The sequence below is a fragment of the Monodelphis domestica genome, chromosome 1 (genome assembly GCF_027887165.1).
Source record: "Monodelphis domestica isolate mMonDom1 chromosome 1, mMonDom1.pri, whole genome shotgun sequence".
NCBI lineage: Eukaryota > Metazoa > Chordata > Mammalia > Didelphimorphia > Didelphidae > Monodelphis > Monodelphis domestica.
The window spans coordinates 133,864,128-134,008,306 of NC_077227.1; the positions used below are offsets into that span (position 1 = coordinate 133,864,128).

Below are 144,179 nucleotides of genomic sequence, written 5' to 3' on the forward strand. Positions count from 1 at the left end.
AGAGACAGGAGGTCCTAGGTTCAAATCTGGCCTCAGACATTTTCCAGCTATGTGACCCTTGGCAAGTCACTTGACCCCCATTGCCTAACCCTTACCAGTCTTCTGCCTTGGAGCCAATATATGGTATTGACTCCAAGACAGAAGGTAGGGGTTTAAAAAAATTTTTTTTAAAGAAATATGGGGGAAAGGGCACCTAGAAGGTTCAATGGATTGAGAGCTAGGCCTAGAGATGGGAAGAAAACATATGTCTAATACCATGTACTACACATTGTGCTAAACACTTTTAGAAATATCATTTCATTTGATGAGAGCAGAGGAGAAGTCACAGAAAATGCTTTAGGGAAAGTTGAGGAGGGGGGAAACACTTCTAAGGAAGGAATAAGGGAAGGCTCCATGAAGGTGAATACCTTCAAGAAAAATAAAGAAGGGACAACTAGGTGTTTCAGTGTATAGAGAGCCAGGCCTAGAGAGAGAAAGGGTCCTGGTTCAAATATGACCTTTCCTAACTATATGACCCTGGGCAAGTCATTTAATCCCAAATGCCAAACCCTTAGCACTTCTCTGCCATGGAACAGGTATTTAGCATCAGTTCTGAGACAATAAGTAAGGGTTTAAAGAAAAGAAAGATAAGGAATCTGAAAGATTAGAACAAATATTTATTAAGTGCCCACTATGTGCCAAGCACTGTGCTGAGTCCTGCAAATAAAGAGAAAGGCAAAGGACAGCCTCTGCCTTCAAGTAATTCACAAACTAAATGGGGAGATGACATGCAAACTATGTACAAGCAAGCTATATGCAGGATACATAGGAAATAGTCCATAGAAAGAAGTCACTGGAATTAAAAGGACCTGGGAAAGTCTTTCTATAGAAGGTAGCTGTTTAACTGGAAATTGAATAAAGACTTGATTAATGGTTTATTATGTGCCAGAAACTGTGCTAAGCTATATATAAAGAGGAATGCTAAGTCAAATTTTGCAAACAGCCAGTGATGCAGGTTGGTTAGAACATAGAACATAAGGAAGAGTAATATAAAGAGCTGACAGTGAAGCTAGAAGCAATAACTAACTGGGTTGAGGAAAGAAAACTTAAGTTCTTAACAATCGTTTAAGAGTGACCACCTCTAATTCTAATACCTAACTTCCCAAAGCAGTCACCCAAATATACACAGCATCTGAAAAGAAACAGCATTTTGCAGCAAGAGAAATGGGGTGGTAATGATAGTGTGTGCTTGGTCTCTCTTTTCTTTATTTAGTTCAGGCCCCTCTTCCCTTGCTAATTCATTACTGGAAGACTCTCTTTTATTTCTAGTTCCAGAAAACTGGGAATAAATTTTCATCAATGAGTTGTCATAAGCAAATTCTACTCTAATCCAAAAAAAGAAGGGGAAAGTTTCCTCCTGAAGTTCCTTATTAATAGGATTTCAAAGGTAGTGCCTCCTGCAGAAATTGTAAAAAAAGAAACCATTACACTAAAAATTCCCCCCCCCAATAATAATACATAGCTACTCCCCAAGCTCAGTCACTAACATCCATGCAGCATCACTGACATAGTTTCACCAAGACAGGACTCATGATTATATGAATTCCTTATGACAGAAGAAAGCGATTTCTTCTTAATTGGGTTTATATACTCTGACCTTCCCACATCTAACCAACATCTTTTCTCATAACTGCTACATTAGCCCTGGAAATTCTCTGTTTCATTAATCTATAAAAGTGATTAGCACCTAGAAAAGTACAGATAGAGTATAGTAAGTGTTTGGGAATATGATTTTGTGGGGAAACAAAGGTTCCATTTTATCTACTTAAAGTGTCTTCATTAGAAACTTGCTCTCTTTCTGGTGGATATTCCAATAACATAAGGATCACAAGAACACTATGTAGGTAACCCAGAAATCAGAGCAGTTCAACTACCCTTGAATTTTCCTATCTAGGACTAGCTGACCCCATCAAACTTTAAATCTGTGGTCCTATGATCTGGTTATTATTTTCAAAATAAGATTATTTTTTAAAATTACTATCCATATAGTTACTTTCTCCTCATGATCAAACTTCAAAAATCTTCACATAAATTGGTTTATAATTGCTATAAAGGTACTTTTTCTAGTTCTGATGAATTGTGCAATTAGCTCAGAAAAATTTTAAGCAATTTTCTAATTCCACTAAAACTTAATGGAGCCCTTCCAGCCCTAGGCAAATGGTTGGTGCAAAATTTAATTTGAGCTAATCTGTATAAGACTGGGGAAGCGTAAAATATACAGCATGGGGGGCATTTACCCTTGTGGGCACCCCGTTCTTCTACCATGCCTTTCCATCAAAACGAGACTGGGGCGGGGGTGAGTATTGATTTTGCAATATGTGAGTGGGGATGTGATACTAGAAGTGCTCTGTACTCAACATCATTAGTGCTGGGTGGCAAAAATAAAAATAAAAAATAAAACCTTCAGTGAATTATGGTAGTAAGCGAATACTGGTCAATTAGTCTAGAGACCTGAGGTCTCGTCATAGCTTTCCCAATGACTTGTTTCTGTGACCTTGGGTGAAGCTCTCAAGTCCTCAGTTTCCTCATTCATTGAGTAGGAGCTATCCACTCTAAAATCCCTCATTTGAGGAGTCTGACCCTTGAAGCGGCTGACAGACACCTGCCCCACCGGTAGATGTCAGTATCTCGGCTGCAAGCACACCATTGCAAGTATTTTCTCACCCACCTTCCCACCAAATTAGGCAAATTAGGCTTGAACCTTTGTCAGCGTGGATCCGCCTTCTCCCAGACTGGCGGCCGTCCCCAGGTGTGGGTCTTTGTGTCAGGAAAACTTTGAGAGCGCGAGAGCGAGGGAGCTGGACAAAGAGGGGGGGGAAAGCGACTGTGCTTCTCGGGGTCGGGGCATGCCCGAGGCCCCCCTCCCTCTCTGGGTCAGGGAGAGTGTGAGAAGAGCGTGGCGTCCCCGGGAGAGGAGCGACAGGGATGTGCCTAGCAAATTCCTAAGAGGCGATACCACCGAGGGGAGGGGAGTGAAGGGAGGGGAGAGAGGAGGGGGAGATAGAAGAGAACGGGCACCGACTGGAGCAAAGCTGTCAAACTGAGCTCTGAGAGGAGCCCGGGGCTGGGAGGGACGGCGGGGCTGGGTTGGGTTGCACTGGGGGGACAATCGCAGAGCCTGTGCAACTCCCCGCCTGCTGCTGCTGCCGCCACGGCGGCAGCCGCTTGTGCTGAAGCGAGGGTCCTCGGGGCTGGGGGTCGGCAGGCAGGTGGGAAAGGCGCTTTTTCTTGCTCTGCCCCTCGCCGGCTCCGTCGCCCGCTGGCCGGACCCGGTCGGAGGCAGGCGCCGAGCCATGCAGCTGCAGTTCAAGAGCTGGATGTTGGCTCTGCTCACCCTGCTTGTCGTCTTTCTCATCTTCGCGGATATTTCGGAGGTCGAAGAAGAAATCGGGTAAATAGACCCTGCCCTCCCCCTCCCCCACCCCCGGGACCCCAACCCTCAAACCTCCTCCACACTCCCGCTTCCCACTCCACTCCCCCTTTGCTCCTTCCCCTGGCTTTGTATGCGCCTCGTCCTTCCCCCTTGCTCTGGCTGCTCCTCCCCGAAGCTGGGGAGAGTGACTGGGGGGCGGGCCAGTGGGGGCCAGGTCGGGGCTATGGCTAGGAGAAAGAAGGTGGGTGGCCCAGGAGTTGTAACTGAGGGGAGCGTCAGGGCTGGGCCGCGGGGCAAAAGGGTTGGGACGGTTTGGGGGGCAGTGGGAGTTGGAGCGAGTAAGGGAACGCCACTGAATTGGGGCGTCATTGACTAGGCTTCGGGCTAGGGTGCTAGCGGGCGACGGAGCGAGGGGGAGATTGAAGGCACGAGAGTGTCTTTTTTAGCGGATTTCCCAACCATCCCTACCCCTTTATCAATTGAGGTCCTAAGGAAGGGGGCTGGTGAAAGAGCAGGGAGGGTGAGACGGCCAGACGGGCGGGCTGCGGGAGGAGGGGAGTGTCTGAGGGCGGAGGGGGTACTGGAGAGGAAGGCAGGAGAGTTTCTTTGTCTTGGGCTCCACGGGTTTCTCGCCTTAACAAAGTGGGAAGGGAGCGCGCCTGCACCTCAGTAGGGAGGAAGGGCAGCCTCCGGGCCGGTGCCTAGCCTGGGTAAGAGGAGAGGGGCGGGACGGGGACCGAGTGGCAGGGACCCCGGCGTGGGGCCGTCCCGGGAGGGGCAGCTGCGCTTCTGCTCTTCCACACCCGCGCCGCGCCGCCCTCCCACTCACTGCTCCAGGCTGAGAAGCGGGCGCTCCGCTCAGCAGGGGCTCACGGGTCTGGGAGCCCCTCTCCACCCATCGCCCGTCAACCTTAAGGGACTTCGGTCTCCCTTTGTCCCTTCTCCTCCTGCTCCGAGTACTGAAGGCGTGAGGGGAGAGAAGAGGGACGGCGGGAATGAGTCAATTTCTAGGAATACTTTATTCTTGCTGTCCTCGCTTCTGAGCTTCTAGGAATAGCTTTAGCGTTCCTTACTATTTATTGCTGTGATGCTTCGGATTGTTACTAGTGTGCAGGCTCATTTATCTGGCTATACATGCCCCCAGCCCTGCAGCGAGTGGTATCTCCCCCACCCCATCCGCGAATCTGGGTGGCTCTGGTTCCCTCACTTTGAGAGGCGGAGGTGGGCGGGGCAGAAGCTGGAGTCAGGGAGGCTCCAAGGCCAGAGACTCGTGGGACCCGCTCCTACCTAAGATCGGTCTGGTCCCGGGACCATAAACCAGCAGTGACTTCCCATCCTCACCCCATTTGCACCCCACCTCTTATGCTCGAGGTGAAATTAAAAGCTACAAAGAGGAACTCGTGTGGGGAAGGAGACTGAATTGGCTCTGGATGGGGGCGGGGGGAGTGCATCCCATGGGAAATATCCTGCAAAAAGGGACTGTGAGAGGAGGACGGAAAGAATTTCTTGGGACTGAAAAGGGCATGTCAGGTGACCCTGGAAGAGGTCAGAGGACCAGAGAGAAAGAGGAAGACAAGGAAAAAAGATGGGAGTGTCCATGCCTAGATTCAGGGCAGAAGATAACCACCTAGGAGGGGGGCCCTGGTGCCATCGTCTCAGGTCTTCATCCTACAAGTCTCAATACACTGATGCCAGGTTTTTTGCAATGGCCAAAGCTTTAAGCATTTTCAACCCAAGTCCTCACTCCCAGGCCAAGACACCCAGAACTAAAGAGACCAAGTCATCAAAGAGATTTTACTTCCTAACAGTATTTCCCCTTCCACTTTCTTTTCATCAACTATCCTTTCTTCCCTTCCTTTCCTCATGTTCCTTTCTCTGGCTTTCTCATTTCCATATATCTCTGCCTTCCGAATTTTCTTTTCTCCTTCTGCTTCTGCCTCAGGAGTACATGTTCATTTTCTCCAAGCCTCTCAGAAAACTTTGTAAAAGGAAAAGCATACGATATTCTTGCTCTACCTATCTCTACCCAAGTTTCTTAGTGAATAAGTTTTGGCTCAGAAACATTGGTAGGAACCACAACTCCTATATGAAGTTCTAGTCTGTCTAGTGACCAAAAAAAAAAAAAGCTGTTGTCAAAGAAGTTAAAGATCCTCTGTCTAATGCAACTCTTTCTTTAGGAAGGAGGAAACTGAAGTCTGAACGTAAAGAGATTTGCCTAAGGTAGTTAAGATTTGAAATTAGGTCTCTTGTTGACAAACCTAAGACTCTTTCTACTATATAACATGCTATATTTGCTTTTGAATCCTGGTTCAGTTTTCCAAGAGATAGCAGATTAGAAATGTCATTTGTCAACTTTGAAACTTAAAGCCCTATTTTATGTATTTATTATTAACCATAAGACTATACAGTGGACAATAAAAATAACTTCCATTTATTCCAACATTTAAATTTACCAATCATTTTATATACATTGTCATTTGCTTCTCAAAATAACCCTCATGCAGGTCAGTAAGCATTTATTGATGCCTATTATGTGTCTCACATTATACTGAATTCTATTCAAGAGGTAAGGAAGAGATTCAGCTTGGTGGCAATGGAGTCAGGCCTAGAGACAGGAGGTTCTGGGTTCAAACTTAGTCTCAGGTACTTCCTAGCTAGATGTGACGGGGCATTTAACTCCAATTGTCTAGCCCTTAGAACTCTTCTAGCCTAAAATCTATACTTAGTATCAGTTCTAAAAAAGAAATTAAGAGGTTTTTTTTAAGAAGAGGTAGGGAAGAAATTATTAACCCATTTGTTATAGATGGGGAAACTGATGATTCAGAGAAGCTAAATGACCTGTCTAAGCTCACATAGGTAATATAGAGCAGATCTCCTACCCAATCCAGTGGCTTTTATGCCTCTCCCACTAATAAGCTAGGAAAGAAATGAAAAGATCAAAAATAGTTCCTGCTCTCAAGTAGTTTGCAATCTCCTCAGCAGTGTTTATCACCAAATCTGAGAATTGAAAGGGACCCCAAAAACCATCTAATTCATCCTAAATCTGAATGAGGTTGCTAGCTAAATGTAACTGACAAATAGTTTATCAGGCCTTGTCTAACATCCTCTGCTGAAGGCAAATCCAATACCTCCCTAAACTGTCTATTCCACTTTTGGATGCCTCTTGTTTTTACAAAGTTTTCCCTATTATCCATTCTAAAGTTGCCCTTTTTGCAGCTTCTACCCATTATTCATGATTCTGCCCTCTGTGGTCTGTCAGAAGCATGTTAACCTTTCCTCCAACAATAAGGAGAAGACTTGAGGTATAGGGACCAATTAGAAGGTTATTGTAATAGTCCAGGTAGAGGTAATTTGAAGCTAATATGAGAGTGGTGGTAGTTGAGAGGAAATGGAATGGTGAACCTGAAATCAACTAAATGGTCTCTACATCTCAAGTCTTCTCCTCACTCCAACCTGCCTAAGTTGCCAGGGTGATTTTCTAAGTTCATTTCTCAGTCACCTCCTCTCCCCCATTCAATAGTAGCTCTCTGTTATCAAAAAGAAAATCTTTTTTGACATGCAAAATCCTTTATAACCTGGTCCCTGCCTACCTTCCCTCCATAGACCACCCTCTAGCTACAGTTGAACCATTTGTTCTTTATGTAGACAATCCATCTTCTGATGCCATGTCTTTTGCACTAGCTATCCTCCAAGGTTAGAATTCTTTCCTTCCTTACCTCCTAATGTCTTTGGCTTCCTTTAGACTAAACTCAATCTCATTCTTTTCAGAGAGACCTTCTAGTTCTCCCCTTCTCCATCCAAGTGTCTTATTCATGTCATCATGCAATTAGACTGTATATATATCTTATATGTATCGTGTTATTTGAATATATCTTCCACATTAAAGTTCTTCAAGAAGAGAAACTAATTTTCAAGGATGAATTAATAAATACTTGTTGATTGACTCAAATCCTTATATGATATTAAATCAACTCACTTTGCCATCCTTGTTGCTCTTTGCTCTACAGCTAATTAAGTTGTGTTTTTTTTAATGTGGTATTGAGCACTGAATCTGATACGCCAGATATGGTTTATCACTTCTCTAGTCCTACATACCATGCATCTCTTAATCTAGCTTCAAGTCATATTCAGTGTTTTTGGAAGCAACATCATAGTGTTGACTCAATAGGAATCTTATTGTCTACTAAAACCCCAAGATCTTTTTTTTTCATCAGATGAATTGCTATCTAGTTATATCTCCCTGACCTTGTATTTGTGAAGCTGACTTCTTAAATCCAAGTGTAAGATCACTTTTAGCCTGTTAAACTCTTCCTTTTAGATTCAACCCACTTCTTTTCTGTCAGAAGTGTAGAACCATAGATTTAGAGGTGGCAGAAACCTTAAAAATCCAGTCCTCCTGTTTACCAGATGAGAAAACCATGGCTTAGAGAACAGAAGATACTGGCCTAAGGTAATACAGGTAGTATATAGCAGAGTTAGAGGGTTAATCAGGTCCTCTTGCTTCAGATACAGAATATTGCTTCCCACAAAGATTTTTGGATCCTCTGCTATCCAATTTGTTAGCTATCTTCTCCCTCAGATTTATGTCACTTACAAATTTGATAAGATGTTCCCTATGACATTATCCAAGGCATTGATAAAAATGTTAAATAGCACAGAACTAATGACAGATACCTAGGGTACTCCATGAAAGACCTTCCAAGATTAACTAGAATCATTATTACTACACAAGGTGACAATGAACCTTGGATAACCCTTTTATATAAGTTGAAGTAAAAACAAATCTAATGCTCTCTTTTTTTTAAAGCATTATTTTTTTTTCTTCAAGTGTTCTACTTTCAGGAGCAGATGACAATAACCACTGACATTTACATAGAACCTTAGAGTTTAGAAAAGTGCTTCCCATAAATTATTTGATTATCACAACCTAGTAACTTAGTCCACAAGGTCAGAAGTGGAGAGGCTTGCCCATAGTTATATATAACCAGTAAGTGAAAGAAATAAGAAATTCTTTTCATAACACTGACATGTCTATGAGGCCAGACTGTCCCAGGATTCTCTGAAAAGCACTCAAATAAAACACTAATAGTAAACAATGGGATTATTAACCTTTAAAATCAAGGGTTGGGGTAAGGTTTGAGATTTGGTTTTTGTTTTAAAATATGTAATTGATCATCTGGATTATTGTCTCAAGTTTTATCATTTTAAGCTCTAATTTCCATTAATAGTTTCATGTATCCTAGTATTGCCTAGATTGTAAGCTTCTTGAAGGCAATAACCATAACTTCTCTTACAGAGAGGTATTGTGATATGGTAGTTTTGAATCATGGGGTCAGCAAGACCTGAGTTCAAATATTACTTCTGACACATCTTATTTGTGTGACCCTAGGCAAATCATTTCAGCTCTATGAATCTCAGGCAACTTTCTAAGACTTATCCTTCAAGTTGTAGACCCACAAAAAAATATCTATTCTGCTTGGTAAAAGGAGCAATAACAAATCCTAATATGTACTTATTCAATGTGCCCTACAGCACTGGTCGCATAGTATATATCAATAGATACCTAAGGGGGCAGCTAGGTGGCACACTGGAGTTCAAATCTAGCCTTAGATATTTCCTAGCTGGATGATCCTGGGCAAGTCACTTAACCCTGTTTGCCTAGCCCTTGCCCTTCTGTCTTAGAGTTGTTACTAAGACAGAAAGTAAGGGTTTTAAATAAAAACCAAAATGACAACATTTAGGAGTCAGAATGGATATTAGAGATAATAGGATAATAACTTGAGAATAGAAAGAGACCTTAAAAGTCATCTGATAGAGCCCTGTCATTCTAAGGATGAGGAAATTGGAACCCAGAGTGATGAGTTGACTTGTGCAGAGTCACATGGAATTATTAGCAAAGCCAGAACTAAAACCCAGGTTTCCTACTACATTGTGCTGGGATCTTCTACCATTGCTGATTTATTGACTCATTTATGCCCTTGATTTAAACTAAGCTCCAACTTGATGATGTAGTTTTAGGTCTCTGAGAAAATTGAATGACTAAAGGTCACAATAGGAAGACTCTACTAGATTTCATGTCAATAGACCTCCTGTTCGGATGTACTAATTAGCTCTGTGACCTTTGGGTAAGTCACTGTATCCCTCTGAGTCAGTCTCCTCTTCTGTGAAATAGGGATAATACTTTTTCTACCTCATAGGGTTGTTTTGAAGATCAAAAGAAATAACAAGGATTAAAGCCCTTTGTATAAACTGCAGAGTAGAACTAGTAGACCACACATTTCTCTGACACCTCTGAAGTAAGGTTTGGTAAAGAATTCTTTATCTCAGAAATTTTATTTGTTTCTACTACCAATTCTGGAACAGGAAAGGGAAAGTATAAGGTGAAGAGAAAGACATGTTTTGCTGGGGAGAGGGGAGATCTTTACTATAAAACCTTTAGAGTCAGAGTTGGAAGGGTCCTTGGGAGTAAACTAGTTTATAATAACTAGCAGAAACAAGTCAGAATTTGGAGTCAAAGGACCCAAGTATGAATCTCTGGTCTGCATTTTGCAAGCTGTATAACCTTAGACAAATCCCTTAACATCTCTTGGCCTCTGTTTCCTCATCTGTAAAATGAGGGAGATGAACTAGCTATTCTTTATGTTCCATTCCAGCTCTACCATCTCAAACTTAATCTCATGAGTTCCCTCTAAAACAGAAGTTCTCAAACTGTTTTGGCCTGAGAACTCCTTTATACCCTAAATAAAACTATTAAGAACCCCAAAGAGCTTTTGCTTATTTGAATGATTATCAACATTTATGGTATTAGAAATTAAAGCTAAAAGTTTTAAAAATATTAATCCATTTATAAATAAATTTAACCCAGTGTACATTAATATGAACTTTATGAAAATAGTATTTTCATGTGTACACATATATGATTGGCATTGTTTTCTATATTTTTGCAAATCTTTTTAAAGTCTAACTCAGTAGACAGCTGGATTTTCATATCTGCTTCTGTATTCAGTCTAATTTGTTGTTTTGGTTGAAGTGTTTGAAGAAAATCCAACCTCACCCAGGTATGTAGTTACTGAAAAAGGAAGGAGTATTTTAGTAGGCAGATGACATCTTTGTATTTTACCAAAATAATTTTGAGGTCAAGAACCCCTTGATAAGTTCTCTGTAATTCCTACCCACTCCCCCATGGATCCACCATGGATCATACTTTAAGAACTGTTTCTCTAAACCATAGTTCTAATTCACACTTCAAACTCTGCAAAATGTCTTCTTTTTATAAGGTAAGAAATGCAAATTCTATCATTCCCATTTTTTGGATAAAGCTAAGACTCAGATACTAAGGGGCAGCATCAGATCTTCTACCTAGGTTCTTTGACTTCAAATCCAGTATTTCCAGCTCGTTATATGAACTTCCTTGAGAAGATTTTATGTGTTAAGATGATGCTTTGTGCACATTCCCTCCTTTGTTTCCAGAGCTTCTTCCAAGAAGTAGTACAGAGGTTTCCTCTGATCTATAGCTTATTTTAGACCATTTTAGGCTTTAGTTCTTTACCCCATGGGAAAAGAGGTAAGAGAAGAAATTGTGTTAGTTTGTCCTTTAGAGGATTGGTCAATGGTGGAGTTTTATCTAGTTTTATCTAGAGTTTGGTCCTTGAAGGACCCTTTCTTTTTGAAACAGCTTATGCTATCCCTGGGCATTTGGCATCCTCGTAACTCACAGACCTCATTTTGAGGCTTCTGCTTATGGAGGGGAAAAAAATGAAACTGCAAATCATTTCCTGATGTAAATTAAGTGGGCTTCCTAGGTATCCTGAGCCTCCAAATATGATTTGAATTGGGCACCTCAGGGTCTGGAGCTGTGATTTCTGAGTAGGAGGCAACTATTATCATCAGATTTAAGCAGATCTAGAAGTAGGGGGCAACTATTATCATCAGATCCAGCCTACATTTATACGCTAGGAAACTGCACCCTTTAGAGGGATGCATCTATATGGAAAGAAAAAGAAAAATCACCTGGAGAGGACTTAGTGCAATGACTCTAAGGTATATGGATGCTTGCCAAAGTTGTCTCAAATTGTCTGTGGGAAATGGCCTTTTAAGTGTATCAGAACAATGGAAAAGACCTCTGAGGTCAATATGGTCCATCCATTCCTGAACAAGAATTTATGCTTTGATGAATGGACTCATGTAGCTTTCCCTTGAAAACCTCTAATTTAAGGGAAACCACTACTATGCACTCAAGTTTTTGCTCAAGTCCAGTCATCGGGAAGTCTCTCCATATTCTGGACCCAAATCTGTCTCCCTCCACCTTTTACCAAATATATAATCCAGGGTCAAGCAGATCAAGGCTTATCCCTCTTTCACAAATCAATCAATAGCAAAGTATTTATTTCACACCTATTATGTACCAGAAACTATGTTAGGCACTAGGGACAAAAGCACAAAGAATGAAATAATGTGTAATCCCAAGGAACTTCCATTCAAATGCATGGGAGAAGTACATACCTAAGTACATATAGCATAAACATCAGGTGAATAAATTCAAAATAGTTATAAATAAGGTAATTAGGGAGGGAGGTTCTAGCAATTGTGGAATCAAGTAAGGTTTCAGTAAGAAAATGGTGCTTGGGGGCAGTTAGGTGGCTCGGTGGATAGAAAGCCAGGTCTGGAGATGGAACTCCTGGGTTCAAATCTAGGCTCAGATACTTCCTAGTATGTGGACCCTGAGCAAGTCAGCCTGTTTCCTAGCCTTTACCATTCTTTTGCCTTGGAATCAATTGATTCTAAGACAGAAGGTAAGAGTTAAAAAAAAAAGGAAAGATGAAAATGGTGCTTGAACTGTGAAATAAAGGGAGAAAGGGGTTCAAGGAGAAAAAGCATTGTGGGAGGGGGGGAACAGTCAGTTCAAATACTTGAAAACAATTATGTCCCTTCTAAGTCTTTTCCTTAGTTCCTTCACTAAATCCTGGGATGGTATGGGAAAATCAGCTTCTCCCTCGTTCAATCACTAAGACTCCATGGCATATATCTGATGGAAAAGGAGGAGGGATAAATGAATGAGAAGGAGGGACCATATTTAATTCTCTTGTCCCTGGTAACTATTATCATCTGCTCCCTGTGCCTAATCCATAAGTGGATATTCATCTTGGGAACTCTTTCAGAGACATCTTTCTCACTTTCAAGGTTGGATTGTTAAGTGGCAGAATTATTTAGGAATACTGTAACTTTCCTATTATCAATGTTTCTCAGGAGCATCAAGATCCTACAGACCTTAGGTCTAGGACACTGCAAAGGATGAACATTAATTCTTTCCAGTCACAAGGGAACTATTTTAACACTAATTGACTAACGAGTACCCCTAGAGACTCACTAACTTATGAACTGGCAGAATCTAGCCAGCTCATTTATCCTCTCAATATGCCAGTATGATATGTAGTAGGAAACAAAAGCCCCCTCTAATTTTCAAGAAAAGTAGAAAACTGAAGACAATTTGTGTCTGTTTAGTTTAGGAAAAACCAAGGGACACATTTTTCGGACCAGTGGATTATTCACTAGATGACTATCTCCACCAAAGCCACTGTCCTTATTGTATCTGCTTTCATGGGATCCTCCATCTGACTGGGGAGGAAGCTTCCCAGCAATTGTTCCAAAATAGCCTTGTTAAAAGGCTTCCACACTCTGTGGTGTTAAGAGCAAATGGGGAATTCACACCAAGCTGTTTTACTCCAAGAGGTAGTAAACATAAAGACCAGAAGTTATTAGTTTAGAGCTTTTGATGGAAATCTTATAAGTAAGCAATGAATCTAGTATACTCCAAATGCATTTTAAGGTCAAGCATGTCTGTGTATCAATTCAATTTTAAAATATCTGTATGTTATTACTTTTATTTTTTTTTCAAAATACCAGTAAAATGAGGATGGTAATAATGGATATGGAAAGTTAATGCTGCTATTGGCTAAAAGAGTGAGTCAGAAACCTTATATCTATCAGCTGCTTCCCATCAATGAATTAAAGAGAGGAATGGCTGTTTCAAAGAAAGAGGGAACTGCAAAATTCAAAGGAGGGAGAAAGATACAGTGGAAAATGACCAGGTGGAAGGGATCAACCCAAAAATCAGAAAGCAGAGTAAATTACTAGGTTGTTTGTTTGTTTTTTGGTTTTTGGTTTTTTTGCCTTCTGGCAGTTCCTGACAGGTTCATTGCCCCACCTGGCACATTGGGAGTGTCTAGACGACAGTACATTTAAAGAGTCCTTCCAGTTCTTATAGTTTGCCTTTAAGCTTTCCAAGTATCCACTGACCTTCCTGGATAGAGGACCAGCTGATTTTAAAACCTTCACAATCTCTTGCAATTCATCATTTAGCTATGAAGTTGATTGGTAACTTGACAGGACCTGTTTCCTGGCTCACTATTTTCTCAGCTTGCAATTGTCTCAGGCTTAGGTACAAAATGATGGAAAATGGTCAGACTTGGAGAAATAGTTTCCATGACCCTTGTGTGTATGAAATGTCACCAAGTGAGTTTTTTGTTTCTGTCAGCACTTCCATACATTTTCAGCAGCTCAGATTGCCAGAAGGCCTAATCTGTGCTCTTAGGTAAAGGATCAGAATTCAGTCTTGCTCTATTATGGAGGCTTATGTTTGAGTTCTGAAAAATACACAGTTAAAACAAAACTCTGTCCTGTCTAGTAGTCCTCAAGTATTTTTTTCCTTCCAAGAATATAATGTCATCCATCTAAAATTCATGAGTCCTTTTTTAAAATTATTACACCAAAAACTTCTTCCTAAAGTTAGCATTGTAAGTTTGAGATAAACTCTAGTTGACTAAAGGGATCACTTCTCTTTTCCTCATACTACTTCCCTCATGGTGAGGGTGTCATCAAGAGGGTATAAATTAAACTACTAGGGGTCCTAAAGGTAAGATGAGAAGATATGGTTAGGCTTGGCAAACATTCAAACTAATACCGCTGAAGAAACAAAAAATTGAAACAGTCAGTAGGAAGAAGAAACTTAGAAAACAGGAATACTAAAAGATACCTTAGGGGACAGCAAATTAGATCCAAGTTTGTAATAGGATATGGCAGCCAAAAAGGTCAATACAATTTGGGCTTGCTAATACTAAAGTATCATGTCACAGACCAAGGAAAGGATAGCCCCCTTTTTCTCATCCTCCATTTCTCATCCAAATGGCCTTGAAATACTGTATTTGTTTTGGACACCTCATTACTATAGAGACAGAGAATAACTGGAAGAAGAGAAAAACAACACAAATGATTAAGGCCTGAAGGGATTTTCTTAGGAGAAAAGATTAGACGAACTGAATATAGACAGCTTGGCCAAGCAAAGACTAAAGAAGGGGTGGGAGTTAGTGCTGGGGGGAGGGGGGATCTGAGAGGTACTACTGTGGAAGGGAATATCTAAAAATATAGAAAAGCTGTAAACATCAAGGGAGAAAGGAGGCTTACATAGAAGTGGAATAAAATTAAGTGAGTGAGAGAGGGGGATGTAGGATGTCAAGGGATTTACTACTTCTTCCTAATGCAAAATGCTAATTTAGATGAGTTTCCCAAGAAAAAATGGTGGATGTTGCCATTCTTTGAAAATTTCCCAAATAAAGCCTGGTGAAGGAACAAATGTGGCTGAAATGTGTCTGTCAAGGAAAGGAATTCTTCTTGAATTTTCCCATCTCTAATTTCAAAAAAGAGAACATCCACTGTTCTCGGCAGCAATGATATCCAGGATTAATTAACACCTTCTTTCCCAGTAAATGTCACTGTAGACTGGAAATTCTACTTTTTCTTTCCTAATTATTTAGTCTTTTAGAGGAAAAATAATTTTGCAGGTAAAATTGATCAAAGTTACCTTTGTTATTCACACTCCAGCTTCAAGCATCCTGTCAATCAGACATACATAAGGTTCTAATGCTTCCAAGGCATAGAAACCCTCTAGTGAACATCATGGAGAGTGTCTGTGTAACACTAAACTCATTAGAGCCATGACCTAGGTAGGTAGCACAGTGGATAGAACACTGGACCTGGAATTAGGAAGATCTGAATTCAAATCCAGCCTCAGATACTGACTGACCCTGGGCAAGTCACTTAATCCTGTCTGACTCAGTTCCTTTTCCATAAAATAATTTGGAGAAGGAAAGGCCAAACAACTCCAATATTTTAGCCAAAAAAAAAACCCTAAATAGGGTCATGAAGAATAGGACATGACTGAAAATGATTGAACAGCAACAACAAATCAGTAGGTCCAGTCACTAGGAAAAAAAATGAAATGAACCAAAGAAAAATGCTCCAACATTCTCATATGTTCATCCACAACTGGTTTTCTCAGACCAAATCTTACCAGTTAAGCCACCCATATACAGTAGCCGTAAGCTGATTTAGTCATTTCATAGGCAACTTGGAGAGATGTTAACCTGAGTTCTGAATGACCCCTTCCTGGAACCTCCCAATCCTACCCCTTGAGCCTCCATCTCTACAGCTTTATTATGGCAGGCAACTCATTCTGATGAGCAATACTCATCCTTGAGAAATAATGCATGAGTGGGTGAGAAAAAGAAAAAGAAGGGAATAAGTACTTATCCACTATGTGTAATCACTGCTAAGTACTTTAAAAATATTACATGATTTGGTCTTACAACAGTCCTGGGAGATAGGTGCTGATATTTTCCCCATTTTAGGGTTGAAATTGAGTCAGAGGTTGAGATTTATCAAGGGTTGTACAACTAATAAGAGTCTAAGACCAAATTTGAACTTGGGTCTCCCTGACTCCAGGCCCAGAGCCCTCTCCCTAGCAATATATAACTTCCTCGTTGGTATAGCTAATTTCCAGTCTTTTTATTTTCTCTTCCTTTTACCCAGTAGAGTACCACTCCCCAAGAAAGGCCAAACCTTTATTACTGCTTTTAGTACTCTAATCATATTCTCTGGTGTTGGAGCACCTTATAATATTTCAAGATTATGCAATGAAATTCTCAGTAAAATAAAATTAATGTGGGGATAGGGGATGTCAAAAGGTGGAGATGAGAAAGAATGTTCCAGGCATGCCAGGGCAAAGGCATGATGCACTATCATGTATAAGAAATGGTAAGAAGGCCAATATTGCTGACCTGTAGAATAAATGAAGAAGGATGCATACAAGAACTGGGAAAACAAAGTTTACAGGTTGTGAAGAACTTTAAATACCAAGCATTGGAATTTATATCCTAGAGTTTTAAATCTTAGAGGTAATAATGAACCAATGGGATATCATGAAGTGAAAAAGAGGTGGAGCATGGAGAAATAACAAAAAGCTAAAGAGTAGATCTTTGACTTATTTACTTCAATCATCTGACAAGACAATTGAAAATAGATTGGAATAGGGAGAGACCTGTGGTGGGGAGACCAGTTAGAAGATTATTGAAGTGCTCCCAGCTGTGAAACATAGGAGAGACATAGGATCACAGGTCAAGATGGAAAGGTCAAGGAAAGATTTATTAAGAATTCTGGGAGATCTGGGTATATTTGTAGAAGGTAGAGAAGGAGCTAGTACATTAAAAAAATTGAATATGAGAAGGCAAGAAGGAATGATCAAGGAGCAAACATCTAGGGAAGAGAGTAGGGAATAGATTCATACATATAAATCTTGTATATCTTTGGTTATATGTATGTTTTTGCTTTGTGTATATATCTTTATACTAATTCATTAGACTTTGAGCTCTCTGAGAGCAGAGATTATCTTTTGTCTTCCTCTGTATCCCCCATGGTTAGCACAGGGCCCAACACATAGTAGGAACTTAATAAATGTTGACTGACAAAAAAAAAACAGAAATGAAGAAATTAGTCTTGACAGAGAGAAGGCTCACTGCTTTATCAGACTCTGGAGAAAAGAAAGTAAGAATGGAGGATAAGGAAGAGATCCTTTAAGAAATGAAATAGAGGGAAACAAGGAACTCAGAATAAAAGTGTCTATTTTCTCAGAAAGTAGGAGGTGAAGGGTTCTACTGTGATAGAGAAGGTGATAAAGGAGATATGGGGAAATAATAAGGGATTCTAAATGGTTGATAAGAGAAATATAATAGAAAGATCATCAGTAAAGACTAAGAGGATTTACCCTATACAGCAGTGAGAGCCCAATTGAGATTATTGGTAGTGAACCCAGTGGGCATGGTTGATTGAGTTTTTCCAAGAGCATCCAGCAGAGTGTGAGGGTAAATTGGTGGGAGTAATCCAGGTTTTAGGTTTGTCCAGGAATGACTAGCAGCAGGAAAAAGGGAGAAGCATTTAAGGGCATTTGATAGTATTTCATTGACCTGATCAACCCATAGAATCAAAACATACTGGTAAAAAATAAGCTGCCCCACCCTACATAAATACACACCAGATTACTAAAATGGGAACTCATTGAGGGCAGTAGCTGGGTTTTTTTTTATATCCTAAGATTTGTAAACATCAAATATTGATTTCAGAAATTAGGATTATCCCCCCCAAAGTCATATCATCTGGTTACTTTTATCACATAGCCTGAGTTCATCTTCTTGAAGTAAACCATATTCCCAAAGTATTTTTTTCTTTTGTACAGTAAATTCTCTCATGATTAGAGAAAATGAGTCCAGTTGTTACTAACGAACAGCTTGTCTAATTTAGGATATTCTTTTGAGGCTCTTATGAAAGACTCAAAATGATCTGACATGACATCCATCTGAGAAAGAACAGTCCTATAAGGAGGCAAGGGAATGGACTGTATTACCATGGAGAATACTCCCAGATCTAGCATTTTATGGCTAAGAATTAGATGCACACTCGTGCAAATTGAAAGCATTTGACATACCATAAATATACCAAACACATTTAACATATCATAGAAAAGGAAAGGGAAGAGGGAGGAATTTCTCCAAATAATTATTAGAAGTAAAATACTATATGATCAAGTTATCTGATTCTATCTACCTGATTCTAGAGAGGAGAAAAATGGGAGAGAGAAGAAGGAAAGAAGAGGAGGAAAGGGATGAAGGAAAAAGGAGCACACCAATTTATGAGCTTCACTAAATTTCTAAAGTCTATTTGACCACTAGAAAAACACTTAAACAAGAGCCAGTGGAATGAAATTGTGTGGATGGAATTGGAAAACAGGGGAATTTGATGAGATGGAGCTGATAACAAGATTAATAAAGGTCTACAACCTAACCAGTCATGTAGCATTAAGAAGGGTTTTTAAAATCAATGTTTGTCTGACTGGCTTAATAGTACCTAATCTTACATTTTGAAGCTTGAAAATTTGTTCTCAATCAACTGGGATAAAATGAAGTAAAATATGTTGGCTTTTTTTTAATTACTTTAATTAGTGTCCATATATGTCCTTGCTAATGGGGGAAGAGAAGAAGCCCAAGAGGACTAGCCTGACTATAGGGTTTGTTGCTACTGTCACTCGGCTGCAAAAATTACACATGAAAAGTAGCAGATTCATAGGAACTTTGTCCATCAGGGAAAAAAAAGTCAACTCATTTGTCCTTGAGGGAAAAAAACAGTTGTCAATATAGCATTCAGATCATGAAGCAATTCACCTAGCAGATAAAAAGAATGCAAAAGGGAAAATACAGTGAAGGAGGAATCCTGAATATGGGGAAACTAATTCCTACATTTTTTTTGTCTAGATGTAAAATTTCATTCATGTAGGGAGTTCTCAAGTTTACTGACTCATAGAGTCAACCCTAGAAAGGATCTCAGAGGTTCAACCTCCTAATTTTGCAGATGAAGAACCAGAACTAGAGATATGAAGTCACTAGGTCAAGGTCAAACAGGGGCAGAAGAATTTAAATTCAGATCTTTTTACCCTAAATAGAGTTCTCTTTACAATGCACCATGCTATCCACATTATGAGACATTTGTTGTGGGGGACACCAAGTATAAAGCATGAGTTCTACTCTCAAGGAGAGATGGGAGATGTAGAAAAAAATTATCTCAGAACAAAATATCTTCCACCTACAGCTTTCCATAATTCTATGAAGAAATTTGATCTTCAAATCCTCTTAACAGTCCTTTTATTTCATGAACTCCTACCATCAAGGAGCTCTCCAGATAAACCAAGTCAATTCCATTTGAAAATGGCTGGCCATTTTAATTTCTTAAATGCTTGTTATTGGATTCCAGAGTGGAACAATATGTAGTAGTAAAATGATGTTGGTGTATTGGCTGTTGGTATATTTGTCATCTCCCCAAAACTAAGAAAACTATATTTAACCAAAGACTTTTTTAACCTACCTAAGAGCATTTTAAAGTGAAAATATAGATATGATAAACCATAAATCCATATAATAAAAAAGAACATCAAATATTAATATTCAAAATGATCCCCAGTAATTCATGGAAGAAAAATAACTAAAAGAGTTAGCAATACTACTTATCATCTTAGATGTCTATGTGTTCACCAGAAATAAAGGGAATTTGAGATTTTAATGAAAGTAAATAGTCTTAGAGATAATACCAAGCTTCATGGAGATGGACTTATGATTTAGATATGACAATGGAGGGTAATATTTTGTTTAAAAGAGACCAATCTGATAGCTGAGGAAATAAATGAGCAGTATATATTGAAAGCTAGATATCTTTGTAGAAATACATGAACCCAAGCGGGATGAAAAGGAGTATAATGTTTGTATATAGGTAAAAAATAAACTGTAATGATTATGAGTGTACCACAGACCACCCAGTCAAATGGAGCAAACAGATGTTGAGTTATTGCTACAGATAAGGAAAAATGGTGCAGAAGTAAAACATCCAGGTCCATAGAATGATGTCTGTCTGTTTCAAAAGCTCAAATGCTTTGGGGGGAGACATGTATATCTTTGAGGTTTTTCTGATTTTGTTTGATTTCTCTTTATGCTGACCAACTTTTCTTAAATGTATGGTGAATTCATGTATCCATTTGGAACATTTTATAAGTTGTAGGGGTCCACTGGAGAAATTTCAGGTTTCTTATTGCTACAGGGGTTCATTGGAGAAATTTTTGTCTGGACTTCTATTTAGAGAGTTCTATGGTTTTGCAGGGATATATTGAGAGATTTATGAGTTGCCTATGTGCTGAAGAGCACATTAGAAGAATTTTGACCCAAGACAGTTTGTTTTCTAATCTAAAGGTGACAAGGTAATTTCTATTCAACTCCAGGTCCCTAATTCTTATTGGGAGTGCCCCAAATACCTTAGAGATCTATTTTATTCTTTAGTTCCTTTCTTTTCTCTTTTCATTTTGGCTATTTTCACTTGGGGGGGGGGGAGTGTTTTCTTTTCCAATTTCAAGGTGAGATAGCCTACTATGAGAAATTTGTAAAATGTTGTTTTGGAATTTGAAGAACCACGAATTTAGTAAGAGTATAATCTTCAGGTCCAATTGCTATGGTATGGTAGGCCTGGGCCCTCCAAAAACTGAAAATTTGCAGATTTTCTGAGAACTGTGCCAAATAGAATTTCTGAGACTCTTCAGAACAAAACCCTAAAAAGATATATGAAAGGACATGGCATGAGCCTCCCCAAGTTGACAAAAAGCAATCTGGAATTAGGGATATGAACAAATGTTCTAGGAGAACCCCATCTAATTTGCTGAAGACAGAAAATATTTAATTGTACAGAAGAGAGGGAGAAGAGAAAAGAATAATAGGAGTTAAAGAAGACATATCAGAAGAAGCCTCTGATTGAATTGAGTGACTTTCCTAAATAACCTGCTAAGAACATGAAAAAGTTTTCTAAACAACTTGATATCATAATAAAGCATAGACTAATGTTAATTGGTGATCAAACTGAAGATGCTTCTCAGTTAATTTGATGGATTTATAAGCAACTGGTCATTGAATAAAGGCAACTGATGGGGCACAGGGAAATACTAATGAATGGCTAAGAGGATCAGCCATACCTGCTGAGATTTAAATAAAGAATACACTAACTAGCCTTACTGCTTCTAAGAAGGTGCAGGAGGTGGAGTAGGAGAAATAGATTTCTCTACTTTTTTACCTACCCCATTTGCAATGAAGATTTGAAGCAGCCTGAGAAGGAATTCAAAAACTTTGCTTCCAGAACTCAGGTTTCTTATAGAAGATTCAAGAGAGTGTTGCCAGGAGCAAACATTCATCTCCTCCAAAGTTGGTAGGCTTCAGATGCAACTCCTAGTGAGCAGACATGGGAAGACTTCCTACTGCTTCTGGAATGAGGACTCTAGTTCTTTCTGAAAGAACCTAGTAGGTCCCTATTGCAAGTAATTCAGTTTGGTCAGAAGCAGCGAAGCCCACTGTCAACCTTTAGATCAATCAAAATACTTAAAAGAGAACAATATCAGTGAGCCCAACAGGCCAACAAGACTAACCAATGCATTTTGTTCAAAGGTCCTGCAGCACAGTAGGTATAGGTTGCCTATGTGCCCATGTTTCCCAGATATAAGCTCTTCTGGTGTAATCTCTCTACTTTTCACACACATACATGTAGATCACTGTCCAAGGTCAGTCAGTTCATGACTATCCACATCCAAGGACAAGTCCATTTTCTCTAGCAAACTTCAACTTGCTTCACCTTTTGTGTCTCATGTCCCTTATAGCCTACAAATTCAGGCACTCAAAGTCTGAAAGGGATATACCCTATACCCTTATATGAAAAAAGGATGTATTTAAAAACAACATGCTTCTGTGAGCTCAGGATAAACAAGACACATTAAAAAAAGATGACATTATCACCAAGGAAGAATCATAAAGAGTGACACAAAGTGATAAATATGGTGTCACAATGCTAAAGTTCAGAATGAGCTAAGGCTTATTTAAAATAAATAGTTAAAGGGGGCAGCTGGGTGGCTCAGTGAATTGAGATTCAGGTCTAGAGACTGGAGGTCCTAGGTTCAAATATGGCCTCAAACACTTCCTACCTGTGCGACCCTGGGCAAGTCACTTAACCCCCATTGCCTAGCCCTTAACATTCTTCTGCCTTGGTATTGGTTCCAAAACAGAAGGTAAGGGTTTAAAAAACAAACAAACAAATAAATAAATAAATAGTTAAAGCAAAAAAGTATATAAATAAAATTGCTAAAGACAAGAAAAAGGAATTTTTAAAAGCTTTGTTTGGGAAAGGGGAAAAAAAACAAGAAGAGATCAGTTCCATGTTTTAGCAAAGTGGAATAATATAAATAGATGATGAGACAAAGCAAAACTAAACTATTTTGTCTTCATCTTCTTCTAGAATACTTGGACTACTTTCTTTAAAGGGTTTTTGTGGGGAAACCACTTAGAATACCACATGAATGTGAGTCATTATCATTGTTGTTTTGAAGAATGATTTTCCTTTTGAAAGATAAAAAGGCAGTGTGGTATAGAACAGTGGTAGGAAATTCAAAGAAAAGTTGTGGCTTACTTGCCAGCCATAAATTGACTTAGAAAGCCACATATTAGCATTAGCTATGTTCTATTGCATTTTTACTTTAAAAAATATATTTACTAATTGCATTTTGTTTGACATCTCTGGTATAGAGTAGAGAGTTCAAAGCCTGACTATAAGCTAGGTGACCCAGGGGGAGTCACTAACTTCTCTAGAATTCTGTAAAATGAACAATTGAATCAAATAGTAGCTTCTTTAGGTTCCTAAAGGAACAATGCTTATTCCCCTTCCTTTCCTGCTTCTAATTCTAAATTAATTAGCCAGTGATTCCTTTGGGGTGGGGGTGGGGGTAGCTAAGAGAGATTTTAAATCCAAGATAAAAGAGGAGATAGTAAGAGAAAACTTAAAAACCTTAAATGAGTTCAGGTCTCCTGGCCAGGTCAAAATTTTGCCTCTAAGGTATAGAACCAAAGTTCTAAATGTGATTGATCTCTGAATTGCCATCATTTCTCCCTCCTACCTCTGACCAGATTACAGCAATAGAAGCAGAACCAGAAATGTGTGGCTACCAGAAGTCTTTCATCTTGTCATCTGAAATCTTAGTGGCACATTACTATGGAGATTAGACTAGAAAAAGGCAGTCTGAAACAAGAAAGACAATGACAGTTCCTCAAGGCCAGATGAGATCAAAGACCACATCATCAAACACTGAATCTAGGAAATCTGGGAAGATCCATAAGATAAAGAGATGTGCCTATAGCATTGTAAAAACTCCTAGCTACCATGAGTCAAAGGGATCTGAGGGAGCAGAGAAAATCAATAGCCCAAGGCCAAAATGGCTTCATTGTACTTCATTCCTGTCTGGTTTTCTGTCACCATTTTGGGGTTTTCTTGGCAAAGGTACTAGAGTGGTTTTGCCATTTCCTTCATTAGCTCATTTTACAGATGAGGAACTGAGGCAAACAAGGTAAAGTGACTTGCCCAGGGTCACACAGCTTCTAAGTGTCTGAGGCTAGATTTGAATTCCGGAAAATTAGTTATCCTAATTCCAAGCTCTGCACCACCCATCTAACTATTCTTTCAGTAAAGGGATCTGAATACAGAGTTTTCATAATTTGTTTTGCTCAGTAATCAGATTATATCTGTAACTCTATTCCACAGTATAAGGAACTAGTCTCCCCCCAATTTTCCTTTTTTTTCCAGATGAAACCCAGCTCTGAACACCTTTCACTCACCTCCTCTGCCTTCTGAATTGAAAACAATGTGAATAATTGTTCAGGAATTGTGAAGAGCCGAAAAGATATTAAAAGACAAATGATTCTATGCTGGCTTTTAATTATTGTTTTTAAGGTTAAAATATTGAAGGTACAAATACTGGAGTTGGGGCAGGGGTGTACTAGATGCAACTCATGCCAAGACTCTTATTAAATTTTCAGTATGAGCATTTACACCTCAGAAGTCAGCAAATGCTACAAATCAGGGATTGATTTATGGTTCTGTTGACTGTCTAGACGTAAGAAAGTGATGGAGAAAATGTTAATAATGCAGATTAAACTGGAAAGTGCATTCTGCATATTTGGAGTGCCAGTAGTTAAACATTTGCTAGTTTTCCCCAGGATGGGGGAGAAAAGCCTAAGTAGGAGATCATTTGGGGGAAAAAAAAGGATAAGGTTTTTTAGTCAATTGAAAGCTCAACAACAGAAGGACAATGGTGTGACATGGCAGTCAAAAGAATAACGTGATCTTGGACTACATTAATACCAGTACAGTGTCAAAATAAGGAGAAATAATTGTCACACTGCATTCATCGCAAGTCAACTAACACCCACACCTGGAATATTGTGTGTAGTTCTGGAGCCACATTTTAGGGTGGGACATTAAATGGTTGGAGTATATTTATAAGAAGGTAACTAAGATCAAGAGGAGGGGAGGCTGGGTGTCAATATGTTGTCACAAAGATTATTTGAAGGAACAGGAGATATTTAGTGTAGATAAGAGAAAACTTAGATGGGGTGTGAAGTAGTTATAAAGCCATTTTCAGTTGTATCTAATTCTTTATGGCCCCGTTTGGGATTTTCTTGGCAGAGAAACTGGAGTGGTTTGCAATTACATTCTCCAGCTCATTTTGTATATGAGGAAACTGAGGCAAACAGGGTTAAATGACTTACCCAAGGTCACAGTTATATGTTTGAGGCTGGATTTGAACTCAGGAAGATGAGTTTCTGACCTCAGATCTGGTGCTATATCCACTATCCACACTATCCATCTGTGATACCTGTGTATCATAACTGTAGGGCTACCATGTAGCAAGAGAATGAAACTTCAATGTAATTCTAGAGGACAGAATTGGACCATTGAACAGAAGTGCCTGGGAAGAATATTACAGTTTAACATCCATAAGAAATAACTTACTAACAATTATCTGCATTGCTTTGGCACTCTGATTTGTCATGGAGTACCAAGTTCCTTTCACTGGAGGCCTACAATGGACATGTAGAGGGTGGGATTCATATGTCATGTAGGGGATCAGATGAATGACTTCTAAGATCCCTCCTGGGTCTAATATTCTATGGTAACTCATTTCCTGTCATTTCCAGGGTAGAAATCATTCTCAAGGTCTCACTAATTCCCCTCTCAATATGTGTTAGAGTCAGGATTTGAACTGAAGACTCCCTGAGTAGAAAGCCAATCTTCTAATCACCAAGCCATGCAAGTCTCACAATATCTCTTTATTCAATAAAAATCATTTTACTGAGTGGCTCTAAGGCAACTAGGTGGCACAGTCGATAGAGCCATGGGCTTGAAATCAGGAACTCACCTTCATGAGTCCAAATCTGGCTTCAGACACTAACTAGTTATGTGACTCAAGGCAAGTCACTTAATGCTGTTGGCTTTAAAATGAGCTCATGAGGGAAATGATAAACCATTCCAGAGTCTTTGCCAAGAAAACTCCCAACGGAGTCAGTTAGGACTGAAGGTATTGAGCAACAGAAGTGGCTCCATACTGCCTCCAGGATAAAATATAAAATCCTGTTTGGCTTTTAAAGCTACTTTTACTGGCTTCTTCCTACATTTCCAGTCTTTTTACACTTGATTTTCCTCCATGTTCTCTGTGATACAATGATACTGGCCTCTCGCCTGTTCCTTGCAATCAATACTCCATCTCCCAACTCTAGGCATTTTTTTCTGACTATCTCTCATACCTAGAATATTGTTCCTCCTCATCTCCACCTCCTAGCTTCTGCTGTTGTTCCCTTTTGGTCTCAATAAAAATCCCATCTTTTTCAAGAAGTCTTTCCCCCTCCTCCATAAACTTAGTGCCTTCTTTCTGAGGTCATCATCAATTTAGCCTGTCTGAACATAGTTATTAAAACATAAGTTCCTTGAGATTCCTTGATAGGACTAATTCTTTTTTTGCCTTTATGTATCCATCACTTAGTACAATGTCTGGTCTCCTCAGGATTTTTTGTTTTGGATAAAGAGAAATAGATGATTTCTGGGCTATGTGATGACAATTTTTATTCTGACCCTTTATTTTATTCTAACATCTACCAGAGGGCTGTGCATTGTACAAAAAATACAGTCACTCTTTCTCAAATGGCTTCCATTTTCAGAATCAAGAGAACTAGTCCATGAATAGATAAAAAGATGCAAGCAAGACTCTTCAAAAAATTGTTTGGCACTTATTTTTCTTTTCCTAGAGAGACTAGAATGGAGAGATTGAACAGAATATAGAAAAAATAATAATAAAGCAAGGATAAGAAGCAATGAGTATAAATGAGTGAACAAAGAGTCTAAGATTAGATAAAAGTTAAGATTTTATTTGTAAAATTTCTGTGGTGCTGGAATGTGCTAAAAGAAGTTTCCTTTTAGGTGGCATAGTGTATTGAATGTTGAGCTTACAATCACAGAGACCTAAGTTCAAATCTAACCACAGACACCTATTAGCCATATGATCCTGAGCAAGTCACTTAACCCATGTCTGCCTCAATTTCCTTAACTATAAAATGAAAGTCGTAATGGGTTATTGTTAGGATTAAATGAGTTAATATTTGTAAAATATTTAACATAATGCCTAGCACATAGTAGGTACTTAATAAGTTTTTGTTCCTCTCCTCTGAAAATTTTGAATAACAGGGCACATAGATATTTCTAAAAGTAACATAATAAAGTGGAAAGAGTCTTAGAATTTGACTCTCTCTTCTCTTGTTTACTTGTTATGTACCTCAAGGCAAGTCGCTTAACTGTGCCTCTGTGTTCTTTTCCTTAAAATGGGGATATCACTTGCATTTGCAACTGTACCCAGTATTCTAAGGAAAGCCCTTTGTAACCTCAAAACACTATTGATCTAAGTTGTAATAATAAACATTATTATTTCAATACAATTATTTAATCAATGGAGGTATTCACTCCAATGGAACAGATTAAAACCCATCCATGCCTTCTCATCTGGAATGATTTTGGGGAGAATATGTCCTCTGTAAAGGATCTCTGAATTGCATTTGAAGCCTTCCTTGAGATGTTTAACATTCTATGCCAATGTAGTATCTCAGCCAGCTTTCTCTTATCCCTTACTCTTACTACATGGCAAGTCCACCTTCTTTTCCAGTCATGTAATGATACCTTTTACACCATTTACTATATGCATGTCATCATGCATAATATGCTGTAGCCTATTTATATACCCACTATGCATCTCTCCATTGCCCTTTCAGTCATCTGCAATTTTGATTCTTCAGAGATTGTGGTGTTCTGTGATTCACAGCCATATAGCATCATCAAAAGAGTATTAGATGGATTTTTATGTCTTTGAGGAGCCTGAGATAGTTGAAAGTGCTACATAATTACTTCAATACAATCCAGCCTGTACTCTTTCTCTTGTTCAATTATGGGCATCAGCAGTGTCTGTCCAGGATGTATGTACCAATAAACTAATGGGTCCCCATCCAATTACATATCATTGTCTAGACAAGGGGCATTATTAAACCACATTTTTTTCCTGTGTGGATTGTTAGGCCAATCTCCTTAGGGGGATCATGGAACTCATAGAAGATGCCCTATTGGTCTTAATTCAATCACCACTATATTATTCATACATAAGAACATCTGAAGGACCTTGCTATCTGTGGAGAATTATTCTTCCATTTCCAGGGGGTTTTTAACTTGGGCTCCATAACATTTCAAAAAATATTTTAATAATTTTATTTTAGTGTAGTTGATTTCCTATGTATTTTATTATGTATAAAAACATGACTCTGAGAAGGTGTCCATAGCCTCCACAGGACAATCTGAGGAGTCTGTGACACAAAAATAACCCTTGATTTGGGACAGAACATGTTGATTGATTATTTGTTTGATTGATTTCATGGTTTTTGCCATTATACCTGGACAAGGACCTTTGTAAAGTCTAAGTCTCATTGTTTTATGTTGCTTTTGAAAGTGACAAGTAGGTGCAGCTTGGTGGTTCAGTGGATTGAGAGCCAGGTTTATGGATGGGATGTGTCATAGGTTCAAATCTGATCTCAGACACTTCCTAGCTGTGTGATCCTGGACAAGTCACTTGACCATCATTGCCTAGCCCTTACAGCTCTTCTGCCTTAGAACCAACACAGTACTGATTCCAAGATTCCAAGGGAAAAGAAAGAAAGAAAGAAAGAGAGACAGACAGACAGAAAGAGAGAGAGAGAGACAGAGACAGAGACAGAGACAGAGAGAGACAGAGACAGAGACAGAGAGAGGAAGGAAAAAGAAATTGACAGTCACAGGGTCTTTGAGTAAAGATTTCTCTGTAGTTCTTTTGTTAAGAAATGAGAATAAAAAGTATGAATATAGAGTGAGAGGTTGTGAAGACACAAATGTCAAGATTTTTCAACTTAACAGAATTGAGGATTAGAGTGAGTGTTTTCAGAGTGAGAAGTTAAAGGGGATACCAAGGTGTTGAACCTGTGAGATTGGAGGATAGAGGTAACCTTAGCACTAATAAAGAAGTTGGGAAGAAGGGGGAATTTAAGAAGGAAGATAATAAGTTCTATTTTGGACACATTGAGTTTTGAGATACTTATGGAAAATCCAGTTCAAAATGTCCAGGAGGAACTTCAACAGGCAGTATTTGAACTCAAAAGAGAGACCAGGCCTGGAGAGATTGGGGTATATGATAACTAAACCCATGGGTGCTGATAAATCACCATTGGACATTATATTTCCAGAGAAAATAGAGTATTGAGGGACAACCACAGTGGGGTTCATAAAGATGAATATCCAGCAAAAGGAAACTGCAAAGGATAGTTGTCAGGTAGAAAAACTAAGGATTAGTGTAAGAGGAGGGAGTATCCTGTAGGAGAAAGTGATCAACATTGTCAAAAACTACAGAAGTATCAAAAATGATTAGAGCTCATAAAAGGCCATTATATTGGGTGATTGAAGATCATTGATAACTTTGGAGAGGGCAGTTTCAATTGAATTATTGCAATAGGTTTAGAAGAGAGAAAAGAGAGACAGTGAGGCACTGAGTAATTTTGTCAAGGATTTTGGCACAGAAGAGATTTTTGGGTGATACCTAGTGAGGATGATAGGATCAAGTGAAGGATTTTGAGGATGTTGGAGACAGACATTTGTATGCAAGAAAAATGGAGCTAATATGGAGCTAGCAGATAAGGAGAAACTGAATATGAGAGGGGAAAACAGGAGTAAAAATGAGAGCAAATTGCTTGGAGAAAATAGAAGATAAAAATCAAGAATGCAGGTAAAGGACTACCTAGTCTTCAGATATAGCACTGAAGGGGAGAGAGAGAAGGATGAGATAAGGAAGTAAGTAAAGAAGAAAAAGTTCTTGGAAGATGGCTCAGTATCTTGGTAAAATATGTTTTGAGGTCCTCAGATGAGAGGCTTGGCAAAGAACTGACAAAGATGTTTGAGGAGAGGCAAGATGTGGAAAAGCCTCTTCTGTACTGAATAGGATGGAAAATCAATTACAGAGGAGTAGAAGCATTGCCTTGCTTCTATAAGGCCCCAGTTGAGATTGGATCATGTAAATTTGTAGTGAACTCAATCAGCATGTTTGTATTTACTCTTTCCAGCTCCATTAAGCAGCATATGAAAAAGAATAAGGGAGAAAAAGTGATTCTGGGTTGGTGTTTGGCAAGGTATGATGATCTGTGATAGGACGAGGATGCATGGGATTCAAGAGTGCATGGTAGTATAGAGTTTGAACTGGTTCACTAAGAGTAACTAAGGGTAAGAAGTCAGATTGGGAAACAAGGAGAATGTATCAGTGCAAGAGTGTTTGCTGGTCTGAGAAAAGATTAAGTGGTAATGAGATTGGATGTCTAGATGAAAAGAAAGCACAGTGTTAACAATGATAAACGATATAGGTATGATAAGGGAATGTAAGAATTTATGAATATGGAAATAAAATATTTGTAGGTGATGGCAAGGTCAAGAGTATGACTATCTCTGTGAGTAGCTGAAGTGGAGTTAAAGAAAATAAAGAACCAGGGAAACAAAGTCTTTGAAGGACCATTAATATGTATGTTGAATGCCCTCCCTCTTCCTTGAAACGGAATGGATATTTAAAGAAATCTTAAAATAATAAGAGAAATACACATGAAAACAATCCTGAGGTTTACTTCATTCATCAAATTGGCAAAGATGACAATAGACTGAAATAGTGTTGACAGACTATGAGAAGACTGGTATACGAACACATTTTTGGTAGAACTGTTAGTTATTGCCAACTTTCTGGTTAACAATGTATGCAAGAAAATTACTAAAATTTTCAGGTTCTTTGGTCCATCAATTCCTCTGTTGAGTGTATGCCACAAGAAAAAAAAGTAAAAAAAAAGATTTATGTTGAAATCTGATGCGGCGTCTAGATGGTTCAATGTTTAGGGTGTCAGGCTTAGAGACAATAGGTCCTGGGTCCAAATCTGGCCTCAGTCACTTCCTAACTGTATGACTCTAGACAAGTCATTTGACCCCAGTTGCCTAGCCTTACTGCTCTTCTGCCTTGGAAGCAATACTCAATATCAATTAATTCTAAGACAAAATGTAAGGTATTTTGCTTTTTTTTAAAATCCTATAGTTATGGGGAGGGATTTGAGTGGAGAAAAATAATAGCTAGCTTTTATGTAGTGCTTTAATGCTTGCATCATTGCATTAAATTCATATTATTTCATTTTGTCCTTGCAGCAATCAGCCCTGGGAGGTTGTTATTATTATCCTACATCCACATATGGGAAAACTGAGACAGACAAAAGTTAAGTGACTTTCCCAGGGTCACACAGCATGCAAGTCTCTGAGGCCACATTAAAATGTATGTCTTCCTGACTCCAGGTCCAGTGCTCTTTTCACTAGTACTAAACTCATTAAAAGATAGAATGACCATTACTATGAACTGAGGGGTCCATAAATAATGATTGCTTATTGAGACATTCAATCATGCTACAAACATCTTCTAACCACCATCCCCCATTGGGAAGGGGATAAAACAAAAATCGGTTATTCTGTTTATCATCATTACCTACAGAAATTCAACAGATGTAAGCCAAGTGTCATAATGAAGTAACCCTGTGAATTTTAGATTTACTCCACCCTGTTTAGTCTTTAGAATTTTAGCAACCAGGAATGTATACACCCACACTTAAGGATTAAGTGTGGGGAAGGAAGGTCTATGACCCATGTGTGCTAACAAGTGACAAATCAGAAACAACTGGCTGACCCCCTGGGCTGTCCAAAGCCAAGTTTAAGCCATGTGAGCCACAGGAAGTGATGTAAAGAACTGCCTTTATATTTCATGTCACTTTCTGTGAGAGGGAGTTTGGCAATGGTACTTGACTTAGAGGAGCTGGAGCATGGGACCTCAGACTACTTCCCTGAAATGATCACATGGTGAGTGATAAGGCTGACTCCCCTTTTCCTTGGCCTTCTGAAGGCAAAAGTCACTGGGAAGGCCCCTTAGCTGAGTCCTCTGAACTCCCCCTGGCTCAGACCATGCCAGAGCAGATCTTCTTCCTTTTCTCTCTCTCTCCCTCATTCTTAATTTCTTCCTTCTATTGTAAATAAACCACCATTAAAATCCACTCTTAATTGAGTATTTCATTGGGATTTAGAATTTAAATCCTTGGCAACCAACTAAAAAATATATTCAGTCTCAACCCTAAAATTTACCCTTAATAACCCAAATAGCCCAGAAACCACATCAACCAGCAAACATGCCATTTACTTGAAAAGTAGATATTTGTCTTTTTCAGTTTAAAATATAAAATATCACAAGGGGGGATGCTAAAGCTTGGGTGGAGGGAGAGAGATATGACCCAACTTAAAAACAATTAATAATGATGATGATGGTGGTAGTGAGAATAGCACTTAAATAATACTTTAAGGTTTGCAAAGCACTTTACAAGTATTTCATCCTTACAATAACCCTGGGAGATAAATGCTATTATTATCCTCATTTTGAAGATGAGGAAACTGAGGCTAAGTGACTTGCCTAGGCTCACAGAGTTAGTAATTATTTGAGCCCAGATTTTAACTGAGGTTTCTCTGATACCTGGTTCAACATTAGATACACCACACTACCTGACTGCTTAAGAATATTTATAGATTAAATGAAGACAACAAGTAGATGAGGAAAAGTAACAGCCTGTTGTTATTTCCAGGAGATTATATTTTTATCATCAAAAAAGTGAAGTGACCATATTTCAACTCTAGCACCACAGCCCCACTACGCCACATGAGAAAACAGAAAGACAAGAAAATAGAATTAAGGAAATCAAACCAAGTATACTTTGAAGAAATCCATACTGGGGGCAAAACAAGTTGGAGAGCACTGAAGAATCCAGTTTCATGCTATCTAAAGAGGAGGATATACAGAATGATTGTTAAACAAATCCTTAGCCATATCCCACCTATCTACCACCACCAAAAGACAATGATAACCTGGAGTAAACTGAATGCAGTGCTCTCCAGAAGCAATAGAACAGATTAAATGGTCCTTTGGAGATTCCTGCCTCCCCCACCTCAATTTCTGTGATTTTATGTAACATAGACTCTTAGAAGAGAAAGGGAAAACAAGCAAGAGAAAACAGAAGGGCCTGATCCTGTTCCCAGCCCCAAACACTAAGACAAGAACTTGTGATACCCATGAGAAGTCAGTGCCAACTCATCTCAGTTCCTTTCATGGCCCAAATGCTCATTTCAGTTCAGACTTCTGATGACCTCATTCCTACACGCAAAAAAATTCTTAAAACAAACAAAAAGGTCTCTAAGCATTAAAGAACTGTCACAAAGTCCATGTACTTTACTCCACAGGAGTGGTAGAGCCCTTTAGGTTATTACCCAATCAATTAATTATGCATAAAATTACAGCAGCAGATTATAGCAGTGGGATGCATTGACAGTAATGAGAATGGCTGCTAACAACAAAGAAAGGTGACAAATGAACTACAAAAAACCTATTAATTCTGTCTACATTTAATTTCTTTATAACAATAGTCTGAGGCGATTTTATGGAGGAATAAATAGCCCCACACCATCCCCATATCTACATAGGAAAGTGTTCATTGTATCAGAGCACCTTAATTGGTGTTCATTATGATGACCCTGTGTCAACAAAGGAAACAGAAATTTTGTTCGGTATGGAGAACATACATCTGGGGGGGGCGGGGGGGAATCTATCAGAATAATTCAAGTAAAAATAAAAACTTTGACAGTTAAAGAATAAGCTTCTCTTACCTGAAAGAATTTATCATGATGAATAAACTTTTGATTTCTTTCAAAATTCTAGAATTTTTTTTAGCCCTTACCTCCATCTTAGAATCAATACTATGTATTGGTTCCAAAGCAGAAGAGCAGTAAGGGCTGGGCAATGGGGGTTCGGTGACTTTCCCAGGGTCACCCAGCTAGGAAGTGTCTGAGACCAGATTTGAACCCAGGAACTCCCATCTCTAGTCCTGGCTCTCAACCCATTGAGTCACCTAGATGCCCCCTTTCACACTTATTTTTAAGGGAATAGTTAGTAAACCTGGAAAAAAAATAAGTGACCACAAAGAGCCAGCATAGATTCATTAAGAACAAATTTGGCCAAACTAACCTTATTTTGTTTTTTGACAGGATTTCTAAACTGGCAAATCAGTAGACAGCTCTAGATAACTGTTTTCCTAGTTTGGAGCAAAGCATTTGATGAAGACTTTCATGCTACCTTTGAAGTAAAGGTATGCAGATGGAAAAACTGAGCCTAGATTATAGAACAATTAGAGGAAGCTTGTTTACTGGCCAGAACCAAAAATGGTTATTAAAGGTTCAATATCTGTTTGGAAGGAGGTGGAATAGAATGCTCCAGGTTCTACGCTTGACCCTGTGCTCCTTATTATTACTATTTTATCAGTGACTCAATGAATCACAGAATCTGAGAGCTGGGTATGAAGTCAGCAGTCATCTCGTTCCAACCTAGGCAAAAATATTTCTCTAAAATGTTCCTATCAAATGGTTATTCAAGTCAAGGCAAGTTTGAGGATGTGATAGTATAAAGATAAATAAGATATGGTTGTTTATATATATATATATACATATATATATTTATTTATTTATTTACACATATATACATTATTATGTATATATTTGTTTTAATCTACCCAGTTATTTACATGTTGTCTCCCCTATTAGAGGCAGCAAGGTGGCACAGTGGATAGAGTGCCAGGACTAGAGTTAAGAAGACTCATCTTCCTGAATGGAATCTGGTCCCAGACACTAACTATATGACCCTGGACACGTTCTTTAACCCTGTCTGCCTGTTTCTTCAATGAGCTGGAGAAGGAAATGGCAAACCACTCCAGTATCTTTCCCAAGAAAATCCCAAATAGGGTCACAAAGAGTTGGACACGACTGAACCACAACAGCTCTCCTAGTCGATTATGAGCTCTGTAAGGGCAGAGACTGGTTTTCCCTTCCTCTGCCTCCCAAGCACTTAGCAGTGCCTGGCACATAGTAGGTATTTAGTCATTGATTGTTCACTGATTAGCTAGTAGCCAGGGGAAGACTGATGATTCAAGAGAAAAAGTTTTTAATGGAGTCCAATAACTCTACAATAAACCATGAGGAAATGAAATCAAGCAAGGACTCCTATATAGAGATTAGTAAGTCTTAGGAAAGGTGTTGGGGGCATACTCTTCTATTACAAGAGAAAAGATAGATTATGGAATCAGAAAATAAATTTTAGAAATTATATTATCACAGAGGCAGCATACTAGAGTGGAATGGACCATTCTGGTTTTATTTACCAAAGCTGGATTAGAGTCAAAGGCCAGTTTAAATTCTGGCTCTGCCATTTTTTTTTAATGTGACTGGGCAAGTTATTTAAACTCTATGAGCCTCAGTTTCTTTATCCATAAAATGAAAAAATTGAACTAAACGACCTGTTAAAATACCTTTCAGGTTTAAATCTTATAAGGACAAAACTAAAATTCAGAATTGATATGATCTGACCCATGAGTTAGTTAACAAATCCAGGACTACAGATAGCCCAAGTCAGGATGGAATGCACAGATATAGAAATATTATAAGATCAGAAGTAAGAAGAACTAGAAGCTTAAACCTGGACGACCTTGATCTTATTAAACAGCAGCTGAGGAAATATCTCATTGTCATGAGAACATTGGATAAATTAAACATTTATTGAAGTGCAAACAAAGATACTAGATCCACTCTGAAAATTAAAGAGGAATTTACTCCTTTCTACCAATACCTTCCAGAAGTAGTTGCCCAATTTGACACCTTCACTCACTTTCTTAGAAGTTTCCTGAGAGTTTCCAATTATCTGGGAAAATCTAGGGATGGGGCAGTTAGGTGATACCAAGTGCCATGCCTAGAGTTGGGAGAACCTGGGTTCAAATTTGACCTCAGATACTTCCTATGTGACACTCGGCAAGTCATTTACCCCAATTCCTAACCCTTGCCTTTCTGTTTCAAAATTGTTACTAAAATAGAAAGTAAGAGTTTTTTAAGAAGAAAATAAAAAAGAAAAGAAAACTATGGTTAATTTACCTAGTGATTGTCCATCTTAGCCACCAAGGCACAATTATTAAAATAACAAAAATAAAATAGTAAAAATTTTCTATCTTTTTTATTGCAACTGCTACAAAAAGGGGCCCTCCTTTTGTTTCAGCACTCTGGGGTCAGTAACTGAATGTGTCTTCCCTTTTCCTAAATTTTTCTTTAGTCAATTTCAACTTCCTTGGTAGTACAACAGAGAATTTCAAGTTTCTAAAGTCAAAATCCTTAGCCATTAGTTTCTACTTCTTCCACCAATTCTTTTATGAAAAAATATTAGCACATACAAAACTTACTGAGTCTCTCTTTTGTGCCATAACTGCTTTTTGGTGTCTACCTCCATGTTTATAACCAAGGGGTAGAAGGGAATAAGAAAAAAAAACAAAGGGGCTGGATACACTTTTATATCTTTCCCTAAACATTGGAAATTAGTATATAATGATCAATTAACTAAAAACTCACTCTGCCCCATGGTAGTGTAAAACAAAATCTAAGTCCTGAAGTTCATCCACTTGTATTTCCTATGCCCAAAGTTGTTTCAATGTTTTGATCCATCTATGTGACTTGGAGAAATGGGGTGGGGGGAGGACAGAGACAATAGTTGAAAAGCCAGCCATGGAGTCATGAAGACCCAAATTTAAATTCTGTTTTTGACTGTGTGACCATAAGTAAGTCATTTAATCTCTCAATGGTTCTTGGCAAATTCTTCAAGGCAGGAATTACAAAAGAGTTGTCAGTATGTATGAAGGAAGTGAGTTCTCTCTTCTAGATTGGTGAAGTCACAAGTTGAGGCCAAAAAATAAAGTGACTCTGTACTTGAGGCTATCACCAAAGCTAGCACGTCAGATGGTCTCAGCTGGAAAACCCAAGAGAGAGGATTATGCCATTGCCTTCTGGATGGACTTAATGCCTGCAGCAGTTTTTGGAACCATATGTCCTCAGATAGGAAGGACTAGAGCCTAATGCCCAGTGAGAAGGATGGCTGGTGATGAGGCAAATGTGTGTATGATTTGAGTCAGAAAAGCAGGTTACCTTCCACCTCCCTGTGCTTAGTCATCAGATCCTATAAATAGCCCCCCACTGATGTTTCAGGGTGTTGTATATTGCCCAGGTTTCATTTTCTGATACTGGTCTTGTTCCAAAACTGATGTGAAAAAGTATGTCCTTGGGTAGCTGTGCTCATCCTCTGACCCCATCTTCATGGTTTCATTGAATAAGCATCTTGTCAAGTTGATGCTTCTGTCACTGAGAAGCAAGAAGGAAATAAAAACCTATGTGTATCACAGGGCATTTCAAGAAACCTTTTGGCTATTTCATGTCTGCTGCTTCTGGTATGAAAGTCAAGAGCTAAATACCATGCCAAGCCAGTCTTTAGGCTCATAATCCATTGGTCATTCCTCTCTGCCTTTCATTCAGTCTGACCTTGCTTTCCCTCAAGAATGATAAGAGCCTGGGCTGCCCTGCAGACAGTCAGAGCACATGGTCCCATCTGGCAGGAATCCAGAGAATTACAGATACCTATTATCCTTCAGTGCCCTGGGTAGACCCCTGGACAGTTTGGGCTTCCAGACACAATTAACACCAACACCAGTTCTAATTTCACTGGTTCCCAAGGGAGAGAGGTGTTATTTCAGTCCCAGAAGGTAAGGGGGTAGGAGGAAGGGACTATTTTAAAATAAGAATAAGGAGCTGCAGTGAAACAAGGAAAAGTTTAAATAAATTATCAGGGAACATTCCCAAATCATGAGGGATATTAGATTAGAAAACAATCTCTAGTGGGATTAGGGTTTTGCCTTTTGTTCCTTTAAGCTCCTTTAATGGATCTGATTTTTGTTCATATTGACACCACAAATGTACAGTCTATAACAGAGCCAATTCCAATGATACTTTTGTCTACCCTCCCCCTCAATAGTCTCCCTTGTCAAGGTCACATAGAGAGTACCTTTCCAGGAGAATTTGACTAGGTATTGTAATTTAGTCATTTTTCAGTCATATCTAACTCTTCATAACCCTATTTGGGGCTCTCTTGGCAAAGATCTAAAATAGTTTTCCATTTCTTTCTCCAGCTCATTTTATAGGGGAAGAAACTGAGGCAAATAGAGTTAAATAATAGGATCACAAAGTAAGGGTCTGTGACCAAATCTGAACTCTGGCTTTTCTGATTGCAGATACAGTGCTCTATCCACTGTGCCACCTCGCTGTCCTTGGATCATACACTAAAGTGAGAGCAAGCCAGAGTTCTTCTAACCATTGCCAGCCTTAACTCTTTTCATATCATAGAGTCTCATAATTAGAAGGGATAATAAAGGTCATCCAAAAAGATCCTGGTGGACTAGAGGCAATGTATAGTAAAAGTATGATCAGAGAGTTCAAATCCTGACTCCAACACTTACTAGCTTGGTGATGATTTTTTCTCTCCGTCTCAGTTTCTTCAATAAATTGAGGATAAAATACCTGCACTACCTACTCCACAAGGTGGTTGTGAAGAAAGTACTTCTTAGCTCTTACAGTATAATATAAATATGAACTATTATTATTGCCCAAATTATGAATCCTGTGAAAGTGGTAAGCCATTCCCTTCTTAAATATCTCTTGGGGCAAATAACTTGCTACTCTACTTTAAAATGTTTTCTTGGATTCTCAATCCCTCTCTAGCTCAACTCACCTAATCTCCCCATCTCTGGAAGATGATATAGAATTTGCTATCATCATAATTATACTCATCTACTCTACAGAGGAGGAAGAGGAGCAAAAGGAGGAGAAACCATCATAGTAATAGCCATTGTAGTAGTAACAATAACAAAAATAGCATTTACAGAGAACTTAAATGTTTGCAAAGCACCTAATAAAAATTTTCATTTTTTCTCACATTTTATCCACACTAGCCCTGCAAGATAGGTGCATAACCTGTCCTGACCCTAATGCTGATCAATATGTGAGGAAAAAAAATTCCCCTCTTATTCAACTGAAAGTCAGCATTTTTCAAAGGAACCTTTGGCAAAAGCACATATACAAACCATATATAAATAGAAAGAGATTACAGGTTTTTGCTCTAAATTAAAGTTCAAGCTTCAGATTACATTAACTGGCAAAGTCTAATGGGGCACTCTAATCCCTAGTTCCTTTTCCTTACCTGATCCTATAATATTCCTTTCTCACTTGAATGTTTAAATAGACTCAAGCTTCTCTTGTCTAAGGCAGTCTGGGTCAGCTCCACTTCCAGTCCCTCCCAGAAGCTGCTTATGCCAGAATCTATCTTCTAGAATAGATTCTGGATTTAAAGTTATGAGTCTAAGGTACTTAGCTCTACAAATCAATCAATCCATCACAGAATTTTAGAACTAGAAGAATCATCTAATCCAACTCTCTTGGTTTACAACTAAGGAAACAGCGACCCAGTAAGGGGAAGTTTTGCTTAAAGTAACACAGGAAAAAGTTGGAATTTGAACCTAGGTTCCTCACCACCACCAAATCTCATGCTTTTCCCATTCTATTGTATGGTTTTTAGTCTATTATGCCTCCGTAATTATCTCTCTAACTGAGGAATTCCAGGATAAACAGGAAATAATTAAGAGAAAGAAGATACTAGGAAAGGGAAGAAAATAAGCATTTTTATCTAGCAACCGCTATCTTCCAGGCACTGTGCTAAATGCTTTACAAATATTATCTCATTTGATGTGACTAACACGGTCAAGGCTCATTTAAAAATAAAACTAGTGAGATTTCCAGATTCATTCATTTTGATTCAGTTCAGCTAACACTCAGTAAACACTGTGGAGGTGATGGGCCAGGCACAGAAGATTCAAAGATCAATAAGAAACAGCCTCTACAAGGAGCTTGCACTGAACTTCTCAAAACATTCTCTTATAGAATCAGCACTCTGTTAATATCCATCTAAAGGACAGAACCAAGGCTCTTTAACTTCACTTTTACAATACATGTAATTTAAAATTTTTAACTTTTAATACATGATTCTAATGATGATTTAATTGGAAGACTGTTTTTACAGTTGATTGGAATGATGACCTACCAGATCTTCTTGGAGAGGTTAAGTAGTAATTGTAGTTGATTTTATCATGTGCCCAAAAGCAACAAAAAACATTACTTCATGGGACACTTGCTTATTTCATAGTGCATTCACAAAAAAAGCCTGTTGCAGATGAAAATAAATTCTACACTTTGATAAGTCTCTTGAAATTAATTAAATGTACATATTTTCTAAACTTTAATGCAAAGCCAATCATAGGAGAGGACAGTGAAATACTGAGTGGAAAACATAACATCTGATTAAGAAACAAAAAATTCAAAAGCTCATGGAATGCACAGAAGGTTCATACCTATAGTCTACCCATATAATAATATGCCAATAATTTCTTCAAGAGAACCAGAGAGTATATCCACAACTAACACTGAATAAATCACACAAAAAAATGAAACTGACTACATCTTTTAAAAAAAGACCTTATAGGATATTAGTAGGAGTAATTTCTGAATCAGAAGTCTTTCTAGTCAAGCTGTTCACTCAGAGTAATTATCATTATCAATAATATATAATATATAATATATTTAATATAACAAAAGAAGTAAAAAATGAAAAACTGTGCTATCTAATTATAACCTTTTTTTAAACAACTTAATGATACTGAAAATAGGAAACAGATAAAAGAACAAACACAGACAAAGGTTATTACACTAATCATACTTTCCTAAGTTTAATGGAATTAAAACAGCTACTGTAGTGAGGAGATTAAAAGATCCCAGAAATCACCTGTGCTAGAAAACATTTGATCTCCTTTCAAAAAAGTGATATATGACAACCAAAGGCAATAAAGATTTTAAATATAAATTTTAATTGTCCTCCAATAAAATATCTCCCATTCATATATCTATCCAGGGCTGTTGTAAGGATCAAATGAGAATATGGTCTAAGCAGTGTCTGGCACAAAGTGGGCATTTAATAAATGCTTGTTTGCTTCCTTTCACATTACAAATCATACAATATTCCTTGAAAAATGCAACAATGGGGGCAGCTGGGTAGCTCAGTGAATTGAGAGCCAGGCCTAGAGACAGGAGCTCCTGAGTTCAAATCTGACCTCAGATACTTCCCAGCTGTGTGACACTGGGTAAGTCACTTAACTCCCATTGCCTAGCCCTTACCACTCTTCTGCCATTATTGGTTCCAAGGCAGAAGGTAAGGGTTTAAGAAAAAGAAAAATACAACAACAGGGACAGCTAGGAGGCTCATTGGGTAGAGGGCCAGGCCTAGAAATGGAAGGTCCTGGGTTCAAATATGAACTCATGTACTTCCTAGCTGTGACCCTGGGCAAGTGATTTAACCTCAATTCCTCAGGCCCTACTGTTCTTCTGCCGTGGAACTAATCCCTAGTTTCTATTCTAAAACAGAAAGTAATAGTTGTTTGTTTCTTTCTTTCTTTTTATCTAATAGGCTATTGGATTTTTTTTTAACTGAGTGACCTTAGGTAAGTCACTGTTCCTCTCTGGACTTCAGTTTCCTTACTTTTAAATTAATGGCATTGGACTAGATCAGGGATGTTAAGTAGAACTCCTAAGTGAAGCCCAAACCAAATTAAAATCTAAAAGGGAGTGTTAACAAAATAAATAAAAATGTAATACAACATCATAGGTCATGTTAATTTGTGGTTTCCAGATTGCTTTCTTTATGAGTTGGACACCTCTGGACTAAGCGATCTCTAATGTCCTCATCAGTTCTTAACTTCTAAAATTAGTTGACTTATTGAATCCAATGCCTCTTCCTTCAAGGGCTCTCCTATGAGACAGCAACCTGGATAATCAATTTCTCTGAGGAATAAAGATATTCCAAGAGGAAATTGAGAGCCCTCCAACTTGCAGCCTGTCTTTCTATTCCCAAAGATCTGAACACATTGCCCTAAATTTTTTTATTCCTCTTGGCAATTTGAATAGTATTTCCTCCTTTTCAAAGCATTTTCACCTCATTTTAGCTACAGGACAATTCTCTCTTACAGTTGAAGAGGAGAAAACAAAGAAGGTTGTGAAGATGGTGCCCAGGGTTATTCATCCAGAGAAACTAGAAACCAGAACTAAGGCTTCTGGTTCCCTGGCCCCAGGTGTATTTATGGATATCTATAGTTGTGCTCATAGACACTTTTATGTACATATGCATATTCATACACGAATGCACAAATAGATTTAAAAGCACCACCCAGTGGCTTACCCTTACTGACAAATGCTCTTTTGATCAATGGCTCTAACAGCCATGAAGGAACTATTCACGTGGACATGAGGTCACACTTTTGGGGTCATTTTTTTATAGGCACAACCTCAGTTTACAAGAGGAAGACATCAAGAATTTGGTAACAAAGTTACTTCAAAATCTTCCCCAACTCTGGTACCCTCCAGGAACTTTTATTTTTTTTTTATTTTTTTTTATTTATTATTTATAAATTGAAATGTTTTATTTAATTAATTAATTTAGAATATTTTTCCATGGTAACATATTCATGTTTTTTCTCTCCCCTCCTCCCATCCTACCCCACCCCCATGTGCAATTCCACTGTGTTTTACCTGTCATCGATCAAGACCTATTTCCATATTATTGAAAATTGAACTGGGGTGATCATTTTGGTTTTGTTTTTTGTTTTTAAAGTCTACATCCTCAATCATATCCCCATCGACCCATGTGATCAAACAGTTGTTTTCTTCTCTGTTTCTATTCCCACAGTTCTTCCTTTGAATGTGGATAGCATTCTTTCTCTCCAGGAACTTTTATAATAAAAAGAAGGCAGTGGATTTTATTAGGTTTGACAGCCTTTCCCTTTTCTTCTCCTGTGGTTCTGAGGAGGACTATTAGAGCAGCAGCTTAGACCTAACCGGGTGAAATCCCTTCCTACCCCTCTAGAAGAAGGCACTGTTTCTGTGTTGGGTCCTATTAAGAAATGAATGAAACAGAAAAAAGCCAGGTTTAACAGAGATCTTTCAAGTCTTAGAGATGAAAGTTAAAGAAAAAAATACACTGGCCTTCTAGACGTAGGTTTGGTGGAATCTGCATATACTGTCTGTGGACGCCTTTAGAAGGCATATATGTCCAGAATGAATTTTTATGATGCAAAAAGATAAAGGTTCCTCATCTCCAACATCTGTAGCACTGTCTGCCCTTCATCTGGAGATAGCCCATCAATCAGTGAACATCTAAGTACCTGCTTCTTGGCAGGCACTGGGAGTAAAAAGACAAAATGAAAATAATGCTTGCTCCCAAAGAGTTTACTTTCTAAGGGTACATAAGTATATACAGAATTTGTGCACAAAATAAATATGAGATAAGTTGGGGAACAGAGGGTGCTAGAAGGTATGATTATTTGTACCTTTTCTAAATGATGTTAAGGCTGCCTTGAAGCCCCAAAGATGTCAGAGAATTTCTACATGGACATTGATTTCCCTAGACATCAAGGACAAATCTGCCAAGGGCCAGGGCCTAACTAGCAGAAGGGAACCTTGGCTTTTCCTCAGAATACTAAAAGGGGAAGATTGGGGAGGACTGTTGAGAAAGAAATCATTTCCCACTCCAACTCATCTTATGGTCCCCCACAGAACCACACTGCAGCCACCCCTCGCCTACTATTAGAATAGAGAAATAAGAGAGTAAGTTGCAAAAGATACAGGTTGTAAAGCAAGTGGCTCAGGGATGGAACTCAAGGGGAAAAGGTTCCAAAAGAATGTCAGGACAAAATAAAGAGAGTATTTGAAGCCTGGAAGGAGAGCTGAGTTCCTTTTGCTTTGGCACTTGGAAGGAGCACTTCCTGGGAGAGATAACTGACTTTCTTTCACTCCCTACCTCACAGTCCCATCATCTTAGCATTCACCTCCCAGGGCCTGTTTCTCTCCCTACTCCCCCAAAATCTTCAAAAGAGACAGGCAGGACTTTGGGAGACATTGCTCTTTTTTTTTTTAACAAGACTGTACCGGAGGTCAGACTATCCTCTGAACCACAGAAATTGGAACTCTCTATTTTACCCCAACCCAACCTGCCCAAATTGAATTTGCCCCAGGCTCAAAAATTCCTAATTAGAACTCTGCCAAGAGCTGGAGAGGGCCCAAGTCAGACAAGATCATTCAATGAAGTAAAGAACACCCATTCAGATGTTCAGTCTCTAGGCTATCTCTCCCTAGAGATCAGATAGGCCAAGTTAGCTTTTAATGGCATTCTTCCAGGACTTGCTATAACTCAGGGTGATCCCCAGAGCACACAGGCCTGTTCAGCAAATTTGGTTCAGAAATGCTGCGTTCAGCATCAGGCTGTAAAAACTACCTCCCAAACCTCCCATCACATCACCAAGTCTTTTGGATTTGACAATGAGAAAAGAATGACTGAGTCTAACCCAAAATAATGGGGTCTCTCTGGGTTAGTTTACTCAAGTCGAGGCAGCAGAGTGTCACAGAAGCGGCTTCCCCTTTGGCATTAAATTGACCTGTGAATTTCCTCCTTATTCCTTGGTTAGATTTCTCTCAGATGCACCCACATATGCAGAGAAGGAGAATTCTTCTTCACCTTCTTGAGAGATTGAACTCCCTTCCCATAAGCAAGAGAATGGCCTCCTAAAATAGGCCTTCGGCTTTCCAACAATTCAACCTAACAGGAACGTTAGATGGGTAAGGCATTCCCTAGATGTTAGGTCCAGCCCTCAAGGATCTTATGGTCTAATGGAAAGAGATAACAAACATAAACAAAAAAGTATGATGTGATGAGATGTACAGTGTGACAAGAACAATGGAGGAAGCAAAGTATCTGGGAACTACATGGAAAAATAAAGAGAGAACTGAAAGCTAGAAAGAGTAATGATAGCATCTTTTAGGAGATGGCAAATAACCAGGACATTTAAGGAAGAAAATGGCAGCAGACAAAGGTGAAGATAAGAACTTGCGCCACTTATAGGAATATCTTAAGCAAATTCAGGAAGGCAGGAGAGGGCAAGGTAAGATTGGGGAATGGCCAGTGCTTTGAACAGGTGTTTTGAAATATAGAGGGTACACGATAGGGAATAACAATAGCCAAGAAGACAAAAAATGTAGAATGGAGTTAGATTGCCAAGAGTCTTGAATGAGAATATTTAAAGTAAACAACAGAGAATCACCAAAAGGTTTTGTTTGTTTGTTTGGGGGGCTTTTGTAGCCAGGCATTGACATTAGCAGATTTTTGCATAGTGATAAGAAATGAACCTATGATTTTACTGGAAAATTTTGGAAAATGAAACTCCCTCTACCAATGATAGTCTGTGCTCTTTTTACAACTTATGGTCTTAGTGATTTGCCTAGGGCAGTGAGAGGTTAAGTGATTTTCTTATGGGGGTACAGATGTGTACCCCTAGGGTTTGGGAAGGATACCTTTTGCAAGAATGCAAGACTCCAAAACTTAGCTTAAAAACAAAAAGAGAAATTTATTAATTTAGAAAGTAATGTTGAGAATGGCCAGGAGGATAGCAAGGTGGGACAGCAAGATGGGGAGCAGTTCCTGGGAGGACAGCATGAATGGAAAGGCTGTCCCCCAGATGACATCAGTTCTGGGGATTTTGTACTATGTACTATGTACGATGCTATGTCATGGTGTGGACGTGACCCAGAGTGCTAGTCACTCAGGCATTTGGTGGGGTGGGGTGGTCATCTGGCTGGGGTCTGCCTGGAGGCATAAAGATTCATTTCTTTGTCCATCTTAAAGCTAGAGGACGACCAAAGAAGATAAACATCTCAGGACCCTGGGGGGTCATTGGGTGTTTCTAGGTTCAGAGTCATGAGGATGTAAGGGAGCAAGGGAGTTTCCCTGATAATAATTTGCCTGGGTCTCTGGGGGTACAGTGCCCATGTCATCTCTCCCCTCTCCTAATATGTAAGGAAAAAGGGGCAATGGTCTCAGTATTCTGTAACTTCTTCAGAGCTGAGAATGGGCATAGAGTTGTCCCTGACTAACATTAGGAGAGAGAGGTTTTGACTGTAGGCCATGTCCAGGGGTTCAGGCTGGGATGGTTGCCGAGATTATGGTGGCATCTGGCATCTGGGTGGCTACCATGAGTTCTTTTACCCTATAAGCAACTAGAGAGATGAATCAGAGAATTATATGTTCAGCTGTCTGGGTATGCATGATTTAAAACATAGGAAAAGACCTAAAATTTAAGGAAAGAAATAGTTATGATCAGGTAGTTAAGAGCTAAAGTAAAAGGGGTTAAGATAACAGGAAAGGAAAGGTTGTGGGCACAGGGTCTTAGGGATATGTCCTCAGTGAATTCCTGGGTCCTAGATAGCTGGGAACCTGCTTGGAAATGTGAAGGATGTCCAGCGACTGCTTCCCCTGATTGGCAGACAGATCACAAGGGGGAGAGTCAGCCCCTAAGATACAAGTGTAGAAACCAGGACTAGGGCAAGCACTAGAACACCAGATAGAAACAGAGAAGATTAGTACAATAGCAATTGGTATTACACATTTGCATTTGGGTATCTTAGCTAACAGACTTCTTCAGAAATCATCTTCTGACAGGAATACATCCCTTTAGGAAATCGGATTCCTGAGTTGTTTGCAGAGTTGGTATGTTATGTTTCTGTTAAAGAATATCCTTTTGCAAAGTACACATTAACTATAACATCTATAAACACTTGAGTAACAATATTTTACAGATGAATTTCTTTACCCCAGATTCTGGGGACAATTCAAGAAAGCTTTGAGCTATATTTCAAAGCTCAAGATCCAAACTTCAACTGTGGTAAATTAAGGCTACAAATACAAGCCATCAATTAATAAACTTCATCTACTTCTCAAAATATGTTCTCTAACAATTTGAGAATTTTCAATTATTAACCTAATAGGTTGTTTGGGGGAAATGGAAACTTTAATTTTACAATTTGTATTATGTGCTGATTATGGGAATTTGTCACGAAGGAAAAAGGCCCAAAAGAGAAAATATTTCCTCAAGTCACAAAGGACACAGTGAGTGGCTTCGCGTACAAAGCAAGGCTGTCACTGCCATTGTTGTTCCACTCAAGGATTAGCAGCCTAGATGGTCAGGACCATTCCAGGATGTTCTCTGTCCTTTGTGTACTTTGTCACCATTAGATCCCAGAAGCCTTCTTTTTCCTTAAAGGGCAAGTCTCACCCATTACAGCTCAGAGAAATTCTGCTTATCAGCAGTCCAGAAACAAATTTCCATACCCTCAAACAAGCTTTTCTGACCATTTGCCCTCTCTAAGGATTCCTTAAAGCCTATGAGTCTACATTATAGCAATTATTCTTACATATTTTGATAATAATTAATTTATCACAATTTAGTCATAAAACCTGAACAGGAATGTTGAATTCATTAGCTCTACAGTAAATACAAATCAGGGCTAGATCAAATCCTGACTGTAGGCCATCTGAAGGAACTAAGACAAGATCAGTCAGGAATCTCTCTAAGGAATTTTCAGAGAAATTCCAGAATTATTTGTGATTTTACAAAACTACATACATCAATTCTAGAAATTATCCCTAAATTAAAGATCCAATTATGAGAACAGAACATCTATCTGTTCTCTTTCACCTTCTCTCTCTCTCTCTCTCTCTCTCTCTCTCTCTCTCTCTCTCTCTCTCTCTATTTCTCTCTCTCTCTCTCTCTCTCTCTCTCTCTCTCTCTCTCTCTCTCTCTCTCTCTCTCTCTCTCTCTCTCTCTCTCTCTCTCTCTCTTTTCTCTCTTTTCCTTCAAAACCCTCTGCTTAAAAAGCAGAACACAACTTCCATTCTTCCTTCACAAACCTGCATACTCAAGCTTTATGGACTTTAGATCAAAGTCCCTCTTTCTTCTGAATTCAAACCCAACATACCTTCTCTACTTTCTCTGACTTGCTTTTACCATCATAAGTCAAACAAACATTCCATTGGTATCATTTCAATTGCTAATCAGTAACCCAAAAGAATTCTGATTTAAAGGATTACATCATTGAACTATTTTTAGCATAGGGCTCATCCATTATAAATTTCAGTTCATAGAACAAATTGGTAAACTGAGATAACCACTGAGTATTGAACAAAATCTATGTTAGAGTCAGGTTTACAATGAGCTTTTGTTTACTTCCAAATAATACTTGAAATACATATTTTAGCAGCAACTCACATAACATTTCAAAAAAATTTCATAAAGCATTTAGTATTACAGGATCTATTTTAAATTTAGAGATTTGAAACCTTTTAAGGACAGTAAACCTTAAAGCAAGCCTTTTGACAAGCAGGCTGATTATCTATTTTCAAGAACAAGAAGTTAAATGTAATAATAAAGTTAGTCCAACTTTAATACACTGGGATGAAAACCATTGAGAAGAAAACCATTTGATAATTTTAAACAAAAACCAATTTTTAGTAAGTTTAAACACTTAAACCCATTTTTTTTCCTTTAAACCTCTTATGGTAGAAAGGTAGATAAGGATGGAATGCCTTCTTCTTGAGGTTATACTGCTAAAACCTATTTTACAAAACCAATCTGTGGCTTTTCTATACAACTGAAATTTCGCTGTCTGACAAAATTAAAATTAGGATGTTATTTTCTAAACCCACATATATACATGATCACAATTTTGAAATAAAATACCAATAAATACCTCTAATAGACAGATTTAAGCATTACTTCCTTCTGGCTAGCAGGCAGGGAAAGGAGATTTATCAGATCTTCTTTTCTCTCCTTGTTTGCCTCAAAACAGAAGATAATTAATAGGTTGTTCTACAAGTAGAAAAAAAAACCCTTAGTTTTAAAAGTGTGAGACATTTAAAAATCCCCAAAATAGGGGTGTCTCACCAATTGTCTCTCTGTTCAGAATCAACCCTCTTCCTCTCTGCAGAAGAGGAGGAAGGCAGACCTGATCAGTGAACTGATAGCTTCCCAGTTTCCTTTTCCCCATCTCTGCCTGGATTTCTCGGTGGGCCCTTGCCTTAAAATCCAAGTAAAGTGTAGAGTTTGAAGAACTGGGAGACTAGTGAGGGAATAAATCTAAAAGGTAAGGAGCTTCTGTCCATAAAATATGTCCAATTGCCACCTGGTGTTAGAATTTAGGGTAACAAAAAGCCAATTTCCTCATTTTTTTCCCTTGGTGTTGCTCAGCTATTTAACATGAGAGAAAACAAACAAACAAACAAACAAAAAACCCAACTGAATTTTCTCTCAGGCTGCTTAGACTTGATCTCTTCCCAACAGGAGAGGCCTGAAAGCATGCTTCTCCTTTTGACTTAATTGGGTTGGCTAGTCCCTATCTGGCTTGACCTCAGGCTGAAAAAAAAATTTCAATTGTAAGTAGAGGATGGTATTAAAATTTTAGGGTGCCATGGATAGACCATGCCTCTTGCTTTACCAAAGATGTAACATGGCCAGTCAACATTACAAAAAGAAATTAGTTGCTTTTTCTTTAAGCTGTTTAGTGTCAATTTTTTTCCAGTTTTTAAGTATATACCCCAAAGGGGAATCTCTGTCTCTGTCCCATTTAGATGTGGAAAGGCCAATTCCACACCAGAGTGTCAACAACTGTGCGTACACAGAGGTTGCCCGACCAAGAACACTCAGGTTAACACTGAGGCAAGACTTTCCACACACCAGAACCTCTTCCAGTTTCAGAAGGGGAAGCCGACAGACAGACCCCAAAATCCAACGGCCAGACTGATCTGGGGCCGATGGGAGAGCGAGCACAAAAGAGGTCCCACAAAGATATCACCCAAAAGATGGGGGTTTCAGGAGTCAAAGAAACGGCTCCTTCCTACCTGAGAAGCTGTGTCCTTGTGAATGATCTGGGGTACAGGAGTAGCTTTCAGGAGAGCCAAAAATGTTGGGAGCCAAATGTTATGGGGGTGCAGATGTATACCCCTGGGGTTTGGGAAGGATACCTTTTGCAAGAATGCAAGACTCCAAAACTTAGCTTAAAAACAAAAAGAGAAATTTATTAATTTAGAAAGTAATGTTGAGAATGGCCAGGAGGATAGCAAGGTGGGACAGCAAGATGGGGAGCAGTTCCTGGGAGGACAGCATGAATGGAAAGGCTGTCCCCCAGACAACATCAGTTCTGGGGATTTTGTACTCTTTACAACAGATTCTATGTCATGGTGTGGACATGACCTAGAGTGCTAGTCACTCAGGCATTTGGTGGGGTGGGGTGGTCATCTGACTGGGGTCTGCCTGGAGGCATAAAGATTCATCTCTTTGTCCATCTTAAAGCTAGAGTACGATCAAAGAGGATAAACATCTCAGGACCCTGGGGGGTCATTGGGTGTTTCTAGGTTCAGAGTCATGAGGATGTAAGGGAGCAAGGGAGTTTCCCTGATATTAGTTTGCCTGGGTTTCTGGGGGTACAGTGCCCATGTCAATTTGGCCAAGGTCACACAGTCACTATGTAACAAGGTGGGGGGGAGAAGGTAGAACATTGAGGGGGAACAGGGCTTAGCAGAAAAATAATAGATAAGAATATGAGAGAAGGATGCCAAGGATGAAAGAAAATTTACTCACTATGGAATGGGAATTTCTTGGGGCACAATGGAAGGGGAGGGGAGGGTTAGAGTAGGCTCTAGGATAGAAGGGGGGAATAGAGTTGGACACAATGGGGATGGGAGAAAAGGAAGCTGAGATTCAGGATGGATTTCTCCTAAATGGCTGGTAAAAATGGAGCAGTTTTACAAGCAGCAGTGTAACCAATGAATGTAAACAACTCTAAAAGTTTGAGAGTAGATGAAAGGAGAGATATAGGATGAAAGCTTGAGGGGATGGCAAGATGGAGCTATAATACAATATAAATACATGAGAGTGGCACAAAGTACTTCATGAAAATTAGGAGAAAAATCTTGATAGAAGAGGGGGAGGTGTTTAGGTAATGGAAAAGATGGCATTTAATGTGGACTTTAAAGGAACTATGGGATTTCGACTAGATTTTAAACCTTTGAGAGCAAGGACTTTGTATTTCCTTCAATGCCCACCCAGCATGGTATTTTACAAACAACAGATACTTAATAAAAGTTTGTTGAATTGAACTAAACTAAATTGAATTGAACAGGTATAAAAGGAAGACCTTTCTTGGCATAGAGAACAGGAAGGAAGATACAGAGGAAGGGAATGTGTGAGATGTCATTTGGGCCACTAGTTCAGACTGAATAATGGAGCAAAGAATAAACAGTATTTTTCAGGTTAGAAAGGTAGGACAAATTAGATTATGGCTCCCAGCCGGGCTAGAGTATGAACTTTATTTTAACTTGACTATAAGAAACCATTAAAAGATTTGGTGGGTTCCACACTGAGTTTATTAACTCTCCTTCAAAACCTGTTCTTTCTTCTAATTTCACTATTTTAGTCAATAACACTACTATTCAGCTAGTCTCTGATGCTTGAAACACAGATATTATCTGACTCTCTCTTCTCATACTCTCCATTCCAAATTTTGTCAACTTTACCTACAAAATAGCACTGGAATCCATCTGTCACAGCCCTAGGATGGATCCTCATTCCCAACTGCCTGAATAATGGTTCTAGCCTTCTACCAAGCCTTCCTGCCTCCTCACTCTTCCCCCTTTAATTCTCACCTCCTGCTACTATCAGACTTCTCTTTCTCATGGATCTGATTGCACCTCTGCTTGATATTCTTCAGTTTCCTTTTGCTTACTGAGTAGCTTCTAGTTTTTTTCATCTGATGTTAATAATACTCATAAGCTGGCACCCAAATCATAGCGTCTTAGCCCAAGGTTTGGCAAGAGATGTACATCAATAAGACGAGGGGACAAAGGATTCAAGAACAAAGGACAATGTAGAATTGGATTGGGCTAATTGTAGGGTCAAGATTAAAAAAGAAAGGAAATGAAGAGCAGTACTGAGTACTAAAAAAAGTACTGATACAACTTCTCTTCATGTACTCTGTGCTCCCAGCAAACTGAATTATTTGCCATCCCTTGTACCCAATTTGCTTCTACCCTCACTTGGTTCCTATGCCTGGAATGTGCTCTGTCCTCTCCTCCATCTCCCACTGTTGAATTCCGATGCATTCTTCACAAGTTCCCTCCTCAAAGAAGGCTTCCTTGACCTCTCTAGTCAATAATGAACTTTTTACCTTTGTATTTCAGAGAACTTTGTTTTGCCCCTCTCTTATACATACCACATCATAGTTTATGCTAGACTTATTTTCGTGTATATCACTGTAATAAAAGTGTGAGAGCTACCAGGGACCTCAAATCAAAAATTTATATGTGGAAACTGAAGTTTATTTTTTTAATTATTATTAAAGAAACAGTAGTAAACCAAACCAATTTCATTGTTCAACTGGGACTTTGCTAATCAAAAGCTACATAGAGACTAGCCCACTGGGTTTATACTCTGAAAACATACACTCAGTTCTCGATTATCCACCTTAATGAAGCAGACAGTGGTGCAGAGAACCTTAAATATCAAATAACTCTCAAATTTTTTTATGCTTGGCTTCCAGTTACACATAATATACTCTATAATTGTAAAACAATTTTGCAGAAGATTTACTCTCTCATTTACACTTTACTTAAAACATTATTAAAAATAAGTTTAGAGTGTCTGAGTATGCACTAATTGAATGGTAGGCAGAAACTGACCTATGATGAAAAATTCAATGTTGAGTTGTTTTAGTCATGTTAGACTCTTCATAAGCCCATTTGGAGTTTTCTTGGCAAAGGTGCGGGAATGATTTGCCATTTCCTTCTCCAGTTCATTTTACAGACAAGGAAACTGAGGCAAACAGGGTTAAGTGATTTGCCTAAGACCCTACAGCTAGTAAATGTCTGAGGCCAGATTTGAACTCACAAAGATGAATCTTCCTGACTCCAAGCCTCTCACATTCTACCCACTTCTCTACCTAGCTAGTGGCTCCTAAAATGAAAAATTAGCTGTGACTAATCCAGAAAGTAAAGAAATTGTGGTTTTAAAAAATGAATTACAGAATATTTCCAAAAGAAACACTGTTTTATTAAAAAGTATGGTGAGTACTAAAAACTATCCTAAGATATTCTATAAGTGGTTATTTGTAAGTTAAATGTGAGTAGTTGATGACAACCTCCAATTCATATTTAACTATGGTTAAAGACTGCTGGTGTCCTAATGTCCAAAGATAGCAGGGGCAGAAGGGGAGTAAAAAAAGTTAGCAAATTAATTGCCTGTATTTCTTAGTCCTCTGCTGCCAAGACTATTTGTTTTGAAAGGATGTCTATTTATTCTAGTCCTCACTAAAATAAAGTGTATTTTAGATTTCAAAATTGTGTTTGAATTGTACAAACCTTTCATTTCTTTAAATATTCATGTTGGTGAATGGATTTGTGATCTCATTGATTTTGGAGTTCCCTGCAGCCAAGCAGATCATAATCCAGCCCTGCCTACCTACCCATCCTGAATACTTCTTGCCTATGTCCTCCCATAAATTTCACCCAAAGGTACTAAAAGCTTTTGTTATGGGCACACACATTTTTTCTCAAGCAAGGGAAGGTTCTTCTCTGGCTACACATTTGGAGGAATGGAGTTTGTGGGATGGAGGAAGGATCCCTTGGGATTACAATTACCAAAGAGGTAGGCATGCAACTAGAGCTCCACAGGAGCAGCCTCCATCTCTGACTTAACCAGTGTAGGCATCTGGGTCTTAGATGAGATGATCTATATCAAGAATAGGAAGGGAATGGATGATTATAGAAGATGGTCACTCAGCACCCAAATTATGCCAGATCTTTGCCAGTCTTCCCAGCTTGATGCCCCAAGGTGTTCCCTAACAATGGAAAACCCAGTTCATTGGAAGAGGGATAAATTTTTTAAAGGGAGGAAAGGGACCCTGCCTATTTGGGTCTGGTTGATTCCCCACCTTTTTTTATAGGTGAGAGAGCATTAATGAGCAAGATTATATGGCTAATGGAAATTTCTAATATGGAAGATTCTTGGCAGATTACAACTAAAGGGTGCCAAATAAGAAAAAGAGATGTAGGGGCAGTTAGATAGTATAATAGATAGAGCACCAGGCCTGGAGTTGGAAGGACTTGGGTTCAATCTGTCCTCAGACACTCCTTTGTGTGACCCTGGGCAAATCATTTAACAAAATTGCCTAGCCATTCTTCTGGCTTAAAATTGATACTAAGATGGAAGGTAAGGGCTTTAAAAAAAAAAGAAGAAGAAGAAGAAGAAGAAGAAAAAGGATGTATCTATGAAAGGGATCATCTATAGCAAGAAAGGTGAGTCCTAAAAAAATAAGATTTTTTTGAACAACATATTATTTGGAGGATTAGCTAAAGAAAATAGGAATATTAAACTGGAGAACAGGAAAACAGGAGAAATATGATAGTTGTTATCAAATATCTGAAGGATAGTTGTGAAAATGAAGTATAGCTTTTATTTTCATTGACTCCAGAACAAAATTAAAACCAATAGGTAAAAGTCATAGGGAGGCAGATTCTTTCTAAATAAAGAGAAAAAATTTTAACTATGAAAATGTCTTAAAGAGGGTTAAGTTGCCTCATAAGTTAGTGAATTTTCTATCACTGGAGGATTTCAAGTAGAAATTGAATAACTATTTGTTAGGTTACCATCAAAGGGATTCACCCTTCAACTGTTACTTGAATTTCTGAGATCCTTCCCTATCATAGATTAAGTGATTCTCTGCTGCTAGATGTCGCTGCCAATTAAAAATCAATAAGATAGAAAGCTAAAACATTTCTAAAATTATGTAAATCGATGGAAAAATCCAATTCAAATTTGGGTAGATACTCAATGAAATACTGATAGAAAAGTATGGAGGAGAGCCACATAGGATGAATGACAATCTGTATTACTAGAAGGAATACTTATATCAGAAAAGCAGTGACATAGTGTGTTTTCCTTTAAGTCTAGAAGACCTAGATTTAGATTTTGCTACTGACACTTTCTAGTTGACCTTGGGAAAATCATTTAACACCTCTGAACCTCACTTTCCTCATCTGTAAAATAAGAAGATTGGACTAGGTGGATTCTTTTGGCCTTAACCCTATAATCCTCTGATCAGTCATGTCACAGAGGTATTGTAGTAAAGTATCAACGAAAAAAGTAATTTCATTTGCAAAATCTGATTTGTAGCCAACTTTTTTAAAACAAATCTGTAACAGAAAGAAAAAAGAAAAGAGAATCATGGAAGCAATTTTGTATGCATGGAAAAAACCCAATAAGGATAACAGTGGGGCACCTGGGTAGCACAGTGAAATGAGAGCCAGGCCTAGAGGCAGGAGGTCCTAAGTTCAAATCTGGCCTCAGACACTTCCTAGCTTGTGATCCTGGGCAAGTCACTTAACCCCCATTGCCTAGTCCTTACCACTCTTCTGCCTTGGAACCAATACATAGTATTGATTCTAAGACAGAAGATAAGGGTTTTAAAAAGGAAGAAGAAGAACAGACAAGCAAGACAGCTTTGGAAATTATATGTTTGTAATAAAGAAAAATTAGCTGTATGTAAAAGAGATCTACAGTTAGGACCATTCAATGGGGGCAAAGGTAAGGAGAAGAATGAATCTAGAGAAAAGTTCTAGGCATGTTAGGTGATGGCTAAGGTCCTACCGAAATTGGTGGTCTCTGGGAGGAAGACATCAATCTAGAAAAAAATCCTTCAAGGCAGAAGTTTCTTCAGAGTATCAAGGCAGCTGACAAAAAGAAGACCAGAGAGTCAAGGTATGAGTGAAGTAATCATAAATTGAGAGCTAGAAGAGACCATAAAAATGACTTAACTGGTCCAAAACCCTTGTTTTTATGCTCCCTTCACCTCCCCCCTCTCCTTCCCTCCCTTTTTATACTTCCTCCCCCCTCCCCCTCCTTAATTTTCCTTTCTTTCTTTCCCTATTGGATAAGATAGAATTCAGGATCCCACTGGATCTAGATGTTCTTCCCTCTCAGATTTGATTTCACTGAGAGTAAGGTTTAAGTAATTCCACTTCACGCTCTCTTCCTCTCCTTCTCATATGAGAGTTCTTCCCCTCCCCTTCCCATGTGTATCTTTATATGGGAAAGATTATTCTATTAAGTGCCCCCCTATTTCTTGAAGTAAATCTTAGTATTATCGACAGTTCCCCCCCTTTTCCTTTCTTTGCCCCCACTTTCCCCAAATCTTCTTAATGCCCCAATCTTTCCCTATGCATGTTTCTTCTAACTACTCTTATGATGCATACAATTTTTGAGAGTTACAAAAAACATTTTCCCCACATATTAATATATATAATTTGATGTAAATGTAGTCGTTATAGAAGAGAGTTTGACTTAAAGAAAAAGATAAGATTTATCTCCTTTTCCCTTTCTTTCATATTTACCTTTTCATGTTTCTATTGCTTTCTGTGCTTGGATATCAAATTTTCCACTAAGTTCTGGTCTTAGCAAATGCTTGGAAATCTTCTATTTTGTTGAATGCCCATACTTTCCCCTGAAAGTATATAGTCAGTTTTGCTGGGTAGTTGATTCTTGGTTGGAGACCCAGCTCTCTTGCCTTTCTAAATATCGTGTTCCATGCTTTGCGGTCTCTTAGTGTGTTAGCCGCTAAGTCGTGTGTGATCCTTATGGGAGCCCCCCTATATCTGGTGCTCCTCTTCTTGGCTTCTTGTAGGATTTTCTCCTTTTCTTGGAAGCTTTTGAATTTGGCAATTACATTCCTAGGGGTTGTCTTTTGTGGATTTAGTATAGAGGGTGTTCTATGAACCCTTTCTATTTCTATTTTACCCCCTTGCTCCAGAACATGTGGGCAGTTTTCTTTCATAATCTCCTGTAGAATAATATCGAGTTTATTGTTTATCTCTGGTTTTTCTGGGAGACCGATAATTCAGAGGTTGTCTCTTCTTCCTCTGTTTTCCAAGTTTGTGACCTTTTCAGTGAGATATTTTATGTTTTCTTCTAATTCATTAATTTTTTGGGTTTGCTTTATTGATTCTTGCTGTTTTATGATCTCACTTTCTTCGAGTTGCTTAATTCTGGTTGTTAGGGACTGGTTTTGCTTTTCAGCTTTGTCGGCCCTTCTATTGGATGCTTCGAGCTCTTTTTCCAATTGAGCAGTCTTATCTGTCAGACTGCTGATCTCTTTCTCCCATTTTTCTTTCCAGGTTTCCATCTTTTGGGTAAGTTCCAGTTTGAGATCTTCCAGAGCTTGTTGATAGTTTCCATTTTGGGAGGCATGTTCTGATTTTTTTTTGGATTTCATCCTCTTTCTCTTCTTTTCCTTGGGTACTTCCACCATAAAAGTTTTCAATAGTCACCTTTTTCCCTTTCTTCCTGGAGGCTTGATTTTGGGCCATGTGATCCATCCCTTTGGTGGTTTTATTCCCCTTTCCTTTTTGGTCTGGGGTCTGGGTGATATGGGCGGGTTTTCTATGAATTTAGGTTGCCTCAGACTAGTTCTTCCCAGCCTCCGAGGTTTCTTAGAGCGCTGGGCCCCTGATCACAGCCAAAGTGCCCAGGTGTTCAGCTCCACCCAGATAATCAGCACATGGTCTGCCCCTGATGTTTAGCTCCACCCAGATGCTCAGCGCAACTGCCCTGAGTAAGGCTCCGCAGACCGTGCTCAGTGCAGGATTCTCCTGTGAAACCGCCCTGAGATGTTTTTTCCTGGCAGTCCCCAGATCCCAAGGACCCTGGAGTTCCCCCCCCCCCCAGACAGAGACATTCCCCACTCACTTGCTGTCCCAGTGAGCGCTCCGGTAGCTCACTCTGGTTTGGTGGGGGAGGTGGGGGGGGGGGGGGGGAGGGCGGCTCAGTTCACGTTTCTGTGCGAGCTTTTCCTCCTTTTTATTATAGTGTGGAAATGTTCAAACCCCACGTACCTTCGCCTCTGTGGGGTACTGGGGAGTACTGGGGAGTCCTTCTGTTCCTCCAAAGGTGATTTTTATGCTCCTTTGATGTAGTCTATTCCGTTCGGTGCCAGGGAGAGGAAGCGTGTGGCGTCTAGATTGCAGCCATGATTACCCGGAAGTCCTCCAAAACCCTTGTTTTATAAATGAGGAAATTTAAGCCTAAATAGGTTAAGCTGATTGCCCAAAATCACACACTTAATTAACAATGGATACAAGATTTGAACCCAAATCCACTAACTTCAAAATCAGCCCTTTTTCCCCATGATACCATGGGGCTTCTCAAAGTCCATAACATCAACTACCACTTGATTTCTCTCTTTGTAGTCATTTTCTTATAGACTTAGCACAGAAGAGAGATGGTAATTTTGGTTTTTAATAGTCAATTAATTTTCATTGTTGAGTTCCCCTCACTAATGAAATGCTAAGTTTTGACCAAAAATAAACAAACAACCCACCCAGACTCCAACACTATTATGTAATTCTTACCTCCATAAAAGTCTTGCTCTCCTGTCTCATGGTAGCATGATGAATGCATCAAGGTTGTGCCAGTGGAACACAAGGATCTATCAAGTTGGAAAGACTCCCCAGAAGTCCAATACTAGTTGCTGTAGACTATATCTGCTGTCAGAGGACCACCTAAGCTAAGTATGAAATAGTTCATCAAGAGAAGTCAGGTCACTAGAAACTGAATTATTTTGCCATTACCACTCATGAACATTAATGCTTCCACAACTAACAATAAGACTTTATGTTTGACATTTCTTGCTTTTTAAGGTGCTTTCAGATCCATTATCTCCCTGGATATCAGGCACTATGATGAAGAATACAAAAGAAAAGGAAGACTTGGTCTCCGGAATTTGTAGAGAGCAGATAGATACTTAAAGATGGCTTAAGGACAGTAATGGAACAACATATAAACAAGTCTAAATTAATGTAGAAGAAAATTAAGTACAAAGTGGGGAGAGGGCACACAGTAACAGAGTTGTCAGGTGGTGTTAATGAGGTGTGGCTAATCACAGGTGTGCTTATTCCAAACCTTAAGGCTAAGGCTAAGTGAAGCTCCCTGGAAATGGTACTTTGGAAGGAGCAAAAAGGATACATCTTACTCTTAACTCATTCTGACTTACCATCATGAAAAATGACTCCCAAAGATGGACCCTTTTGGCAAGTGGCAAGAATGAGAGCTGCTTCCTAGTTGAACAGCTCTCCAGACTGGGGGATCTCTTGACTATTGAACAAAGCTTTGCAAAGAGGAACTGGGTTTATAAATAATGCATTTCCTTTGTCTTGCAGGAATTCTGGAGGCAGAGGTACAATCAGATCAGCTGTGAACAGCTTACATAGCAAATCTAATAGGTTTGTAAATTAGATTTTGTGTTCATTTGTTTTTGCTGTAAGGCAGCTATTAATCTGCTTCTCTTCTTTGCTGGCTGGTGCCCTTCTTACTTAGTGAACAGATCTGTTTTGTTTCATTTCTGCTTTCCATTTCCCTAATCACTTTTTTGGGGTGGGGAGAACTGTCAATGCAAGATCACTTACAAATGACCCAAGGTCTTCCGTATTCCAAAGATGGGAAATGTGGGAAGGCAGCAGTTACATTAAGGAGATAAAAATCAGAATCATATTAGACAGCTTTGTATATCATGGATCAAAACTTGAATTTGCATACTTACTATGAAGCTTGAATCCTATAAGATTACAATATAAACTTTTCACCAAAATTCAGCAATTTATGGGGGAAAAACACTACCACTTTGGTAGGGAGTTCAAACAAAGAGTTCAAGATCTTAGCTGAAACTGTTTAAAATGTTTAGGTATACAGAAAGCAATTAGTCTGAAGGAACATTGATCATTTAATATGTATTCAATATTCCAATAGGGCTTTTTCTCACTTAGCCAGAATGGAACATTTGACCATGTTAATAGCTGCATGTGAACTAATCCTGAGAAATGTGGGAGACTTCTGGCAAATTAATATCTCCTGCAGTATCTCTTAGAGCCACCCCAAATTTACTGATACCTTCTATTTTTTAAACCCTGAAATCATCCTCTTTGATCCACAAACTGGGTCAACTGACCTTGAGGCTATTCCAGAACAAATTGTCCAGTGTTTGCTCTAAGTCACATTCACTGGCCACCCTTCTTATATATCTCACAAGTTTACTACCTGTTAAGAATGAGGGTGCTCTCAGAATATCCCAAAGCCCATAGCACCCAGTTCCAATGCCATGTGCCACGTTATGCCAGAGTCAAGACAAGTTTTGAAAGCATGACAAAACCTCATTTTACAACCTCTAGAGAAAACATGTCCATTGTTTTTTTACCTCTTTGGGCCATTTGGTAAATTACTAGGTCACTTATTTTGTTATAATGACCTTGACCAAAGAAGATGCAGAGAGAAAAAGAGCCCTCTGGAAACGCTTTGTGTCTAAGGTCATTGTGATAGCTCAGAAATCTGAAAAGTTGGATTCACAGAATTGAGATTATTCAGGTAACCATTACAAAATGACCCTCATACTACCTTCCTAATGATTCTGACATATCAGGTTTCTAAGCCTAAAAAACATAGGAAGTCAAAGTAGTTTGACAAGAAGGATACCTCACAATTTATGTTCATAATTAGTATCACTATTTCAGGAGGGAAGCTCTTTGTCATTATTGTCAGAGGCTTGGATGTTTTTTTAGGGGAAGGGGGTTCCCCAACTATGTCAATTTGGCAAGTTAATTTTTTTTTAACAGAATGAGGTAGGAATAATGAAATGAACACTGGAAAGAGAGGCAAGAAACCTGAATTCTAATCCCACCTCTGCCACTAACTGTGTGATCTTAGACACTCTACCACTCTAGATATCTGATAATTCCATTCATTTATTCCACAAGGCTATTTTCCAAATGTATTTACATACTCTGTCTCTGTAACAAACTTTTTATGTAATATTTCTGAAATTATTAGCGTCTAGAAGCTCTGAGAGAAAAGATTGTCTCTCTTATTATTAATTTGCACTTTTATATCCCCAGTACCTAACATGGTGCATATCCCACCGCAGTACTTAATAAGTGATCATTGGTTGATTGAATGAGGGTGGCACAACAATCTGAGTTTTGTGCAGATGTTGAGTTGTTCTGTGGGAAAGTGAAACTTCTTAGGAAAAAAGACTGTTCTTTAAGCCTGAATTTTGGTCCAGAGCTATGATTCCATTGATGTGAGGTACTGTGCAAGGGCAAACTCCTTCTACTGATATATATCTGCAATTCACAGGTGACTTCTATTCTTAGAGAGTTGCCTGAGACCTTGAGGTATTTAAGTGTCTTTGCAAGGTCACACAGCTTGTATGTGTAAGAGGCGGGACCTGAATCCAGGATTTCTTGAAGCCAAGACTGACCCTCTAGCCACACACCACAGTTCCCCTCCATTCCCAAAAAAAGCCTGCAGTAAATCTCATAGGCACACAATTTCATTAATATTGACAATTGAGCTTTTCTTTGCCAATGGATAGATTTACTTCATATTTAAGAATGTTGGGGTGGGGTGGAAATAAATTAAATACCAAGTGAAGTATCTCAGGGCCAAAACTCCTCTCTCCAGAATTTTTTTTTCCCAAAAGAGGGGAGAGGGGGAAGAATGCCTCTTGCCAGGAGGATCTTAGTTGTTGCATAGAATTCCAGTGGAAGACAGTTACAAACAGACCAAACATAGGTAGAATTTTAATAGCCATTCTAGCAAAGGTTGCCACAGGCTGGCTTTTTAAAGATTCTTATTACTTCTCTCTTACAGCAAGGTCATTGTGCCAAGGTACCATAGCAACCAAATTTGGAGTCACAGATCTGAGTTCTAATACGTGTCCTCCTGCAAAGATACAGTCCCAGACATACCTACATTCTAAAGAAGATCCCCTTCATTAGGGTTCTTAGCTATTTTTGTAGCATGGACCCCTTTGGCAGTCTAGTAAAGCCAACAAATCTCTTCTAAGAATAATATTTTTAATACATAAAAATAAAATGCATAGGGTTACAAAGGAATGCCATTTTAGGAAAATAAAGATATAACTTTCCCCATTCAGGTTCATAAATCCCCTAGAAACTGTCTGCAAATCCCTTGGGTAGGGTTCTACATACCCTTGCCTTAAGACCTCTTACTTGCCATAGCACCAGTTTCTAAGTAGCACCTCCAAATATATCTATCCATTAAACCAGCCATAACAAAAAAAAAAATGCCCATTCCTGTTTGCCTTGGATAGAGCGGACTATGGGTATCCTTTCAAGTCAGGCTCCCCCCAAAATCCTCTGGGTATGTAGTAGAGTTTTCTAAGACATAAAGGCAGCACATGTATCCTGATACCTGATGATAATGTCAGCCATTCTCTCTGGAGGCTTCCTTATCATGATAAAATATTGAAATGCTGCCATCTTTTATGCCACTTGGTGTAAGCTGCAGGGAAACATGGGCCTTAGACCTTTGGTCTCCTGGTACTGCTGATGCCCTGGGCCTACTGCCAAGTAATGGGGTCCCTACCTAGTTCTCATAGGTGACCCTATCAATGGTGCATGCAGGGTGCTCCTATAGTACTCCCAGGAAGTTTCCAAAAAAGAAGACCCAAACTCTAAGCACCACTCTCCATATCACCTTTGGACGAGTACATGAATATGAAGTGAAGACAAGAAGCAGGGGCCACAGAGGAGGGAAGAGATAAAAGATGTACCAATAAAAACACAAAAGTGGATTTCTACTTAGCCCATCTACAGAAAGCCAAGGAATAGTGCAGGATTTACACCTTCTGAAAAAAGAATTTCACATTTTTGAACTTGGCTTGAAGCCTCAGAGCAGAGCTCTTTGATTTGGACTCTTAAAAGGCCAGGAATTTGGCTTCTCAAATCTGCTTAAAATTCTATCTGTCCTTCTCACCCCAGACAAAGGAACAGTTCTCTCTCCTCGTGTGACCCAGATGCTCTCTACGTGCATCCTGCAGTATCTAGGCTGGATATCATATCCTTTGTATAAATATAACTATAACCTAGTTTCTCAGAAACCCACTGGCATAGATCACAAGCCTATGAAGTTAAGAGAGTACAGTAATACCTGGCATTTGAGGAAGAAGGGGGGGGGGTGAGTATTTAATGTACATATAGCTGTGTATCCCCCTGTGGAAACAATTGACCTACTGCTGCTGCCTCAAGGTCTGAAATTCATTACCTTTGGCTATATTCCAAAGCAGTAGAAGCTTTGGTGTACATTTTGATTGTCATTTGGTATTTTTTTATACCATCCCATCTTAAATCGTGTCTGCATGGTTTGGTGGAAAGAGTGTTAGAGTTAGAGTAAGAAAAATTGGGTTCAAATGTGAGATTCAGCCATTTATTATCTCTAAGATGTTGGATAAATCATGTCACCTCTTTTCCTCAACTTTATCCTCTGTAAAATGAAGGGGTTGGACAAAATTGCCTTTAAGCTCTCTTCCAGCTCTAAATCTATGACACTGTTTCATTAAGAATTAAAGTATTGCTATGTGACCCTGAGCAAGTCACATAACCCCCATTGCCTAGCCCTTACCACTCTTCTGTGTTGAAACCAATACATAGTATTGATTCTAAGATGGAAGGTGAAAGTTGGAAAAAAAAAGAAAAAAATTTTTTTTTAAAAAGAAGATAAAAAAGATAAAGAAAAAAAGATAAAATATCCAGCTGGTATATTTTTCTGCCTAGAATTTGAACCACAGAGGAACCCAGTTCCACTAAGAACTAAGTTTCTCTGAGAGTAAGGGGATAGTGGGTGAGGGAGACCTCTCTGTGGCCAACACATTGCCCACCAATGGATAGAGCACCTTTAGCAGCCAGGAATGTGCTTGGTTTGTACCTGAAGGAAAGCAGGAGGGGGTGGGGGCAGGAGAGGGAGAATGCGTGCATCCTGAAAGACCCAAAGGCTTCCATCCCTCTAGGTAATCACTGCAATTTTGCTTTTCTGAAGTTTACATTCATGCCAGAGCAAAAACAAAACTATTAGAGATGTCATCGGCATGCTAACAGATCCTGTCTCTTTTTCTGGTTCGTGGGTGTGTGTTTTTTTCCTCCCCAGAGTTGAAGTCGTAATAAATGGCTCTTCATCTCCAGCTGTTGTTGACAGAAGTAATGAAACTGCAAAGCACAACATTAAGCCAGCCCCATCCACATGGAGGCACAACCAGACCCTGTCTTTGAAGATCAGGTATTGGTAATTACCTATAGGACAAGAGACAGATCTGGTCCTCTTCAGCACAAGCTGGCAAATTGCCTCCCTTTATCATTGAAAGAAGTCAAGATAGAAATAAAATGTTTACCTCCTGCTGAGGCGAGCTTCGTTTGTAAGCGATCAGTCAGAAATATAAATCTCAGAATAGCCTGGCGGCCCAGCAGGTGGAGGGCACCATAACAGAACTGGGAGGCAAAAGAGGAAAAAAAAGTGGGCTGTGGGAAGGGATCAAGGCGCCAAAAAAGTGGGAAGGGGGGGAGGAGGAAACAGAAAGGGTGTCCACTTCACTTGGGATGTCCTATTCTGGTTGAGAACATCAGGCAGGAATGCCCCCCCCCCCCAAGTGAGCCAATCCAGGGACCGCTACTGCTCTACTCAACCAGGTCCATTTGGCCAGCCAGCTCCTTGCTTTTGTGCTAAATGTCTGTTGTACAATACTTTCATAGTTTTTAAGAAACCCAGGAGATTCACCACACTTGGGGCTGAGGTGTATATGACAGCTTTAGAAAATGTGCCACCGGTTTACACACAAATGGCTTCAGAAAGACTAACTAGGGAAAATCTCATTGTAAACCCATCCAGCTCCATCCCTGGATTACTACAGATAGATTTATAGATATAGATATCCATCTTTCCCCATAGATGAAAGAGGCATTGCCTCTGAGACAAGATCCCTGGACAGACCCTGGACCTGCCCCCAAGTTCTCCCTGAGAATCACAGGTTCTCCCCAAATCCTTCCTCTCCTCTGGGCCATTGCCTGAAATTCCACCCTTTCATCCTGGAGGTTGTAACTAGCTAGTGCAGCCAATAGAGTGTTTGGAGTCAGGAGGACCAGAGTCCAAATGTGATCTCAAGACACAATTTGTGTAACCCTGGGAAAGTAACTTAATTTCCTCATATATAAAAATGAAGATAAGAACCCTAACTTTTAAGGTTGTTGTAAGGATAAAATGTAGACATTATATATATATATATATATAGATACACATATGCATAAAAGGAAAGTGTTATATAAATGTTAGCTCTCATTATTATCCTTTCAGGCTTTGACCACTGTTATGATAAAGATTCCCTTTAGAGAGGGGCTTTATATTTTTAGCAGTCATTTACTATTTCCTATGAATAAAGAATCTAACCACAGTTTTGCATTAGAAGAAAGGAGAAGAGTCTGAGGACATGAGATCAGACCTAGCACTGTTCACTCATTAGCACTTTGAGAGCTGGGGCCAGTGTAGTATCTTCATGTTTCCAATACCTAGCACAGTGCCTTGCATGGAATAGGTACTTAATAATTTATTTCATTGAAATGTCACTATGAAAAATAGAAGAAGTTAACAAATAGTGGGCACTATGAAAAACTTTACCCAAATCAGAGTTTTGTTTGGCAAGAACCCTAGGGGATAGCCATTGAACTAAAGCTGAAATAGAAAATGAGATTGTAGGAAGATCTGAGGGAAATAATAGCAGTCCTACCATCCATATCTTGGATTTCAGGTTTCTAAGATGAAGAGATCTTGGAAGGAAAAATAAGAGTGAATTCTAGAAATACATGATCTCTCCTAACTGAGTGACCTGGAAAGGCACTTAACCCCCATTGCCTAGCCCTTACCACATTTTTGCTTTGGAACCAATCCACAGTATTGATTCTAAAATGGAAGGTAAGGGTCTAAAAATAAATAAAAGAAAGAAAAAAGAAATACATAATCTCCAAAGATTAGGTAGAATGGGAGCAGAAGGAAAAATGAGCAGCCAAAAAAATCATCCTCAGTAGATTTCTCTCTCTACCACCTACCTTCCCTTTGAACATTTCTTCCTGTAAGATCCCTGGTTCTGTTCTCCCCAGCTATGGCTTCCTGACAGCTGCAGGCCCATATTACTGATCCCTTTAATAAGAGGCGCTGTGTTGTCATTAAGACCAACTGTGAATGAAATTGTACCTCCTCCTGCCAGCTCAGCCTCATCTGGGTTCCCTCCCTCTAGTTTATTCCTCTTTATTAACCGCCAAAGAAATGTGATTGCTTCACTGAAGGCACACACTGAGGTGCTCCATGGTCCTGAAATTGGGGTGCATGAGCCTGAAAAAGGGGTCGTACCCTAAGAGACAGGGATGAATTAGTTGTCAAGGAGCTTGGCCCTTCTCATCTCAGAGCTCTTGACTGTGAGCCCAGAGGTCCCTCAGTATGAACAATTTGCCTTCACCCAAAGGGAGGGACAAATCCTTTCAAATCCAGGCAATTAGTCATTGAAATTATTCATAAGAAAAGATTCTGCAAGTCATTTGAAATAATGTTTAATAATTGATAGTAATTTCTAGTAATTAATTAGAAATTAATTCACTCATGAAAGTATTTGTGGGCTTTCTAAGGGTTCTCTTGCCTTTAAATACTTTGGGGTTAGTAATTACAAGGTTCTTCCCCATTTCCCAAACAAATTAGTGAGTTAGTTGAGTTACATAATCCTCAGTAAGCACCAGTAAATAACAACAATGCTTCCATTTTCCATCGAGTGCAAATTATTAAGTGCAAGATTTCTCTGTGTGTTAGAGAAAGCTCTACTTCATTAATTAAGAAATAAAATGGAAGAGGAGAGGGGTAGCATCCCTTCCAGGCTTCCCCTGCCCTACTAAATTTCAGGGCTTCCATTGGCCTGGCCTATAAGAATCCAGGGCCACCTGAAAGCTTTGTCCCTCTTGGGCATCATTTTCCCCAACCGTGCAACAAAGACGATAGACTCAATAGATTTAGAACAAGAAAAGACCTTCCAGGCCATTTAGTATAACCCTCTAATTTTATAGATGAGAAAACTGTGTCATATAGAGGTTAAATCACTTGCCCCAAATCACAAAACTGATCATTTACACAGGCAAGATTCCAACCCAAGTCTAATGACTCCAGAGCAAGTGTTGTGGTCCTTCTGCAGTCCTAACTCTGATGCCTCCTTGGAGTGCTGAGGTGAGAAATCCTGGTTTCTCAAGGACAATGGCAACAGCACATGAATTCTGGCAGATCCTATCAAGCTGGCAAGGCGTCAGGCTTGGGCCTAGTGACAGAATGTACATCTGTCATCTAAGGGTCAAGCCAACTGGGTTTGGAAAGGCTCATCCCCAGAAGGTCGGCCACCAGGTGATGAATTTTCTCAGCCATGGCTATTCATGAACTCATCTACTGGAGTGTAAAGGGAGTACAGTCCTTATCGGTGAAGGAAGAATCCCATTAATAAGTTCATCGATTCTTGTAAAATTTAAAGTTAAAGTAAAAATTAAAATAAAAATTTTTTAAATAAAATTAAAAATCTAACTGATGATATTGATCAGTCCTTCATATCTACAAGATGCTTAAAGATCTTACAATAAAATAAACTCTGTAACAATGAAATCTCTTGCTTTTTGAAAATAATGCTTGTTTCAAAGGCATTCAGCTTCTCTTAAATTAACAATAGCTAACATTTATACACTGCTCTATTATGTGCCAGACCCTATGCTAAGTACTTTAAAATGTATTATTTCATTTGATCCTCATAATAACCCTGGGAGAGGGGTGCTGTTATTATTCCAGTTTTACATATGAGGAAACTGAGGCAGGGTTTGTTCAGGGATATACAGCTAGTCAGAGTCTGAGGCTAGATTTGAACTCAGATCTTCCTGACCTAAGCAGCTAGGTAGCACAGTTGATGGAGTTCTGAGTCTAGATTCAGGAAGACTCATTTTCCTGAGTTCAATTGTAGTCTCAGACAATTACCAGCTGGGTGACCCTGGTTAAGTTATTGGACCCTGTTTGCCCCCATTTCCTCATCTATAAAATGAGAGGAAGAAGAAAATGGAAAACCACTCCAGTATCTTTGCCAAATGGGGTCACAAAGAGTTGAACGTGACTGAATATGACTGAAAAACAACAAAACTTCCCAACTCCAGGCTTTATCCACTGTATATCCAGCTGTCCCTATACGAATTTGCGTCATTTCCTATTGCCATCCCTAATAGAAAAAATTCATTTCTGCTCATATTCTATTATGAAGATATCCTTGCTGGATCATTTAAAGTTAAGCCTTAAAAATAGGATATCACTATCCTAAGAGAAACCAACCAGGTAGAAGGTTCTGCCTTTTCCCAAAGCTAAATCATATTATTTTCTAGCCAGACTGGCCTTTTTGTTTCCAAACTCAACATGCAATCTCCCATCTCCAGACCTTTGCATAGCATGTCCCCATATGCCTAGAAAGCATTCCCTCCTCACTCATGCTTTTTAGAATCCTAAACTTCCTTCAAGGCTCAATTTGGGTGCCACCTCCTACATGAAGCCTTTCCCCATCCTCCTAATTATTAGTGTTTTTCCATACTCAAAATTTCTTATACATGTTATATCTCCCTAGAAAAAAGAATCTCCTGGAGGGCATCAAACATCCCTAATTCCTATCATATTACCCAGCACATAGTAGGTACCTAAAAAATGGTTTTTTAATGGAATGGAATTGAAGACAACCCCAGACTTAGTTAATAGTCATTGGGTCATTTGTTGAACTTTATGGACGTCATCTAGTCCAAATCCTTGATTTTATGGAGGATTCAAAAGAAAATAGGGAAATTACTCTTAGCTCTTCTTGGCCATGAACCAAAATGTATTTATTTGTAAATGCCACTGAAATATTGTAGAATAGGAAAAAAAAAACGTTAAGCAACCTCTGAAAGTCGACTGAGCAGTTTCCTTTGATGGTAAGTCCTTAAAATTTTCAAAAAGAGCAGGATGTCTCCACAGGCCATTGTGCAAGTTGACCAGTTGCCATCTGAAGTAGATACAAGTTAGCAGCATGATATTTCCTCCCCAACCTGGAAAGGAAGCTGTCAAGTCAATGTTTCCCTCCAACCTTGAAGAGATTGGGATTAAATAAAAAATACATGCTAATTAGAAGGAAAGAAAGATTGAACTCTGACTTCCTAGTCCTCTAATTAGGACCCTTCCCAGTGTCATCTCAAAGATACCCCAGTCTAGGATAAATCAAAGGGTCTGTTGTCTTTTCAGAATGATGTGGGGCAGTCTCAGTGGATTGAGAGCCAGGCCTATCGACAGGAGGTCCTGGGTTCAAAAGTGGTCTCAAATGCTTCCTAGTTGTATGACTTTGGTCATAACTTCACCCCAAGTGCCTAGCCCTTCCCTCTCTCCTGCCTTGGAAAAAAATACACAGCATCAATTCTTGGACAGAAAATAAGGGTTAAAAAGAAAAAAACAGAGTGGTGTGCCAAGGTTCCAGCCTAATCAATTCTGGTGTGCTAGAGGGGCACATTGGCATGGCAGCATCCTCTCCAGACTGGAGAGAGAAACATGAGTCACCAGCTCTCCCAGTAAGTGGCAGTTGTTACATCTGCCATAGGTGTCAGAATGAGGGTCCAGCTGTGGCAGCCAGCCCACCTGCCAAAGAAAATTGGTCCTTGGGTCATCATCAGCACACCTGCCACAGGTTGCCAACCCCTGCCCTAAACCCATCAGCCAAGATTACCTCCATGGGAAGGTTGGCATGCAGCTGTCTACCTTGTTTGCTGAAAAGTGGCTGATAAACCAAGACCAGGAAGGGAGACAATGAGGAGAGGGGCGGGAAAGAAGCAAAAACGTAACCCTGAAAACAGTTGGCAAGAGAAGGCTGCTTTAGGGAGATGGGAAAAGGAAAGAGACCCTTTTCTGTCACTCTCATGTATGTCTTTGTTTTTTTACAGGAAGCAAATCTTAAAGTTCCTAGATGCCGAAAAAGACATATCAGTGCTCAAGGGGACCTTGAAGCCTGGGGACATCATTCACTACATCTTTGACCGAGCCAGCACCATGAATGTGTCACAGAACCTCTATGAACTCCTGCCTAGAACTTCTCCCCTAAAGAACAAACACTTCAGGACCTGTGCCATTGTGGGCAACTCTGGAATTCTGCTGAACAGTGGCTGTGGACGGGAGATAGACACTCACAGCTTTGTTATAAGGTAACCCCCAGAGGGATAGCTCACATTTGAAGTCCATCTTGCAAATAGAATGGCAATTGTCGGCAGAGAAGAAGTCATAAAGGGTAACTTTTGATCTAACCAGTCAGTCTATCAATAAATACTTCCTAAATCCTTATGTTCCAGGCACTGTACTGAGTGCTGAAGATATGAAGGACAGCTAAATCCTGGTGTCCCTGTCCTCAAGGAAGTGCCATTCCAAGAGGGGAGCCAACATCTATGAACATACAAGACAAATAGAAAGGGTCCACTAGGAAGCCCAATGGATAGAGCACCAGGCATGGAGCCAGGAGAACCTGAGTTCAAATCTGGTCTCAGATACGTCCTAGCTGTGTGACCCTGACAAGTCTCTTAAACCTGATTGCCTAGCCCTTATCACTCCTCTCTCTAAGAATTAATTGATATTAAGGCAGAAGGTAAGGATCTTTTTTAAAAAGACAAATAGATGGAAGGATCATGAGATCATAGAGTTAGAGTTTAAAGGAAACTTAGAGACCATCAAGTTCAACCTCCTCATTGTACAGATGAGAAAATTGAGGCTGACCTCCTAGAGGACAATATACTTAAGGATTTCAAAGCATCCAAAAACTATAAAAATGCAGTGGACTCCATATGACTTACAGCACTCGCATTTTTGCCTTAATTTGTGATTTCCTAGTTGTAGGTCTGCTTGTGACAACTTAGCTAAAACTAAGAGTCATAGGGAGTCATATAGAGAACTAAGATGTTAAATGACTTACGCATGATTACATAGTCTGAATCTTTTCAAATGAAGGTCTTAGACCTGGTTCTTCTTGACTTTCAGGCTGCCTCTTTCTCTGCTGGCTAGGGTCCTAGGACTGTAGATTTAGAGCTAGAATGAGACTTGAAGGTTAACTAGTTTGCCACCTTCATTTTACAGATGAAGAAACCAAAGTTAGAGAATACAAGTGACAGGCTAACGTCACACAGTAAATAATAGAGCTGGGATTTGAACTCAGGTCCTGTAGTTCCAAATTTCAGTGTTCTTTCCATATCCCATGCTACCCCTCAGTTGACTTATTTGGGCAAAATTAAGAATAAGGATTTGAATTCCATCAACATCACATTTATTAGGTACCTTCTATTTGTCAGGCGCTATTCAATAAACTGAGGATATAAACAGAGGCAAACAATAGATCTTCATCCTCAAGGAGTTCACAATCTAATGGGAGAGACAACTAGCCGACAAATATATACAAAGATACTATATATGAGACAAATAAGAAATAATTAAGAGAGGGAAGGCAAGGGAATAAGAATTTTACTATCAGGCACTGTGCTGTGTGCTTTACAAATATCTAATTTGATCCTCACAACAATCCTTTGAGGTAGGTACTGTTTCACTTTCACAATTGAGTAAAACAAGGCATCATTTTAGAGTCACACCACTCTTAAATGTTTGAGGTCAGATTCGAACTCAGATCTTCCTGACTCCAGGCCCAACCTTCTATCTAATATGCCTCCTAGCTGGCCAGAATTCTGGGCACTAGAATTAAGAGAGGTTTAGAAAGGCTTTCTGTAGAAAATGGGATTTTCACTGATACTTAAAAGAAGCCAGGGAAGGCAATAGGCAGTGAAGGCACATCCTTTCCTCTCAATCCTTCTTCCCATATTTCACTATCATGGGCATTCTAAAATAGTCATCTCACTCAAAATAGAACCCTAGTCCTGGTGCCTGAGACACTCATAGGGACAGGTGTCTCTGCTCTTCCCCAGGCAGAGCAAGGTCATGAAAGTCCTGAATGTTTCATTCCACACAAGTCACCACCCAATGGAAAATTTGATGGGGCCATCTCAGATTTCCTGGGTGTAGAGAGGCATCCTTCCTGTCTCTTACTACCATATTAAGATTTCAACTCTGGAACACAGAAAGAAAAGAAATCGTTTTGGCTTGATGAGTTTGAGGGGATACTAAACCTAGATCATAAAATAGCCTACATAATTTCCAATGCAATTAAAAAAAAAACAAGCATTTATAAACTTCCCATTCTTGCCTGTCTCAATGCTAAGCCCTTTACAAATATTATCTCACTTAATCCTCATAATAATCCTGGGAGGTAGGTACTATTATCATTTCCATTCAAGAGAACAGAGAGGCAAGCTCTTGCCCAGAGTAACACAACTAGTCTAATATTAGATTTGAATTCAAGTCTTCCTGAATCCAGATTCAGTATTTTATCTACTATGTCACCTGGCTGCTTGCAAACACTTATTAAGAGCCTACTCCATACTAGAGAGGCATAAACAAAACTCAAAACAAAGTCCCTGCACTCAAAGAGCTTGCATTTATGGCGATTAAAATCAATGTTCTCTTGATCACAATTTGATATATCTTGCAGAGCTCCTGGCAGAAAATGGCAGAAAGCAAGGAGAATAAAAGGGGGGATTTAAGATGTCTAATAAATCGAGTTATGTCAATTCCACATAGCTGCCAGAGTGATTTTCCTAAAATTTATGTCAATCCCCTGCTCTATAAACTCCACTGGACCTCCTATTACCTCTAGGAGCAAATAGAAACTCCTCGCCATTTAAAGCCTCTGAAAACAACTGAATCCTAGCCTTCTATGCCAGGCTTCCTTTATAATAATCCTTTCCCAGTTCAGTCAAACTGGCCTTGTTCTTTCTTTCTACTCTTGTCCCTCATTCTTGAAATGCACACCCTTCTTACCCTTCCCCCTTTTTAGAATGTCTTGTTCTCTTCAAAATTCAGCTCAAGGCATCACCTTGTCCCTAGCATCTTCCAGCTTCCCCAAACTCATGATTTCCTCCCTTTCAAAATTCCCTGACATTTATTTTGCATGGATATTTATGTTTCTTTGTATACAGATCTCTTCCCAATTGAGAGGAGGGACTATTTCATCTTTGTTATAAATCTCTCCAGTGCCTATCACACTAGGTTCTTAATATGCTGATTGATTGATTGATTGAGCTACATTAAAATGGGGGAAATGTTAGCCCTGAAATAGCAGGTGAGCCAAGGATGATGTAATAGAATGGAAGCTGGTTTGGGAGTCAGAGTCACCTGAGTTTGAATCTTAGAGCCGCCATTTACTACTAGTGTAATGAGCAACATGTTAATGGTCTTCTCTACCTCCCATTATTCTCAGCTATATAAATATAAAATTCATTTATATATTTTATATATGTAAATATATAATTTATATTTATAAATCTGTAAAATAAGACTAGATAGTTCCTAAGGTCCTTTTTGACTCAAGAACTAAGATCCTGTAAATAATATTGTTATTATTTTTGGATAGTACATTTGGATTTACAAAGTGTAGGTATTAGAATCATCCTCATTTTTCAGCTGAGGAAACATGGGCCTCAGAAAGGAGAAAAGACTTACCCATTGTCACATGACTAGAAATTGGCAGGACTCAAACCCAGGTCTTCTGACCATTGTCCAGCATTCTTTGTACTATCCAACACCTCACCCAATATGGTCAGACATGACAAAGTACCATCTAGCAAGAGTTCCTATGGCACACAAAGACTGTGGTGCATGTATGGACACCATTTTTCCACTCAATGCAAACATAATTTCATTTTAATATTTCACAAGTATTGATTTTATATAATGCTCAATAAGGCTTATACCCAAGTTGTAAATGCTGGTCAAGACTAGCCCCTTTTCAAGGTAGATACAGTGCCAAGCCTGGAGTCAGGAGGTTCTGATTTCAAATCTGGCCTCAGATACTTCCTAACTATATGATTCTGGCTAAGTCACTTAACCCCTTTTTGTCTAGCCCTTGCCCTTCTCTCTTAGAATTGTCACTAAGTCATAAAGTAAGGATAAAAAAAAAAAGGTGGGCTAGTTCCTTTACCAGATCCTCCATGGTTTCACCACTCTTTATCTCCAGGTACATAAACAAAAGGCAGTGGAGCCTAGTGATAAGAACCCTAGAAAGAGGAAACCCATAGCCTAGTGGGAAAATATCACTAATTTTGAAATAGTCTGCAGTAGGTGTATACACTATAATCCTACTTCACACCTTCACATATAATTTCTTTTGAATCTCTTTGGTTATTAACATTATAAAGTGCTTATACAATGAGGATGTGCAGGAGAGACAGTATGGCACAGGAAACTGAGGGAATAGGAGATGGTGGCCAAAAAACACTACAATTCAAATATATTCTTAGAGGATCATGTCTGCGCATGAGAGGTATGTGTGTGTTTGTGTGTGGGGTGGGTGGGTACTTGGGGGGAAAAGGGCTCCAGCTCCCAGTGTACTCCTCAAAGGCAAAGCCATCCTTTGATCTTTAAAATCCATGCCTAGCAGGTGCCCATGGATTTGTGTGTATCCAGAGCTGATTTAGATGTGTGCTCAGAGATTTGCAAGTCTATTGGGGAGACAGCCCAGCCATTGTAAGAAACAGCCACACATAAAAGAAAGAATGATGATTTTGCTACTTTTGGGGACTTAAAAAAAAAAAACTAAACCATTTCCCAACCAATGGGATGAGGTCAATCATTTGGCATTCCTTCATTCCCCTCATTCTTTTGCCTCCTTAATTAGAGGTCAATCAATAGATCAAAATCCCACCCCTGTAAATAAGCATAAATAAAGGGTTGGGATAGCAGGTCTTGTTTACTTAGCAATTCTGTCTACTAAACAATTTCCTCCTAACAACTCAGTGCATTTGTAAAGAGAATACCGGTATCTCCATTTTACAGATGAGGAAACTGAGGTTCAGAGCTGTGAAATAGTTTGGCTAGAGTCACTGGAATAACCAGGGGCAAAGCCAGAATTGTAACCTTGAATTTTCTCACTGTAGGGCCCCTCCTTTTCCTACAAGACTTCATCTTAATTGTACCAGGACGAAAGTCAGGAGGACTTGGGTTCAAATTTGACCTCAGACACCTCCTAGTTTATGACCCTGGACAAGTCATTTAATCCCAGTTGTCCACCCCTTGTTACTTTTCTGTTTTTGGAGTTGTTCTAAGACAGAAGATAATTGTTTTAAAATGTTTATTAAAAAAAAAAAAAGGGAAACTTTATGGTATTGGGCAGAGAAAGCCAGCCTGGATTTAAGACTTGCCTTTCAGATATAATGATTGTTATCCTGGGCAAGTCATGTACATTCAGGTCCCCACAACAGTTATCTAAGACTAAATTGACAAATCAGGTCCAACCTGCATTGGTAGAAAAAATATCTCCTATACCAGTGATGGCAAACCTTTTAGAGATGGAGTGCCATGCCCCTCCCACAACCAAGAGCCAGGCATGCCCTGCCTTCCCCCTTACCTCACACAGGGGAGGGAGAAAGCTCTCCCATTGGGCTGTTAGGCAGAGGGGCAGGAGATGTGAAAAAAATGTCAGGCATGGTAGAGAGGGGGAGCAGAGCAGCTCCACCCAAGTCCCTCTGCCTTTCTAGTAAGGAACTCTAGAGGGTGGGGGGTGGGGAGGGTGGTGCATGCCCACAGAGAGAGCTCTGCATGTCATCTTTGGCACCCATGCCATGGGTTCACCATCACTGTCCTATACCAAATGAAATTGTAGGTTTAGTCCCATCTGGTTTATTTATATTACCTCCAGATTGGAGTGTTTTTAAATTATTCTTTTAAAAATATTTTATTAACTAATTTTTATTTTTATACTACATTTATTTTCTAGAAATCTCTCCTATTCTCCCTTTTGATGAAAAAGGGAAAAATAGATAAGCAAATCTACTGATAAAGGAACTGACTGGCAGATACGGAACATTCCTTGCCTCTGGTATTTTGCCTTTTTGCTTTAAGAAAGCAAGTTTATCCTTTTCTCAGTCACCCAGACTCAAAATGGATCATTGCATTTAATCCATGTTGTATTATCTTTCGGTTTTGTCTTCATTTGCCTTATTGTAGTTATTGATTATCTTCTGGTGCTGATTGCTTCTCTGTGTATCAGTTCATACAAGTCTTCCCATATTTTTCTCAGTTCCTTGAATATATCATTTCTTTTGGTGCAATTCTTATTCTGTACATACTTATACCATATTTTATTCTACCCTTCCCCAATCAATATGAAAGGTCTTTGTTTCACCTTATTGCCAATGGAGAAAGTGAGACTATAATGATTTAGATATATATTTAGGACCTTTCTGTCATTGACCTCCTTGGCATACCTGGTAGTATCACACCCTTTTTTAACAGGTCAGTCTTGTTAGGATTTATGTTCTTAAGATCATAGATTTATCTAGTTCATCTCCCTTGTTTTATTGATAAGAACCCAAGAGCCAAGGAGTTTGAGTGACCTGGACAAAATTACTCAACTATCTAGTTGCAAAGTTGGGTCTGGAACTAAGTTTCCTACTTCAGTGCTCTCTCTACTTGACCATAATGGCTTCCCTATTTTACCCTACAGCAATGCCATATGAAACTTGGTGGAGTTACCACCTCTTCCGCCTCTCCTAACTTTTGTTTTCCCTGACTCAAAGGGAGGCAGGAGACAAAGTCAAAATGAGTGGTCCTGGAACCTCAGGCTCCTTGTAGTTGATGTCCAATCTCTGCCAATCCCTCTACTCTCCTTCTACAATTCTGGAGAACAGGAGGGTCCCCCGACTCTAAAGCATGCCCTTTGGATGTTGGAAATATGGATATATCTCCTCCCTAAAAAGTTAAACAGTTCCCCCACTCCATTTTCAGCTAAGGGAAACACCTTTTCCTCTGTGAATAGGATCATGGTAGTCACAGTAAAGAGAAGCCAATGGCTTTATATAAGAGAGGATTTCTTAATTGAATATATTTGACTGAGCCTGAAAATAAAACCCTTAGAGATTTGAGAAGGCCAACAGTTCCAAGCAAGCTCAAAGCACAAATTCCAAATAAATTGACATATCTCCACTCTTTCTTCCTTCAACTGAATTCAAGTCAACAATTATTAAACAACTTATGGGGAGTATAGCTATAGTTGCTAACTTGGTGAAATAAGATAAGGTTCCTTATGGAACATACCAGTATAGTAGGGGGATATTTGTTGTTCAGTTGTTTTCAATAATGTCTGACTCTTTGGGACCCCATTTGGGGCTTTCTTGGCAAAGATACTGGAGTGGTCTGCCATTTCCTTCTCCAGTACCTTTTACAGATGAGGAAACTGAGGCAATCAGGATGAAGTAACTTGTCCAGGGTCACACAGCTAGGAGGTGTCTGAAGCCATATTTAAACTCAAGTCTTCTGACTCCAAGCTGGGCACTGTATACATTATGCCACCTATCTGTTACGGTTATGACATATATAAATCAATAAAGTACACAAGCAGTCATGAGTATAAGAGAGGTACAAAAAAAATTGAGAAAATAATTGGAAAGCCCTTAACATGGTGCCTGTCATATCATAGGTATCATAGAAGTGTTAGCTATTATATCACCATCATCATCATCATCATCATCATCATCATCATTATTAGCACCTTCCCTCTGAGGTAACCTCCCATTTAGGCATGTATGTATGTATTTCCATTTACTTCCAGTTCTAAACTAGATTATAAGCCCTGGGGAAGGAAGGATATTTTTTAAAATTTATTTCAAATGAAATATTTATAAAGCATTTTTTAAGCCTTAAAGCACTAGATAAATGCTAGCTATTATTACTGTTAATGTTATTATTTTTTCATCTAAGCTTTATATGCCACCCAATCCCTAGTTCAGTAGACAAAAAAAAAAATCTATTGAATTGAATTCCATTAAATTAAGTAGTAGACTTAGGGGGGGAAGTGCTGGATTTGGAATCAAAAGATCTGGGTTCCAATCTGAGCTTTGCTACTTACTATTTGTGTGAAACCCTCTGGGTCTCAGTTTCTACATCTGTAAAACTGGGGTGGGATGGACTAGATGACCTCTAAAATCCCCTTCAACTCTTAAAACTCTGATCCTCCCATATGCCTATAAATAGAATAGGCAGGAAAAGGAGTGTATGTGTACAGTTATTCTGAGTCACAGGTAAAAATAAAACCAAAAAGGATTGGGAGGTGATAACAGTTCCTAGCTGCATGACCCTGGGCAAGTCATTCTTCTTCCTTGAAACATGCAATACTTAGTATTGGTAAGGTAAGGGTTTAAAAAATAAAATAAAACCAAAAGGACATAGGCAGAAAAGTATACTTGATATATTATATTATATATGTATATGTATATATATGTATATACAGAGAGAGAGAGAGAGAGAGAGAGAGAGAATGGCAACAGATTGAAGATGGGGTTTTTGTTTAATTACACAGAGGATAGTAGGATAAGAAGAGACTGGAAAGGGGGAGGGGGGCAATGGCAGGTCTTGAATGCCAGACAGAAGGATTTAAGCTTGACTTGCAAAGAAGTAGCATGATTAAATATGTGGATCAGAAAAATAAATATGCAACATCTTGGAGGATAAACTGGGTAGGAAGAGTATAAGTGGGAAGAGCCATTAAAAGGTCTGGTGGGTGATGAGAGATTGGACTACAAAATGGCAGTGGGAATTGAGAAAGGGAGGAATAGGGAAGACATTTTACCTTAAAATTTTACAAAATTTGGTAACTGGTAGCAGATGAGAAATAAGAAAAGGAGAATAATCAAATACATGCCAAAGTTTAAACATGAGCCTGAGTAGATGGTAGTACCAGTGACAAAGTTTGTAAAATTCTAAAGACAAGCAGATTTAGCAGGAAACGAATAAGCTCTTTTTGGGCCAATTTAAGCTGGACATGCCATTGAGACAGTCAGGTAGAAATGTCCTGAAGGCAATTTGACAATGCAAGTGTGGACCTCAGGAAAGAGATGCGGGCTGGAAATATAAATCCATAAGTTAGTTATCTGATTCTCTTATTACCTTAGATGTGATAGGTGAAGGAATGATGTTACTGTAGCCAAAGTATAAAATGAGACCAAAAAAAAAAGGCCCTCTCATTTCATAGGGGTAAGTGGGTATCATTTCATCATTCTGAATAACAAAGAATGACAATGTTCTCATATTCATGGTGTGTACCTTTTCCAATTAAAATGATTTTTGAAATTATAAGCATCTAGTCTTTTAGATAAATGATTTCTGAATTATTGGATATTAATGTTTCAATGCAGATACACACATACACATAATAACCACACACTTCTTTCCAACATAAAAGACTCACTGGACAAAGTGCCCCTCACTAAAAGCAAATCCAGTTTAGGATTTACACGTGCTGATATAACCCATGACTTAACCCCCACCAAGCTTTGGATTTACATGGACTGGCTTCATCCTTAGAGATAGACCCAAAATAATCACTCTTTGGCTCACCTAAAGTACAATATGAGAAACTCTTCAAACATAAGTCCTTTCTGGCTCTACCAGATATAAGAAAAAAGTCCCCCAACTCCCATACAAGCACTCAAGGTAACAATGCATATATCAAGTACAGGACAGACTTTCTTCCACCTAATTGAAAATGCAAAAACACATAAAAGATCCACAGTGGCCCATTAAAAAAATCAATACAATTGTCTTCCTCTACTGTGAGTCAAACCATTCCCCAGGGCTCCTCAATTTTTCAGACTCATAGCACCACCCTGTGGTTTAGATTCTCCTCAGGAGGGAAATGAAGTTGGGGTTCCTGGGGAAACAATTCCCCCAACATTCTGGTGAATCCCTTTTCATCCCAGGGACCTATCCAGGAATCCAGCTTATGTTACTATCCTAGGGGCTTAGATTGCCCAGAAGGAAATGAACTTGAGGGTGCTATAGCAGTTAACCCAATTCCCATTGTACCTACACTATCTGAAAAACTCACAATATCAACAAAAGACAAAATTCAAGTCTTTTTCAAAATCCATGTCATGGTTTTGGTCCCTTTCTGCTCTTTCATCTTCCAGGGGGTATATGCTTACATCCCGGGAACTCCTACCCCTTCATTTATTAGAAGTCTAGATTTGGGGACTGAGCTATCTAGAAATTTAAGATTGTCCATGATCCAGGAAGCAATCATTCAAGAACTGTCTTCTCAGGCCACATGGAGAATGGCTCATACAATTTCCACTGGAATAACTTCCATTCGCAGCTTCTAAGCTGAGGAGAGCTCCTTCCCATAAGGCCCATGTCTTAGTTCAGATGCTCTCTTGTCTCTTCAAAAAAAAAAAAGGGAGAGAGCAATAAAAAAAAGGCTATCTTCAATGAAGACTTTCCTTTTAAAGTCAACACAGAAGAGTACCTTACACAAAAGTCCATCCAAAAAAAGGTTGTGGCAACCAATTAATTATTTCCTAGCAGACCTGCAACAAGTCAAGAACAAGTCAAGATGAGCAGGTCTACTCCTTTCATAGAAAAATGTAACAAAAATTCCAAATATTCACCCCTACAAATTTATTTCCAAACATATATGTGTAATATATATATATATATATATATATACTCTTAATTATCTCAACACCCTTTTCCTCTCCTTTTATTCTTTCTCTCCATAGATACATAGATAGATAGATAATTATTCACACACACATACTCAAGAATATACATGTTCTTTTAGTGAAGATCACTCGGCATCCTAGATAGCATCACTTCCAGAAAAAAAAAAAAGGAATGCAAGAGACTAGGTTAAAAAAAAAGGCATTTCTCTCAGCCTCCAGAGTAAAGAAACAGGCTGGTATAGTGAATCGAATGCAGGACCTGGTATCAAATTGGCTCAAATCATGACTCTGACACTTATAATAACTGTGATTCTGGGCAACTCGCTTAACTTCAGTGTCTCTTTGACAACTCCCTAGAGCTCCCTATCTACTAACTAGGGTTAGGAATTTGCCCTGGGAAGAAGTACCTCGAGCAAAATCACAGATCCTTCTTCTGGTCTAAATGTCAGGAATCCTCATGGGAGGCCTAGTTTGATGCTGGTAAGAAAGAAGCTGGGGTGAGGGGTGCCCTCTTTTCCCTCCCCAACCCACCAAGAGATTAAAGCTTTGAGTAAACAGAATTGTCCTTGGAATCTATTGAGTATAGGATTTTCCCCATCATCAGCACCCCAAGTAGACCTGAAACAGTCACAGTGGACAATGGGAAAGTATACATTGAACCATCCCCTAATGTGAATTCATACTCCTAGAAGAGATTTAGGGGTCCTAAGATCAGCCCTGGGCTTAAGGGATTACAGGAGCCATTTAGGAGCCCAAAATGCAAGTACTGAACCAGTGATAGAGCCCCTCATATACCTATTTGACTTTTAAGTCCTTCACAACCTGGCCCCTTCTTAAACTTTCCATTCTTTTTTTTAACTGTTACATTCTGTCTTAAAATCAATACTAAGCATCAATTCTAAGGCAGAAGAGCAGTAAAGCCTAGGCAATTGGGGTTAAGTGATTTGCCCAGGGTCATACAGCTAGGAAATGTCTGGGATCACATTTGAACCCAGGACCTCCCAACTCCAGGTCTGGCTCTCTATCCACTGAGCCACCTGGCTGTCTACCCTTTCTATTCTTCTTATACCTTACTTCTTTCCTATAATCCTATAGCATTTGCCTCCATGAGGTTCCTAGTACAATATTCCTTTGGACTCCATGTTTTCTATCAGCCATCTGCCATATCTGGAATGCTCTTCCTCCTCAGACTCCTCTTCATTTCTCTGGCTTCTCACCTTCTGCAGGAGGCCTCTTCTAGTCCCTCTCACTATTAATTCTTTCCCTGTGATGCTACCCAGGTTGTTTGCATGTCACTTTCCCCATTAGAGTGTAAGCTTCTTACAGGCAGGGAGCATATCTTCACCTTTATTTTTATTTCAGCATTTCACAGTGCCTGACACATAATGAGCACTTAATAGATGCCCTATTTGTCTCTATTATCTAAGAGATGTGAAATACTAAAAAGGAGACTGGAGGAAAATTTTTGGTTTTTAATTTCCCCTCAATTTTCCTAATCACTGGGGACAGGGGAGTGAGAGAAGAGAGGAGAGAGGAGAAAAACCACAGAAATGAATTTTTCCTAGATTTTTCCATTTTAGAAAAATTACTTTTCACATCTCTAATCACTAAATATACATTCTGGTTTCCCTAACAGCTTCCTTTTTCCAGAGGAGCTTTCCCTTTGGCAACTATAAAGCCTTAATGTCAATTGAAAGAGTGGTAAATAATACCATTCAACTGTGGCTACCTACTATGAAATACTTGTTGAATAATAACCCTTTCCTGATTGATAGGAACTTTGCTAAAAGGGAAAATAAGAGAGAGGAATAAACATGAATAACTGGACACAAACCTGTAGAGAAAAGGGTTAGTGGGTTCTCTTATTGAGTATTTATTGTGCCTAGGGCCTGGGGCAGACAGTTCTAAAAAGTTAACCTATGCTATGGTAATATTGCCTTGAAATGCCAACCTCATTGCCACTAAGTAGAGTGTTAGCCTGGCACAGAGCAAGCCCTTAGTAAGTGTTTTTTTTTTAATTAAATTATGGAAATCGAATAAAAGTATCTGATTGGCACTGGGAATAATTTCTTCTTCCTATAATCTCATAGTGCTTTATTCTTCTCTTGTGCTTTTGTGTTCTAATTTTGTATATTTAACCATGAATCTAATATCTTCCCCTTCTAGAGTGAAAGCTTGAGGTCAGGGACCTCATTTATCTACATACATCTCCTTGAACCTAGTACACACAGTAGGTACTTAATAAATGTATATTGAGTGGATGACTTAAATAAAGGGAATGAATGGATAAATAAAAGAAAAAGCAATTATTGTTTGCAGTATTTCAGGCACTGATCTAGGTAGAGACAAATTATAGAGGTCCTGCTGCTTTCCAGAAGGTATTGTACCAATTTTTTTTTCTTTCAGATGCAACCTGGCACCTGTCCAGGAGTACGCCCAGGATGTGGGGGTCAAGACAGACCTGGTGACAATGAACCCCTCTGTCATCCAGAGAGCCTTTGAGGACTTGGTCAATGAGACCTGGAGGGAAAAACTTCTTCAACGCTTACACAGCCTCAATGGTAGCATCCTGTGGATTCCCGCTTTCATGGCCAAAGGTGGCAAGGAGAGGGTAGAGTGGGTGAATGAACTCATCCTGAAGCACCACGTCAATGTGCGCACAGCTTACCCTTCCTTGCGCTTGCTACATGCTGTCCGGGGGTAAGAGCACCTCTCCCTGAGGCTAGGAGATGACATAATTGACAAGGCTGGGATTTTTATGACCTTTTTATCACCATATGGTGCCTCTTGCTACTAGTAACCAAACTGAGTCAGTCTCTTTTGCCCACAAGGTGTAATCTCTGAAAAGAGGGACAGGAAATTCTTTAATTAACTAAAATGTTGAGACCATTAGATTAAGTCATTAGTAATGATATCTCCTTTTGGGGGGCTGTCTCTCTTACTGGGAAAGTGAATGTATCAGGGAACTGAGAAAAGGATGTAAGGGATAACCAGAAGGCTCTGTAGTGCTCCCCTGACCCTCATCCATCTTAAATCAGTGGTGATAATAAATCACCACCATCTGTTGGTTCTTCACCAGCCCTAGCCAAATAAGTTGACATTCACATCACAGTCTGCTGATTCTCTCCACCCCTTAATGTAATATGGCATCCATCAGCCTGGCACTTGTACTGGTATATCATGCCATCTAGGGCAGTCTCCATGGAGAGACCCAGAATTAAATAGCCATTATTCTACATGCCCCAACATTATAGCTCAGTTCCTGAGCCCTATTGCCCTTTAGGACAAATGGGAGGTGAATATAAGCCCTAGGAAACCTGAGAAGAGAGTAAGACCAGGTAGTCCAACATGACCTCCATACTTGCCCAAGAATATTATAAAACCTTTCCTTGGGATCCATAATGAAAAAGAACTAAAATACTTAGTCAAAGAGAAACTCTTTGAATCCCAGGGTTTTCTCATGATGATGGATTATGGAATGCCACTCATGGCCTAGACCTATCAATAGCATACTTCATCATAGGAGCTAGTGAACCTTGAATTCATCCTGCAGGAAATAATGGCAACAACTCTCATTTATGGGGCACTTTAAGATCTGGAACGGGTATTACGTAAATTATTTCATTTGATCCTCATAATAATCCTTTGATTGAGAGTACAAACAACAATGTACAAATAAGATATATTTAAGAGAAATTGGGGTAGTATTGGAAAGAAGCTATTATTTTTTCCATTCTATGGGCAAGGAAATAGAGGCTAAGCAAAGTTAACTGATTGAATATGAGTCATACTGCTAGTAAATATTGGAGGCCAGATTTTCACCCAAATCTTCCTGATTTCAAGTCTAGTGTTCTGTCCACTATATTACATCATCTCTCTGTATAGGATAAGTAAATAAATTCAAGAAAAGTTTCAATAAATTTATGCTAGATATCTAATAAGTCATCAATAGTAGATAAAGAATTCTGGGGTCCATCCCTAAATATTTGATGTTAATATCATGGAGGGCAACAATACCCTCTCTCAAATCTCTCATTGTGCTTCTGTCAGAGACAGAATGTTAGTTTGGTAAGTCCAACCCAAAAGGACAGTTTTTATACTTCCTGTATTTTAGAATAATCTTGCCTCCTGTGAGGCAACTTAACTTAAATGTCTTATTATGGGTCAGAAAGGATTAGTGAGAGAGAAGAGCAGCCTGCAGGTAAAAAAGGAAAAATACTCTTGAAAGGGAACCAGGCAGGGGGCAAAGGACCATGGGAAGACAGTTATTTCTAGCTGTAATTGACTTACTTTCATCTGTCAAAATTGCTCTAAGCTCCTATAACAAGCCCTTTAAACAAATAGGCTGATAATCCTGAGATTGTGGTGGCATCTTCCTATGCCAGAAACTGCCAGAAGGGGGCCCTGCTTGAGAGCCTAGCTATATCACATTCTATAAAGAAACACAAGCATTTATTAAGTACCTACTATATGCCAAGCACTGTGCTAGGTGTTGGGACATAAAGATAATAACAAAAAAGTCCTTTCTCTCAAGGAGCTTATGTTCCACTTGGGAGAAAAACTGCTCTCCACTTTGAATAAATAGAAAGAATTCTAGAGCCTGGCCAATGAGTATGATTTTCCCCTCAGTTGCTCTTTAAGATTTACAGATGGTACAATGGGGCAACAGCAGAATGTCAATGAGTGGCATAAGATTTTATATCTTGTACCTTATCTCTAGAGATGTAACCCTTTCGTATACATGGGCTCAAAAACTCAACTTCTCAAGTACAAAATTGTGAAGTCATGCATAGACAGCAGTTCAACTGAAAAAACAAATTAATTAATTAAAACCTGAGGGTTTTAGCGAACTGCAAGCTCACAGATTAATAATGTAATGTGGAAGCAAGAAAGCTAATGCTTTCAGGATTAGGAAGGAAATTGTTCCACTTTTCACTGTCCTGTTTAGAGCAGCATGTTCATTTCTGGATTCCATTTACTAGAAAAGACATTGAGAAGCTGGAGAGTACCCCTATTCAGACTAATAAAAATTGTCAAAGGCCTTTAGCTTAATGAATGAGAATTAGATGAAGGAATTAAGGATGTTTCAACTGAATAAAAGAAGAGTTATGGAAGAAATGCTATCTGTATTCAAGTATTTGAAGGGCTACCATATCAAAGATAGATGGAACTTGTTCTGCTTGGCTCCAAAGAGTACACTAGGCAAAGAGTAGATTTGGACTTACAAGAGAAAAAAATAATTTAATGATCCCAAAGAACAGCTTGTCTTCTCTAGAGGGAATAGGTTCCCCCTCCTTAAAAGTTTTCAAGCAAAAGCTAGATGGTCACACATCAGGTACACAATAAGAGAAGTTCATGTTCAAGTGCTTAATCCCTTCCAGCTCTAAAGTTCTGTGTCCCTGTATTTGAGCTCATCATTGCTCTCTGAGAAACCAAACAGGCATCATAGAGATATGGGAAAGCTCCTGAAATAATGACTGGGAAGTATTTTGAATGAGAGCTCTGCCAGGTGTCTATCAGAAGCAAGAAGCCTTGAGCAAATCCAAAGGGAAAGAGGAAGATGAGGCCAATGGGAGCAGTTGCAGTAGTCTTAAGGTCAGAAGAACATTCCCAATGAGTGAGAGAAAGTCCTCAACAACTGATAGGTCTTGTATTTCTCTTGGTGACCTCTGATCTATGGGCAGGCATTTGCATTGCTTCTGTAAGCTGGACTTCCATCTTGATCCATGTCATTTTGTCATCATTCCTGCTCCACTCATGGGTGCCTAAGCTGATTTGTCACCTGGGACCTTAGAATGAGAACTGAGAGTTGGAAGAGAAAGCCTGAGCGGACAGCCTTGCACACAAATCCCCAGACGAGGAGCTGGCAGGAGCTAAAGCCTGCTGTGGCAAAGGCCAGGGAGCTGCCAGGCAGATTGGGCTTGCTTTCTCCATGTGGACTGAGGTAACATGGGAGAGCAGCTGGCTTGCCCTCCCTGCTGAGTGCAGAGGGCCAGGCTATTGGCAAGTGAGGTGAGAAATGGAGGGGAAGAGTTCCACAAATGAGTCACAGAGGTAATTGACTATGGCAGTGAGAAGTGGGAAACAGGAGAGTCAGCAGCTGGTACTGAATAGATCTAATTCAATTACGGCAATAGGGAAGGTTGTAACCCACAGAGAGAATAGCCCCCTCAGCCAGAAAAGCTACACACTGACCTATTCAGCCCCTCTAGCTCTCTTGCTTCCCAGCCCACAAGTGTGAGAGAACTGATGTAAATAATCACTAATTAATGCCTCCTGGATGCCTTGCTGATTTCTTTAGGACCCTGTCCCCTTTGTACAGACATCCACAGCCAGGGCAGAAGAGGTACTAAATAAAGTATTTAAGAAAAGGTGTTCCCAATGAGTCCCTGTGGCTTCGCAGCCTGGTGTAGAAATCAACTGGCCAGCTGCCAGGCCCATAAGCTCCTGCTAAGATTAAGGCACTCCCTTCAAAAAAAAAAAGAATGAAAGGAAGGAAGGAAGGAAGAAGATATTAAAGATCAGGTTGGTGGTATTACTACCCAAGGTATTTCTATATTTTTTTACTAACTAATTGATTTCTTGTCCTAGTGCCATCTCTCAAAATCAAGGAATTGTATGGGGAAATATTTGTTTTGCACCTCTTAGGGAAATGTTTAGATTTGGAATCCACCTGAATAGTTCCACTCTGGGCATCTCTAAGGACCTAGATGTGCTTCATAGTTTATCTGCAAGGAGCCCAGTATGTATTAAAATAAGCACCATAGCTATAGCCAGTTCCTTCTAAAAGTATTTTCTTGGGGGCAGCTGGGTGGCTAAGTGGATTGAGATCCAGGCCTAGAGACAGGAGGTCCTAAGTTCAAATCTGGCCTCAGACACTTCCTAGCTGTGTGACCCTGGGCAAGTCACTTAACCCCCATTGCCTAACCCTTACCACTCTTCTGCCTTGGAGCCAATACACAGTATTGACATAGCAACAATGAGGAGAATTTCAGAGATGGGAGGACAGTTAAAGATGACCTATTCCAAGCCTTCCATTTTTATAGTTGGGCACAATCTGGAACTCACAAAGGGCGATTGGCTTGCCTAGGATTTCACTAGTCAACCCTTACCTCCTAGCTCTTAGTTCAGGGTTTTGTCCACTATGCCACACTGAAGAAGCACAAGTGTGTTTATAGGACCTGGATTGCATAAAGGCAAGGAAAGAATTTTTCATAATTGTTGAGATCAGGAAAACAGCAGTTAAGAAGACAGTGGTCAGCAATTCACAGAAGACCGCCCACCCCTCCTTTGACATCCTGGTAGCAATTTATTCCATTCTGTCTCATATATATGAGAGATAGTGCTGAATAGTGGCCTCTTGGCCAAGAAGACTTAGGCTGATGTCCTGCCTTTGACTCTGATGCTGCACTGACCGAGGAAGGCACCAAACCTCTGTTGTGTCACAATTCTCTAAGGCTTTAAGTTCTAGAGAAGGTGTTGACCTGATTGTAAAAAGCTAAATCTGTTCTTTGCAACTGCCACCTACTTTTCATAGTTCTGCCCTTTGGGGCCAAGCAGAAGCCCTCTTCCATAAAAGGAATCTCTTTACCAGGGTACTCCATGAATTCACAAGTCTAGTCCCATTCCATATATATGTGTATATGTCTTTGTGTATATGAATTAAATTAATTGCTAAAACATATAGGTATGTAAGCATGCCTACTTACTTTAGACATCATTAATAGGAACATATGGGATATGTTTATATATTAAAACTAGGTGGTATAGTTGCCAAGCTTTTAGTCAAGAAGACTCACCTTCCTGAGTTTAAATTTGGCCTCAGACATGGTCACCAACTGTGTGACCATGGGCAAGTCACTTAACCCTGTTTGCCTCAGTTTCCTCATCTGTTAAAGGAGCTGGAGAAAGAAATGGTAAATCACTCTAGTATCTTTGCCAAGAAAAACCCAACTGGAATCAAGAAGAATCAGACACAATTGAATAATATTAAAGTATTTGGAACATAGTAGATATTTAATGTTGATTTAATTGATTTTTCTAAAAATAGAAAAGTCCACAGACTTTGCAAATTGTAACTCCTGGTAGGGATGTGGAAAAGTCAAGTGCCTGACACAAATCTGAACAGGCCAGTTCCTCCCCAGATCTAGATAGAAATATTTACTGGAGTTAATTCAGGCAGAATTAATTAATAGAAGAAATTTCCTTCTTGAAATCCAGATTTGCAACTGATGTTGAACAGCATTGCTAACAAGTCATTCCTTGACTTTAAAATCAATTTCACCAAACAGGGAATCTCAGGAGCCCAAAAGTAAATAATAGCTCTAGTATAAACCTTCTATAAACTTTCTAATCTTTTGATAAACTGATTTGTGACTGGGGTGGGGGTTTAAGGGGTAAAGGAGTGAGAGGATTTAAATGAAATTTAGGTCCCAGTCCTGATTTAATTATCACCAAATTCCATTTTGCCTCCAAATTGATTTTGTGACATAGCTTTTACTCTCATTCTGGGGAGTCCAACTGGCTCATTTCTTAATTTTCAGTCTGAAATGGCTGGTGATCTGAGTTTGCTTTCAAAAACTCCTCATAGTACAGGAACCCCAACCTTCTTATCTCTTTTACCTTGTCCTGCCTCCCCACAGTATTTTCAAACCATTATTCAGTGAACTCACTATAAGGAATTTAGGGCTTTCTTATAATCCCAGAATTCTGTGATTGTTTCTTTTTACTACTTTTTAAACTCTTTTTCATCCTGGGCCATCACTAGTCAGCCTGACTTTAGTCTTACCACTGGACTTTAATGATTTTGAAAGAGTAAGGCTGAAAACTATATAACTCAACCTCACTTAAATCTAATTCACCAGCAAGTCAGGACATCACTCCATGATGTCACTGGTTCTATTTGAAAACTCAAACAAATAACAAACAGAGGAGATTCTTTTGGGAAGTGCCTTTGAAAATTTAAATTTTAGGGTCAACTAGATGGCTAAGTGGATAGAGAGTTTGACCTGAAATCGGGACCCAAGGCAAATCACTTAATCCCAATTGCCTGGCTCTTACCATTCTTCTGTTTTGGAACCAATACTTCATATTGATCCTATGATGGAAGGTAAGGGGAGGGAAGGAAGGAAGGAAGGAAGGAAGGAAGGAAGGAAGGAAGGAAGGAAGGAAGGAAGGAAGGAAGGAAGGAAGGAAGGAAGGAAGGAAGGAAGGAAGGAAGGAAGGAAGGAAGGAAGGAAGGAAGGAAGGAAGGAAGGAAGGAAGAAAGGAAGGAAGGAAGGAAGGAAGAAAGGAAGGAAGGAATATAGGCAAATAAGCTGCTCTGAGCCTCAGTTTCCTCATCTATAAAATTAAGATAATACTACTTATATCTCCTATCATACAGAATTTGAGAAAAACCTTTTAATTAGCCATATGGTACCTGGAAATGTGAATTGTTATTATTCATAGACTCCTGAAATAAATAAGAGTCCATGAGAGTGTTAGTGAAATTGTTTCTAGGAACTGAGCTTCAGAGAAAGCCCTTTGTATATGTTCCTTGACAATTGTGGAATTTAAACTTATGCCACTGCCCAGAGAATCATTTTTGTTTGTTCCCGCTATGTACCCCAACAGGAAGATTTGTCACTATGCCCCAGACATGATGTATTTCTGGTTTTGTTTTCAGAAAGACAGATCTAGAGCCTGAGAGGAAACAAGAGCCAGAGCAAATCATAAAAGCATATGCCTGGTCCTAAGGGAGGGATTGGGACCTTTGGAATAAGTAAGGAAAGATACAGATACATTCACAGCAACATCCACCTGTTTTTAAACTACCTCTTCTGAAGTGATGCTTAATGGGGGAACAACCTCAGTTTAAAGCTCACTGCCTGAAGTAGAATGAATGAATGAATCTATGAATGAGGAATCTCTTCCCAATAAGGAGTATTAAAAAAGGTCGTCAGGCTTTTTTTTTCTTCTACCTCTCTAACACACATGGGTTACCTATGTAGGAAAATGCCTGGACCCACAAAAAGGCAAAGTTTTAAAATACAACCTAGTGGTAGAAGTTTAATTCTAGGATCCAAGTAAATTGTGATCAGCTGCAATCTCCCTTCAAACAGACTTCCCTTCTACCTACAGAAGCCATTTAGATAAGAACTATGCTATTCTGTTTCCAGGGTAACACCTTGAGGAAAACAGTATCCTTCCTAATAAACACAAACAGCAGGGACTCCCTCAGCTGACTTACACAAATATAATATGCAACAAATATTTTATTTTGGCAACTGACTAGCTGGTTACTTATTAACCTGTCCTTTTAGACTTGGAAAACCCCAGGAATGAGTCTAGGCTTCTGATACTTCTCAGCAAATGAGCCAGCTGGCCTCCCCTCCCAGCCTTGAGTACTCTATTGTTTAATAAGCTATGGACCCCACTTGTAGGCATGGAATCATGCCATACTTCCCATGCCAAAACCATCTGGTTGTCTTGCCAGACTGCAAGGGTGAACCACTTTACCCTAGGAAATTTCCACACTACTTAGAAAGAAAGAGTAATAATGGATCACAGACTTTCCCCAGGGTCACTTTGGATTTTGGTACCTACTCAAAAGCAAGCTCTATTAATTCTAGCTGGTCTCTTCTCTGGTTGGCTGGAGAATCTCAAACATCAGCCAGTCGGAGATAGCTCACCTTTAGAGCTGTATCAATCCCATCCTGGGATGATGGTTAGAATAGAGATAACTGAAATCTGGGAATTCTCTTCCCAACTTTTCTCATGGCTGCCCTCAACAATCAAGACTTAATATATCAGTTGGCCCAGTTCAACAAGATAGAAATAGAAATGCTTCTCCCTGAGAGTTGAAGTGGTAATTCTAATATATACTCCACATAACCATGAAGGGTTGTAAGCCTTCTGCAGAGAAGTGCCATAAAAATGTGAAAAGCTGACAAGCATTTATTGAGCATTTACTATGTGCCAGTCACTGTGCTAAGCTCTGGGGATACAAAGAAAAAACAAAGGCAGGCCCTGCTTTCAACAAATTTACATTCTAATACTCCAAAGCTCTTTTTGTCACATCTTTAGACTGTGGAATAACCATGACCTCAGCAAGCAGGGAGGGGAAGTTGGGATACCTGGAGAAAAGGAAGAATGCATGTTTCAGAAACAAATTCTGCTCTTTTCATTTATTGCTATGTCTGTGAAACATAGTACTTAATAGTTATTGTGATTGGTGTAGCCAATTTGAAAAATAATTACTGCCTTCTTGAAGATTGCCTTACCTTCTAATTAAAATCTTGGGCCTGGAATATTAAAGGTGCCTCATCAACCCAGCATCCAGGATGTACCCAGCTCGCCTCATTTGGGAAGGAAAAATTAATTAGATTTTGTTTCAGTCCCCAGCTGTTATCCTAAGGAAAAGAACGGTATGCATGTTGACCACACAAACATTCTCTAAATTGGCCAGAGCAACTGAAATTAAAAAAAAAAAAACAGGGAGGTGGGGATAGAGAAGAATTTGTTCCTGTTTAACTCACTTGCTTTTTATTGCAAACTGCTCAGTAAGTGGCGCCTCCTTATTCCTGTTGACTTTATTCAGGAGTCCTTGTTTCCGTGAGTGAGACTAAGAGATAAGGGAATTGCTCCTTAGAGCAATTTTTATTTATTTTGTTACTAGCAAGCCTGACCCATATTAGAGTCAAGAACAAGGGGTGAGGGGGCAGCTGGGCAACTCAGTGGATTGAAAGCCAGCCCTAGAGACAGGAGGTCCTAGGTTCAAATTTGGCCTCAGACACTTCCCAGCTGTGTGACCCTGGGCAAGTCACTTGACCCCCATTGCCTACCCCTTACCACTCTTCTGCCTTGGAGCCAACTCCAAGACAGAAAGTAAGGGTTAAAAAAAAAAAGAAAGAAAAAGGGGTGGCCTGTAGCCTTCCTTTTTTTTTTCCTGTAGCCTTCCTAAGTGTTTGCTGAGGTATCAGAGTGAGGGTCCCAGACCAGGCTCATTGCTACAAAGACGGGGCAGGCTACACTTAGCCCAAAAGGGCTCCAGGAGAAAGGCAGGATCATTCAAGGTAACAGAAGGCAGCAAGGTGACATGAGGAACGAAGGATAGAGAGGATCTGAGTCAAGAAGAAAAGCCAAAATATAATCAAACCAGCGATGGATTCAGAGTTAGAAGACCTAGGTTTCCATCCCAGCTCTACTAGTTACTACCTGTATGGCCTTGAAAAGTTCATCTCACCTCTCTGGGTCGTGGCTTCCTAATCTATAAAATGGGAGGGTTGGCAGGGAAAATGAGAAGAGAAGGCTGGGTGTGATTAAGGAGTGGGGAGGGAGGTGGGCCAGAGAGAATGGTAGCTGTTTCCATGGTTTAGAAGGTTATGTGGAAAAGGAATTAGACTTGTTTCTGTCTGAAGTAAGGTTTTGAAAGAGGCAAGTAAAGAAAATTTCCTAATAGCATGTGATATAGTGAATTCTCCTTCCCTTGAGGTTTTCAGGCTGAGAGAGGGTGACCACTTGAAAATATTTTATAGTGGATATTCTTTGGGGCTCTGGCTTTGACTACTTGACCATTGAGGTGTCTTCAGGCTAAAATTTGGTGGTTCTTTGTCCCCTAAAGGGACTTTCTTTTTTTAACTCTTTGCTTTCTATCTCAAAATCAAAATTAAGGTTTGATTTCAAGGCAGAAGAGAAGTTAGGCAATGGAATACTACTAGGAAGTGTCTAAGGTCAGATTTGAACCTAGGACCTCCTGTCTCTAGACCTGGCTCTCACTTCACTGAGTCACATAGCTGTCCCCCAAAGGTACTTTCTAACTCTTAATTTCTATGATCCTATGAGTCATCAAAACCAGGAAGACAGCAGGGAAGAGCTGGGTTCTTTATAGTACAAAGAGCTTTCCATCACTTCTTGAGCTCAGTGATTACCTAGAGATTCATCAGTTACCCCAAACACCAGATTTCTTTAGAACATTTCTGCTGGGGGAGAGGGGGTTGAAAGGAATTCTAGGTAGCTCAGTGGATTGAGAGCCAAACCTAGAGACAGGAGGTCCTGGATTCAAATTTGACCTCAGATACTCCCTAGGTATGCGACCCTGACCAAGTCACTTAACCCTGTTTGCCTCAGCTTCTGCATCTGCAAAAGGAGCTAAAACGACTCCAGTGTCTAGGCCAAGAAAACTCCAAATGGAGTCATGAAGAATCCAACATACTTGAACAATAACACCAAAAATAGGATTAGGTCTTGAGGAGGTAAGGTATGAAAATCACTAAGCTAGACAATGGGAATACCAAAATGATCAGTGAACACCATTCCTGCCCCCAGTACATTTAAAATCTAGTAGGCAAAAACAGACAAAATTTCCAGGTAATTAATGTTAAGATTTTTACTTTTTCCTTAATTAGTGCATGTAATTGTTCTTATTCTCCCTGTTTTACACATATAGCCTTGGTGATGTAGGTAAAATGTTTATGGAATTAGAACTTTCTTCTCTGAAAATAGGATAGTCTTGTCCTCAGTTGTCACTGGGACAGGTGATCCTGCCCAAGTCCCCCATCCATCCACCTCAATTAATTGAGCAATAACATGCTCCCAGGAATTCTATGCTTGTACAAAAATGTCTGTAAGTGCCTAAATTAGGGTTTGCCATTCTTCCATCAAGAGAGAAATGATGTGATTTTTTTGTGATCCTGGGACTAGTAAGTGCCACAAGCCAGGATCCTAACCTGGGGCTCCTGAGCCCAAGTCCAGCCTTCTCTCTACATCCCCATCCTGCCTTTTCTCTATCCTCAGAAGTCAGTCATCAAAGCAGTCAGATTTGCTTCTGTGGTTACATGCTTGCTGGTATCTGTCCTGCCAGGCTTTCTAACTAGAGCTCCATCAGCCTTTCTGAGTCAGTTGTCATCAGTGGGTGGGGACCGCTATCATGAATGAGCCACCACGCCAGCAGAGGGACAGAGGAACCAGCTCCCAGTGGCAATCCAGGAAGTGTAGGCTGAGTCAGGGCAAAGAGAGCCAAATCACAGCTGGGCTCTCAATGGGAAATTCCATCTGCTGGCTGAACTAGAACTGGGAGATGAGGCGGATCAGACAGAAGGAGTATCCCCAAACCTAGAGCTTTTCCTCTGAGGCCAGCACTCATCCCAACCTAGGATGTCTTCCCCCTACCCAATGGGTCATAGTCCCAGGAAATGCAGGAAGCAGGGAAATTCACTGTTTACTCTAGAGATGTACAGCTTACACACTTGTGAATGTACACATGAAGTCCTCTTCTGGGAAGCTTCATTCCTTTCTCCAAATGACAACATCGCAGACGTTCTTTTTCATTTATCATAACAACAGTGACTTCAGCCACTAGTTCTCTCTGTCTCTCACTTTTGGGGTTTTTTTTTAAAGACATGTCACCTCATTGATGTCACATCAAACCAAAGTTAGTCGTAGGATCTCAGATCTAGAGGGAATGCCAAAGAAGATTTAATTCAATCCCCTTATTTTACTGATGGGTCTAAAACCCAGAGATGGCAAATTACTTGCCTAATATCCATATAGGGAGTAGTCAGGATTTGAACCCAGATCCTCAAAGTGGTCATTAGATAGAATTCTTTTTTCCTGAGAACTTTTAATATGAGGTGTTCCTTCTCTCCACCATGAAACAGACTGTACTTAAGGGAATAATGCTTAATCTATTAATTCAAAAATGATTTATTTAGATTTAAGTCTATTCATTGTTAATTTGTTGCTGTTATCCAGTTATGTCCAACTTTTCATGATGTCATTTGGAGTTTTTTTGGCAAAGATACTGGAGTGGTTTGCAATTTTCTCTTTCAGATCATTTTAGAGATGAGAAAGCTGAGGCAAATGGAGTTAAGTGACTTGCTCAGAATCACACAGCTAGTAAATGTTTGAGGTCAAATTTGAACTCAGGTCTTCCTGACTCCAGGCCCAGCAATGTGCCACCTAGCTGTCCCTTAATTTACTATAATTAATGATTTACTAAGTGCCAAGCATTATACCACGTACCACGGATACAAAAACAAAATTGAAAGTCCCTACCTTCAAGGAGTTTGCATTCACAAGAATGAAGATAAATACATACAAAATTCAAACCAAAGAAACACAAAGTCATATTTGAGGGATGGTACTTTTCACTGAGGAAATAAGGAAAAATCTTGTGAAATACAGCAAGAAGTCCATAAGCTGAGCTTTGGAGTTGTACATCCTGAGAAGCAGAGAGGGGAAGGAAGACATTCTAAGAATGGAATGCCTGGAATCATGTCTGAAGTTTATGTAAAGCTTAAAGGCATATGGAACTTGTCCTTGTGTGTGTGATAAAGATAAGAGAAAGAGGGATGCTGGCACAGAGCAAAGAACTATACTATTAACTTTCTGAATTTACAAAGAGCCTCTCTCTAGAGAAGCAGAAAATACATGATGGATGCTCATAGCTATAAAGGGCCTTGGAGATCAGCTGGGATAACCCCAACTCATCTTACAAATGAGGAAACTGAGGCCCATAGATGTTTAAGTCATATGCACAGTCATCTGGATAATTAGTAGACTCAAAGATCTCAAGTTAGAAGGAATTTCATACACTATATAGTTTACTTCATTTTATAGATAACAAAACTGAGACCCAGGGAAATGTGACCTGCCCAGTATTGTGTGGCTGTTAAGTGCCAGAGGAGGGATAAGAACCCAGGTAGAGGCACAGTCAGGATAAGAAATGGACACAGCAAGCCTAGAGATAGAAGGTCCTGGGTTCAAATCTGGCCTCAGATGCATCCTAAGTGTATGATCTTAGACAAGTCACTTAACCGCCACTGCCTAACCCTTACCACTTTTCTGTCTTGGAACCAACTAGTTCCAAAACAGAAGGTAAGGTTTGGTTTTTTTAACTGCACACTGGAGAGAGTATTGATTCCAGAGTCAGACAACCTGGGTTCAAATCTTACCTCTAACCTTTCTTTGTAAGTACTACTGATCTCCATTTCACAGTTAGGAACAATGAAGATCCTACCATGAAAGATCACCAGAGGACACATAGCATTAGTAGCAGTTGTTATTGAAGTCTAACTGACTCAAAATGCAGGCTACCTTCTAATATGTAGATCTTACTCTGCTCCTCTATCCCTCCCCTTGCACTGTGGGAAAATACACGCAAGGAAAAAATGAAATAAAATTCAGGAGCCCTGCCGATGAGATCATAAAATCATGAACTAGAAGAGACATTAGAAACCATCTAGTCCAAATCCTTCATTTTACAGATTGGTAAACCAAGGCCTCAAAAGGTGAAGTGATTTGTTCAAGTTCAAATGAGGAATAAATAGTGGAGTTAGGTTTAAACTCCGGTCCTTTGACAAAAAAAAAAAATAAGGGCAATCAGAAGCTTGCCTAAAGCAGATAAATCCCAAGAGAAGTCAAGTGATTGAGCCTCAGTTTCCTCAACTATAAAATGAGAGACTTGAACTAAATGATCTCTTAGATGCCTGCCAATAAATAATCATATGAGTCTGGAAGGGTTAATTCCATGTCTGATGATCTTTTCACTTTTGTTTCTAAACTCAGGTTGGTGGGTTGGAGGACAGTTGACATGGTATGCTGGCAAATGTTTAACAACCAGCTTGGGAGAAGAGGAGGGGAATGTACTCACAGCATGCTTTTAAGTTTAATCTGCACTATTAACATTTTCTCCATTACTTTCTTCAGTCTAGACTGTCAACAAAACAATAAGCCAAACCCTGATTTATACCATTTGCCAACTTCCGAAGTGTAAATGCTCATACTAAAAATTTAACAATTGCCTCTTCCTAGCCTGTATGAGCTAAATCCAGCACATCCCTAGTTCTAGGGTATGGCAAAGTAATTTTTATCAGGAAAAGAGTGACTTATGAAATTTGTAGACTTTTTTTCTTCTTTTCTTCTTCTTTTCAGGTACTGGCTGACAAACAAAGTACACATCAAAAGACCCACGACAGGACTGCTGATGTATACTCTGGCCACACGTTTTTGCAACACCATCTACCTCTACGGCTTTTGGCCCTTTCCTCGAGATCAGAATCAGAACCCTGTCAAGTATCACTATTATGACAGCCTTAAATATGGCTATACATCCCAGGCCAGCCCCCATACCATGCCCTTGGAGTTTAAAGCCCTAAAGACCCTGCACCAACAAGGGGCATTGAAACTGACCGTTGGTGAGTGTGATGGAGCCACGTAAAATGGGGGCCAAAGAGGATTCCGTGGCTCACGTTTCCTGCAGGCTACACCACGGGCAGATGGGGGTCGGGAGGCAAAAAACAATAGGACGAGCAGAGGCTAGTGGTTTTCTTTGTTAAAGTGTTAAACAGTGACAAGAATATATATACCTGCATATATATATTGACCTGAGTATTATAACTGTGTGGTGTTCATCCAGAGTATGGTGGACAAGTTACAGGAAGAAGGTGCTGAGGACTCACCCGATCTGGAGACACTATCTTTGGGAGTGAGAGGATGGGACTCAAAAGGAATCAGTTCCAGCAGAGGAAATGTGATCATCTCCTGGGTTGAAGGATTCTGGGGGCTAATGGATGAATGTTATAGCATTTGTTTTCAGCTGATCTGAGTCTCTGAGAAGAGTGGATTCTGGGTGACCCAGAACCCAGAGGTTGGCAGCTGGGATCAGTGTTAAAAATGATACTGTTCAAGAAGCAGGGGAGGGATAGGGGCACAACAGAAAGGTGGAGCAATAAATCAAGAAGCACAGGCTAGGGTCATGTTAGTGGATAGCCTTGGTGTATTCACTGTAGGTGAATTGCCCAGTAGACCAGCTCCTGGCCCATCAATGTGTTCCAGATGGGACACTGAAACTAGCAATGGACTTTGGCTTTCTAGCTTACAAAAACCATGATGCCAGCATGAACATCACTGCTGGATGAAGCAGAGAAAAAAGATAATACTGAAAGTACTCTGATCATTCAAACCAGATCAACTCATGCTTACCAAAAAATCTAAAATCATCTGAGGTGATCAGAACCACACTTGGGGCAAAGACAGAAGAGTGTCAAATAATACTTAGCTTTTCTAAATGTCCTTTTGACTGGCAAAGAGAAAGAAGCCCTGGGATTTGGGGGAGGGGATATTACAGACCTACAAGTGGCATGGAGGGAAAGGGAAAGGATATTATAATCTGACCTCATAGTGGTCACCTTTTAAGTCTCTTTCTTGCTCCCCAAAGGGTTAATTCACCTTCCTTCCTGTTAAAATATAAGGTCAGAAACTGGACTGAAAGCTACCACAGCAATGAAATCCAAAGCCAAGGCTTGAAAGGGCACTGTCAAGATAAATGTCATCGTGGTAAAATATATAAGATTGCCTTCCCTCACGGCGCACAAAGCCCCAGAGTGTGAAACCTGAAAGAATTTTAGACATCCAGTTTCACTTCCCAGCACCAACACTGTGTTCTGCAACTCGCTCTGTGTGGTCAAAGTAGCCAGCCCGCTCAGTTTCAATGTCACTTTCTTGTCAGTTTCCTGTCCTGATTGTCCAGTGGTATTATAGCTTGGCTCTCATGTTTAGCTTTCTGACTCTGCAAGGAGAAGTTTAAGTCTTCCCCTCCCCCTAATTGATGCAATTATTTGGGGATTTTGTGAAATTAGATTTGTTCCTATTAAGGTTTGTATATTCTTAACTTTTTGTAAAGCCAAATATAGGATGCGAACCACTGAACATTAACATCCTGGAGAAATGTGGACTGAGAACCAGTCACTTAAGAGTTGGAATCCTTGGTCATATTTAGAGATGGCTACTGCGTGTGGGGCATGAGCTGTCTTGATTTGATTGCTGTATTATGTCTCTGATTAATAATCATGTTTTAAGACATATTTGAACATTAAATGAAAAACCATTATCTTGAAGGTGAAGGGAGTTGAGAAAAGTAATCAAGATTTGCTTCTAAACATAAGATACTAGACATAATTAATCAATAGTAATTCAGGACAGGACATTTGCTCCAGATTAATGGCTGGTTAAATAGTAGCTGGAAGCTAACAGAAAGATACCCCAAGCCATTAACCCAGGACAAAATACCCCCCCCCCCAGGATAAAACAGTGATTGCTACTATAAATCATTTTGTTCTTTGTAGTATTGTTCTAGATTTTAGATTTTTAGTTTTCATCATGAAATGAAAAGTTTAAAAACAACTGGTGATATTTTCGATGGGAATTGAATGATTCAGATTCCTTAGAGGAAGTAGAAATAATTACCATCATATTTTACACTTCTCTAGAGCCTTTCATCTTGAAGATCTCAAAGGATTTTAGGAACATTTCATTTTCAAGGCTCACTCACAGAGCCCAAGAGGGAGCAGGTAAGTGACATTGCCAGCATATTCTAGTTGGATAAACTCAAACACAAAGGACTTTGGTGGTTAACCCAAAACTGACAAAGTGAATCAGCAGCAAAGTCAGGAAAAGGACTCAGGAGCCCAGAATTCTGGCCCTGCATTCTAACTAGCATATACCATTCCTAAGAGGGAGGATTCTTGTTTACCTGAATTTTTTTTCCTGGCCTATAATAGTTTGGGATCCTAAAACTGACATTAATGGGAGTTTTATAAAGAAAAAACTTGAGCTGCTGATATTTGCTTTTCATACCCATGGTAAAGAACAGCTAGAGGGGCCTCTTCCTGAGGGAAAGTTTGCTTTTGTGAAATGTAATTTTAGAGAAGCTGGAAGTGACTAAAAACCTGCCTTCATCTATTTCTTAAAAAGGGTTAGAAAGATAAGGTCAACTTTGTTGATTCTTGTACTGGCAAAATGCTTTGTTTGTACAGCAGCAATAACTCCATTGGCTTTTCCTTCCTGTCCTTTTGTCATCTGGCCAGAGACTTAAAGGAAGCACGCTATCAGTTCTTGCCTAATTGATTTATTTGATTAGATCATAATACTAATGAAGTTGGGAGTCATGGCTTCTATCCCTAGGTAGAGAAGTTAGCTTTGGGAGGTGGTGTTTGGGGGTGGGGTGTAATAATTACAATAGCTCACATTTTTATAGCACTTTACAATCACAAAGCACTTTACCCCCATAATCTCATTTGTTCCTTACAAGAACTCTATGAGATAGGTAATTCATGTGAGCACTGGGTTCCAAGTCAGAAGATCTTAGATTCCCAGCCCTGTCTGAGGCCTTAGTTTCCTTATCTGTAGAAATGGGGATCATACTTCCAAGCACTATCATATGAGACCTTCTTAAAGAAAGCATTTTGTAAACTGTAAAATACTATACAAATGTAAGCCATTTTTATCATCCTTTTAAGACAGATGAAGAATTGGAGGCTCAGAGAGGTCAACTTGCTCAAGGATAAACAGTTAATATAAGCAGCAGACCCAAGGACAAGCACTCACATCTACTGACTCCAAACCTAGCATTCTTTCTACTACTACATTATGTTGCCTCCATTAATGGCTGACCTTGGCCATTATGTTGGTGGCAGGAATCATCCAAAGAGAGCAAGGAATGGTAATGGTCATAACATTTACTTAGCACTTTATAATTTATTAACATAGCACATTCACTATAGATTGTCACTAAGCTTCCTTCCAACTCTAAAATTCTATTGAATCCATGATTCTAATTTAGTTTTCTATGATCTTCATAGCAACCCTGGAAGGTCAGAATTCATCTCCCAATTTTAGAGATGAAGAAACCTTAAGCTCAAAGTGATTTGCCAAAAGTCACACAGCAAACAAGCGGCAGTGCTGGGTGGAGAATTTAAGAATCCTCTGACTCTAAGTCCTGCTCTCCTTCCTCTATAATATATAAACTAATCAACTTCGAAATATTACTAAAAAAAATTGCTTAAAGCATATGTCTTATTGGCAGTGATTCCATAGCACCCTTGTCAGATTCAAAGGACATGAGTGCAAAAGACTCTCTCTGTCCATCTGTATAATGAGATAGAGAGAATATGCTCATGGAAGAGTAAATGTTACCATGAAACTAGAGACGTATGCTCCTCTGTGTAAGTGAAATCTCCTGTTGGTTTGTAGAGACAAAAGCTGCTTGAATGTTACCAGACTGTGGTTGTTGGAGCTACAGGTCTTAATAAATCTTCTATGCTGATGTTACAAGTGGGATAGGAAACCATCAGGCCAGATGGTACAGAGACCAACCTGCTCCAGGAGGCTGCTGTTTGATAAATCTCTTCATGCCTAATTAAGGCTCTTCTTCCAAAATGAATGATACTGAAAAGTGTATTGATGTTGATCAGATGGGAATCCAGACGTGTATGTTGCTATATGAGCATCCTTAATAGCATCCCCAATGACACCAACAGCAGCAGCCTGCCCAAGCTGCTCCTGTTCTTCATTTTATCCCATTCCAAATCAAGTCTCCAATTCTAGCCTCAGCATTTCACCTTCTGTCTTCATTGCTCTTTCTATTCTATTCAGATAGAGCAGAGGAAGCCCCAGCAGGAATAGTTGGCATCTTTCCACCTCTAAATATCCCATGATTCTGGAATATCATTGCCTGCCTGAGTCTTGACTTAGGGTAACTACTGTGAATGCTGAGGTGGAGATTGGTCTCTCTAGTCTGTTCCATCTTTGGATCCCCTACAGATCACAAAACAAAGGCAATGAGAAAGGCAAGCCATTCTGGTGATTGAGCCAGCGGCTAAAGAAAGGGGAATGTCCAGGGGAACTGGACTGAAACCATTTTTTTTTTGTTTTCCTTGGATTTTAGGGAGTCAGAAGCTGAATTTTGATCTGCAGCAGCTAGGATGGCTAGGCTATTTAGGTTATTTAACCAACTGATGGAAGCTACTTTGAAATTTCAAAATCCAAAGCACACAGTCTGATTAACTGATCACACTAACTAATCTAACACTTTAAACTAACTAACCATACAATCTAATTAAACTTCACCCTTTATCAGTGACCAATCACCCAGATTACTGGATTAACAAGAATAGGAGTCCTTCCTTCTTGATCTTTCTTATGTCCTTAAGCCACCACCTATTTATATATCCTAGCCAAGTCAGATTGAGACATACTCAACAAGAGTTGTGAATAGCTATTTCTTCCACATTTCAATAGACCTGTGATCTTGTCGATTTGGGTACTCTCTCTAGGGGTACGGATTGTTCCCCATTTATACCCTCTTGTTCTCTGCAATTTTAGATCATGTCCTTCTATAAATCCTCCACAAGGTATTCACCCAAAATGCCCATGACCTACCTCTACATTTCTTGACATTACATGGATGAGATAGAGGGGTGGAGGAAAGGAAAGGGAGTAAGCATACATTAAGTACCTAATATGTGTCAGGCACAATGCTAAGTGGTTTAAAAACATCTCATTTGATCCTAGTAACTCTGAGGGGTAGTTGATATTATTATCCCCATTTTACAGTTGAGGGAACTGAGGCAGATAGGTTAAGTGACTTGTCCAGAGTTACACAGTATCTGAGGCTGCATTTGAACTCAATTCTTCCTAACTCCAGGCCCACTGTTCTATTCAACTATGCCACTAGCTGCCTCTTAAGCATATTATAGCTCCAGAGCAAGGAGATATCCATTGTTTATCCCTTGAACTTGCTATTGACCAGATTGTCTCCTTTTCCAATATATAGCTCTCAGCTGACATCCTTTTCCCTTCTTCTATGTATTTATGTGTTGGTCTAAGCCTCTTTTTTCCTCTTTGGGGAACTCATCACCTTAATTCCTTAAAGACTGCACTTGTTGTCACATTAGAAATCATCAGAGGGGCAGCTGAGTGGCTCAGTGAGTCAGGCTCAGAGACAGGAGGTCCTGGGTTCAAATCTAGCCTCAGACACTTCCTAGCTATGTGACCCTGGGCAAGTCACTTAACCCCTATTCCCCAGATCTTTACTGTCATTCTCTGTCACCGAGAGACTACCACTAACTAGAAATCATCAGAAAAATACTGACATCAAAAAGATGTGTTTTTGTTTTCAGAAAAGAAGCTTGGTATCACTATAAAGGCTGTGGAAATTCCTAAATTTCTGCCCACTCTCTTCTACTCATGCTTAGATATAGTTCATCATCCATTCCCCAGATCCTGTTTTAAAAAAATGTAATCTCTCTATACCATTTCCAAATACACCAAATAAAGACATGTCAGCAAATACTAACAGAGGCAACATTAAGTGAACTGTATGGAAGATATTACCGAAACAGGCTGATGGGTAAGTTAAACTTACCTTTAAAAGAGCTCTAGAGTCCTGCCCTTTTACTGAGATGGACTAATATCATGAACTTTTGCTCTAAAATGAGATACAAAAGTTGAGACTGTTGGATGGAACCCTTTGTATCAAAGACTGGATCATTCAAGATGATGATATTAAACAGAAGTTAGATGTTACAGAGCTTGCAACAACTGGACAATTTTCTCAAGTTTTTGTGATTGAGAAAATGACTTGTGACACCCAGGAAGTGTCAGGGTGACTGGCAAGAAGCTAACCTATTCGGATAACAACTCTGGGATTAGTCCCTTGATTGTTACAAGCAGAGAAAAAACTGTGTGTAATTTTGAGGAAAGAATAGTAGACCAGGAATGGAATACCTACCTAGTTCCTAAATGAGCACTGAGACTCTTTCCATTTTTAAAATTCTGTTATTTATGACCTAGATGGGGCTATTTCCCTAATGAAAAAAACCACTGGTCCAGTTTGTACCTGTTTCCTCATCTATAAAAAGGGGAATAACAATGCAATGCCTACTTCATCGGGTTATTGAAAGGTGTTATAAAACAAAATAGATGCAAAAGCACTCCAAAAAATATAGAAATAATACTATCCAAAAATTAATTTGGCACCATCTTGGGGGAGGGCAGGGTTATTCATGGAATTCTGAAATTTGGATTTCCTTTTTTATCTCTTGAGGAAAGGAAATGTTTTGAGACTGAGACAGAATGAAAAAGAGAACCCCAGAAAAAGAAAGATAACTCAAAGAGGAGGGAGGTAGCAGGATTTCTCCACCTGGCCATGCTGCTGCTCCATTTTAATGTACTTTCCTTTTCCTTTTCCCCCAAACTACATCATATTTCTTTGCATTGGAAAATGAAAGGGGCAAAAACACCTCCAAATCTCAGAAGTCTATGTAGAAACAATCATAACCTACTCTAATAGAAGAATTACACAAGGTATTATCATAATGATTATTATTCGACCGTGAAGTAAGTTACATGATACAGTGAAAAATAGTATTTTATACAAAAAAAAAAAAGGATTTCCATGGCCGCTAATGGGAGGAGGAAAGAATCTGCTCCAAAAGTAAACTCTGCTGTGAAGCATTAGTGATCCCACTCTGAGGACAAGGTTATTAACATTTTTTTCTAAGTGATTCATTATTGAAATGTAAAAACTAATAATTCTTTGGAACCACTTGGCCTGTAGAATAGTCAAGGAAACTATCTTTCCTTCTATGATTTGCCTCCATGTCACCAGACCCTGCAGGAAAGAGAATCAGCAGCACTGGTGGTAGGTAAACTGAGTCAGCCTATGCCCTGAAGGTGGAGCAAAAGATAATAAAAGTCCAGGGAAGAGAGGGGCAGCAGTGAGAGTGGGACAGATAACCAATGGGGAAAAACTTTCATCAGCAAGTCATATGAGGCCATGGATTGCAAGCCTACTGAAGAGAAAGACCTCTGGATTTGAATTTTCTTGTCCTAGTACTGAGCAACCATCACCTGCCCAATGCACCTACCAGAATAGTGGTTTTAAATTAAAAAAAAAAAAAAACTACCAGTGATAAGTAGGTGGTAGCTTTTTACTAGTGGCAACTGAAACAAGTAGGAGACAGAACCTGTTGATACTATGGCACAGCCCCATTCACATTCCGGGTGTTAATATGATAGCTTTTTGTATAGATCTACGATCGTATAGCCTTCATAACATAAGTTGGAGAGATTTCCATGATGCTTTCATGACACAAAGTTTCCAAGGGAAATGGACCAACAATGTTTCCTCTGTACTCCATGAAAAAGGGCTAAAGCTGTCCAGGACCTCAGAGACAACTATGGAAATGTTTGGTTCCCTCTGGAGCAGTGTCTACTCTTCATGAACCAAGATGACAAAGTGATTAGGTGAACACACAGAACAGACAACTCCAGTGGTGAGAAAAGAGAAAGAAAGATGGAAAAAAAGAATCAAATCTGCAGTCTGAATAATTTTATGGTAGTACAGAAGCTTACCCCAGTGTTCAGAGGGGGAGAATGAAGATTCTAAAGAGCCTTGAATATTATGACACCTGAACATTAGCTGAAGGAATTGGAGATGTTTCCACTAGAGAAGACAAGACTTAAATATAGCCTTGGCTAACTTATTCGTATGGTAATAAGCTTGTAATCATGTGTTGCTACTGTTGGTGGATAGTCAAGGGGAGGGATCAAGTGACTGATTTGGGTCCCTCCCAGGCCTAGGATTCTTTGAATCATTTGTCCTATGTTTTGCTCATTTTTCCTATTTGTCCCTTTTTGACTATTGTTATTTCCTATAAAGCTCTATTTGGACCACTGGACTACTTTCTGGTTTTTCTGAAACTTTGTTGCTCTGGTTAACAAATAGGACACACTGATATATTCTGTATTATTAGAACTATAACCCAGTCAAAACCACATACACTGAAGCTTCCTGCAATCTCAATTTCATCATCTAAAAAAATGGGAATATTTTATACCCACCTTCACATTTCATCTGTAATGTGTAAACATCTACATAGTGAGTAGCATTTGAATAAGGTTTAAAGCCACTGGGAGAAAGGGCAACTCATTACTGTATATTACATCAAAATTTTCCATATCAAATACCATGGAACTCATAGCTCCCCCACCCTAGTCCTTTCCAGTTGAACTTCACAATTCTGTTCATTGAACTATATTCTTACTCTTAGAAGAACCAGAAACATGATCTAAACTTTTATTTTCTGGCTCATGTTTTCTGCAAATAAGTCTCCTTTCCTATATAGACACATATCCCTCAAAAAAGGACAAATGAAAGTATTGTTTGAAAAATATTGAACCCAAGACTTAATGACATCCTTGCCACCATCTACTCAGTGGCAGTTCTGAAAATGCCTATATACATCAACATTCAGTCTCTTGTTAAACATTGATATTTCAGTGTACCTGTGATTTCAATAGGATGTATCCTCCATCACAAGCCATCTACACCTTCTCATCCTGAACAACTTTCTTCCATGTCCTCCTATAGATCCTCCACTAGGACCCCTTCAACAAGTTTGGAGCTTTTGGCTACATCTCTTATATTACATGGACATCAGTGGAGAGTAAACTCTATCCATCGATTATTCCTTGTTCTTGCTACATGGCTGGCCCATCTCCTTTACCAGCTATCACACTGATGATTTCCTTGAGCTTCTTTTACTTACTCAAATATTTGTTGGCAAAATGCTATTTAGCACAGTTATCTCCCGCATGCCTTTCCAGTGGTCTTTGGATGACCCACAATTTTTATTCTCCAGAGATTTGGGTATTCCATAAATTACAGGTAAAGAACTCAACCAGAAAAATACTGGTGTCACAAAGAGGGCCTTTGGTTTAGCAATGAACTTGGGGTCATTAAGAATACTACACAGGGGCCAGCTGGGTGGCTCAGTGGATTGAGAACCAGGCCTAGAGACAGGAGGTCCTAGGTTCAAATTTGGCCTCAGACACTTCCCAGCTGTGTGACCCTGGGCCAATCATTTAACCCTCATTGCCTAGGCCTTACCACTCTTCTGCCTTGGAGCCAATACACAGTATTGACTCCAAGATGGAAGGTAAGGGTTTAAAAAAAATAAATTAAAAAAAATACTACACAATTTCCCAAACACAACCTTGCTCCTATTCAACTCTTGACCCAATTCATTCTCCATAAATAGTTTCCATCTTAGATATATGTCCTAATGGACCAGTTTATGGGTTGTCTTGCCACCTATATCTTATCATCTGAACCAAAGGTGTTCTTCATTCACTTGCTTTTTTTCCTGTGTGGGCCTTTAAGACATTCTTTAAAATGAGTATGAATCACATTTGGGATGTCTGGCAATGTTGCTGAAATCAGCACAATAGCATATGAAAATAAGTGCATCTGAAGACCACACCATCTCCCATTTAGAATATCAACCAGACATTCTCCAAGATGATGGCAAACACCTTTGAGTAGCATTGGTCTCCTTGTTGGATGCCTTGTTGGATAATAACAGAGAGTCTGCACCAAATAATCTCTCTTGTTACATCTGTCAAGGAAATATGTATGATTTCAACATACATGGATTTACCATTTTAGAAAAGAGGCTATAAAGTGACTACTACCCTTTACTCTACCAAATCAAATATCTTTTATAAAATAATGAACAAAAAGCGCAATGGGACCTTGAATTCTCTGCCCCTTTCAATCAATTGCATCTCTATAAAGAGATGCTCTAGAATTTCATCTGAAAAAGCCTGCCTGTTTGACCTACTTTGAACAGTTCTTCTGTCCCCATCAGGAAGATTTTTCTCTATTTCAATCAATCAATCAATAATTATTAAGGCAAAAGGAAAGAGTGGGTTTTTTTTAAGTTAACAATATTTTTGTTCCCAATTCAATCAAAAGAGCTTTGCCTCTTGGTTTTTCATTGTTGCTTCTTCCTAAAAACATAGAGGGCATTTTATTCTTTTCTAAATATTTTATTTATATGCATTTTGCCTCATACCTACTCTGTTCAAAACCAATACTATACTCCAAATCACAGATCTTGAGAGTATAATTATGGGTTTCTCTAAATCCCAGGGGCTTCCAGTTCATGAAAACTCTTTTGGGAGAAACCTTAAAGATTCATGATCTGCCCAGTGACATTCCTTCATGAAACTGTCCTGAAACTGACAATATCTATTCTCTATTAGTTTCACAAACTCCCAATCAGCCTGACCCTCAGCAGCAATAGACAGACATCTTTCATGTCTTTGCTCACCTTCAGATGGTTGTTGTCATGTTCAGGGTAAAAGATCAAAACCCAAGTGATTATTCTACCCTGAGTGAAGGGGGAATCAATGAACTCTGATTTCCATATGCCATTCCAGAAGATCTAATAGTAATAACTCTGAAAGCAAGTTATCAGTAGCTTTTTACCCTTCCATTTTTTAAGAAAGATTCTTAGGTAAGTCTCTCAGAGTATCATAGAAAGGCCTTCCTCAAAATTATTTTTTCTAGCTTCCAGGGTAAGGCTAGAAGTTGTCTCTCCAATACTAAAAAAGGTAAGAGTAAAGTTGTATTCCCCATATAATTATATCAAATAAATAGAACATTGAGTTTATGGCAGTCTGGAAGTAAGTGCTCTTTTTGGTGTGAAAAGCAAAATTTATAGGTTTCCCATGAATGTATCAGGGCCTCATCCAACACAGTACTATAACGGTCATTACAGGTAGGACATGATGGCTGTCAGCTAAAATCCCTGCTACCAGGAAACTGAGCCTAGTGAATCAAATAAGAATATTTGAAGAACCACGTCATCTCCCATTTGGACTCATAATAGGTCATTTTCCAAGATTGTGGCAAATACCAGTGAGCTCAGGAGTTCTGAGCTATAGTAGGTGTACAGTTGATAAGGTGTCCATCTGAAGTATGACACCAATATGGTGGGCCCTGAAAGTGGTTACCAGGCTACTAAAGGAGGAGAGAAGTGGATCCTATCAAAAATGGAACAGGTCAGAGTTTTTGTCCAAATTAGTGGTAGGCTTATGCCATGAGTAAGCACCAAGCTTCTATAATGGGTGAGAAAGAAAGACCCAGCCTTAAGGGAAAAATGACGACAACATTGAAGACCCTCAAGGAATTCTTCTGGAATGGCCAGTTGTAAAATACCATAGCTTCCCTCCAAGTCATTCACTTGGGAATAGACCCTAGACATCCAATTTATGGGCATGGAGAGCTAGAATCAGAACCACCTAAAGGGGAAAAGAACAGGAATTAGGTAACTCTACCTATACTTTATAATGACTTCCATATGCCCATCAGGGGGAAAAGTCTAGATATCTATGTAAAAGTGAACCTTAAAATGACAAAATTTTTAAAAATAGAGTCAGTCTTAAGACAAGAAAAAAATATTGTCTAAGACCCAGTAGCAGTACTCTTTCTGGCTGAAGAGATGTGTTTGGATTAACTGTGATATCCATTCCCTTTGAAATCTGTGAAATTCCCTAAGGAAATACTATCTCATAGGATAGAATCAAACTAGTAATTATCCTTCTGTATATGCCGGAGGAAGAAGACTGGACTAAATGACTTCTAGAGATCATTTCCAGTGCTATGATTCTAGTTTATGGCCCTACAAACCCTAATTAGTGAGACTTAGCAGCTGCCATTGGGGCTTCATTCAGAAAAGTCTTATTCCCCAGAGTTGGTTAGAAGATGGTTCTTTTGTATCTCCTTCTCCCCATGGAATCTAATGTAATGCTTTGCCCACAGTAAATACTAAATGAATTCTTATTGTTTAAGTTTTAAGGAAAAATAAATGCCAAAGTTTGGAGTCCAAATCTTTGTCCATACATGGAAAAAGTCAAGCATTGTATTTGTTTTCTATTTTTAAATATTTATCAGAAAGTTAGAAAATAGTCTATTTCTTCCAAGGATAAAATAGGCCCATCCATAGCAGCAACCACCATCTACAATTCAATTTAATAGAATAAATATTTCTTTATTAGGCCCTTACTATAGGACAGGTACTTTTGCCAGGCACTAAGAATACAAGGACAAAACTAAACAAAAGCTTGTCCTCAAATAGTTGTAACTTACCAAATAAACCATCTTACAGCAATAGAAGGTAATCTCCAAAGGAAGAGATGGGTTTGAAATACAGAGAGAGGTAGCAAAGATACCTTAGCAGATAGAAATCCTAATTCACAGTTCCTATGGCCCACCTTTATGATCTCCATTTCTTCTCCTCCTACTATTTTTGTTGTTGTTGTCCAATCATTTTCAATTTGTGTCTGACTTTTTATGACCCCATTTCAGATTTTATTAATAGAAATACTGGAGTGGTTTGTCATTTCCTTCTCCAGCTCATTTTATAAATGAGGAAACTGAGGTGAACAGGATTTAGTAATTTGCCCACTGTCACTTAGCTAGCCCCTCAAAATGAGTAAAAGACAAAGGCCTGACCCTGGAAAAGCTATTTCAGCAAAAGGGAAGACCAAAATGAAAGCTCAGAAGAGAATAGCAGTGCCAAAATGGAAATTGTGAAGCCTCAAAGGCAAATGTGAAAGGACATTAGGTCTAAAATGAATTCATAGAAGAGCTCCAATGAGGATTAAAAAAAAGTAATAAGAGGTTTAGAAGAAAAGTTATAAAAGAAAAGGATAGAAAAAATCAATAGCTTAGAGCAAAAACATACTGAAGAAAAAAGATTCATAAAAACAAAATACTAAACCTCAAATGGAAAAATAACTCTTTTTAAAAGGAAGTACAAAGCCTCCAAGAAAAATATGGCTTCCTAAAAATTATAATTAGACAAATGAAAGCTAATGACTCAATAAAACAGCAGAAAACAATAAAATCAATTCAAAAGAATGAAAAAATAGAAGAAACTCTGAAATATCTCATTGGAAAAACAAGTGACCTGAAAAATAGATCCAGGAGAGAGCGCTTAAGAATTGTTGTATTGCCTGAAAGCCATGATCAAAAAAAGAGCCTAGACACTATATTGCAAGAAATTATCAGGGAGAACTGCGTTAATGTTCTTGAACAAGAAGGGAAAATAGACATTGAAATAATCCACCAATCACCTGAAAGAGGTCTCAAATTTAATAATCCCAGGACAATTATAACCAAATTCCAGAAATGCCAGCCAAGGAGAAAATGTTGCAAGCAGCTAGGGAAAAAAACTCTAATATTGTAGAGTCACAGTCAGGATTACACAGGATCCAGCAGCTTCCACATTAAAGGACCAAAAGGCATGAAATATGATGTTACACCAGATAAAGAATCTAGGACTATAACCAAGAATTACCTACCTAGAAAAACCAAACATAATACTCTAGGAGAAGAAATACCCATTTAATGAAAAAAGAGGACTTCTAGGCATTCATTCCTGACAAAATAACTAAAGCTAAAAAGAAAATTTGGGGATCAACTTTGACAATCAAGAAAAGCATAAAAAAGGTAAAAAGAAAAGGCATTTTGGTTTTGGATAAACAAAGAATAAGGTTCCCTGCACAGGACCCTTGAAGTAATTTGCCTTATTCAGTTTCACCCTTGAGAAATTACTGACCTTCAGAGGCTAGAGTCTGAGGGAATAAATGGAGTCATAGAAATATTGCTAATAAATTGTATAATCCAACACTAATTTTCCTCAAGCTGAAGTGTGACATGTATGTGAAGATTGAGCCTTTTGAGGTCAGTTTATACAGGATTAAAAGTAGGCTTTTTCTAAGGTTTTGATACAGAAATCAATAACTGCTTTATGATTTCATTAGCATAGAGAGCTCCCTGCCTAGTATCAGAACCTGTCTAGAACTGATTTGAAATTCTAGAGAGTCATCTGAGACATCTAAAGATTAAGTAAATTGCCGAGGATCACACAAATATGAAAGGTGGAATTTGACCCCAGGTCTTCTTGGCTCCTTACCTGGAACTCTATAGGCCATGCTGCCTCTATACAACTAAGATACCTCTGGAAAACATAAATGCAAAACCTAAAATTATACTTTCAACATTCAAAATTAAATTTCTTTAACGAGAACTAAGGACACAAAGACTTTAGACCTCAGTCGTACAATAAGCCAGTGAATTTTTAATCTGAAATATAGGCCAGAAAATCTCATTTCTACCTTCAGCAATCTTAACAATACTTAGAATAAACCACCTTCTCATCGTTTGCAATAACCTCCTGGAGTTGAGTATGTTTGATGTTGTTAGGGTCCGAGTGGAAGTACCCCACAAAGGAACACGCAGAGACAATGCAACAGGCAGCAGGGAGAGGTTTATTTACTAGCTCTAGGACGGTTCCCGTGCCGGGGCAAACCGGAGAGTGCATATTTATAGAGAGCAGCTTAAAAGGGGGGGATAAGCAAGATATCTGTCCCGACACCTGTGGCCTTGCAGTTCTTCCAGGATGCCTATCTACTATGGCCTGGCAGTTTCTTGGAACTTATTCATTTGGACATAGTGCAACCCCCTTCCCTTCATTCCTCAGTTTTGTTTTTTGTTTTTTTGTTTTTTATGATGCTCATTCAGGGGCGAGCAGAGACCTCCAGGGGCAGGGCATTAGCGTAGCCATGGGGGGCGGGGGGACTGTCAGGGTCTGATACTGCTGCCTGAGGACCATGACCTAGACTGTGTGGACCTGGTCCTTCACAAAGGGGACCAGTCGATGGACTATACAAGGCCTGAAAGTGATAAGTGGTCTGGCTATAGTGGAAATGAGGGTGGTGATCCAGGGGGAGTTGCAAACGCTTGCTGGTACTGTAAAGATTAAAATTTAGGGAATATGGGGAAACTGAGGCATCTGAGGCAGGTAGAAATTAGTTTCTCTCTGCAAGAAGTATTATATTTTTAGAGGTTTATTAAAGGTTAAAGATTAAAGAATATACAAGTAAGAAACATGTGCCTAGGCCAGAGGCCTAGACAAAATAACCTCACATCACGCAAGAGACGCGCCTGCTCCAAAACTGAAGTCCAAAAAGAGCCAAGAGAGACCCTCAAAAGCCTTTGAATCAGCTTAAATACCTTCTCGATCTCGGCCCAGGGGAGATTACAAGGCATTCTGGGGAAGTGGAGCAAAGGCTCGTGGGGATTGTAGTCCTGTATTCGAGTCTATTTTTTACAGTACCAAGGTTGGGCGTGAGTGCATTCGCGTTCTCGGGCAGCTCGGCTACTGCCTCCCTGACTACCCCTGTGTGGTCCGTATATATGCAGCACTCTTCCTTGAGCAACAAAGGATCAAGGCCCCCCGGTTCTGGAGGACGACTTCTGAAGGGGAGGATAGCGATTTCTCGAGGGCGTCTAGTGACTTTTCTATACGCCTGAGGATACAAAGCTCGGGGTCCTGGGACAAGGTCGCAGAAGAAACGCAAGGGGTCAGTCCTGAGGAGGTGCAGGCCCAGTAAGCTCCAGAGGGGGGAATGTACCATTTTGAGGAGGGGGAGGGGAGTTATTAAGGCACCAGTGGCTGCCGTGTGAAAAGTTACCGGCCAGATATAGGCATAGTCAGGCCTACTTTACGGTCGCTCCAGGTGCAACCTTGGGGGCTGTTCTCCTGGGAGGAATTGAACGAGATGTTCAAGGCAATGGCTTCGTAATATGGTGGTCGGGAATCAAGGCAAAGCCAGCAGCTGGCGGTGAGGTTAGGTGAGGTTCGGTGTAGGGCCTCTTAGGAGGTTTCAATAAGGGGCCACAAGCTCGTGCCAGGGCGGGGTGCTGGGGTCGTGGCCTTAGTGACTGCAAAGGAGGGTGCTGGGGTTGTAGTGGGGGTGGTCTGGTTCCCTGGGGTTGGAGTTGGACTGGGGAGTTTGACAGGGGGCAGGGGTAAGAGGGCCGAGTTTGGTCCAATCACCGCAGTGGGTGGACTCGGGACTGGTTCCTTTTTTATGACAAATAATCCTCCCGGGTCAGTCCCTTCCCTGTAGAGCCTTATCCCCCATGTCCTCCCCTGGAGCCAAGAGTCATGATCTAGTTGGATGGGGCTGAAAATCAACCAGTCACAGGGAGTGCCCGTGTCTGCAACATAGCACAAGTGTTTGCGTCCTGGGGGGCCCCATATGACGGATAGCCAAGGGTCCGGGGTCACGGTTCACCAACCGCATCCCTCAATCCGACTGCCCCTGGTGACAATGGTCTCGCACCCCCAATATTGGCAATAGTATTGGTTCGGGGCTTTGCAGTAAGATTTTCCTGGGTTGGCGGCTGGGCAAAGGTAGAAGATCCCTTCATTACGGCACGGGGTGGAGGGGTTTTGGAGTCCGTGGGGGCCCCACACAAGGTCGCAGGGTGTGGCGGCCAGTTCCACCCATCCAGTCATGGTATTAGTGGCGAGTGGGGTTGGCCAGGCCCAGTTGTGGATTGTCCATTTCTACAGCTGGTGGCAGTTGAAAGAGGCCTGATGTGATTGGTAGGCAGTCACGAGTGGCAGGAGGATTACCCAGAGCATGGTGGGGATTTAGTCAGGTGGAGCTTCAAGGGATTAGTTGGGTGGCGGCTAGATCTCCAGGTGTCCGGGGAACGTGGCTGGGCTGGACGGACGTGCGAGTAATGGACCCACGGCCCAATGCCACCAACCTTCAAGGCAGAGGGAGTAACGAAGAGGACAATAAACGGGCCCTTCTATCGAGCTTGTAGGGCATGTTTCTGATGCCTCTTTACCCAGACCCAGTCGCCTGGCTGAAAGGGGTGGGGGTCATGCAGGGGAGGTTGGAACCGAGCCTGTAAGCAGGGCCAGAGGTCCTGTTGTAGTTGGGAGAGAGAGAGAACAAGGTTACGCAAGGTTGGGGCTTGGTGCTCAGCTGGGGCAGGGAAAGAGGATAAGATGGGGGGAACAGAGCCATATAGGATCTCATAAGGTGACTGGGAGAAGGGACCCGGGGTGTTCCGGGCTTTAAACAGGGCAAGGGGTAGGAGCGTCACCCAATTTTCGCCAGACTCAAGGGTCATTTTAGTCAAGGTGTCTTTTAGGGTCCGATTCATGCGTTCCACCTACCGGAACTCTGGGGGTTATATTCGCAGTGGAACTTCCACTTAATCCCCAAGGACTTTGCTAGGGACTGAGTGACCTTGGCTATGAATGCGGGTCCATTGTCTGACCCTAAGGAGATGGGGACCCCAAACCTGGGAATGATTTCTTCCAAAATCTTTTTTACCACTATCTGGGTGGTCTTGGTCTTGGTATGGAAGGCCTCCGGCCATCCTGAAAAGGTATCCACAAAAACCAGTAGGTACCAGTACCCATATTTCCCTGATTTGACTTCTGTAAAATTGGCCTCCCAATGTTCACAGGGGCGAGTGCCATGGAGCCGAGTCCCAGGGTGGGCATTCCTTTTCGCAATTCGAGTTAACTGGCAAGTTTTACATTTTTGGACCAGTTCGTCCAGGAAACCATTGGAGCCGTGGAACCAAATTTGTCCCTTCCAGAGCAGTGTTCGTAATTTGGTGGCCCCATGTGTGTAAGATGGTGTAGGTGGGTGGAAAGAAGCTGCCCCATAGCTTGTGGCAGAAGAAGGTTGCCGTCCGGGTCCTTTTACAGTGTGCCAGACAACCGACCTGATTTTGCCTCGACCCAATCCAGGTCTGCTGAAGAGTACTGGGGTGGATCCAACGGTGGGGCAGGGATGCAGGTGTCAGTACTACCGAGTCCGGATGGGTCCATTGCAAGTGGGAGCTCATACAGTGGGGCTCGCAAAGCTGCCTCCCTGGTTGCCTCATCAGCCTGCCGGTTGCCCGTTGCTTCCAAAGTTGTTCCCAACTGGTGCCCTGGAGTGTGCACTACAGCAACTGCCTTGGGTTCCCAGACAGCTGCAAGAAGCTCCTGGATATCTTGGAGATGGGACACCGGCTTACCCGCTAAGGTGACGTATCCTCGTTCTTGATAAATTGGAGCATGGACATGCAGGGTGGCAAAAGCATATGAGCTGTCGGTGTAGACAGTCAGTCGTTTTCCTTTTGTGAGGTGTAGGGCCATAATCAGAGCAAGCAGCTTGGCTCTCTGGGTGGAGGTCCCTGTGGGAAGTGAGGCACACTACAGTGTCTTGCCAGCATCATTCACAACCACTGCTCCGGCCCTTCCAGTTGGAGTCACAAAGTTGCTGCCATCCGTAAAGAGGATGAAGTCTGAATTTGGTGGGGTGTGTCCTTCATGTCTGGTCGAGCAGATACGGATTCCACGAGTACCTCTTGGCAGGAGTGCACCGGTCCTGTTCCTGATTCTGCTGGCAGAAGAGTGGAGGGATTCAGTGTGGCCACAACTCGAAAGGAGAGGCAGCCTTCATCCAACAGGAGAGACTGGTAGTGTGTCAAGCGTGCATGGGAGATCCAGTGGGCTGGGGGCTGTCGGGGGACGCTTCCCACAGCGTGTGACTTAGCAATTACCAAAGGTTGGCCATGGGTGAGTTTGTCAGCATCCTTAACCAAGAGGGCCACTCCTGCTATAATCCAGAGGCAGACTGGCCACCCTGAGGCCACAGGGTCAAGGCGTTTGGGCAGATACACCACTGGCCTGTCCCAAGGTCCCAATTTCTGAGTTAAGACCCCTTTGAACACCCCCCTCATGTCAGCCACAAAAAGTTGGAATGATTTATCAGGATCGGGAAGGGCCAAGGCCAGAGCCTCAAGCATTGCGGTGCAGAGGCGTTGGAAAGCCTTATCCATGTCAGGGGTCCACGTCCAAGACAGACCTTCTCAGGCGGCCTCGTACAGGGGTTTGGCTATTGAGGCAAAACCCGGAATCCATAACCTGCAGTACCCCACTGAGCCCAGGAACTCCCGTACTTGTTGGGGGTTTGACGGGGTGGGGATAGAGAGGATGGTTTGAGTCATTTCTGGGGTGAGCCATCATAGGCCATCCTGCAGTCAGTATCCCAGAAAGGAGACCTCTGCGCGGGCTATGTCTTTTTGTGGGCCTTTTTGGCACTAACTTTGTAGCCTGCCAGGTCAAGGCAGCGGAGTAGGCTGCTTGTTGCCACTTTGCAAGAGTCCTCTGTCGGGGCAGCAATCAGGAGATCATCAACATTGTAAGAGGGTGACCCCGGGGTTCTGCTAGCGGAATGGCCTCAGGTCTTTAGCCAGGGCCTCACTGAAGATAGAAGGGCTGAGTTTGAGACCCTGGGGAAGTCAAGTCCATGTGAGTTTGACAGTAGACTAGACATCTGGCAAAAACCACTCAAAGGTGAAGATAGGCTGGCTGATTGGCGCAAGGGTCAGAGTGAAGAAGGAATCTTTAAGATCTAGGGTAGTGTACCAAATTAGTGAGGGATGAATGTTACTCAAAAGCGTATATGGGTTGGGCACTGTGCTTGTTGACCTCCCTAAGATCTTGGACTGGTCGATAGTCAGTCCCTCCTGATTTTTTGACGGGCAGCAGGGGGGTATTCCATTGGGATTGGCAGGTTGTCAATATCCCAGCTTTCAAAAAGTGGGTAATATGGGCTTGGATGCCTTTGTGTGCCTCCAGAGACATGGGATACTGTTTGACACGCACCAGAGTAGCCCCACTCTTGATAATTATCACAATAGGGGCTTGGTTGATGGCGAGACCCACCCCCAAATGTTCTGCCCAAACAGTGGGGAATTTCTGCATCCAGGGGAGGACACGTGGAGGGATGCCCTCGGTTGAATGGGAGAAAAGTCTATGTTCATCCTGGAGGGAGAGGATCAGGGCATGCAGGGGGGCCCTGGAGTCATCAGTGACCTTCACCCGTCCTGCAGTGAACTGAATGTAGGCCCCAATTTTGTGCAATAAGTCCCTACCAAGATAGGGTGCAGAGTGTCTGGGATGACCAGGAAGGAGTGGGTGACTTGCCGCATCCCCAAATTGACAGTGCAGGAACTGGTCCACGGATACTGATTGGCTCCTGCCACCCCCTGGACCCAGGACTTTTTAGAAGATAGTTTTCCAAGGGGGACAGTCAGGACAGAATGCTCCGCTCCCATGTCTACCAACATGGGGAGGGGCTTCCCCTCAATATTCGCCGTTACCCAGGACTCAGGGAGGGGCCTGAGACCCGTCCCCATCAGTCTTCATCTGCCAAGGCAAGTGCTGGGGAGGGGCGGTCACCCCACAGGGGTCAGCAGTCCTCCTTCCCCCTTTTCCCCCTCTGTTGCTTTCGGGGGCATTGCCGCCACCAGTGGTCTGGGTCTCCACAGAGAAAACACCCTCCAAGGGCCTTAGGCCACTCTTGAGTGGCTGGGTCAGGTCGGCCTAGGGCTGCCGCTAAAATGCGGGTCTGGCATTGCACAAGTTGCTTTCTGGACTTGTCCTCCCTGTCTCTTCTTCTCCCTCTCATCATCTTCCTTTTTCAATTGAGCTTGGCGCTCAAGATCCTCTTGTCTAAACCTTTCCACCCTTTCCTCCGGGGTTTCTCTGGTGTTGAAAACCCTGTCAGGTCATAGAGGGGCTGATAAGGAGGTCAGAGAGGGGCTGATTGACAAAGTCGTCTAGTTTCTGAAGCTTCCTCCAAATGTCAGGGGCTGCCTGATTAACGAATGCCAGAAGGACCACAGCATGACTGGTAGGTGCTGTAGGATCTAAGAGAGAATAGATCCTAAAGGCTTCCTGGAGGTACTCTAAAAATGCTGCTGGGGTCTCTTCTGGGGCTTGGCGTATAGCCTCAATTTTAGTCAAATTAGTGGGCTTTCGGGCCGCCGCCCGGAGCCCGGCCAAGAGAGTCTGGCAATAAGTTCGGAGATGCTCCCTACCTTCATCAGTAGAAAAATCCCAGTCTGGGCCAGAAAGATAATAGCCAATCTCATTGGATCTGCAGTAGGACGACCATCATCACCGAGAACCAGCTTGCATACCTCAGCATAGATGTGGTCCCTCTCCTCCAAGGTAAAAAGAGTACGAAGGAGTTGCTGGCAATTGTCCCAAGTTGGGCTGTGGGTCAAGAAAACAGACTACCAGGTCTATCAATTTTTGGGGTTGTTCAGAAAATGGTGGGTTTTGATGTTTCCAGTTATAGAGGTCACTTGAAGTAAAGGGCCAGTATTGATGGACCAAAGGGCCACCTGGGACCATAGGGCCCACTGTGAGTACCAGGAGAGCAGTTGAGGTGGAGGAGGGGGCCTCAGGTACTTGGTGGTCGCATTGGTTGCGGCCTCAGGTGTGGTGGGCAGGGGGTGAAGGAAAGAGGGGGGCCATGGTGGGCGCCGCTGTGGCTTCCTTATCCTTGTTTTGAGGGGGAAGCGAAGGTGGGAAACCTGGTGCATAAGGCGGAGGGGGAACAGGAGGGTCGGGGCAGGCTCATCAGAGTTGGCAAGACTGTAGATGAGCCCTGGTTTTTGTTGGGTTCGGGACTAATGTCAGAATGTGGTGTCCAATGAACCTGTGAGACTAAGGCTTGGGTAGAGGGGGGTGGACCATTACCCACATTGGATGCTTCCACAATTGGCCGGAGCCAGGAGGCGGGGTCCAAAACAAGGTCTTGCCATGTTAAAATGTAAGGTATTTGATCAGGGTGCCCTTCTGGCCCGGGAAGTAAGACGTGGGCCCAGATGGCAGAGATGACGGGCTTTTCCCATGTCCCTCCCCGGGGCTACCCACTCCAGAAGGTTGACCATTCTGAATTGCAATGGGTTTGTAGTTTCCTTTTTTTTAACTGAGACTCCCAGATTCTGCGCCTGAGTTTTAAAGTTGGGATAGTGGCTCAGGACAAGGTCTAGGGGGGTAGTTTGATTCTGGCCCATCTTCATACCCTTGCTCATGAGAATGGTGGACAACCCAAAGACAATCACAAAGACAGATAACAGACAGACAAAAAGACAATCACAAAGACAGATAACAGACAGACAAAAAGACGGACAAAAAATCCTTTTAGTTGATCCAAACAATGTTTGGAGAGGGGAGGGAGCTTGCTCAAGGCTCCTCCCCACTTGTCCTGGCGCCTTAACAAAAAAGCCCAGTGTCCTTGTGCTTGTGGAGCCTCAGGTACATCCACCCTGAGACCCCTACCTGGGGACTAGACTACCCTGCTGGGGACTTGAACCCCGGTCTCTCCGGAGGCAGGGGAGGACTCCAACCTCCCCAAGTTCTGCTTCTTGGCTTCTCAGCTCTTTGTGAAACCCTTTCCCTCCCTCTAGCCCAGTCGCTTCCCGGTTTTCTTGACCTGCTCCCTCTCGGGAGGCAAGAACTTCAATACAGACCAGTCCTCAATCAGAAACGGGTGAGGAGGTGGGCTGTCACCTCTACCTGGTCACGCAGAGTGACCTGGTGGCTTAACATAGGATGGACCCCTACAACCAGGGGGACATGATAAATATTCGTCCACTAAGTCATATGCCAATCCAGTGCCCACGACCCACCTTACACAATCACTCTCACAGTCACTCTCATAGTCACTCATCAATCAATCAACTCACCTTCAGGGTTTCAGCACAAGAGCTGGGAAAGCCTTCCCTTTGTCCTGGTGTTTCCTAGAGGGGTCCTACTGCCATCCCGGTGTGCCCCCATATGTTAGGGTCTGAGTGGAAGTACCCCACAAAGGAACACGCAGAGACAATGCAACAGGCAGCAGGGGGAGGTTTATTTACTAACACTAGGACAGTTCCCCAAAAGAACCGTGCCAGAGCAAACCCAAGAGTGCATGTTTATAGAGAGCAGCTTAAAAGGGGGGATAAGCAAGATATCTGTCCCAACACCTGTGACCTTGCAGTTTCCTTTCAGGAGCTGTCTCGACTATGGCCTTGCAGTTCTTCCAGGACCTTTTATCAACTATGGCCTTGCAGCTTTTTCAGGAGCTGTCTGGACTGTGGCCTTGCAGTTCTTCCAGGATGCCTATCTACTATGGCCTTGCAGTTTCTAGGCACTTGTTCATTTGGACATAGTGCAACCCCCTTCCCTTCAATATGTAAACATCCTTATGAACTGTACAAGTGACTGCCTTGATAGAAGACTCCTTTCTTGACATTGCCTTTTAACCACCAAGAAAAAGCATATTCTTTCTCACTGCCATTTGGGATATAGAAAAGTGCCCCTTCTTACTGCAAGAGGAAGGATATGTGCTCTCAACACTTTGAGTTCCAAACTATAATGTGGAACACATTTTTCCTTGGAAACAATGTCCTAAGTGGCTTTTAGGCTATAGTACTATTATTGCCTAATTGAAATGAGCTTTTTTGGTCTATTCTAAGACCCTAACCACTATTTTTAACATTGTCTCTATGAGAAAATGTGTTTTAAGTTCCAAAACCTTTACTTAAAAACAAACTTTTGGCACAAATTCAATTGGTAAATTGGGGACTGCTTCTACTCAATAGTTTACCCCATATGTAGAATTATAGTATTCAGATTCTTGGCTAGGGATCTATATGAGTTCAGAAAAAGTTATTTGTTTATGGTACCAAAAGAATTCTCTTTTCCCCATTTTGTGAAGATAGGGCTTAACTTATACATAAAAGAAGTGAAATGTTTTCTGCCATCTTCCTCTGTTTATACATTGTTTCCTCTGAACCTGAATTTCAGAAGAATGGGCTGTGTACCCTGGTGGATTCTATATTTGTTGAATGGGAGAAAAAAACTATTCTGTTAGCCTTTGGGTTTTTTCTCTGACTGTATTAACTCAATGACTGAACTTCCAGAGCAATAAACCAACTCATGGCCTTGGTGGTAGGGTTCTGCTTAGAAAATCATTTGGAAACTTCCTCAGTCAATTTAGAAGCTACTAAACCTTCTATAATATTCTTGGGGTCATTGAGAGCTACTCAACTTACTGATTAATTCAATCAATTCAATGAGCACTTAGTATCCACTAAGAGTGAGATAATGAAACAATGGGGCTAGGCACAGGATAATGAAAAGACGACTGCCTATGGTTGATTACATATATCTATATAGACATTTCGCATCTCTTCCAAGAACTAAGTCAATTAACATTTTTTAAACATTTACTATGAGCCGGACACTGTATTAAGCAATGGGTATATAGAGAAAGGCAAAAACAGTTCTTGCCATCAAGTAACTCCAGCCTAATGGGGAAGACAACATAAAAATAACTATGTACAAACAGGACAAATATTGGATAAAATAGGAGATAATCACAGAGGGAAGACACAACTTAGAAAAGCTTCTTGCAGAAGGTAAGGCTTTGGTTGAGTCTTAAAACAGAGGCATACATTCTCTATTCTTATAAACATACCTACTTGAACCAAGTTGTTCACCTTTAATGAGATTAGGAAAAGGAGGGTTAGAAGAAACTCAAACTACTTATGGATAATGGTAGGAATGATGGATCCAGGTTCAATAAGACAGGTACAGGATCAACTTCCTCCTCATAATCAGCAACTAGCCTTCAATTTTGGTCCAACCCTTCCACAGAGCCACACTAAGTAAGATACAGGGTGGTTGCCATGTTCTGTGGCTGATTTTTTTTTTCACATAACTCTGCCAGTGTGGTTCTTTTCTGACCTATAATGTACCTCATTATTCTAGTCCTGAGGTCCTCCAAAGGAACATCAAAATGAAATCAATCACCCCATGGTTTATTACATTTCCTTAAAGAACTGACCGGAACCACTCAATTAATTGTTTTTTCCTTGAATTCCCTGACTCCAATTAAAAGTTGGACATCATATTATTGAACTGAAAGGTCTAATAAAGAACCCCCTACCCCCACCCCCTGCCACCAAAATAAAATAAAATAGAAATGGAAACCTTCCAAGCACAACATGGATGCCTTGAACTCCAGACATTCTTGGAACAATTATATTTTAGGACACAAGTGAAAAAAGAACCAGAGAAAACAGAAATCATATGTTAGGACTTTTAGACTTCAGCATCTTGCTGTATGTTTTCCAGATGAGCTCACTTAACTCTACTCATGCTGAATACATCTTTGGAGTTAGAGGTGACCAGGAAAGCGAAGAAATAGCACATTCTATTCCTGGATTGCATATTACTGTTCCATATGGGTGCTGAGCCAAAGCATATGGAGTTCCATCTGCAAGATGGGGCTGGCTGGGCCCTGTGGATGGTTTTTAATGTAAGTCAATTCAGCCAAATTTGGTCAGCATCCAGACAGAAAAGAAAGCCAATGATTCAAATATTGTATAAAACCATTGAAATTAATGGCACAAAACAACACTCATTTGTATCCAGTTTAATTTTAAAGATGTCTGCTTGATGTACAATAATAAATTAGCTATGGGGGTGTTTGGACTGTGTGTTCCACAGTCTCCTTGAATGAATAAAACATTCTTTGGGGGGGGGGGGTCTCCATTCAGACTACTCTTTGTCAAATTATTTTGTGCTATTATTCCCCAGGAAATACACTAAGCCCTTCAGTTTCAATAATGAGCCATTTATACTCCATCTAAAACCAAATTTCAAGAGGCTCTCAGCATCACATTAGCCAAAACCAATCACAACTCATCAAGTTTAGCCAGGGAATGAGAATTCAACAAGATGCCCTTAAAAACCTCCCTGAGTCAGCTAGCTTGGTAAGGAAAGGAGGGTATAAATCTTACCCAGGAATCTGACAGAACCCCTCCAGGAAAACCTCCTCTAGGACCACCTACTTTAGCTAGTAGGCTGCAACAAAGCCTAGATGGAGTACAATAGGAAACAGCTGCCCTATTCCTAAACACAAAGAGAGGCAACCAGGCACTCTGAATAATTAAACCCTGCTTCTGTTATAAAGACGGTGGCCATCACAAATTCAATAGAAGGGCCACACAGCGCCCTTGTTCTCCCCAAACCCAAATAGAAGTTGTTTACAACTATAATACCACTTAGCTCAGCCCCTACTACTTTCTAGGTCAGTCAACAGCATTTTGTCTATCCCTAAATTTATCACAGCATTACAGAAACACTGAGTTAGAAAGGAGCTCGGCCTTTATACAGTCCAATCCGTGCCTAAATAGGAATCCCCAGCAAAATATCACCAACAGTTGGTAGTCTAGTCTATACTTGAAAACCTCCAGTGAAAAACTAAAAACATCTTGAGAAAAAACATCCTGATTTTGGATGTACCCATTGTCTTCTGGATCATGATCCTCAGTTCCTTTAGGGGATCATCATAGGATTTGGCATCCCATTTCCATACCATCTTCCTATCTTACCTCTTTCAGACAAGCTCTGATTTGTCAGTGTCATTCCTAAAGGTGGTACCTAGAATGGGACACATTGTTCTAGATGTAGCCTGACCTGGGCAGAGTATGGAGGACTGTCATTGTGGGTATTAGAGTGCTACAAGTCCCATTAGCACTTTTGGTTGCCATGTTATGATATTGATTCACATTTAATTAACAGAATACTAAAATCCCCAGATCTTTTTCACATAAAATGTTATCTATTCCATTCTTTACTTATATAATTATTAACTATTATAATTATTAATTATATTGCTCATTCATCTTGTTCTTGTACAATTGATTTCTTTTTTAACCATGGCAAAGGACTACATTTCTGTGCTTACAATTTGTTGTTTAGTCATTTTTCAGTCATATCTGATTCTTCGTTTGGGATTTTCTTGGTAAAGATACTGAAGTCATAATTTGCCATTTCCTTCTCTAGCTTGCTTTACAGATGAGGAAACTGAGGCAAACCAGGTTAAGTGATTTAACTCAGCATCATGGAGCTAGTAAGTATCTGAAGCTAGATTTGAACTCAAGAAGATGTCGTCTGACCCCAGATCCAGCACTTTATTCACTGTGCCACCTACTTGCCTAATGATGCTTATAGTTACATGAATATAAATAAAATCTATCACTAAAAAACCTGGAAGAGATAATAAGTAAAAATACAAAGAGATAATGAGTAAAAATACATGCACAAGAATATTCATAGCTGCGCTCTTTGTGGTGGCAAAAAACTGGAAAATGAGGGGATGCCCTTCAATTGGGGAATGGCTGAACAAATTGTGGTATATGTTGGTGATGGAATACTATTGTGCTCAAAGGAATAATAAAGTGGAGGAATTCCATGGAGACTGGAACAACCTCCAGGTAGTGATGCAGAGCAAAAGGAGCAGAGCCAGGAGAATGTTGTACACAGAGACTGATACACTGTGGTACAATCGAACGTAATGGACTTCTCCATTAGAGTCAATACAATGTCCCTGAACAACCTGCAGGGATCAAGGAGAAAAAAACACTACCCTCAAGCAGAGGACAAACGGTGGGAGTAAAAACACTGAGGAAAGACAATTGCTTGACTACAGGGATGGAGGGGATATGATTGAGGAAAGACTCTAAATGAACACTCTGGTGCAAAAACCAATAACATGGAAATGAGTTCAGACTGAGGACACATGTGATACCCAGAGGAATCACACATCACCAATGGGAGGGGTGGTGGGAGAAAAAGAAAATGATCTTTGTTTCTAATGAATAATGTTTGAAAATGACCAAATAAAAAAATGGTTTAAAAAAAAACCTGGAAAGACATATGAAGTGATACAAAATGAAGTGAGCAGGACCAGGAGAATGCTGTGCACAGGAACAGCAATAAAATGCGATGGTCAACTATGAAAGACTTAACTATTATCAGTAACACAAAGATCCAGAACAACCCAATGGACTCATGACAAAAAGGCTATCCACTGCCATAGAAGGAACTGATGGAATCTGAATGCAAATTGAAGTCATTCTTCACTTTATTTACTCTAAGAATTTTTCTCTAGTGTAAATGTTATATGTCTTCTTTCACAATATGATACACATGGAAATATGTATTGTATAATAACACATGAGCATCCCATATCATATTACCTGTTGCCTTGGGGAGGAAAGAGTAGTGGGATGAAAGGAGAGAACATGGATTGCAAAAAAAAAAAATTTAAATTGTATTGATGTGTAAAAAAAATAAAATTTAAAAAATAAACATAATCCCAATGTAACTGTTCTCAATGTCTCTGTCTATTTGTCACTCTGTCTCTTTGTGTGTCTCTCTCTGTCTCTGTTTCTCTGTCAGTCTGTTTCTCTCTCTCTCTCTTTGGACTCTAATCTTTATTCCAGACTCCTTTCCACTCCAATTTCAATACCTTCATGTATGGCTTAGATAACTAATCACAAAAGCCAACAACCTCCTTCATCATTTACTGTAAACCTTCAAATCCATAGAGTTTGGTTCCCAATTTGCCTAGAGCTTTAGGACCCTTTTAGCACTCCCTTTTTGGTACTATTATTCCCACTTGAACCTAGTAAGACTTCCGGCAAGAATGGAGCACTGGACAAAGCTAGCTAGATAGAAAAGGAAGGCTCCTTGCTAAGAAGCAAGATTGTTGTAAAAAGCCATGTGGCTTATTTTTAGCAAAAGTCATTTTCATAATTGTGGGCACTAAATAAACTATTATCATCTTAGATGAACACATAAAGTGTAGTTCTAGGGAGCTCAGCTCTGAATGGCTTCCAAGAAAAGGGATTTATTAGAACATTTTTGTCCCTCTATAGCCCTTCCATTGTCATGGCCTGCACATGTGGGCCAGTTTTTATGATTTGGGGTATTAAGGAGGTCAGAGAAGTAGCTACATTTGCCTGTTTTGTGTATTCTGGTTCTCTCAAGATTGTGATTAGAAATGTAATAAAAAGAAAATAAAACAAAACATTAACCATTCATTGTCCTGTGTTAGCAAAAAGCAAGAGAAAATGGATTACTGAGAGAGGCTTTTAAAGGGCTTTCTTCCTTGGGAAAAACTTGAGGAAACGGGTTTTTCTCCTACATTTAAATACTCCGTGATGCATCACAATTAATTTTTGGCCTTGGGTAGCTCAAGGCAGGAAGGTCACCACTCTTAACACAGGTGAAGTTTTGACATCAAACATCCTACAAAAACAGCCAAGTCACACCTAGATATGAATGGAATCTGGACAAGCATTGTATCTCCCCAAGCACAGTGCTCTATACATAGTACGCTAAAATGCTTATTGAATGAAGAAATACATTCTTATTGAAAAGGAGTATTTGAGCATACATATGTAATTATTTATGGAGAGGATTTACAAAGTCACTGAGGACAGCTAGATATATGCATGTAGGATTGCATGCCTCCATCTGACCTCTCTCTCTCTCTCTCTCTCTCTCTCTGTATTTCTCTCTCTCTGTCTCTCTCTATCTCTGTCTCTGTCTCTCTGTCTCTGTATCTCTCTGTGTCTCTCTATCTCTGTCTCTGTCTATCTCTCTGTGTCTGTTTCTGTCTATCCCTCTCTGTCTCTGTCTCTCTGCCTGCCTATCTCTCTCTCTATGTCTCTGTCTCTCTCTCCATCTCTCTCTCTATCTCTGTCTCTGTCTCTCTGTTTCTGTCTATCCCTCTCTGTCTCTGTCTCTCTCTCTGCCTCTCTCTGTCTCTCTATGTCTCTGTCTCTGTCTCTCTCTCCATCTCTATCTCTGTCTCTTTCTCTCTCTCAGATATGCCCTGCCCTCAGTTTACTCTTAATTGCATTTTTTTTAGTAACTATATTTTTTAAAAAACCAACCCTACCTTCTGTCTTAGAATCAATACTAAGCATCAGTGCCAAGATAGAAGAGTGGTTGGGGCAAGGCAATTGGGGTTAAGTGACTTAACCAGGGTCACATAGCTTGGAAGTATTTGATAATTTCTTTTTAAGAGGAAACTTTTGAAGGCAGGAAAATCTTCAAAATACAAAGGAATTAACTTCTCCAATGGGGAAAATTTTAGGCATTTGGACAGGAAGTATTTTGCATGAGGACTTCACTCTCTGGTACCCTTCAAATAAAATTATATATGGGGCCTCTGCTATTTGTAAGGTTGCTAACATTTGGATCTCATGTGAGCAAAGAACTCTGAGCTAATCTCGCAGATAAAGGGGAAAAGGGAAAGAGTTGGAGAACAAGCAGATTAAGCATAGTCAGAAGAACCCTGAGCTTATTGTCAGAAGGCCTGAGTTTATATCCTGGCTCTCCAACATGTGACTGTTGGCAGAAAACTTCATAGGCTCATGAACCATTGAGAATTAGGGGATGCTAGAGCTTGGGCTGGAAGGCCCTCCACTATAATCCTCATTTTCAACTGTGGCACATAAGCAAGATTATTTATTCTCTGAGCATAAGCAATTGGGTCAAGGAGGGAAACTCCCAATTGGATAAACAAATAAGCTAACTATATTCCCAGAAGCTTTTAATAGTGAAGAAGTTTATCTGTTGAATCAGTATAATAGCTGGCCAGTCAAGCAGGAGGCCAGTTCCTGTGCCTATACCAAAGGATAGCAAGGAGGGTGCAGTGGAGAAGGGACTCTGTTCAGAAGGAATATAATGCTTTTCTCTCACCAACCTACCCCTATTCTGACAATGTTATTAGAGATGACTGCACCAATAGTAGACAACCCATCCAACTGAGAGAAAAAAGGGCATACTTTGGAAAAATTATGGGCAACTAAGTGGCTCAGTGGGTTGAGAGCCAGGTCTGGAGATAGCTAATCCTGAGTTTAAATCTTACTTCAAACAATTCCTAGCTGGGTGACCCTGGACAAGTCACTTAATCCTCTGCCTAGCCCTTACTGCTCTTCTGCCTTGGAACCAATACGCAGTAGTGATTCTAAGATGAAAGGTAAGAGTTTTGAAAAGAAAAAACTAAAGACAATTAGATATAGAAAGATAGTAACCCTTGGGTGCAAGCATCTTCAAGGAGTAACTCCTTGTTACTACCAAAAAGGAATATTAACTATGAACAAAGAAAAATTTCAGTACCCAGAAGTTGTAAATTTACTCTCTGAACATGTGTATTCTATAGTTAGAACCCAATCTCCCATCAGTCTGTGTGTAATTATGAGAGTGTCCCTCAAATCTGAGGACCAACATCCATACTACACCACCTTAGTAACTAGCATTCCCTAAGAGTTAACTGTAATCTAGCTGACTGAGGTTCATTGAAAACATAGCAGCAGGGAATCTTAACCAACTGTACTCAAAACTCAGCCTCTCAGGATTCCCCCAAGAACCCTGAAGGGAAAAATTGAGAGGGGAACTCATACGTGGATCCTGAGTAGGGACTGTGCAAGTGGACCCAGAAGATGTACTACACACGGGATAAGGAAAGGAATCCAAAGAAGTAATGATTTACTCAAAGACTTATAGGTAGTGAGTCACAGAGTTTTGAATCTAAATACTTGGATTCCAAATCTGGGTTTAACCTCTGTTTGTCTAGCAGTCCACTATGAGTACTTCTAAGGCAGGAGTTCTTCATCTTTTTTGTGGCATGGACTCCTGTGGCATTCTGGCAAAGCCTATGAATCCCCTATGAATCCCTTCTCAGAGTGATGTTTTTAAATGCAAGAAAACATTAGCCTACAAACAAAACCAAAAGGTCAGTGAAAAAAAGCCATTTTTTTCAAGTTCCTGGACACCAAAACTGATCCACAAGTCAAGTTAAATTTGAGCACTGTTGCATAAGGCAACACACAAGACGCATTCATTTATTTTATCCAAAAGAGTCACTGTTTTGTATTTTTAAAGCCACATGCAACTCTCCATCTCTACGCTATGACCCCTGCTCTGTGCTATCAGAGAAGTCCTTCAAAAGACAAGTTCCCAAACATATCCTTTTACCATTCCATATTCTGAAGCTCTTTTCCAGGTGGCTTCCCAAGGGTTCCTATTACTCTGCTTATTGTGTGCCCCCTTGATAATAGTGTACACCTCAGGTTGGATTCTGGGAGCTCAGATGTCTATTCTAACAGAGAGACCACAGTTTTGTGTGTGTGTGAGGAGCAACAGATAGATAGCCTGTCTGTTCCCGTGATTGAAACTCTCCTACCCTGCTATTTCCAAGAAGCCAGCTTTATCTTTTGTGATCCCTAAGCATCCTTTGCCAAAGTGGCTGTTGCTAAAACTTCACAATCCTGCTCCATTATCCCACAGACACTGCATGTGAGATGCTTTTTTCCCTCTCTGCCCCCCACCCTTCCTCTCACCACTAGATGAATACAAAATACCCTCTTGAAAATCACCATCAGCAACTGTATATTCCTGCAGCTTCTGAAGAGTAAGATTCACCTTAGCTTCTAGATTAAAAGAAGATTATTTCTTCAGATTTAATGAGAATCACTATGAGAAACACAGTCCTCAAGAAAAAAAAATAATAAAACAACAACAAAAGACAGCCCATAATAAAAAATAAAGAAAGAATTCATTGATTCCCCATCCAACTGAGGCTTCCAACAAATTCTCATTACATCTCTACTTTTGACATTTGCCAGTGTAGCTTAGATTTGAGCTGTAAAAATGTCTCTTAAAAGGCAGATTGACATTTGGGCTTATTTCTGCCCACCCCCATTGCCATCTTCCTTGAAGTTTATGCATTTACCTTGGCGGCTGAGAATGGAGGAAGGGAAGAGGTGGAGCTAAAAGAGCTCAAGAAAGAAAAAGAGGTATTGGAGGAAGAGGAAAAATACTGCTGCATCGAATTGCTGCATGTGGGTGACCCCTGACTCTGAACCTACTGTGTTATTTCCTTTTTAGGGAACATTTAATAAGATACAGAAGCCAGATTTGGTTGCCTGGAATACAGGATCGCCATAGCAACCTTTCTTTGGAGGTTATCCAAGTCAGGTAGTGACAGCAAAGATGAGTTAAAGGTCACCCCTGCAGAGAGCGATGGGCATTGATGAAGTATTTTAACAAGGCCCAGAGGAGCTAATATTTGAAAGCTACCAAAAAGGGCTCAACTAGACACCAGGAACAGGAGGCACAGGGAACAGGGCAGACTGATGGGATGTTGCCAGGGTCCCATGTTGACTTGTTGCTATGAACACCATGTCCTGGAAACAGGGATCCACAGTCCTCAGTGAGGAGACCGAGATGAGTCATTTGGTAACAGTACCCTTGAGGAACTGACAGTCGTTTTAGATTTATAACCTAAGTAGCAAGACAGTACAAGCGTACCTCATCTTACCCAAGAAGACTGTTTTCAAAATGTTGTATGTGAATTGAATTGTTGAAAACAGAATGACATTTCCCATTGGATTACATTATAATTCCAGAGATGTTTTATTCATATTTCTGAATGATGTCCATTAAGCATGTTGGAGGTCAGTGAGATCTGAGAAATGATAAAGCCCATAAAAGGATGCTATAGAGGTCTGTAGACAAGCCACTATAAGAAAAGCTCATCTAAAAGAATGGTAGCAGTATTTACCCGTTCATCTTGCTTTCTCCATGCCTCCTCACCTATCCAGAAGGCCAAATGCTCCAAACTAATCCCAATTCAGGAATCCCTTTTGCTACATCATACTAGAAACAGGGGCATCTTTCTAACCTGAACTCTTCAAATGATGGAGGTGATGGGTAAAAGGAGGGGAATCACTGAAAGAAAGATGGCTGATTCCAATTGTTAGGTACTTCTAATTCTTAGAAAGTTCTCACTTTGAACAGAACCAAGAGAACAGTGTACACAGATGCAGCAAGACTGTAAAACGATCAACTACAAATGCCTTAACTATTCTTAGTAATGCAATGATCCAAGACAATTCCCAAAAACTCATAATAAAAAATGCTATCCACCTCCAGAGAAAGCATTGATGGAGTCCGAATACCAATTAAAGCATACTACTTTTCACTTTATTTTTTTTTCATTTTTTTGTTTTTGTTTTATAAGAGTTCTCCAAAGCGCAACCAAGGTGGATACATGTTTTGCTTGATCACACATATATAGCCTAGATTAAGTTGCTTGCCATCTCAAAAAGAGAGGAGGAGAAGGAGGGAGAGAGAGAACTTAGAACTCAAATTTTTGAGAAATGAAGGTTAAAAATTGTTACTGTGTAAACATGGGGAAAATAAAATATTATATTAAAAAAAGAAAGTTCTTACTTTTGTTGAACTTAAACTTGCCTCACTATGATGTGCACTATGGATCCTAATTCTACCCACTTCAGTAACATAAAGCAAGTATATTCCCTCCTCTACACAACAGCACTTCTAGTATCTGACCAGTCACTTTGTCATACTTGATCTACATAATATGTTCCCCTCACCCCACCATCCTGGCCCCTCTCTGAATGCATTCTATATGTCAATGTCCTATTCACTTGTCAATGCCCTATAAAAATGAAAAAAAGATGGTATCAGCTCAGAAATTGGTAACCCATAAAGGTGTGCCAAGGGTTATCTAGGAAATAACCACCAGTTTGTACTTCATTTTTTACTAGACTTGAAGGAAAAAATTGCAAGAAAAAGAGAGATGGTCATTGACCTTTCCTATCTTCTTTCCTGAATGTATTTCCTTCTCTATGCTTTCTAATCCCTGCACTGCTAGAACTCAGTTTTATTCTGCCCATGGAGTACCTAAAAATGTCTTGTCCCACCCAATGCCTCCCTCTCAATCCAAACTTATCCATTCTTCCTCCTACACAAATCAAAGCTTCTACTGCCTGAGCTCAGGGTCTGCTAGGTGGTGAAGTAGAATCCACTGATTAAAATAATTCACACTAAAGTGTTAGTTAAGTGAGGCAGTGGATGGAGTGTGGAGCCTGGAGTCAGGAAGACTCATTTTCCTGAGTTCAAAGCCAGCCTGTGTGACCCAGGGCAAGTCACTTACCATGTTGGCCTTAGTTTCCTCATCTGTAAAATGAGCTGGAGAAGGAAATGGCAAACCACTCCAGTACCTTTGCCAAGAAAACTCCAAATGGGGTCACAAAGAGTCAAGTATGACTGAACAACAAAATATGTCAATCAGTCAAAGAGCATTTTTAAGTGCTTACTGTGATCCGGACATTGTACAGTGTGGGATACAAAGAAAGGCAAAAGACAGCCCCTGGCCTCAAAGAGCTCACAATCTAATGAGCACATATATACATATAGTGTTCAACTCTTTATCACCCCATGGACCATAGCTATCCATGGGATTTTCTTGTCAAAGATATTGAAGTGGTTTACCATTTTCTTTCTTTTCAGTGGATCCTTTTCTACAAATATCTGTAAATTATTTGTTAAACCATAAAGTTCTATAGAAATGCAAATATTGGGGGGCACCTGGGTAGCTCAGTGGATTGAGAGCCAGGCCTAGAGATGGAAGTTCCGAGGTTAAAATCTGGCCTCAGACACTTCCTAGCTATGTGACCCTGGGCAAGTCACTTAACCTCCATTGCCTAGCCCTTATTGCTCTTCTGCCTTGGAAACAATATACAGTATTGATTCTAAGACAGAAGGTAAGGGTTTAAAAATATATTTAAAAAATAATAAATGCATATATATGCTATATAAAGAATAAATAGAAAATAATTAATAGAGGGAAGGTCCTAGAATTAAGAGAGGCTTCCTGTTGAGGAGGATTTAAAGGAAATGATGGCAGGAAGAGCTAGATAGTGAGATGGATAGAGTGCCAGGCCTGGAGGTACAAGGTGCTGGGTTCAAATCTGATATCAGATACTTCCTAGCTATGTGACCCTAGGCAAGTCACTTACCCTCAATTGCATAGCTCTTACTATTCTTTTTTTTAAAACCCTTACCTTCTGTCTTAAAATACATACTAAGTATGTGTCCCAAGGCAGGAAAGCAGTAAGGCTAGGCAATTGTGGTTAAGTAACTTGTCCAGGGTCAAACATCTAGGAAGAGTCTGAGGGCAGATTTGAACTTAGGACCTCCCATTGCCAGACCCGGCACTCCATGGTGCTACCATCTTACCACTTTTTACTGCTCCATCCTACCACTTTTTTTATATTTTTTTAAATAAAAATAAAAGAAGCCAGGGAAAGGAAGAAGTAGAAATGAGGAAGGAAAGAAGGTATGAGGGACAATCAAAAAACATGCTTGAAGGCAATAGATGGAGTATCTCATCTGTGGAAAAACCTGAAGGCTATTGTCACTGGATCAAAGGTTATGTGGTAGGCTTTAAGGTATAAACAAATAGTCTTAACCTTTCTAAGACACGTTTAACTTTGGACAGAGAGGCTTCCTAGCCCAAAAGAATTACTAATTTATTGGTTTTCTAAATTGTTTACAATGAGCTTTTCACTTAAAAAAATAAAAGTTCAAGGGAATCTTTGATGTAAAACCTTTTAAAAATCAAAGACAATAACACAAAATAACAAAAAGCTGTTTTAAAAAATCTTATATCTTCAGACCAAATTTATTCCACATGTAACAATACTAGAAATAACTTGCTGAGCAATGAGTATAAGGATGGGATTGTTTTTTGGCAAAAAGTATTTTATAATTCTGAAAAATCAGAAATATAAGTAGGACTTTTTGTACCTGGAGCAAGCTCCACAAGTCATGTCTAAGACAAGCGCAGAGTTGAGTGGGGGTAGGAAAGAAAATTTGAGGGGAGCCACTGAGAGCCCATGTTAACATCCCCTCAACTAATTCAAAGGAACCAAGTCCTAATAGTACTTCCTCCCATCACCAGTTACTCAACTCTAGGAACAATCAATATTGATTTTGACAGCCACATCTTCTAACATGCTTCAGAACAATTTCCATTTTTGTCTTTACTTACATAAGCTAGCTTTTGGGGAAATTCCTTCAATTCACATTTTCCTTTGAAAAATAGTTTTCAAAGAGTTTTGGTTTTAAATTTGTTATGTTTTGCTACAGTTCAATTCCATTTCTACCAACCATGAGGAAGGCACTGTAATTGTTCGCAAATACCTTTGAAATTTCTCCGATTCTTGGAACTATTCTTTCAAATATGGTCAACATAACAAATCAGATCTGCATGTTTTTCTTGTGTTTGGTTTTAGTGTTCAAACTGGCCATTTATTGTTTTCTGTCTCTATAATTTTCCCAATTTTCCCTGATTATCTATAATGAGCATTTCTCTAAATATACTAGCAACAACAATAAATAATAAACTAAGAATATAAATTGGCTTATTATTTTCTATGAATACTGCCAAGACAGGCCAACAATCAACTTCTTATGTATTCTATCTTTTAAGGTGAATTCAATGATTAATTTTAATCTAGAAAAAAAAAGTTCCTAACCAGATATTTGATTTTGACCAGTCTTCAATGGTTTGCTTTGTCAACAGCACACCCTGGGATGTCCGACAAACAAGGAAAGTCAGACTTGCTGCAAATATCTTTTCATCAAGGAGCCTGTTGCAATGCATCCAACAAAACCAGGCTTCTGTGGAATAATACTGTTTAGAAAATGCCACTCTGACCAGTAGAATGGGGTGGAACCCAGAAGAAGAAGATATCTTTGAGCAAGGAGCTAACCTTCCTCTTAACCAGTTTAACAAGAAGCAAAATCTGTCAGTTCAGCATTGAAGCCACACTGGGATTGCATATGGAAACAGAGGGGCTGAGTTTTGAATCTTGGATCCACAGCATACTTCTCAGGTGACCTTGGGCAAGTTGTTTAGCCTCTCTGTATCTGTTCCCTTGCCTACCAAATGAGGGAGTTAAATTAGATAACTTGTAAGGATCATTCCAACTCAGAATCTATTATCCAACTAATCCTACCCTACCATCTACCCTTTCACTGAGTTCTGCCATCTCCTGGGCTCTAATAAACCAAGGAATCTGGGGCAAGAGCGAATTGGCTTAGGAAACATCAAATGTTCTAAACATGAAGACAAATTAGAAAAGTCTCTCATGTATTCATATAAGCCTTGGCAGACAAAAGGTTTGGGAGAGTCTTCTTCCTTTAACTGTGCTGCCAATTGCTGTAGAATGGGATTGTTATAACAAAGGTTCTCCAACTATTTTTGCATTCAACACAATATTATTCTTTGCCACGAGAAATCCCAGTGCTGCTGATGCTATATCAGCAACAACACGGGAGACCCACGTGTGATTGCAAGTGTTAGTTCTTTACCATTAGGTAAACTCTTTATACTGTTATATTCTTTGAGAACCTGTGTGCTGTAGAATGAGTCAAGATTTGTGTTTACTATTTCTGTTTCCTCACCATCTGGGGTAGGGGGAAAAGGGGTCAATGAGGAAGAGAAGGATAGAGGGTTAGAGATTAAACCAATCCAAATTACCAGTAACCCAAGACCTGGGCATGTCATAAGTTTTGTCTTTCTTGGTGATGTAATCATTTACCAATAGTTTTTGGCATCCATTAGTAGTATAGTTCACTGAACCGGAGCCATAATTAAAAGTAATAAGCCAAGGTGTGATTTAGTCCTGGCTCCATGTTTCTGAGACAAAGGTAAGTGAGGGGTAGAATGAACATCTGGAATTGGTTACCATCATGTTAATCATACTTGTTTCTTCTGTATGGACTTCCCTCCAGCAGGAAGGTTTCTGCCAGCAAACCAAGTCGGATGGAATTTTCCATCATGGGGTGTGGCCAGAAATTCACAGAGCCCCCAAAGACAAAGGAAAAATGTTTTCCTATGAGGTCAAATGGTATGGCAGAAGCAATAACCAGGTTCTCTGGTTGGAATACTTATTAACTGTGTAACTGTGAACATGTAAATTCCCTGAGCCTTAGTTTCCTCAACTCTAAAATAGAGATAATAATGTTTGTGCTACCTACCTCCTAGATTTTTGTGAGGGTTGTGCTTTGTCAGCCATAAAGTATTATATAAATGTGATCAATTAGTATTATTCCCATACTAAAATCTTAATCTGATGCTTCATCATGACCTGGAGGTAATTCTGCATTCTCCAAGGCTTCATGTATGAGTTAAATATGAAATGTACCCCCTTATTTTGTTTGAAAACCCTTTACCCATGCATATGTGTTGTCAGGATGCCAGTAAACCATGTGACTGAAGTTCCTCATGGGTACCCTGAGTCCTGACTTCCCAAAGGGGTTAGAGGAAGCTCCTGGGTGACATATTCCAAAGTCAGGACTCAAGAACCTGGACTGAAGGTAAGCTTGACTAATCAGAAATGCAGGAGAAGTGATATCATTGACCTCATAAGAAAGGGGAGAAAAGGAACTCTCTCTGGATGGGCATGTGACCTGCTCTCTCACCAGGGCTAGAAGTGGGAGTCAAGGAAACTTGGTGTGGCTTAAAGGTTTTTTTAGTTATGTGGGTTTTTAAATTAATAATCAATAACTAAATATTATATTTTATAAAGTTTTATTAATAATAACTAAAACAAAAGAATTGCCTGACTTCAGCCTGGTCACAGGTCCAAGAGTAAGTGGGAGGAGCACACATCCACTTAAATACCAATAACATGATCTTGCCAGTGTGGAGATGCAGGAGAGATTTTGGGAATTTTGGGAAATACTAAGGGACTTCTGGGGAATGAAGTCCAAAGGCTTAAAATCTCCATTTATACAGTTAGGATGGCCAAATGATCTCTTTCTCTCTATCTCTCTCTGTCTCACTGACTCTGTCTCCCTCTCCCCTCTCTCTCCTCTCTCCTTTCTCAGTCTCTGTCTCTCTGTTTTTCTCTGTCTGTCTGTCTCTTCTCTCCTTTCTATCTCTCTCTATCCTTTTCCCCTCTTTATCTTTTCTCTCACTCCTTTCTTTTTTCTCTCCCTCTCACCTCCTCTCTTTTCTCTCTCCTCTCCTTTTTTTCTCTCCTCTCACTCTCTCTGTCTCTCTCTCCTCCTTCTTTTCTCTCTCTCTATCCTTTCTCTTTCTCCCTCTCTGGCTCTCTATCCACTGAGTCACCTAACTGTCCTTCACACTGAAAATTTAACAACTGACTCTCAAGCTTGTCTAAGCTGGCACAAGTATATGCTTGCCTAGGAATTAAAAGATTTTTTTAAAATGTTTAAATAGTCCCTTATCTCACAAAGTTTATTTCCTAACAGGGAAGACAATATATGTGTTTATTGCCCATAAGTATGTTTTATTGCCCATTTAGGTTATGTGTGTCCATGTGGAGCTGTCCAGATTGGTTTGAAGGAATATCTCTAGGATCTCTTCTTACTATGCTTCTACAAGGAAGATTTTTTATTTCTACCAGAAGGGAAAGCAAAAGATTGGGACCAGAAACTGACCACTCTGCTCTCCTCAGTTAAAGGCTACCACACTAATGTATATACCTCTCTTCCTAAATATTGTTAGTCTAGGGAGAATCATTTTTAATTGAAAATGTTTATTTAATTAATTAATTTAGAATATTTTCCCATGGTTACATGATTCATGTTCTTTACCTTCTCTCTACCCCCTCACCATAGCCAACAAGTAATTACACTGGGTTTTACATGTGCCATTGATCAAGACCTATTTCCATATTATTAATATTTGCTTTAGGGTGATCGCTTAGAATCTATATCCCCAATCATATCCCCATGGACCCATGTGATCAAGAAGTTGTTTTTCTTCTGTGTTTCTACTTCCACAGTTCTTTCTCTGGATGTGGATAGCGTTCTTTCTCATAAGTCCCTCAGAAATGTCTTAGATCATTGCATTGCTGCTAGTAGAGAAGTCCATTACATTCAATTGTGCCACAGTGTATCTGTCTCTGTGTACAATGTTCTCCTGATTCTGTTCCTTTCTCTTTGCATCAACTCCTAGAGGTTGTTCCAGTTCACATGGAATTCCTCCAGTTCATTATTCCCTTTAACACAATAGTATTCCATCACCATCAGATACCACATTTGTTCAGCCATTCCCCAATCGAAAGGCATCCCCTCATTTTCCAATTGGAAGAATCATCCTTAGGCTCAAGTGTGCTCCTATCACTATCCCTTAATACAGAAAGAGTGCACCCACTCTATATTCAAAATTTAACTGCCTTTCCACAAAATGCTACATTGAATACAAAAACCATATATTGCAAAAGAGCAATTAAACCATTTATCCAAGTTAAAAGCAAAAAGAAATCAGAGAAGACATTCAGATGAGGATGTGTGCTAGACAATACACAGCCTTAATGAATTCTCCCCGTAAAAGAGAGATAGGAAGGAAGACATCAGCTCAACCCCAAAAGAGGTCCCCAGATCTTATTCAAGGGGAAATTGCCCTTAGTCTGTGACATAGTAACCTGAGGATTGGTTCCTTTCCTTTACATGTCAGCTTCTTCCTATTGACCTCCCTGAAGAGAATCAGAATCACCAGCCCTTTTTTTCAAAGCTTTCTCTTCTCCCCAGCTCTCGACAACTGTACTTCTTACATCAGCATGGAGCACCAAGTAATCATTTTCCACTAAAGATTTATGCAAATAAACTTTGAATATATACACACACATACACAAAGCAATTTAAAGGTAATCTTAAAGGTAAATTGCTAACTGGAAGGACTAGGAAAGGCCTTTGTAGCTGGCCATTGAACTGAGTCTTGAAGAAAACTGGTAATCTCCTAAAGTGAGGAGAAAGAGCATTCTGTGCATGAGAAGACAGTCAGTGAGAATGAATGGAGACAAGAGATGGAGGAGCACCAGGTAGACCAACATGGCTGGACCATAAAGCACTTGAAGAAAACTAATATATGAGAGAAAAGGTAGGGAGGGGCCATATTGAAAAGAACTTTAAATTTTTTTAATAACAAATTTTCACATAAGTTTTCCAAAGTTATATGATCTATGTTGTCTCCTTCCTGTCTTCTCTCCCCCACCCAGTGTTGACAAGCAATTTAATCCGAGTTGTATATGTATTATCATGGGAAATATATTTCCATATTATTCATTTTTGTAAGTGATTAATCTTATAAAACCAAAACTTCAAATCATATACGTATACAAACGTGATAAATTGTACATTTTCATCTGAATTCTTACTCCAAGAATTCTTTCTCTGGAGGTAGATAGCATTCTTTTTATTAAGTCCCTCAGAATTGTCCTGGATCACTGTATTACTTTTGTAGCAATACAATGAAAAGAATTTTTGATCCTAGAGATACTAGGAATCCTCTAGAGTTTACTGGGGGCAGCTAGGTGGTAAAGTAGATAAAGCTTGGAGTCAGGAATATTCATCTTCATGAATTCAAATCTAGCCTTAAGACACTTACTGCTAATCCCCTTACTGACTTTCCCAGAGTATTAAAACAAAGAGTTCAAAAGACAGATAATGATTGAATTGATTATGAATTGGTCATGTCTAGTTCCCAGAAACTACCCCTTGGCTGAAGGACTGAATCAAAGGATGATCAGATCTGAAGAACAAGAAACCCACTCCCTAGCCATCCTAGCCTTGGTTTATTGAGTCTTTCTCAAACTTTTGTGAACTAAAGAGATCTGGATATTGACCCCTCCTTTCCTAAAAACTATTTAATCACATCCTTTCTGTAGTTTAGTGGAAGTCCCAGTAGTATGACTGTGTGGTTTCCAGGATTATAATCTCTTGCCCCATATTATATATAATATTTACTGTTATTATAATTACTCTAGTATTGTATTTTCTAACATATTATAATTACTTTCGTAGTTCTGTTTTCTTTGTGACAATAGGGTTACTTTCTGCAGTTCATTTTACAGATTGGGAAATTGAGGGAAAGAGGGTTAAGGGACTTATCCAGCTCACATAGCTAGCAGGTATCTGAGGCCAGATTTGAATTTAGAAAGGAGTCCTCCTTACTCCAGACCTGATAACTATCTACTGGCCCTCAGCTGCCCATACAAAATATAGACCAAACAAAATTAAGAGAATTCCAGGGTCGCGGAAGAAGGTAGGGGAACTAACAATAAAAGGGATAGGATCAGGAATGACCTCCTGTAGGAGCCATGGATATAGTCATAATCCATTACTTTAATTCACAAAGGTCTTTTCAAAAGCATTTAATAATGCCTTTTGAGAAGCCTCCTGATTGGACAGCCAAACAATGATGGAAAGGGCTATAACCTGTCTTTTCAGCTGAGAACCCCTGATGGTCTGTGGTGAGTTAAATATATAACAACCACTTGACTGTTTTCCTTGTAATACATGTTATACTGACAGGGGGAGTACTGGAATGACAGTTAGGAGCACCTAAACTAGAGCACTTGCTCTGATGATTACCAGTTGTTTGTCCTTGTCACAGTTATTAGAGTGACTCATTTCATTTTCCAGCACTTCAACTTCCTCATCTATCAAATGGGAACAATAATACTTTGATTACCTGTCTCATAGGGGCAATGTGAGAAGAACACTTTGTAAGCCTAAAGCATAAAAGAAGTATGGTATTGTGGCTTTTAAAACAATACTGGAGTCAAACCAACTTGGTTTAATTTCACATTTCTGCCCAGAGACTTGTGCTCTCAACCACGCAATATAGGAGAGTTCCTGGACACTAAGTTTTAAAAGCCAATCTCCTAGAGTAAGAAATTCTTAAGTGGAACCAAACTCCAGGTCATGCCTCCAAAAACCCCAAGTTTGAGACTTCCAGGAAGCAATTGTCAATCTAAAAAAACCAAAACACTCAAAGTAGTAATAATAAAGGGTCCCTCGAAGCACCAGAGTACCAGAGTACCCAAGAGAGACTGGGAACACTGAGTTTAAATATATTTGGGAGGTGCAGACTTACAGAAGGGCTTACATAAGTTTTATATAAGAGACTGAAATAGCCAGAGGCTGGGGTTTAGGGGTGAGGGGCGGTGCTGGTATGATGGACCCACAGGCAATTTGTGGTCCTGGGATGGAGCAGTGGTCAGGAGCAAAGGCAATTGATGTTCATCAGCTGATGGGCAGCTGCTACATTAGACATAGCCATCTAGCAAGAAAAGGGAGGATTTCTTGGAGAATGCCTAGGTTAAGAGTGGAGAATTCTAGTCCTCTAGATAAAGAAGAATTCCAGGGTAGGATTCGTGAAAGAGAAGATCTGGAAATCCAACCTCCTAGAAAGAGAAGGGTTAATTCCTACACCAAATTCATATCATGGAAAGAGAGAATGTCACAGATGGTTCCCAGAGTTAAAAGAGAAGCAAGAGAATTGAGGAAAGGAAATGTTATTCTGTATTATTTAATAACCATATTACTCTGTAACCAATCTTATTCCCATATTATCAAACCCCATTTCCCAGTATGGATTACAAAACAGTCTCCCAGTCTGAACTACTGGCAGTGTTGAATAATGGAATCACTCCTAGCCCCCAGGGCATTTGGTAGCTAACTAGTTTAAAAAGGGACCCTAGTTACTGTTTCTCTCACAAACAGGGAACTAGCTTGGGCTAAGCCCTCCCTGGCTCCCGGTCCTTGCTTCTCAAAATTGGGTATGATTTGGTCTCCAAAGCATGGATATTGAAGTTCCTCATATAAAGTAAGAACTAGGAAGGAGAGGAAGACAATGAGTCAGATGCTGAATTCCTTGAGAAAGACTGGAGAAGGGAAGTAGGTGGCACAATAGAGAGCCAGGCCTGGAGTCAGGATGACCTGGGTTCAAATTTGTCCTCAGATAGTTCCTAGCAATATGGCCCTAGGCAAGTCACCTAACTGTTTAAAAAAGAAGGAAGGATGGAAGGCCTGGAGCGGGGAGCTGAGCTTTACCCACCTGGATTTAAATAGGGGAGATATTTTTAATCCAGAGTACTTCAAAGCAGCAGAGGTTCAGAAATTTAGTAATGAAGGAACTTTTGGGTGAGAGGGTAAGAGGAGAGGTCTAGGAAGTAGCAATAAGGAACTAGAACTAGTCCAACTCCCCCAATTGGAAGGAGAATAAGAGCTTGGGTTGAAGCTGAGCAGAGAGCAATGGGCAGGACCTGGTCCTAGGTGTCTCTTGCCTGCTGTTCTTGCTTGCTGGGGGTTGGCTAGTGGAAGAGAAGGTATTGAAGCCAGTTCCATATCCCCCAAGAAGGAAGACTGACTTCCTAGGAAAGACCTGGGCTTGGGTTCCCCCAGGCTCAGACCCAAGGTGCTAGGCTACAGATTTACAATCCTATTGTTGGTCTTTAGGTTTGCTGGATGTCAGGGTGGCTCAGTGGAAAGATTGTCAGTTCTTGAGTCAAAAAGGCTCATCTCCCTGAGTTCAACTCTGGCCTCAGACTCATAATATCTCTAGGACCCTGGGCAAGTAACGTTAACCCTGTTTGCATCATTTTCTTCATTTATAAAATGAACGGGAGAAGGAAATAGAAATACCACTCCAGGATCTTTAGAGAAAAAGTCAGACATGCCTGAAAATGACCAAACACAACAATCCAGGTTTACTCCTTAGTCTTCATTTTGGAGAATAAGGAGTAGCCTGCCAGGTACGGTACACCCCTTGGTTTGGGGCTAAAATTTACCTTTATAGGTTAATCCCTTTAGCTCAAGGTTTTGATCTCTATTAAAATGTAAATTCGCCTGGGAGGAATAACACTTTAAGCTCTTTATCAGTCATTTTCACATTAGTAAAGGATCTGAAAATGGATTTGGCTATGGTAGAGTGGAGGAGTACCCAGGGCTTCAGAGGGAAAAAGGATACAGAACAGGAGGCTGGAACTATAAAGGCAAACTTTGATTGCTTCAGTTTTACCCAAGGCCTGAGAAATAAATCATCCTATGATGCCATCATGCTACCATCCTAAGAACCTCATCCCTCATAGGGGCTCACTCAAAGACAGAGTAGAAAAAGGAGGAAAAAAACAGATTGGGGGCTATTTAAGGCCAAAAAAAGACCTTTGAAGATGGTCCTTTCCTTCTCTAACAAGTCATAAGAATCCTGCTGTTAGAGAAATAGAAATGCATTCAAGAAATTAAGAGCATTATTTGTCAGGTCAAGAAAGAAAATGGAAGAAAGCTAAAATGGCTGTTAGCACAACATTCTACCTTTTCAAAGAATCAGTAGACTACTACTTTCTGATATAGTAGAGAAACTACAGCTAGATGACTCAGTGGATAGAACACTGGGTCTGGAGTCGGGAAGAAAAGTTCGAATCTAGTCTTAAATACTACTTTGTGCCCTTGGGCAAGTCATTTAACCTGTTTGCCTCAGTTTCTTCATCTATAAAATGAGCTGGAGAAAGAAATGGCTAACCACTTCAGCATCTTTGCCAAAAAAATCCCAAATGGGATCACAAAGAGTCAGACATGACTAAAACAAGTGAACAACAAGAAAAAATACAAGAGTTGGGAAAACCTGGGGCTTGGGGTGAGGGGAATGGGAGATTACTGAAAACTCAAGCAGATTCTGTATTAACCTCTCCCAGATGACATAATGTTGCACTTCACCTTGACTGTTATGCTCCCAATAGATAATAAATACAAAATAATTCAGTGAACAATCATAAGCATTTATTAAGCACAATTTGCTAGGTAACATGATAAGCACCAAAGATACAAAGGTAAAAGTGAAACATTCTCTATCCTTAGTGAATGAGCTTTTATTCTAATGAGGAAGAAAATATGTACATTTATAATTATTCACAGATTAAATAAGAATAGAATTCCTAGATAAAGAAACTCCTTCAACCAAAGCAAACTAATACCTTCTCTGCAATTTATAGTTTTAGTTTTATAAGGCACAAAGAAAGCAATTAAATGACTTGCACAGGATCATACAGCCAGTGTGTTTGAGGAAAGACTTGAACTCAGGGCTAGTTCTCTATCCACTACACCATGCTACTTATTTATACAGAATAAATACAAATGAACACAAGATTGTTTTGAGAGTTTTGAATAGTAGCTAGAGGATTTAGAA

General features: G+C 40.0%; 1 protein-coding gene across 1 annotated transcript; it reads left to right on the forward strand.

Moving 5' to 3' along the window:
- The first annotated feature begins 2,753 nt into the window (after positions 1–2,753).
- On the forward strand, positions 2,754–105,679 carry ST8SIA2 (ST8 alpha-N-acetyl-neuraminide alpha-2,8-sialyltransferase 2). Its single transcript, XM_001364936.4, has 6 exons — positions 2,754–3,430; positions 58,905–58,967; positions 63,682–63,810; positions 69,540–69,797; positions 82,584–82,877; positions 97,092–105,679. Exons 1-6 carry the CDS (start codon positions 3,333–3,335, stop codon positions 97,375–97,377), a joined length of 1,128 nt encoding a protein of 375 aa, XP_001364973.1. The 5' UTR covers positions 2,754–3,332; the 3' UTR covers positions 97,378–105,679.
- Positions 105,680–144,179: the final 38,500 nt, after the last annotated feature.

Bases quoted from the DNA above. Each gene is read 5' to 3' on its own strand.
- ST8SIA2 (XM_001364936.4), top strand. From the start codon at position 3,333: ATGCAGCTGCAGTTCAAGAGCTGGATGTTGGCTCTGCTCACCCTGCTT. The intron at 3,431-58,904 runs GTAAATAGACCC...TTTGTCTTGCAG, and splicing joins GAGGTCGAAGAAGAAATCGG to GAATTCTGGAGGCAGAGGTA. The intron at 58,968-63,681 runs GTTTGTAAATTA...TTTCCTCCCCAG, and splicing joins TTACATAGCAAATCTAATAG to AGTTGAAGTCGTAATAAATG.